At 40.1% G+C, this 144,179-nt stretch overlaps 2 protein-coding genes and 1 long non-coding RNA gene across 4 annotated transcripts; 2 read left to right on the forward strand and 1 right to left on the reverse strand.

The window, feature by feature from the left end:
• The first annotated feature begins 4,256 nt into the window (after window positions 1-4,256).
• SLC18A2 (solute carrier family 18 member A2) lies at window positions 4,257-47,764 on the forward strand. Of its 2 annotated transcripts, XR_004389912.1 has the most exons (16): window positions 4,257-4,456; window positions 6,200-6,551; window positions 14,163-14,221; window positions 16,136-16,219; window positions 18,982-19,074; window positions 19,491-19,580; window positions 19,686-19,729; window positions 19,805-19,865; window positions 24,677-24,772; window positions 27,912-27,990; window positions 28,237-28,288; window positions 28,744-28,807; window positions 29,540-29,659; window positions 30,191-30,324; window positions 32,563-34,662; window positions 46,707-47,764. XR_004389912.1 is itself a non-coding variant. In XM_032919934.1 (15 exons), the coding sequence occupies exons 1-15, from the start codon at window positions 4,336-4,338 to the stop codon at window positions 32,671-32,673; spliced, it is 1,560 nt and encodes a 519-aa protein (XP_032775825.1). In that variant the 5' UTR covers window positions 4,257-4,335; the 3' UTR covers window positions 32,674-34,904. The 2 variants fall into 2 exon arrangements, 1 of the variants encoding a protein (XP_032775825.1); XM_032919934.1 differs by lacking the exon at window positions 46,707-47,764 and having other exon boundaries at window positions 32,563-34,904.
• On the reverse strand, window positions 36,026-99,856 carry PDZD8 (PDZ domain containing 8). The gene is made up of 5 exons (XM_030486272.1): window positions 98,848-99,856; window positions 80,004-80,126; window positions 74,019-74,121; window positions 42,805-42,967; window positions 36,026-40,633 (listed from the first exon to the last, which is right to left on the reverse strand). Exons 1-5 carry the CDS (start codon window positions 99,750-99,752, stop codon window positions 38,442-38,444), a joined length of 3,486 nt encoding a protein of 1,161 aa, XP_030342132.1. The 5' UTR covers window positions 99,753-99,856; the 3' UTR covers window positions 36,026-38,441.
• Window positions 99,857-100,134: 278 nt separating this feature from the next.
• On the forward strand, window positions 100,135-102,112 carry LOC115608510. Its single transcript, XR_003991571.1, has 2 exons — window positions 100,135-100,732; window positions 102,036-102,112. It is a non-coding gene; the product is annotated as an uncharacterized LOC115608510 (long non-coding RNA).
• The last annotated feature ends 42,067 nt before the right edge of the window (window positions 102,113-144,179 follow it).

Below are 144,179 nucleotides of genomic sequence, written 5' to 3' on the forward strand. Positions count from 1 at the left end.
TACTTGACCACTTCCACAACTCCATAATAGCAAAATGTTTTTTCTGATATGAATAGCAAAATATTGTAAAAAGTGAATGTTAGAGGAGGAATGTTGTACTGTAGAATGAAATTTCCTAGTTCTGAAGCACTTGGAAAGTTTCAAACTCTCATTGAAACTCTTATAATACTGTCTCCCAAACACATTAGCCTTTCGATTGGTTTTGTTTTTCCATGTGAATGGTACAGAGAAAACCTGAAGGGACTGCACCCCAGGCTGCTGCTGCTCCTTGGGTCAAGACTATGTGTGAACATCATTTTATAAGTGCCCTAACTTGAAACACTTTACTTTTTAACAGGTTAAATTATTTACTGCGTGAAGATAGCCTATGCTGTTATATATTTTAGTCCAGGATTTTCTCCATGACACATCTATATGTCTCATGATGTCTATCACTTCCCATAAACATTCACAACAAAGCATCACCTATTCCTCTTCATCTCTCCTTCTACTCCCTTCCACTACAGCTTTCCTACATGTCTAAAAAACATCTGCATCTCCTGCCACAGTTTCTTGGCGCATGGGGAAATGTCTGCCCAGTGTTCCCACATTAAAATGAAGATTGTTGTTTCTGTGCAAAGAGGAGCCAGTGATGTTTTACTTCTTTTTAGCAGACACATGAGTTGTGTGATATCTCTTCTTCTGCCTCACACCCTTTCTCCACCCTGAGCCTGTCTGACTTTAAAAATGAACCCCTTGTAGTCTCAGACCTGGTCATCACACACACAGGCATTCAGCTGATAAATGTTTAGAATTGAAGATTAATTGGCAAGTGACCCTCTTAAAAGCAAAATTTTGTCTTTTTTTTTCTCTCTTCTCTGAATATTACAGGCCACAATGACCAATCATACATAGACATAGACATATAGACATAGGCATAGATATAGACATAGGCATAAACATAGGCATATACACGTTCACATGCACACTTACTCTAGGTTATATGGCAGAAGATTTAAATACAATGCATATTCTCAATGCTTGGAGAAGAGGAGATGCATTATTCAGTGGAACTAACTACAGCACAGTCTTACTACAGAGTAATTAGTAGCATGACTGTGGGGCACGAAGGAAAAAAAGATCTTGAAAGAGCTACAAAGGCTGAAAAAGCTGACTAAGTAAATTACTTGTTATTAGTAAAACATAAGCTTCCAACTTAAATCGTAAGAATTATTTATAGCAGGAATCTTCCCCAATAGCAATAACTGCAGATGATTAATTCATACAGAAAGCTAAGATAATTATGAATTATTGCAAATTAAACTCCAAGCACTAAAAATATATGTAAATCTTAAAAAGAGACAGCTTTAAAAGAGATTATTTTCCCTAACGAAGCCAGCAAGGTAGTGCATTTTTCAGCCTGGATGGTGAGAACCAGAAGTGATTCTTTTCTGAATACCAGCATTTAAGGAACCTGTAAGCAAACCACCAAATGTCACTTCTCCCTGATGCTTGTAATGACATTGTGCCATTTCCCATGACAGTATCCAGGACATCTTGCCACAGAGGAATTTTCAGCAGAGGTCAAAATTTGGACTGCTAATAAATACTATTCTCCAACATCATTTCCAGACCGGGCATCATTTGCAGTATCATTGCCTGTGGCTTTATGGCTATTTTATTTATCTGCATATCTCACTTGGCTACACAGGCTCTGTGGCACCACAGAGGTGATTCAGGAGGTGCTTCCATTCAGTCTGCCAAAGCCTGAGAGTCAGACACCACATTAAAACATACTTTTTCATCACTAACTTTTTAATGCTCTGTACCTTTAAGCCTATGCCCTAATGGCTTAGGGGTGCTTCACTCTGAGAGGAGGGTTTACAAGTCCTCAGAATTTTGATTCCTAAATAAGTATATGTTTTTGGAACTCATTTCAGAGTTTATAATTACTTCTTATTAAGAATTTATAAAGCGATAATGTTATTAAGTCTGGGTATAATAAGCACTTTAAAGGATACTTCAAGGGCACACTTTAAAGTGCATACTTTAAAGGATAGTTAAAGCGAAAGGTAGAGACTTAACAAAAGAGGTGGAGCTGACGAGCATTTTCCAACGCATGAGATTTTGCTCAACTGTTCTGTTGAAAGCTCAAGTAACAGCTGGAAAAAAAAAAAAAATCCCATGGCTTTTCTTCCCTCCTTTTTGACCAATCTTAATTAAGAACTATATAATAGTACAAAGTTCAATAGGAAAACCAGATCCTTGACAGTTTCCCAGCAGTAATTGCTGATTTGGCTGGGGTCCAACTCCTTTTCTGCTTGTTCTTCACTAGACACAAAGATCGCTGATTAAAGATAAGTAGTATTAGTGAAGGAATCAGTATTTGCCTGAACACAGTTTACACCCAAGGAGCAGCAAATCTCACAGGTTCCCGATCTGCTCACTTCCTAGAGGTAACCACAATTTCATCAGCTAGATTAGTACAGCAATTGTATCTGTGCACGAGTAGGCATCTTTACATGTAAATAAAGGTATTCAAATGCTCTCATGCTTATCAGTGCTAATAGTGCAGGCATGGGTTTGCATATGTATTTCAGGATTATTTATCAAACAATCAATTGGCTGAAGGCAAAAGAAACCAGGACAGCAGAAAAGAGTGATGTCAAGTCCAGCAAAGCAAAGTGGTCAGATGCTGTCAGTGTGTCAGCTCTGTGTTGATAAATAGATGAAAAGAAGCATTCTAGAAGAAAGGAATGGAAGGGGAGGTGAGGGGAAGGGAAGGGTCCCCTTGTCACGTACATGATATATAGAGAGAAGTAAGTTGCTTCTACAGTCATGTCCCTCATCAGAAAAGGCTGGAAAAGCATCCTATTTCTCTCTACACCTGCGTTCTGACTGGTGACAGGAACAGCAGCACTGCTGTCAGCTAACTCTCCTGTGAGCTTTCCTGCTGGGAATACAAAATACCCAACCCCACATTTTCCTGGTGGGATATTGCTAGTGACATTTCACTGTCATGCACCCCATCTTAATGCTGCTTCTGCTGCTGACCAGAGCTAGTGTTCCCTTTCTCCCACTGCACTCCTCACAGGTTGTCAACTAAGTGATGTCACTTGCTGTCTAAGTGCCTTCAGGGTCTGATACTCAGAAGATGAAACATTTCCCCCCAGCCTAGTCCAGAAGATCCTACTTTTCCATTTCCTCTGAGTACAGAAGCAGAAGCTCTGTTTTGGAAATTCAGCCTCGAGCATGAATGTGCCCAACTCCTGAAGTTGCCAGTTAAAAAAAATTGGAAAAGACGAACCATTTATAAGTCATCGTTCAAGAATCAAGGGGCTTGGAGCAACCTGGTCTAGTGGAAGGTGACCCTGCCCATGGCAGGGGGTTGGAACTGGAAGAGTTTTAAGGTCCCTCCCAACCCAAACCATTCTATGATTCTATGATTCTAAACTGGTTAACATACACAGCAGGGAATGTAGTTAAAGAAACACATAATATGCATCAGCTTCACTCTGATGTTTGGTTCTGGGACGATTAAACTCAAGAGACTTCTCTCACTTCTAGTGGGCTTTACCAAAAGTGAAGCTCAGTGAAGACAGCGAAGCAAAGAACAGTTCAAAGTTCATTCCCTGTGACTAAAAGCAAGCAGTGTATTATGTGATATGAAAGGAAACGTTTTAATAAAATGCAAATCTCTGTTAAAAGGTGTTTCTTGATCAGTTCAACACGGTTAATCTCTTTTCTAACCTAGATTGAGAAGAAAAGAACTTCATGATGCTGAGGACCGAGTGCCACAGGCTGGGTACAGCACTTGGACTTCTGTGCAGACAAGAAAGATGAGCAATTTAAATGCCAAATGGTGCAAATCGCTAATTCTTGGAAAAGAATCACTCAGTGGCACTATTTCCCTTCGGCTCGCTGACAGAGCACACCGCTCGCGTGTTTAAGCGTCTGAGCAGGGACTTTTCCCCTCTGCCCGTGGGCACACAGAGGCTTTGCTGTGTCCCCCAGCCACAGCCCTCTGCTTGACCCGGAGCATCGCTATCGGGGAGGGGAGGACAGAGGAGGGGAGTCCCCCCTGCGCCGCTTCCAGCGCTCCCCGGGCTCACACTGGGATCAGAGGTGCCGCCTCCTCCTCTTCCTCCTCCCCTCCTCCTCCTCCCCGTTCCTGCCCTGCTCGCAGCGTGCGGCTGGACGGGGACCTGCTCCGGGCGCGGTGCGCAGCGCGGTGCGGAGCGGGGCTCCTGCTCCCCCGAGCCACCCGCACCGCGGAGCTGCCTGCGGGGTCCCCCCTCCCCGGTCCGCCCCGGCCCCTGAAGGCCTTTGTCTGTCGGCAGCCGGAGCGGCGGTACCATGGCTTGGGGCGAGCTCAGCCTCCTCCGGTGGCTCCGGGAGAGCCGGCAGTCCAGGAAACTCATCCTGCTCATCGTGTTCATCGCCCTGCTGCTGGACAACATGCTGCTTACGGTAGTCGGTAGGTAGAAAGGGTTTGGGTTGTTTGCTTTTTTTTCCTTCCCTCCCGATTTATGCCAGAAATAATCTCCAGTGACAGATGTATTCCCCGCATGCATGATTAATGCTCCCAAACCAACCATTTCCAAGCACTGATTGGTTTTTTTTAAGGCACAAATTACATTCTAGGTATTGCAAACACTGTCACACACCAAAGTCTGGCTTTATTTCCATATTAATTGCAGGATAATGAATGGTATAAAAAAGGTCTTCACAATTCTTTTTCTTCCAACTAAATGCCACTAATACTTCACAGAAAGACAGATAACAGTATTTTTAGCTCATCATCATTTTTTCTCCTGTGGTCATGCAACTGAAACAACAGGCTAGATAACATTGGAGATGCCTGTTTCCTTGAGATAGTTTCTCTTTCCCCCCAGTTTGGTCTTTAATTGGCGGGTTAATAAGAAAACTATTGAGCTGGGGTTTAAGAAAAGCACTTCTGTGAGTTGGTTTAATAAAATAATCCAAGTTTTGATCAAAGTTGAAGATGCACCTTTTACGGTGTCATAGCATCAAGAATCTGGTCAAATAAAGTGCTTGAATATTTTTCACTGTTGTTGTTTTAGAAGTCCTGATATTCCAATGTTTCTATGAATTTAAAGAAAAGGGCTCAGAGGAGCTAGTGGTTCGTGGATGCACACAGACACACATACATGAATGCACATGTGTCTCTTGGAAGTGGATCGGGCTGTGCAGGGACGGCTCTCAGTTGATGCTGCCCTGTCAGCTTCTGAACCAGACTCCTGGATTTCTTGGGGGACTTCACCTGAAAAGCTGATGTCACAATCAGATCTTAGCTAAAAACCTATATATTTTTAGCAAGTCGATTTTGGATTTTTTTCACATGAATATACTTTCTGATAAAGTGATTAACATTTAATTACTCATTCAGTAATATGTATGCTACAAGCCCTAGAAATCATTACAGTTTGCAGACTTACTGGAAGAGACTTTCTCAGGAAGAGTTGCAAGACAAGGAGGTATGATTCTGTCATTGATGTGAAACTGAATGAACCCGACATCTGTTTGTACAAATTCTGAAATGCTAATTCCTGAGATACATATGAATGCAATTAAATTGCAGCTAAATTCCTAAAGCATCTGAAGAAAGTCCCTTCTGGATGACCTTTTTGATGCAGATTTTTATATATAATGAGATATGCAAACATCAACACACTAAATCTGATTAATTAATATAGGAGTGTTAAATTTTTTTCCTTCTTATGGCTGTTACTTATCAATATGCTTGTGGTTTATTTTAGAAATGTGGTTTATTTCAGAAATGTGGTTTATTTCATTTTTTTATGTTTGGTTTAATAGTATTTTCAATGCTTTTCTCATCTTTCCTGCTTTTACAACCTAATAAACAGATTTGTGCAGTCATGTGCAACAAAGAGACTCTTCAGACACAGGTTTTGATACTTCTTGCAGTTTGCTCTCTGAATGATTATATTTATGAAAACTGGCAAAAAATAAAGACTCATGTAAAAGAACTTATTTTAAACTGCACTTCCAAGTTACAGTTTTCATGAGCAAACTTCTATTTCAGTTCTGTGTTTCTGCCATTCATATTCCTTATTAATGTCTGTGTAGGAAAGCCTTGTGTTTCGTAAGCAATGGCAAAGCAAACAAGAAAATTTGGTGATTCCATTTACAAATAACCTGGTAGTAAGATGCCAATGTATTCTATTTGTTTTTCCAGTGCCAATAATTCCCAGTTACCTTTACAGCATCAAACATGAAAAAAATGCCTCAGAAATCCAGACTACTAAACCTAGTGTAGTCTCAACAACGATGGACAATTTTCAGAGCATCTTTTCCTACTATGACAACTCAACGATGGTCACTGGAAATGAATCTGATATGACACAACCCAGAGAGCTGCATCCTACTCAAACAGAACAAATGATAGTAAATGTGACTCCTTCCCCATCTGACTGCCCGAAGGAAGATAAGGACCTGCTGAATGAAAATGTGCAAGTCGGTCTCTTGTTTGCTTCAAAAGCAACAGTGCAGCTAATCACTAACCCTTTCATAGGGCCGCTGACAAACAGGTATGTTATTTCTGCTATGTTACTCAGGACTTTCTACTGATGTTTTAGTCTGGACTAGTATTTCAAACAAAGCATTTTTAATTCTATTGTGGCCTTGGCTTAGCGGCCTTCACACTTTAACTGGAGGAATATTTTAGTGAAATATGTTTGATGAACACTCCTAAACACCTGCATCCTTTCCCAAATCAATCGGTAAGACACACATGAGCCATCTGATACATTCAGTATTGAACACTTTTCCTCCACCTCCTAAGACCTCAGGTTTTTATAGAAACTTTTGATGAAATAGTGTTGAAACATCTTCAATACAGTTACATGGGGCCAAAAGACACTACAACATAGCACTTATGAAACACTGTGAATTGATGTATCTCTTGCACCTACATTTAGGCAAACGTGATATTGAAACTGTAGTCAGAGTTCACATCCCTTCCTTGCTGTCATAGAGATGTGGAGCTCTTGGTGTTATTTGGTATTCAATGATTTAGAGTCATCTGAGGTAAAAATCAGTGGGAAATTCATGTGGACTTCAGTGAAAAATGTGTAAGTGTTAAGCTTTGCTGATGCCATGTTCATCACTGAGTTCAGGGGATGGCAGACTTCCATCAGTACATGATCTAGCCCAGCCTTCAAAGTGTCCTCTCTAAATTCTTGCATATATGTGATGTCTTCAACAAAATATGTTTAAGTGGCACTTTACAGAAATTCTATTTGAGCCAGGATCAAGGGTATATAATGGATATCAATGCCTTACAACCCCACCCCACCACCCCCAAAATCTGAGCACTGATGATGTTTACATGGAAATTAAAAAGTATTTATAATATCATTTAAATTCTTGATGTTAATAATTGATTGGATTTGATTGTTAGCATTTTGTGTAATTGTTTCCCACAGAAGCAGTTGCAGTTCTCCTAAACAGAAAATAGATCAATCTCTGCAGGAAATAAACTCCAAATTGTGTTTAATTGAGCACTAATTTTTGTATTTCTTTTTTAAGCTGTTTTTATGAAGAAGTATTCCTTTCATAAAATAATACACAGCAGAAATTTGTCCTTGTAAAACACTTCTGTTTAAGCAGTCAATGCCTATCACACGTGACAATACCCAGAACACTTACACACACCTTGATGCTAGATATTTCATGTTTTGAAGCCAGAAGTACCTTTCTTAGGTTTCACAGCTTATACATGTATATTGTCTGAGTGTTTAACTTCAATTTGATGGAACAGTATCCAACTGAGGGGTAAGGGGGTTTGACTCACAGTGTTATGCATTCAAAACCTGTATTCAACCTGTGGAACTGATCTAAACTTTGATCAACCTGGTCTAGTGGAAGGTGTCCCTGCCTATGGCAGGGGGTTGGAAGTAAATGGTCTTTAAGGTCCCTTCCAACCCAAACCATTCTATGATTCTATGATTCTACTATAAGAATCATAGAATAGTTTCATTTCTCTCTCATTTCATCTTATCTCCTACTGCATGCCACCTATACAGATAATAAGTACACCATTGTAAAACTACTTTTCCACAAACATTGCTGCAAGTTGAGGAGGAAAACAGATTTTTGTTACCTGGAATTTCTGTATAGTTTTGTGAGGATTTGATAGCTCATCCACAGGCAAAGCAACATCACATCAAGGAGTATTTTCATAACAGTTCTTTAGGTATTCTTCTAGATTTTCCTAATTGTCTAAGTTATTGTCCTGTTGATATTTATTTTTCTCTGTTAGTATCATCATTTCCACAACCTGCCAAACCAGGAGAAAGGCAATAATATTCTCCACATTATTGACGATTTTCAACAGTGCAGTTACGTCATACTGTAGATATGATCTCCTCTCTTTCTTTGATAGACATCTGCCCAAGTAAGAGGGTGTGTGTCCCTGCCGATGCCTCTCTATGCACCTGAGCATCTCCGAACTGGAGCTTCGTGTGGCCCGTGCCAAGGCTATCAGGACACACGTGATACACCCTTAGGGATGCCCCAAATGTTCTTGTAGCAACTTCCTTTGCTGTTAGGAGCAGGGTTGGGAACACACCAGTGTGAACATCAGTGCTGTGAGCTGAGATTTCCTCCTGGAAACACCTTATAGGTTGCTGCATGGGGCTGAGTGTGTGGCTGCAATCACAGGGGCAGGTTGGCAAGCGCGGATGCCCAATAAGTGAGAGAAGAAAAATAAAGGAGTGCATCTTCCCAGTGTCCTGCGTGACGAACTCTTCTCTCATGCAGCAGAAATGAGCGCCTTAGCTGCAAAGTGGCCCTAAATTAGATTGAAGGATTACTGGTTTTCTTTCATGCATTATTTGTATCTTGGTACCAGTATCTGGTTTTCTTCTGAGAAATGCACAGTGGGAAATATCAGTTAACACATTTATCGACTAACTGTAGAAGTCATTGGCAAAAAAAACCCTGAAGTTGACATTTCCTAATAACAATGTATATGATAATTAAAAAGCAGTGTGAAAACTGTGATTATGATAAACGAAACAGAAACTATGTGAGTTATCATTATAAAACTCTTCCTTACCACTGATAAGCTCTTTAGTGAAATTGTTATTGCCATTATTACTTCTGCAAAATTTCAGCAAAATAGTACAGCTGAAGGAGAATACGTTGCTTAGTTCAAGATCAGCATGCACAGTTTGTTAAGGTGCCCAGTCAGTTTCTTTTTCAAACAGGTAACACACTGTGCTCATGGTTTGATTTTTTTTCAATCAAAATACTTAATTTTCAATCAAAACTTGATTTTGGAATCAAATATTCAAGAGTGGTTTGGATTTTTAATCAAGTATGGAGTTACTGGCTTTCAGTAGGTGCTGACTTTGAGTGCCTGAGTTTGCACAGGATGCAACAGGATGTTCTATTCATGAGTCTGTGTCAATAATTACTTTATTTCAGGTTTTCTGGAAGTTTCGTAGGCTGTTTTTTTCCCTTTTCTGTGACTACTGGAAGTGTATATTTTCAAAGTAAATTTCCAAATTGGTTTCAGTCAAGAAGTATGTTCTGCTAAAGATATATCTTATTTAAAGCCCAGCTCTTTCCATGGAGTTCCAGACAAAACACACACCTGGCTTAGTGAACTGGTTTGCAATTCATAAACCAAACACAATTTACCCTTGGTCTAACAAAACGCTAGGAAAGGAAATTCTAGGGGATGGCTTTGCCTTAGGATGTCACCAACACAGTTCCCACCATGGCATAGCTTCAGGGCAGAGCTAATATGTTTTTGTGGCTCAGATGCACTTTTATGTTTTGCCTTGTGGTGAAATTGGTAAGAAACTACACAAACAGCACAGCTCTTGATACAGGGCACTTTGTGAGGAGGATGCACTGACAAGGGGAGATTGAAGGCTCTGCCTAATCCTTTCCAGTGAAGAGAGTGGGCAAAAGGCTGCTGTGCCCCTTATAAATAACTTTTTTGCTCCATTATTTTTTCCAAACTCTTCCCAAGCTCTTTGAATGAGGCTGTGAGCCCAGCTGTGTGAGCCCTGCAACACACTAGAGCCGATGAATGTCTCCCTGCCATGTCTCTCCCTTTTTTTATCAGTCTGAAAAAATACGTAGTTTTAACCTTGTGTTTCTATATAGTGGCCTCGAAAATTGTTAAAAAATGAGCAGATATTTTCATCATCATTTTTGAACCAGTCTGACTACAGCTTTGATCTTCTTTGCATGAGGGAGGCAGTGGCTAGGAGCATGGTTCATGACCAAGACACATGCAGCACTGTAATGGATGGATAAATAGGCTCTAATCATTCACAGCTGCTAACCTGGTCAGTGTAACCTTTATTTTACTGCTGCACAGGACCCATCGATCAGTTGTCTTATTGTAGGGTAACCTTGTGAATGGGTACAATCCACTTCCCAACAGTCCTGCAGTCTGGGGCCAGCAGGGGACTGAAATGGAGGAATTTAGGTGTTCTCCATCAGTGGCAGGCTTTCTTCTTCCTCCTTCAACTAATGATTCCATCTTTTTCAGAGGTCAGAAATACTTGTAGGAAGCACTTTTAGCTGCAGGAAGCCTTGGTGAACATGTTGGACTCTGCTTCTTGGAGGGTTTTGAAAAGAGTGCCCACGAAAATTGCGTGCTTGAGCATGGGAAAAAGAAATAAGAAGAGAGAAGTCAGGCTATAATATTCTTTCATGTTTCATACATGCAGAGGAACAAAACGTAGAGATAGCTGTGATGGAATATGCCATGTCATGGCTGAGAAATAGAAACTGCATATTCACAGGTTTCAATGGCCCAGGACCAAGGAACAGAATCACTGAATAATTGGCTATTACAAGTAGAACTTCTACTTTTTGTGGTGATTTGTGTTATATAGCGTAATAGTTCAGCAAAACCTTCCAGTCTGTGCTCTCTAGTATCTGTTGGACAGATCAGAGAATGCAGCTGCAGATCAGACGTTTGTGGTAGCACAACTGCCAACTAATTAGTGCTGCTATTTCAGGAGGAGGCAGGGTTTGCTAAGATTATGCAGGAAGGGACAATCTGCATATCTAACTAAATGTCAACTGGATGTGGGTAGGACTGTCCCCTGAGCAAAAGCAACCACAACTTCTGGAGGTTCAGCAGTCTCAGGCAGGGGCAGCACACCAGAATCACGCATCACCAAATTGTGGGTGAAGCTCCAAGCAGCTTTTAGGAGGGTTATGATGACCTGTTTAATTCAGTACAACTGCATTCCCTGTGCTGACCTGTATGCCTTTGCATCATCTTGTGTGATGGGTCACTGGCAATGCAGGCTTTGGCTGATATAACAGAGTCTAGTTCTGAAATGGTTAATTTTTGTGTGGAGGAAAAGGTATGTATGATAGAGCATCATGGTTTGCTGGGTAATAAGAGAAGGACTGAGTTCTGCTCCAGTTCTGCTCTCATCACCCTCTGCTATGTATTGCTTCACACCTTGCTGTGACTCTGCTTGTCCAAGATAAAGGAGGAATAGTATCTGTGACTGCAAAAATTAAGAACAATGCTTGAACAGTATTTCATTGAGCATTAGAATTGACTTCCAAAATACTTATTTTCTTAGAGCCTTCAACCACCAGAAACTTTCCAAGTGTAGGAAGCCTACTGGAAGAGTTGAAATCTGCTTTAGCTTGATAGAGTATAATTTAGAACTAGTGTGATAGCCCTTCTCCTTGTTTAACTCGTTAACGTTTATGGAAGATCTCACAGCTCACATCTCTGATCTAGTGATGGAAATGTGAATGTGGGAACCAATTTGGATGGCATTTGTCTTCATGCAAATAACTGAATTTTAATTCAGTGTACTTGTTACAGAAGCAAACTGCTATCTCGTGGCCCCTGCGTCAAACCTAAAAATTGCTTGATTTCTGTACTGAAATCAGACTTCTCTCACACAGTGTCCTGTGAGACAACTGTGTGCCCAGATATCTCTGAGATAGCCTTGACAGGCACAACTCTACTTTGCAATGGAAGAAGATATCAGGACATTCAGCTTTTGCTCTCATACCACACCTGCATTGTTTCATAGCCATATCTGCAGGGTTTTATTTTTTTTTTTTCAATCTGTACTTCTGTCAGTGCTTTCTTTATTTGAAGAACTCAAAATCAAAGCAGCTATGGTCAAACTCTCTGTGGCCTGTTCCACCGTGATCCCACTGGGAAGGGAAATGCCCACTTCAGCTCTGAGGCAGGCAAGATGCTGGTAATGGGTATTTTTTCATTTCTTCATGTGCATAGAAACATAGAATCATAGAATGGTTTGGGCTGGAAAGGACCTTAAGGTCATCTAGTTGCAACCCCCTGCCATGGGCAGGGACACCTCACACTAGACCATGTCACCCAAGGCTCTGTCCAACCTGGCCTTGAACACTGTCAGGAATGGAGCATTTACCACTTCTTTGGACAACCTGTGCCAGCGCCTCAGCACCCTCACAGTAAAGAACTTCTTCCTTATATCTAACCTGGACTTCCCTTGTTTTAGTTTGAACCCATCACCCCTTGTCCTATTGCTACAGTCCCTGATGAAGAGGAGATTGGCATCCCATTGTATAACACCTACTATACACACAGCATGAGAAGAAACAGGCTTCAAAAAATCATCCACTTTAACTAAAGCAGACAAAAAAAGGTAGTATTATTCCCTCACATACCAGGTATCAAGGTGCTGCGAGATTAAAATGATTATCGTAAGGCCACAGAAAGAAGTGCCCAGGGATTTAATTTGCTTTGGAGATAGCAGTTCAGTTAAATAGCACAAGAGTAACCAGTATCTGCTGGATATTTGTAACACCCACTTACAAATTTCAACTACAAGAACCTGCACACACTGTTTATGACATATTTTAATGTAGTGATGATACTTCAGGCAAAATTGTTCTTTGTTAGAGATTTCTGTGGCATGTAGAAACATGTTCATTCACAAAACTCAAACAAATGTTACAGTGAGAGATGTAATGAGCATCAAGCCCTGGACTTCAAAGAGATTTCCATTATTGATGGTCCTTAATTGGATAAAAATTGAATTAACAAAAAACCAAACAAAAAAATAATTATTTTGGTTTGCCTATGTCATGACTGCTATTATTAAAAATTAAAAGGGCCATTATAGACTCTCTCATTATTCGACTGATCTACTTTAGCCGATAATGCCAATATAAATGCCCAATACTTTCAAATCATTGGAAGCTGAAGTCAGTTAGAACTCCTTTGAAAAGCATCATCCATTGTTGAAGAACTTGGCCATTAAATAATATCTTTGAAAATACATTTGAGATGCACAGTCCTACAAAAAAAGAAGCCATGAATGAAGTGTGCTGAACAGAATACACAGACTGTCTTCAGAGCTACCGGGGTAGTGGTTTTGATCCTAAGGAAGCCTTTTAATGGCATAAAAAATGGTATATTGTAATTCTTCTTGAAATTTCAGTTTTAGATGCTTAAAAATACATTTGCTTTCCAGACAGATAGTTCCTTATTTCCTGGAAACCTGAAAATACTTATAGCAACCAGCCATTTCCACAGGCTCTTTAGAGTCCTAATGAAGAAGTGGGCTGATGAAGAAAGCTTTTATCAGCTCCATTTTTACTCCTAAACACATGGAAAGCAACAATATTATTCTCAAGATCTTTGGGACTCTTCCAGTGCTCCTGGCTGCTGAGGCAGAATTCCTAACAAAGCTGATGAAATTTTTTTCCAGTAAAAAAGCCATTGGAACAACCGTATCTCATTATAGTCATTGTCTCATGAGGATGGAAACAGATGAGCATTGAAACACAACTGGGCTATTTCTAAGTCAGTATGCTCAGACAGATCTTCCCTTCTCATATCCTTGGCAATCCCATGGAGGCCCAGAGGGGCTTTACTGGGAATAATTATGGTAGAGTGAGAACAGGGCATTCAGATTCTAATGAGAGAAGGATTTCTTCCAAGGATTTCAGATACAAATCTGCTGTGCCACATGAAAAGGCATTTGTAACATGGACAAATTTGATCCTGTGGTCCACAATAAATAGTTCAAAACCTACCAAGGAACTATAGGTTGGGGTTTTGTGGTGTGTGCACTCATGTGAGTAAGTCTAACTCAAAATGTCAATGAGGCAATCCCAGAAATGTGAATGTTTGTTTTGTTTTCCAGAATAGGCTACCAGATCCCCCTGTTTGCTGGCTTCTGCATCATGTTTGTGTCAACTATCAGTAAGTGTCCACAGCTTATTTGGTCTGGTCCAGATGCAACTTTTAAGTAAACAATATATAATAATTATCACTATGAATTCTTCTTGTTGATGTAGAGGGATTGAGTTCCAAGGAAAATTAAAGATGGCTGCTCCATGTGGATGGTGGTGGTGATAAGATTTGACAAGTATGCTCTTACTTTTGCTGTAAGGAATTCATAACCTCCCATCCCACCTTGATGGGTCTCTTCCTTAGATGAATTTTTCTCTCAGGTTCTTGGAATCTGAAGTGGTGCTCAGACAGTTTTAAACAGAGAGCCATGAGAGTCCTATCAGCCATGAGAGGGCTATTTTGAAGGGTCCTTAACAACTAGCTATAGTAGGGGCTTATCGGAAAGATCATGAGGCTGCAGTGGCTCATGAGTAAAGTATGAGTCAACAGTATCATAGCGCTGCTGAACATCGCTGTGGGATGTGCAAACAGGAGCACAGCCTGCAAGCCAGCTGAGATAATTTGTCTGCTCTAATGGCATTGATAAGGCTTCAGCTGCTGTTTTATGTTCGGTTTTGGCATAGCACTTAAAGTTGTGTCCCAGATAGAGAAAGTACAGAGGAGAACAAGGATCCTTAGAAGCCTGTGAGAGTGGCGAAAGAACCAGTTTGCGTCGGAAAGTAGATGTGAGACCTATCAGAGTCCATGACAAAAAGGAAGAGAACAGTTTTCTATGTTTACTGTATATAAGAGAAGGAATAACAAGCTTAAAACTGTATCATCAGGGACTGAAGTGCTGGTCTTAGAGTCACTGACAACTCTGCATTTCAGAAACACGTTAGACACATTCTGGTTGGGATGGAGATAAGAGCAGTGAGCCTAATTCATGGCAGAGGGTAGTACTGTTGATCTGCAGTCATCCTTCTTTCCTTCCTTTATTTTTCTTGATTTTTCTCTGTCCACATGGGTAGAGATTTTTCTAAGACCTGGTGAAAAGCCCAAGAGGCACAATGCTGCAAGGCAGGTAGGTGAAGTGCATGGGGATCTACTGTTTAGTTGGTGCATAACAGCTTCCCACAGCTCCAACTTACCCAGCAAAATTCCTTAAGTGGCCAACAGATAGGAGCTGAAAAAGGTTTTAAGAACTCACTGTAGATTTAATGACACTGAGCATTATGCAGGCTCTGCAAGCAGAGATGTGCTGGGGTTTCTGGAACACTCCTACTTCCCAGTGTTGCGGATGGGAAATTTAGTGAGACTGATGAGTGCAGCATTCAGGAGCTGTGTCAAAAAAGACAGATAGTGGCTAAGAGTGGAGCCTGGGGTTAAATCTCTCACAGAAAGGTACCTCCTCTGGTGCAGTTTCTATAATGCTGTGCTGTTGGGAGGATCAGGACCTTGCTACAACCCCCTGAATGGGTGGAACTGGCTTCCCTGCCCCTTCAGCCAGCTGTGCGGCATGACATCTAATGTGGAGCTGGCATCACCAGGATAAAACCTCTCTCCACCCATTTTACTTATTGAAGGAAACATTGGTGCATGGATGCAGGTGGGTTAAATCCTGTTTTCCCTGAATGCCTGGAGCTTCGGACTGGGCAGCCTTAAATGAAGCAGCATAGAGAAGTAAGGTTGGAAAGAAAGGTCTTATTACTCCTTCTGTGTGCAGCTGAATCAGAGCTGAATGTAATCAAATCCCAAGTAATTAGTTAAAACTGGTTGGGCTCTTGCATTCTGTGTTACCAGGAGGCTTAGGCACCTGAGAGCCATTCAACACTGACACTTCGAAATGCAATAAGAGAAAATAATACAGTTAGCATTGAAAGCAACACTGTGAACACTTGATTAAATTGTATGAAGTTTTTGTGGTCGTTTCAAGAAATCTAACTTTTTAACCTAGTTACAGTTAACCTAATTTGAAGACTTTACGTCTGCTTTTTCCTGTAGTGTTTGCCTTCTCTGGAAGCTACACATTACTGTTTATTGCCAGGTCTCTTCAAGGAGTGGGTTCCTCTTGTTCTTCAGTGGCAGGTAAGAGAAGAGATGATAGAATAAAATACAGATCACTGATTCTGTCATTTTCTGAATTGTATTTTGTCTGCATTTTCAACAATTAATACGAAAATGTTCAATTAAATCTATTTCACGTTTTTTTTCTGTCCCTTTCATATAAAGTAGTTCAAAAGTAAATGTCTTTTCAGACTTCCTTGGTATTTGGGTTGCAGTAAGGTAGAACACTAAATGAACTGCACTCTCCCTGGGATTTTTGCATCTGTGTCTTCCACATTTTAAATTCATTTTTGGCCATTTTAAAGGTCATTGGGAACTTCTGTTGGTATTTGTTATAGTAGGGATAGCAGCTCTGTCTGTTACTAAGATTTCTCTCATAAAATGTTGTTTACAAGGGCTTACCATGCTGTCTGCCAGTTTGGACTCAGTTTACCTGTACTGGATTTCCAATACAAGGTTATAAGTTATAACTGAGCAGGTGAAATGGAGCGTGGGTTCTCAGCCCAAGTTATTTAACCTTTTCTGAGATTGAGACTGCTGAAAACATGTTTTGTTTGTGTTAGAATATTTTGCAGTCTTTTTCTGGAAAAATCTCCTGTAATGGCAGGAGAAATATGAATTTTGGTTTGGGAAGGGAGGTGAATACAGTGTTCTGTCAGGAATGTGTCTTTTGGTTTACTTCGGAAAATCTCCCTTTCCAGGTTGGACCTACCTATAAGCAGGGTTCACATACACTCCATGGAAACTCAGCAAGAGTTTGATAGCTGGATTCCTCCCAGGTTCTTTTAGCAGGGATTTTGCTCCAGCCCACATCATGGCAGTGCTGCCTGGGGCAGCAGGGGAATGCAACACCCCAGACTGAGCATTCAAACTGGGAGCAAGAAGCACTTTATGTTTGATATGGGCTTGAAGCCACACAACAAACACTAGGTATCAAAGGGATTTAAGCCTGGATGAGTAGTGGGAAGAGTGGGGATGTGGCTAAGGGTGCAGGCAGGTGCTGGTATGAGGAGCCAGGGATGGAGAAGGCAGAGAGAAACATGAGGGATAGACACAAGAAAATCCATCTTTTCTCCTGTACCAGTTAAGGTTACAAGGCAAGCTTTCCAAAGGGAAGACATACCAGAATCAAATGTATTGTTCAGCTTTAACTCAGTCCCTGTGCAACTGTGCACCTTGAGATACAGCTCATAGGTGAGTACATGACTTTTTTTCACAGACAAACTAGAAAATAGAGCAGAAAAGGCCAAGAGGCCCTCTAGTCCACCCCCTTCCTGAAGGCAGGATCAGCTCTGTATCTCTGGTTCCTCATGCATACTTGACAGACGTGTTCTCAGAAGCCTCCAGAAATGCCCTCAGCATCTAGCTTTGTGCTGAAGTATCTTTACTGTCAGGAAGTTTTTCTGATGTCTCATCTAAAGCCTCCTTACTGTCACGGAAATCTGTTTCTGCTTCCTATACTTGAGAGAACATGAAGAACAGTTTATCTTTGTGGCTCTTTTTCATATTGCAAGATTATTATCACATCTCGCATTGGTTTTTCTCCTCTCCGGTTTTCAATTGAAAGTCCTGTGGTTTCCCCCACAGATCTTTCTCTAAGCCTTTGCTCACCCTTCTCTGGATAGTGTCCAGTGACCCCCACCTTTCTTCCTGTGCTGCACCAGCACCAGACCCAGCACTCGGAAGAAGCTCCGTCTCCTTGCAAGGGCCAACTGCAGTGAGAGTTGCTTCATGTATCTTACAGGCAAAGGAAGCTTTCTGTAGTATTGCTGCCAATTAGTTGTTTTTGGCCCTGCATTTGTGCAGGTAGTCGTTCCTACCTATGTGTAAACCATTGTATTATCTTCTTTGTATTGCCTGTTGGTTTCTTTCAGAATATGTCCCCAAATCTCACAAATTCATTGTGAATTCTGTGATCATTCTTTAACTTGCTCTTCAACTGCTCATGCAAACAGTTTGATGCGATTCACAACTTTCAATAAGCGTGTTAATTCACACAGGACCTCTGCTCTTTTCATGCACTTGGTGGATGGTATTCACTTAATGATCAATCATGCAATAGTTTGTTTTCATTTTCGGTAGTCATGGACCTTATTTACTGAGTCCTACTTAAACCTTGATTTGAAAATGGAATTGTTAATTTCTATGAGTACTCTTCTGCAGCATTTACCCTTACAGTGTCTGAGTGCTTCACAAAACCACAAATGAAATAGGCTTCATGTTTCCTTTTGTGAAATGAAAGTTCATCATCAAATGCAGAAGTGAGGCACTTGAAAATAAAGGTCAAAAGAATCCTTTAACTTTGGATGCTGAACTTGAAACACTCATTTTCAAAGCAGTCAGCTCTGCATAATACCCCAGGCCCGGAGCACAGCTACTACTGACCACAGTTATAGCTGTGAGTGGTCACCAGAACTTTGTGTCAAGCGCCCAGAGAATGAATAACAGATAGTGAGTACTCATCACAGGCTTTGTTTCTGCTAGTTGAAAAGCCTCGTCTAAAAGCTCTGCAACAAAGATGGGGACAAAGAATCTAGAAAATCAGGGCATCATTAAATTACCTGAATAATACCGTACAACAGAACATGTTCTTGGAGACTGTTTACATTGCCAAACCTCCTTTTGCTTCAAAGTGATTTTTATGGGGAGGGAATAGTTAGGGTTTTATATATATGCAAATACCTGCTGTTGCCTCTGTATAATGTTTAGTAGGGCTGGCAAATGATGACCATAAATTCTAGCGTACAGATGTCTAATTTTGTGGTGTTATTTTTCCTTTTTAGGGATGGGAATGCTTGCCAGTGTATATACAGATGATGAAGAGAGAGGCAACGCAATGGGAATTGCACTAGGAGGCCTCGCTATGGGAGTCTTAGGTCAGTCAGTCGGAGGCTCTGCTGGCAAGAGAAACCATCCCCCAGCCTTCCCAATGCATGTGCTTGTGATCTATGAAAGCAGTAGAGGAGTCTCATTGAGTGTAATGTTATCACGCTGTCTCCACATTAGATTCATGGTGCATGTTAAGAGTAGTTTTTCCCACAGGAGCACATTTCTTACATAGATACATACATCAGGCAATAATCTCTGGGATGTTTTGGGTTTGTTTACATGGAAAAGTGCTTTGGGAGTGAAGAATATGGTTATTGTCATGATCGGTGACATTGTGGGTGTTTTTGAACTGAGCTTTTTGCTCACTGAGTGCCAATAGCAGGATGCCCAACTGCTGACAGAGTATGTTTGTCAGAGTCAGAGATGCGGCTTCACAGCTATGTCCTTTCTTTCTCCCTGGCAGTGGGTCCACCTTTTGGGAGCGTCATGTATGAGTTTGTGGGGAAGAGTTCTCCTTTCCTGGTGCTGGCAGCACTAGCTCTGTTAGATGGAGGTCAGTAAATATGAAGAGTCAATATCACCATGCAGCACATCCCTTTCATATTACTGTCTAACCTCCTTCTTGAAGAAATGTTACAGTATTGATTTCTTTTCACAGCTGTTCAATTATTTGTTCTGCAGCCATCCAGAGCACAGGCAGAAGTAAGTATTAAGGTAAAACACTCTAGGCAATGGATGACACTTTGCCTTTCCTAATCTCAAGCTTTTGTTTCTTAGAGTCAGAAGGGGACGCCGTTACTGACACTTTTGAAGGACCCGTATATCATTATTGCAGCAGGTAGCAGATCCTTTAGTTTTTCCTTTAAACCTTCTGTGTTATACCTGGAATGCCTCAGGTTGAGCTGGTTTAACAATATTATCATTGCTGGTTTCATTTACATGAAGCTCAAAGAACCTGTTGGTAATATAGGATGAATATACCAGTATATGTATATATATAAAAAATAGGCAGGAAGCTTGAAATGTAGGTGTATTTCTAGCTGAGAGGACACTAATGACTTGAAGCTGCTTGTCAAGGCAGTGAAACTTGGCCATGAAACTTTCTATGAGGCAAGCGAATAGGACCAAGGCTTTAGAGGGAGGGTTTGCCAGTATATCCCGGGCAGGCATAGGGAATAACACTGAACTTTTGTTTTCATTTGAAGAGGGGGAGCGAGTTTGGTCTCTAGAGCATGGATTCTATTTCAGAAAAGGTCTGGGTTGAATGGTGAATGGCGTTTGGTATTAGATGTATTGTTTGCCTAATAAGTTGTTCTGTCTCAAAGGAAGTTTGCCTTTTTGTGTTGCATTTTGTTGAATATTTATTCTGAAGTCTGTAATTAACTCTGGCCCTTTTTAATGTTGATAAAACACCTGGAAACAGATAATTATTTTCACTGTTATGTTTCTTAGTCTTAACCTGCTATCCAACAGTTCTTCCAAGCATTTCTTTTGTTATCTCTTTCTTGGTGATTTTAGGGAATTAACCTTAATCTTAGGGAAATAACAACCCTGTGACTGGACACTTGGTCAAGCTATGACTGAAGTTACACAAACACTTCTGCTTGAGAAATTCTTGGAGCATTAAAAGACCTTTCCATAGAATAAAAGTATTTGAGGGAAAAGAGTAGCAAAGACAGTACCTGTCATAAGAGATCAGATCTATCACTCATCTAATCTGGTACCCTGTCTCTTGCAGTGGTTAAAGCAGGTGCTGTAAGGTGAGGTTCATCTAACATTATTATATTCTAGACATCTAATCCCTGCCAATGTTTAATCTGTGACAGAACTTGGTTTACACCATGAAATATGACAAGAGGACTGATTTTTAAGGGGTACTTTGCTTGACTAAGATTTAGCTACTCCTGTCAAGCTTAGTCTTAGGCACAGAAGAGGAATGGTACCAAGGAACATGGATCCCACTATTCTAACCATGTCCCGTGTATGCTAATAGCAGGGATGGACTTTGTTCCAATTTTCTAACACATTTACATGGCACTCGATTTCTGCAGCTATTCTCTTTGAAGTTGTTTCAGCTGAGGATTCAGGGCTCTGTAAAGCACGGCTGAGCAGTCTCAGAGCCCCAGAGTGGTGAAGAAGACTCAGGGATGGATGGCTTGGAATCAGGGCAGTGTCAGAGACCTTACCTTTACTTCCATGGCTCTTTTTGCCTCTTGCTTCCCTGCCCATGTTCGCAGGCATTTCCAGTGCCTCCTGTCTCCCCTTTGCATCTTCGATCCAGTGCAGCTGGACTCAATAGGAGGCAGGGAAAGGAAGGATGTACAGAGGGTAGAAACATGAAGACTGTTCTGATCCCTCCTGCTCTGGGTGACCTGTCCTGCTCCCACCAGCCATCAGCTACTAAGATATGAGAAAGTTCCTCCTGTGGGTTATCAGTGGGGTTAGGTGCAGCACCCAGGGTCTCTGCCTTGTGGGATGGAGATTGCTCAGTGCTTTCACAGTACGGAGGATGCTGATGTTCTCTAACCTCAGCCCCTTCTCCTCCTGCTTTATTTCCTTTACAAACCAAATTTGATTTTGTCAGAACTGAACACCAAATACCAACTATAAATTCAGCCTTTTATCTGGCCTATGAGAGCACATTAATCCAAATGCAGCTTTCTTGATGCCCCAGGAATACACTGCTTAAATGTTAATTGCTTCAGTTCTGAAGCTGTTGCTTTTTTACAGTGAAAAGGGTATGAAAGTTTCATTTGTTCTCCCTTTCCCTGAGGAGTTTGGTATTTTCCTTGCTTTATTTTCTAAGATGGGAACTCAATCCTGACGCTAACAGGGAAGGGTGGTTAAGCAGTTGGTTGGGATGGCTGAGTTAGCTCCATGCTCTGGCATCTTGGGGCAATCAGTGGAGGCACTATGCTATCTTTCTCCATATCTAAGCCAGGATAATGTCTTCTGCTTCACAAGGATGCTGTGAATGTAGACGTACCACACTGTGTATGATGTTCAGATACAGTGATTAGAGAGGAGAAGGCTAAAACTCCCATTGGGTTTGTACTGCTCCGGAAGATTAGAGGTTTTGAATGGCTTCTAAGGCAGTTAACTTCCTCATTAAAAATTGACTGCATCTCTAGCGGGCTGACTTGTTAATCACTGTTAAATCCAGGGACACTTTAGGCACGCTGCAAATGGGCATGGCAGTTTCAGCGTTTCTTGCACTCTTGATTTGGGTACACTGATTTCATGGTACAAATTCAGATTCAATCTCCTGAGCGTGCGTCATGCACTTGAGTCATAATTGCTTGTATTCTCAAAGTACAAGCACTTTCTGACCAATTTGGCTTATCTATAGCATGTTATTACTCTTGAACACAAGGTGTCTTGAACTCAAGCATGGAGTTCCTCTCCTTTCTTTCTGAAAGTGGAACTTTTTCTCTTGATAAAACTCATTTTTCCTATGAGTTATTAATGTTGACTGCCACAACAGACAGAAGGCCAGTGCTCTCATTCACTCCCTGTATATCAAAGCCCCTATGGCCAGTCCTAATGCCTGGATGCCTTCAGTGCTGGCGATAGCTATCACAAGGCAATAAACACGTCAGTTTAAATTATCAGATCCATAAACCCGAAGTTGAGACAGATATCATCCTGAGCACATGGATTCTTGAGAGGGTGTGTGGCAGATTTTTGCTGACTAATGCTTTCTCACAGGGAAATACCAGTGATGCCTATATCACTCTGCCAGAAGCTGAGTGGGTTCTGAGCTACAGACATAGGATCCAGCTGGAAGGTTGCAACTTCACACCTTCTAGCCAACACAGGGCATTTAATCCAACTTAAAGAAGAAATTATGTAGGGTTTATGCCCTTGAGATAGGACCCTTTAAAAAGAGGTCAGCTCCATGCAAAACAGAGGGGAAAAAAACAATATCATCTTCTTTTGGGGAAGCTTTGCTAAAGTAACATGGCCTTCATTGGACTTTGCTCTGAGTTTTCAGGATACCACCTCAGGTTCTCACTTTTCTCTTGAAGTACACCCTATAAAGATCTGAAGCACCTTTGCCACCATATTCCTGAGTAATTTGCTAAGCTCTGGTGATGCTTCCTGACCTAATGAGAAGTCAGTGCCACACATGCGTGCATGCTCACCTGTATCTCATCTCTTTGTGAAGTTTGTTAAGAGTAGAACAAGACCTTTGCTATTTAATCCATCTCTGTCAGAACGGCCCTGCTTCCTCTGGCTGTGCTTTGCGTGGCCTGAAATGTGTTTATCCCGCATCAAGGAAACTGCTTGGGCATGGCTGATATTGGTTTGGAAGAGGACAACCCCGAGGTGTTTGACCAGGGCTCTTCACAGACAGCGCGCTAGTGGGAGCGTGCACTGAAGTGGAAAGGTTAGCTTTCCTCTTTAGGGTAAAGCAGTGCTGAACTGTTGCTCCTTGCTCTAGGAAGGGAGTGAGCCAAGTTCATTTTGGGAGTTGTGGATACAGGGTCTAATGTATTCTGACAGGTTTGAGCAAAGAATGACATCAGTGCTCATTTTGTTTTGAGCTGCGTGATGAGAGACTTGTTCCAGAAGAAATAATGTTTCTCTGCCCTCAGACAAATTTTCTAAAGAAAAGTAAAATTTGGATGGTAAATGACCCCAGGAGTTCAGAATGTTTTCCTAAATTTCAGAGGTTGTACATACTGGGAAGAAGAGTGGGAACACAAGTCTGAGGATGTCACTTGTAGCAGCGGCTTCCAAAGCCATTTTGTAAGGGATTAGAGAAAGGGACATGTCCCATTGCCCTGCATTAGCCTTTGACTGCCTTGGGGTGTTTTGAGTAAGTGGGAAAGGCATCTTGAATCCAAAGAAATACCATGGGATTTAATAATCCCTGCACTAAAGCTGAAGTGCACAACTGAGGATAGATGAACTTGACACAGACCCACTGGAGTCTGGATCTGCAGGCGTTGATGAAGGGCAGAGCTGAGCTAGAGGGCAAGACTGAATCAGCACTTCCACCTCTTTTTATCCTTTGCATCTGGGTGACTAAAGGTCCAGCGATTCAAAAGAGATTTGGAAGCATTTGAAATTCATAGGGCTGGGCAAGCTCAGCCAAATCCATGTTCTGCTGCATGGATTTACTGGCTGCTGGCAAAAGGATCTCGACACTAAATTCCCTTTTGTAGGGGATAGACATCTCTGTGGTTGTCTTTTGGTATTTTTAGGATCAAGACCTCCACATCTCGTGATAGTTATTCTCAGATGAGGGAGGCATAGGGTCAGAGCTAGTGCCTCTTACACAACAGAGCTCCACTTTTGCCCCAGGAGACTAGATAAAGACCAAAAGACTGTAGCTTTAGCTAATCATTTGTACAACAGTCAGACCTCATGAACTTTCTAAATATCATCAAGCTCACTGCAAACTTTCACATTATGAAAGTAGCTTAACCTTTATTGTAGAATTTCTAGGAGAACAGAAATATATATAAAAGTCTTCAGTGATTTTACATTCTGTTCTATTTAACATTAATCAATTCACAACAAATAGAACCATAAAAAGTGCAATGTTTTATGTAAAAGCATCCATTCTTTGCATGGCTTTTTGTTCATAGTCAAATGAAATAATTGCTACTATTTTTTTTCCTCTCTCCTGCTTTCCCTAAGGATCAATCTGCTTTGCAAACATGGCTATTGCTATGCTTGAACCAGCTCTACCCATCTGGATGATGGAGACCATGTGTTCAAAGAAATGGCAGCTTGGTAAAGTACAGTATATTATTTGCATCTTTGTATTTTGTCGAATGACTGTCTCAGTTCTGGTCTGTTAATGATGGTCTCGTTATAAGCTTCAGGGTAGTAATTTTGTTTTTACTAGCTTTACATTTTCAGTGTTACACCTGCACAATTGCAAACATTGGTCTGTAAGAAAGATAGGTAGTAGGTAGATGTTATTGCAATAGAGGCTTCTTTGGGGGCCCCAGCAGCACATCTGGCAGTGAATGTTGGCTGGGACAGCTGCAAGATGCCCCACTGAGGCAAAACAATGTGTTTGGATTGTTCCGTTGGGGTTTTTCCCAGAAGGAGTCCATCCTCAGCTACTATTTTGAATTGCCAGGAGCAGGCAGCCACAAAAATCTGCAGCTGGTGTACTGTGTTTTGTGCAGAGCATGCTCATGCCAACACATCCTCCTCCCAAGCATGCTTCTGGTAACATGTGGAAGTATAGACTTTACTTGAAATGTGTCTGTCAAGGATGTGAGAAGCACTTTCCCTTGAATTTGATAGATAGTGGTTACTGAACCATCCCATTCAACAGAGAGCAATAGGAGAAACCCAACTTGGACCACCTTATAACAAGTAACAGGGACACGGTCTCAGGAAAACAGGTTGATGTGAATTGGCTTGTTTGGGGGGTGTTTGGCATAGTGCTGGTCCTCTGCATTGATCTGACTGATGTTTACCTTTTTAATAGCTTGTAGGAAAGAGTTACCGTTACAAACACCACATATACCTATTTGATAAAGTTAATGAAGTGTTCTGTGCTGTGACATTTCATGAGGGTATTTTTTAATATCAATATATGGCATTTACAAGGAAAATAAGAATCCTTCCTGAAAGTTATGTTCTGCTAGCATTTGACTAATATCCCTACTGTGTGTTCATGTAGGTGTCCCTACACCGTGTAGAAAGCACAAACCTTAGTTCTAATTAGTGCAGCTCGGATCTAGGGTGGCTATAGGTAGCAGTCCTTGATGTGCTGCTGTGCTTTTGAACACGGTAATGACTCCTTAGCCAGTAATACAGCAAAACTAACACACACACACTTAGATATTTTAAACCTCACAAAGAGAAAGAAAGATTCTTATCTACCTCCTTCACAAAAGTTTCATATTACTGGTGCAACAGAAAGGAGATTTACAAATCTCTTAGTGGAATAGAGGTTCTTAGAAGGAAAAGATCCTTTCTAAATAAAGACTAATTTTACCCCTTAATGATATAAGTAATTGACTCCATTACACTTTATCTGATTTGACAGCATTAATTAAAATTTTTAAGCCTCTTAAATTATATCTCTAACTGCAGGGGTTTAAGCAAATTGTAGTCTTATGCAATTTGGAGACCCAGCTGTTTGAAGCATGATCTGAAGAAGGTGTAAAGAACCTGATTTGATCAATTAATGTTACTGTGCATAAAGCTTATTTAGAAAATAACAGGTCAACTTCAGTATCCCACAGCTTACACACCAACCTGCAAGTCTCTGTAATATATTTCTTTCTTTTCTTCCAGCGGTCAAGGTCTGCTCTATGTGACTATTTGGTACAAACAGATAGTTCCAGGCAGTACCGAAGTGGCTGCGGTTACACAGGTGAAAATGTTTCCCCAGCATCACCAGTGTAACCCAAAGCGATTTCAATCACAGGATATTACTCTGTTAAAAATGACCTCTTGATTATTTTCTTTTCTTATGAATATCAGAGAGATAAGAAGGAAGATGGCTAGGCAGGAAATGAGAAAATCTATGTTGCCTTGGTGAGAGATGAGGACCATATACACTTAAAGGAAACGGTTAGACTGTGTACTGTAATGTTACGGCTGCTTTCTAAATCTAAATTACTTGACTGAATGGTGACCGAATGGAAGGTTTGTTGTGGCATGCACTATTTGACAGGCTTTCCCAGGTTCATTTTTCTTAAGAAGACATGAAATTTAACAGGAAAAGCAGAAAAAAATACTGGGTGTTATTTTTTCTGAGACACATGAACCATTCAATGCTGTCGCACAAGGATCCAGCTTTAGGCACAACCACCCTGTTGCTCTGCCCCTTGGATAGTTTTCATATAGTGTCTTTTCCTCCAGGGCATTTCCTGGTACTCTTCCAGGCAACAGAGGCAATGTCACACTGAACTCTCCATTAGCACGTCTTCCTTTGACACTTCCCGTCTGGCTGGGTTCCTGCCCGGCGACTTATGTGTAGGGCGAGGATGAATCCTCAGGTACAGACTGCAATTGGCTTTTAAACTAGAGGTATTTCTGTCCATCATGCAGCCAGCATGTGTACCATTCCAGGTACAGTCACTGCTGTGGAAACCTCAAGACTAGAAAATACTGCTGGTCCTAACAATATGTTTTTCCAAGTGGATGTGGGGGAGATGGGAGGGTCCGGGTGCCTTCTGATCAGGGCCAGAATGAATTTGTTTGTGTGCCATCGTCTGTAAGTCATTACAGATAACTAGTTTCTTTAATTTAAGCCAATAACTAATTTTTTAATTAACTTTTACTGTAAATGCATTGGCTAACTAATTTTAAAGCCATGTTTTTATGGTGTTGTTTTCACCTTTATGTTATTTACATACACTTGACTTCAGACACTACTCATAACATGGAATTACAAACTCGCCTATAACACAAGGCCTAGTGGCATCCATAGCCATGGAGGGGGACCTGACTTGCCAAGACCTAGCAGCAGCCCTGCTGCCCCCCACTCCAGGGGGGGATTCACCCACCTCTGACACTTGTGGGCTTGCTGCATGTGCTGAGCATATGCTTCATAAGCCACTCAGCCATGAAAGAGTTGCTTTCCTTGACCTATGCCAAACCTTATTGTAATTAGACATAAACTTTTGGCTCTCTGTTGCTCCATCCCCTCTCCCATACCAGTTCTTGTAGCTGATGCTGAAAAACTCTTTTCAAAGGTGTCACGTCGCTCCCACATTTCATAGATGGTGCCCTTAGATTTCATGAGAGGGCTGCAACGAACCGGATATTTGATTCTTCATGCTCTGCACAAAGGCTCTATTAGATGTGCTCAAATCAAAATTGCAGTGTCTGGAATTTATTAGTTTCTTCTAACACTTCACTAAAATCCTTGCTGATAAAAGATCTCATTCATATTTTTCAGGTGTTGCTTTTCTTCCAGCTAGTATCTCTTATCTTATCGGGACTAATCTATTTGGGATACTCGCGCATAAAATGGGAAGGTAGGCTTAATTTAAAAATACTAATAATCTTCCAGTCTGTGTGTGTACCATTTCCAGTGTTTTCCAGGGCAGTTTAGTGATAGTGGAAATTATTAAAGTTTGTTCTATAGTAACAAAATGGCTTTTTGGAACGTTTTGCTACTTTGGTTGTGTAACTTGGCACTTCAAACATGGCTTTGCATCATTCAAGATCAGCTCTAACATCTCAGTATCACCAATCTCTAAGTGATGTTTCTTTTTTGATAGGTGGCTTTGCGCTTTACTCGGGATGCTAATCGTGGGAATAAGTATTTTATGTGTAAGTAGACAATCGTGTCTTTCAAACCATCTAAATATTCATGTGTTCATCTTCAAATATGTGCTTTCCCCATGAGATTTTGCTTTATGATAAGTTATTAAACAATGTGTAGTTAATAGGTTCCAGATAAGAGTTTTGAGTGCTTTCAAATTTCACTGATTCAATTATTTTAAGGAAGAATGGCTCTGAAAGAGAAAAGATGATCTCTCTTTTTGAGCTGTCACTCAACAGTGTGAGAGTAGTAAGTAGTATTAGTGTTGCTTCTAATAGTAAGTGTGCCAGTGGTTTAATGGCACAGTTATCTGAAATGGTAGCCTAGAACAAGGATCAAACTCTGACTCTCGCATTCATACAAAGTGTACCATAACTACTTGTAGAATTTATCTTTGAAGAAGAAAACTCTCTCATTAGCATGTGCAGTGTGACATAATTAACTGCCTACGTTTCCTTTATAGGTACCATTTGCTAAAAACATTTATGGGCTCATAGCACCAAATTTTGGAGTTGGATTTGCCATTGGTAAGAAAAGTTACAATGACTTCTGTTGTTTATGTAAACATGATTTTAGATGAAGTTACACAGAAAGTAAGTTTTGCTGCCATTCCGATCAGACAGTAGTGCAGCCTGAGCTATGGCCCAGGCTGGTAGGTAGAGCAAGAAAGATTAAAGGACAATTTGAATCAGGCCTCTGTTAGACAAGCTGGATTCTGAGTGTGCCCAGAATTGCTCCATCGACCTAAACAGACCTTTCAAATGAATGTCCATGGACATATATATGGTTTTCAGAAATGAAGTCATGCACTGCCCGAAACCCACAGACTTCCCTGTTGTGGAAGAGAATTTATATAGGTATTTTCATATTAAAAAAGAAAAAAAGGCTTAAATTTGTGTTCATCAAATAGGAATTCCCAAGGCTTCAAGTGATATGTGTGAGCTTTGCTTATGCTGGAGCACACAGGCTGGTGGGGGCCATGGCTTGGGTTTTAGTGCTTGGCTGGTCAGCAGATTTGCTGGCAAGTGTCACACGTACATGTCTGTGTGTCCATACATGACCTCAGATACAGTAAATACTATAAAAAATCATGGATAACAGTCTACTTTTACACAGATCTTTCCGCTTATTTAAGAATAAGCATCCTTTAGTTGTCTTTGCATCCCTTTGTAGCACACAGTCGGCCAAGACATTTAAAAGCGGGGGAAAAAAAAAAGGGCAGTATTTTCCTGAAGTGTTTTTCCTTCCCTCCCAACCAGGAATGGTGGACTCCTCCATGATGCCAATTATGGGCTACCTCGTAGATCTGCGTCATGTATCAGTCTACGGCAGCGTGTACGCAATAGCTGATGTTGCCTTTTGCATGGGCTTTGCCATAGGTAAGTCCAGCCTTTTCCTGCCTATAATGAACAGTTAAGGGAATATGCTGCAATGCCAGGTGTGAATCTCAGCAGCATTCATAGGCTTTATGAGCAGGGTTCTTATATTCTACAAGAAATCAAAGCAGAGGGAATTGTGTTTGGCATCTCTTCTCTGCTGCAACATCGTGCTCAGCTTCATTAGCTATAAGAGGCTTGAAGGTCTCAGACACTGAACACAAATAGGACATCCCTTGGAACAGTTAAAACTAACACCACAGCTGTGCTTCCAATAGTCTGCGACGGGAATAACTCCCCATTTCCCCCTTGCCTCCTTGAGTGCATGGTACAGATACCACAAGAGCATCTCTAATTTCTTCAATGAAGTATGGAGCCAGGAAAGGTTTATGCTATAATTACAAACATGTCTTTACATTCCTCAAATCAATTTGTAAAGCGGGAGTTTTGTATATAAAATCATTGTTGCTTAAAGTGACTGCTGCAAATGTTGTGCCTGAGGGATCTTCAGAAAAGGGTTTTTATTTATACAAGGTCCCTCTGCTGGCGGTGCCATTGCAAAGGCCATCGGATTTCCATGGCTCATGACAATTATAGGGATTGTGGATATCCTCTTCGCTCCCCTGTGTTTTTTCCTTCGAAGTCCACCTGCCAAAGAGGAGAAAATGGTAAGTGCAACATGGTTTCTTTCTTTTGTGTTTGGTTTTATTTTAATGAAAAAAACCCCACCCTATTTCTGTGTCTTTGCCTCTAACTTTCCCCAAATGGAACCAACACAGTTTATTTCACCCTCATGCATTGTCTTTGTAATGAACCCCCCCTTCTTTTTATGTCCAAGATGTAGAAAGGAAAGCTTTTTATCACAAGTTACAAAGTCTCAAATTAGGTTATCACAAAACAGGGTCCAGCAGACACCATGGTGGAGTCAGTGTAAAAGGCACTTTTGTTTTCCTTGGAGTGCCAGAATTGTATTGACCAATTTTCTTTTATTCTTTTGTGTGGCTTAACCTGCTTCTTTCCATTGTCTCCTACAGTATATTTTGCATCGTATGTTTTCCTTCTCCTTCTTCCTCTATACAGATCACCTGCCCTTACAATTGAATGGCTTCTCTTATGTAGGAAACTTTCACTCCTTCACTCCTCACTGCTTCCTCAGCCTGTCACTCCCCAAAAAAAGATTCCCGCTTTGGTTTTGGCAGTCCTTTTCCCTCATTTCCTCTCCTATACTGTTCTAATCTCTCCTTTCCTTTCCCATTTGTATAGCTCGATTTGCCTTTTCTTATAATGCCCTTTGTCTGCTCTCCTATGCACTGTTGCAAGACTTGCTGTTCTATAGATTTATACCAGATCAGGTTCAAAAGCCCTTTTACTGCAGGAGGGGATCCATTGCTTTGCTCACTAGGTTTACTATGCTCAGCAAGAAGATGAGAAGCTCCCAAAGGAATTACAAGGCAGTGCAGTCAGGAGGCAGAACAATCCCTGTTCTGATTCCAGGGCTGGAAAAATCCTGGAAAACAAGTACCAATCTTTCCTGTAACATCTGTCACCATCTGCAGGTCTAGGCCTCCCAGTGCTCCATCCTTGAACTTACTGAAAAAGGTTGACTTGGGCCCAAAATGTAGTTGCTGGTTGTGGTAGATGTGTAGAAAATGTAATGATGTTGTATGGCTGTAGCTTTACTATGCAGCACCACATCTCTGCAAGGTGAGAACAGAATGTGCTGCGGATGCTGCTCATGCTTTGTACCAGCATGAGCAGAACACAAGGTGGAAAAATGAATTTTCCTGAAGTAGTGGTGTACGTGAGGCCAGAGACCTTTTGTTTTGCGCATATTTGGACTGCAGAATCCCAGGGATTCCAGTTAATCCCTTGTCGTGACCTTTGCAGACTGCACTGATTTTTTTCTGTATTATTTTTACATTGACTGAAGCTGAGGAACAGGAATAAAACTGCTGCTGTTGTTTGCTAGAGATAGGAAGTTTACCATGTGCCTTCCCTCGTCACAGACCAGGCTCCCCTTGTAACATGGTAACTGCTGAAGGGACAGGATCTCTCCCTGCTGCAGCTCAGATGCTTTTCAGGGTCTGCCTCTCCCCCCCTCCAGCTTTAAATGCAGAGCGACTCCTCTTCCCTAAGGGGTTTGTGGCACCTGATGTGCCATTTCTTCAGGGTTTGAAAAGAGCCAAAAGGAAGGTTCCCTACTTTGTGCTCTTTCTGTAATTAATTAAAACCCAAACTTAATTGCATTCAACATGAAATATGCTACACAGCTGCTCTGAGTACAGACTGATTGCCCAGTTACGCTGTTCTGGACCTTCACAAAAAGGGGTGGGAAAGACCAGTAAGGGAGACTCAGCTTGAGGCAGTAGGACTCCTCTTGCTCATTCATCCAGCCTTTAATAAATGCAGATTAAGTATAGGATTTAACTAGTTCTTCCCTGTGAGGGTGCTGAGGCACTGGCATAGGGTGCCCAGAGAAGCTGTGGCTGCCCCATCCCTGGCAGTGTTCAAGGCCAGGTTGGACACAGGGGCTTGGAGCAACCTGCTCTAGTGGAAGGTGTCCCTGCCTATGGCAGAGGAGTGGAACTGGGTGAGCTTTAAGGTTCCTTCCAACACAAACCATTCTATGATATGAGAGGTAAACTGCTGTAAACTGGAGAGCAGGTAGATGTATTTCTATTTAATACATGGGCTGAAATATTGGTTCCAGTGAAGTAATAGAGATTTGTTGGCACTGTCTTTAGGACCAAGATCCCACCTCACACCAACCTATGATTTACTCAAATTGAAATCGGTTTAGGCTCTACTTTCAGAGAGGAGAGATGAATCCCTTTGTGGTGGGGTCAACTGCAGACCTCAGCTGGGTGCTACGCAGGATCGCTAATACTCCCACTCTTTTCTTTTAGGCCATACTCATGGATCACAACTGTCCTGTGAAAACAAAAATGTATACGCAGAACAACATCCAGTCCTACCCCATAGGTGATGAAGAAGAAGAATATGAAAGTGATGAATAACATGAAAAGCCATATAACATATTTTGGTGTACAAAATGCAGTGTTTCATGTGAAACATCTCATCCACAAATAGGTTTTAGTTGTACTGTACATTTAATAGTGAAATGGTCAAAAAGACCAAAGGTGTATTATTCATCGCCCATGGTTGTAAAGCAGACTGCTAACCGCCTTATGGGGGGAGGGGGGAAGCTTTTTATAGAGGATTTGTATAGTGTTAATCTTTATTTTATTTAATTTTAATGAATATTACCTTATATTTTTATTAATTGTGTAGTATAGATCTGTATAAACATGCAAATTTTAGATGGTTTTTAAAGTCAAACTCATTTCAATATTTCATATTTTGTTTGGAGTCGTAAGTTACTGTCAAGAGCTCGGGTCTTTCTTATTGAGTGGAAAGGCAGAAAGAAAAGCAAAGCTCAAAGAAAATCCATCCAATTTGCACCCATTTAACTTGTACCTATGTAATTACAGTGAGAGGTGAAGGCTGGAATTCAGAGTGTGGACATCATAATTGCTTTTTTGATCAACTTTAGGTCATAATTTTATATATAAAAAAATATGTATCAAAACCCAAAAGGCACTTTTTTGCCAATTTAAAAAATGAGCTCTACCATAACAATTCATGGAATGGTGGGGAAACCAGTATTTCAAACAGGTGAGTGTATTGCTCTTAGTCAGTACTATTGAATGAAGTTTTAATTAGTTAACCAGTCGTGCAACGAAGCCTCCAAACCACACACCACCAGGTGAACAAGTAGGTATGAATGTGCACTGTTCCCTTCCCTTAAAGGAAATGAGAACAGCATGAAGACACTTTTTATATTTCTAACTTTTGAAAGCTTTATTTTTAACACATCTCAACTTTATTTTAGGTGCATCTTTAGTGACTGGTCAAGAAAAACTGCAGCATCACAGTATTTAGTCTTAGTACGTACCAAAAGTAGGCTTGTAACTTAAGCAGTTCAAACAGAAAACTATTTTACATGCATTTGCATATACATCCAGAAATTCAATATATATTTATTTTCTAAAATTAGTTTAAATATCAACTTTGCTAAAAATAATCAAAGAAATGACCAGTTTGGTGCCAGTATCTCTTACCATTTGGGGACAGCCTAATACAGGCAAAGCACTGTATTAGGCAGGCCCTACCTGCACTGAGAAGAACCAGACTTTGAAAGAAAGCATCTTAAACCACTCCCAATGTCCTTATCAACTGTGGTGTATCTTTTCATTTGTAAAATTAAAATCTTTATGTGCCTTCTTTCACGTAAATGCAGATGGTTTATGTACTACAGCATAGATACTATGTTTACATATAGTTTTGTAAAGCACATATACTATCAATGGTCAGAAAATATGAAAAACATAGTGGATCAAACTTCAAGTATTGCTTTGTCAATAATTATGCATTCAAACTGCATTAAAATAAAGTTATCTGAAAGAAGCTCATGATCTACTGTAATAAAGTAAAAATAATGAAAAAAGAATCCCCCTCATGATTTGCCTTATGCATTGTGTTTGACTGTATACTGGGGGGGGAAGCTAACAAATATTTCAGGTTTAGTCCATTTGTAACTCAGGACAAACATTTTCACTCCAGGTCATAAGTAGTTGCGACTTGTTTAAATAACCACAACAGCTTCCAAAATCAGTCTGTCATTTGGCTGCTGGTCTGTGATGTGACTTTTGGGAAACAGATAAGCCCAAAATGTGCAGTGCACGGAATACCCCTCTGTGTTCTTTAAATAAGGGTGAAGATTCTGAGAAAATACCATTAAGAGGCTTAAATAGCACGAAAGACCAAGCACTATGTTCTATGATTGATTTGAAAACCCCACTTACAGACTGTTGTAGCGGCATATTTTCAATTGCATTCCTTTGAACATATAACAGAGAAATCCTTCCTTCAAAGCTGAAAGGTGTTTGGAGACAGACATTAATACAGCACAAACTGTCATATATTGAGTACTTCCCCTCCACGGAGTAACTAACAATTGTGCAGATTGAGGATTATTTAGGTTCAGATTTTAATGTTGTAGATCATTTGGATACTGGATGATCTTTAAGGTCCTTTCCAGCCCAAACCACTCTGTGATTCTATGATACTTGACACTGCCCCAAGAGAAGTTATTTTGTTTAGCTTCACTGAACTCTTTTGGTCAGCATCAAGTTGTTAATCCAATTAAATCTGAAACTAATACATCAATGTTAGAATTCTATATTATCACACAACATCTTACTTTTCTTCCCAGCTAATTAACCAATATATTGCTTAAACTCACAAGTATAAAAGTAATGCAAATGTAGCAACTTATATATATGTATATAAAAAGAAGAATAGAATGGCCTATTTTCATAGCTTGATTTTGTACTTTAGAGCACATCAAAATTAAATAAGACTTCACACTAACCTGCAACACAAAACAAGGGGCCTTACGGACCAGCATCTTATCCCGGTTTGCTCAGCAGACCCACAGAGATCATTCTGGTTCCTTCCTGCTCTTGCAGTTAGAGGAAGACAGAATTAAGAGCAATGCAGACACTTCAGTTTGGGCTCTCCATGCCCCTAAACAGATATTTAGCAGTTCTACATTTGGAATTTTTGGAGGAATAAGTAATCAAATACTTGTAGTTTCTTCCTAAGTCACAGAGAATATACAAAAAAAACCCACATTCTGTCCTGGAATAATTTGGTTCTTTCCTATCTTCTATATTTTTATCTGTATCAGTCTAAGTGTGATAAAGCCACTTAGTCCATTTCCTCTCACTACTTAGTCTTCCCTGCAGCTGTAAACTTCCCTCTGGGTGTTATTTCAAATTTGAGGAAAAAACTCCCAAGGATAAATTATAAGGAAAACGTGATTAGATAAAGATGCACTAGTAAACAGTCAGGATTTGTATAGTTAGTTATTATCTATTAACATTTCTGAAGGACAGGGCAAGTCAGAAGAACTTTTCTTGGACAATTCCCCCCCTGCAATGTAACTCCAGTTGTAGTCACTATCACCAGTACTGCATTCAGTTATTTGTGCAGTGCTTAGAGGTCTTAATCTCCCACAAATAACTTTCTGTAGCTATACAATGAACCAACTGGAATCACTAGTTTGAAAGTATTCTATTATTAATTCTATTAACAACTGTATTATTATTAAACTGTATAAAATAAAAATGTGTATTCATACAGAAAGAATGCATAAAAGCCCAATTAATCCATGTAATTAGTAATTCTACTTACTGCAAAATGTGTGGTTTATTCCCAAAGAGCTTTCCTTTAAGTAATGGCTTTAGGTGATAAACTACTGCAATACCAATATTTAACAAAAAATATTAACACAATGCAAAGAAGTTGATAATTTAGCAAAACTATTTTATTAAAGCTTATTCTCATGATAAAATAATAGCCAACAAAATCATATTAGGCAGATCTTCTGCAAATGTGTGTAGCTGCCACCTAATTCAGATATCATTAAGTCAAGATATTCTTGTTTTCCGTGGTATTCTTTATTTTCAGCTATTTACAGTCAAGCATGAAGCAAGGATTACATCAGGAATGTAGTATTACAATTTTCCCCTTGAGATTCGCCGTATATTGTAATTAATGCCAGATAGGAATTGTATGTTTTCCTTCTTATCACTAAAATACAACTATTTTGCCCTTTTCCCATTCGGCATATTTAAAAATATTGCACTACGTTTAATTTCTCTCTTACAATCATCGTTAGCAGTACTATAGGAGGAAAACTATATCCAGCTTTTCTTACCCACTGTATTACACGAGTCAATCTAAACCCACAAATGTGTCTTTGAAATCAGCATTTGCATTGTTTTCACAGCTCCTTCATGTGTACCAGGGTTTAAATGAAGTACTTGGATATATATTTGAAAAGCTCTATAGTAGTCCATAAGAGCAAAGACTGATGGAGATTGAATGCAGATCACCACCAATGGTAAGCCGCTGAGAAAAGAGAGTGGGGAAGTCTTAATATGCATTTCAAGCAAGTATAGGTTAAGTAACTTTTAGTCAATAAGGGAAGCTAATTTTGTGCGATTATTTGCTGAAGCTTAATTTCAGAAGTGTGTCACATGCCTGTTTTAGCATGGATAGTGTTTTCCATACATCGACTAAATAAGTATCAACTGCCCAGAACTCACAAAGAAGTGCAAGTAGTTGCATGAGTGGAAGTAATCGTTTTGTTTAGAAGTCCAAGTATGCTTTGCCATTGGTGAAAACCACTGCTTCTTAGTTTTGCCCATCAGAAAATAAACTGAGAAGCAAATTTAATGGAGAGAAACATTAGAGATTGCCTGAAAATTTAAATGAGTTATTTTACCATCTTAAATTTAACGCCATTTCCACAACGGCATTTTTCTTTCCTACCACCATGGTACCAGTGATAATGATACCAGTAGCAACCACAGTACCTAAAATAAAGATGATATTTCATACTGCATTTCTATACATAGAAGATGAAACAAAGACAGGAAATAAATAAGAACAATGGCCTTAGCCAAGTGATGCTAAGATCCACAGTTTACACATAGCACAAGACCAGATAGTTCTTTTCAAAAGCAGCTGACTGACGTTCTTCGTCATCTCTACTGGACTCACGTATCTGGACTCAAATAAAACATGTTATATACACTATAGGACATTCTTCTGACAAAGGTCATCCTTCTACTCAGACTCTCTCTTCTGTCTGAGAAGCTGAATGCCACTGACCACTATGATGATACTCAAAAGTGTTGAGAGAACATCTTTCGCTATTTTGTGAAGTATTTTGTACCTTAAGCTTTCCAAAATGATAGTCTGCAGCAAAGTATTATTTTGTTTTTAAATCACTTAAACTGTCACCACACTCTTTTTCATAGAATGCAATGAAACCTCCAACTCTTGTCAAGAGCAGTTTTCCTTTAGTATAACACCACTTAAACATGTATTTTGTTCTGCAAGGCAACCAGCCTCTTATCTCAAAGATATTCCCAATTAAATTATTCTGAGATACTGGTATGTACTTCAATATCTAGTAGTATTCAATCAGGATACAACAGCCCAAAGTTCTAAGGAGCATTAGCATTACTATATTTCATATTAATTAAAAACTATGAAAAGTTCTTGTGTTTAACAAAAATATGGAAAACAAATGATATGCAGCAGTAACTTTAGTAAATACTAACAACAGATAAAATGAAAGACCCTTTGTTTGCTTTCATGACGTTTGGCAAAAAAATACACAACTATCTAGTAGACAGACATACAATAAAACTGTGATCAACATTTTAAAGCCTGGTCCCTCAGTGACTTCTGTGTTAGTCATCAGCTTAGGCATGCAACAAGCTTATGTTTTTTCATCATATAAGAAAAACTAAACATATTGAAAATCCTGCCAGTTTCCTATTGAAAACACTGGCTCAAACCAAAAAACAGGGTTGGGAGGGTGGAGAGGGCAAGTAATCCATTAAGGACACCACACACCTTAATGTGAAATGGTAAGGTCATGTAATTAGAAAAAATAAAAATAAGTTATTAAAAATAAAGTTCCAATAGAAACCCCAAAATGTAGTTGTATCCAGCCAGTGTAATAAAAATGATGGTGCTGTAGCTGGAGAAGAACCATTATTAGCTGTACTTTTACACAGGCAAGTAACTGTGGAGAAGCAGGACATGTACATTATACCAGTGTTTTAATTTCCTTTGTGTATGTTTGTAATGAAGTGCAAAGTATTCTTTTAGTCCATTCCTTCACAGGATAAATATGTAAATATCAGTCTACTGATTCAGGTGGATCGACTGATTCTTCTGATATGATGTTGATTGTTGGAGCCTCCATCAGACTGACATCTTCGTTATCCATTTCTTCTGCTACATTGGGCTCCTCTGAATCTTTAGTCACGATTTTGGACTGCCGGTCTAAGGACATGCTCTCCAAAAACTCTATATCCTCAATGCCTGCTCTGTAGTGGATCATCAGCAGCGTCAGGGCCTGCAGTCTTTCACCTGACTTTGCCAGTGCAGCAGAAATCAAGGCTTTTTTCCTTGCATCGGTTGTCTCTTTTTCTTCTTTAACAAGTGAGTTGTTATTTTCCAGCTCCTGGTCTATTTCATTCTGCAGCTTATCCAACATAAATTCTAGTTTCTGGAAACGCTCCTCTGTGGGTAAACTTCTGTAGAGATCACGTCCAATTTCTTTAACAGCAATGAAGACGCTGTCATCTAGACCACCCTCCTTTCGGACCAACTTTATCCCAGTACTTGATGCACGTTTTGAAGGACTGCTTGGCCCACTGATTTCAGTATCGCTACTTTCATTATCAGAAGTCGTTGGTGTGTGCTTTGGCGAAGGTTCTGCCACCTCTGCTCCTTGCTCAGAAAGGCGAGCCTTGGGGACTTGACGAAGGTTTAAGAAGCGGGTGCTCGTATTGATGATATGCCTGGTCAAACCTGTAGTTCTGTTAACGGATTTAGATTCTGCATCAACACGAGAGGATGCAGCTTGGGGAGTTTCCTGTCCTTCTGCTCTACAAACTCCCGCAGGTTGATCAACTCGCTTTTCAGCTGCTACACAAAAGGGCGTCTCAGTTAGACACTTTTCTAGACACTTTTTATGGCAAACATAAGCACAGAGCATGCACTGCGAAGCTGCTTTAGTCCACACCTTCTTTTTGCAGTAATCACACCAAGTCGGATTCTGAAACTGAGTATCTTGAAAGTTATGCTTGCTCTCTGTAAAAACAACTTGCCCCAAGTAAGGATCCTCTTTCTGAACTGCACGAGCTTCTTCTTCCATTTGGCATTCACTTTCTTTCTCCAGGAGAATGTTTGAATCATCTATTTCACCTTCTATTAAATATTTGAATTGTAAAGTTATATCGCCATAACAAAATTTTTCATTGAATCCCTTATGGTTTGTCAAATTCCGCAACGCTGTTCTAGTGACCGCAGCTTTAGGCGCAGGAGCATTCAGTTTAAATGTTCTAACATATTCCATTGAGGATGTAGCTAGACAATCTAAAGCAATTTCTACAAGTTTTATGCTTGCATATCCTAAGCAGATAAAACCACCTGCTTTGAAAGGGTCTCTGCACCACAGTGCAATATTAAGGTACTTATGGTATCCTTCTACTTCAAACAGACAAGTGGATGCTCTCGACTTTGGCCATCGGCCGTGCCGGATTTTATAAGGAATTTCTGGTGATTCCCATGTTTGATGATCATCTCCACTATCTTTGTAGCTACGTGAATTTTCTGAAAGTCCATCTTTTAATGTATCTTGTTTTGGTGTCGCTACTTTTGATACTGCTGGATCTTCTATTTGATCATTATTCTTTACTACCTTCTCTGCACATTTATCTCCATTATTTGTAGGTGGAGGTGGCTTCTCTGGTTTTTCAGAAGATACCCCTCCAGGTTCTAACAAATTTGGATTTTCACTAGTAGTCACAATAGACTTACTTTGTGGCCTTGGTGGCACAGGAGGCTTAGTACTAGATCCTTGCAATTGTTTTCCTGATTGCTGTGATGTATCTGAACCCTCAATAACTTTGGGTACTGCCAATTTATTTCCATCTTTTTGTTGTGTTTTTGATGTTGTCTGACTTCCTAAATATAGTTTTCGATTCAGAATCGGAGATACAGTTCCATGGGGCTTAGTAGCAAGTATTACTACTGAACGTTTGGGACTCAGAGTTGTTGGCAGATCTTCTTTTTGCTCAGGTGATTCACAAGCTAAGTCCTCAAATTCTGAATCAAAATCTCTGTTATCAACATCAACTGATATACTAGCTTGGTCATCTTCTGTCTGTGTCAAGAAAGCAGTGTCTTCCAGTTGTCCAAATCCATCCTGCAGTGCTGAACCGTGCTGATTACACCCAACAGGCCTTTCATAAAAGATTAAAACTCTATCCCCAGCCTGTCTAATAAGCTTCAACACTTGGACAGTTGATGTGATTTTAACACCTATTAAAAAAAAGACAAAAATTGTTAAATTTTAATTATTATAACAGTCTAAATGGCCAAAAATAGTTGACAAACATTTAGATCTTTAATAGTGGTAATAATTCTGTTGCTCACTAACAGAAGAAGTTAATTATGACAGAAGAGCTCAACTGAAATGTTGAAATGGTGGATCCTTTCCATTTTATTCATACAAATATATTACTTCAGGAACTGGAAAAGATACTTATATAAATACTCCAGTTTGCTGTTTGTCATTAATGTCGTGATCTTAGAGTAATTTTGTTTTTATGTGCTAACATTTTTAACCTTGGTCTTACTGTAAGTTCGGACTTCTCAGCGGCAGGCACTTCATGAAGGATTCAAGAGATGAGTATCTTTAAATACAGTTTTAATTAAAACAGAATCAGGCTAACAAAACCATTCCAATATGTTAACACAATATAAGCATGATGTTACGTTCGCAGTAATGCTGAACAGTGAACTGAATCATCTTCCTCATGAGAACTTTCAGAGCCATTTGACAGTATCTCCAGCCTATGGTAAGATTCAGGAAATTACATGCAAGCTAAGATTTCTTACTGAGCAGACAGTGCAAATAAAGTCATGCAGGGGGTCATGTAAAAATTACTCTTCCCTTGTTCTAGAACAATCATCAACTGCCTGTTTGAAGCAACTCAAAGCCATTTTAAATCACTGGAGCAATGCAATGGGGATTCTGGCAGTACCTAATCATAACAACTCACTGTAGTGCTTAAGCTCTGGTCTGTAAAATCTCTCACATAAAAAATAATATATAAAAAAAAAATAACACTTTTAAACTCCCTGCTAGCAACTGTGCTAGCAGGAGGTTTAAGTAGCTCATAAGTGTATGAGGTTTTATCTTCATAGTATTTTACCACACTAATTCTTCTATATCATCTTAATGACTTAGCAAAACCAAATATAAAATTACTTCACATCTTATTTATACAGTTAATGTTTGGAGAAGAAATGTGTCTGCTGTCACATGCAGGGATATCTGGGATACTACATATAGCTCACCATCACACAGTTCGTTCTGCATTTTTTTCCCTGCCAATGACCATAACGTTTTATTTAGCCCCACAATATCCAGCAGAAAACACTGTGTTATTTCTTAATGATCATAAGCAGGTTTTTATCTGCTCCTTCCACTAAGTGGATTAGCCATTGTTCTTGTTAATGGTTTATTTGTCCTCCAGCCCACTGCCATATTCTGTAGGTCCCCTCCAATTCTCAAGTTTAAAGCAGTAACATTTCCAGTATCTGTTTTTGATTATGGTCTATGACTTCTCTGTTGGTGACAGGGTCCATATAAACCAGAAGCATTCAGGCTGTATCTGGAGATGGTCTAATTTAAAATTGTAAAATATAAAATAGTATCGATCTACTTCATAATGCCCAGGGACTTCAACAGAATCTTTCTTTAAAAAATAATAAACCCTACCCCAAACCAGCAAAACCCCACAACCCACAGTGCACTCTCCTGCAAAAGTCAAGAGTAACCTTTTGCCTCAACACAGCACTTATCTGCAATTCACAATTTGGACAAAGTCTTCAAATAGGAGAACTTCAGAGTAGATTCCTAAATAATACTTAGGCTCCTGCATGTCCAAAAATTGATACTAAAAGTATAAAGATACTATCAAATACTCAGCAGATCTGCTTGGATAACTTCGACAATTTCAGACAATTACTCTGCTAGTCAAAAACGTGTTTGTGCTACTTGTTCCATACTCTAGTACCTTTAGGTTCAAAGCTGAGTATGCAGGCCTAGGATGTAAAACGTTATGGTTTTCTTTTTAGCTAAGCACATTTTATAACATCACTGGAAGAAAATAAGTAGAGAACCTCACCACATCACTATTAGAGCAGTTAATATATTTACATTCAAATGTTTATTCAACTTTATTTTGACTTTTACGTAGCAAAGAGTAAATAAATATGGAAGAAAATTAATGAAATGAATGATTAATTTTGATAATATCTGATAAAATATATTATAAATGTTATGGCCACCTAAAGTGGCCATAATTGTTATGAATGACAGGCATAACTGTAACTGTTGAGAAAGGCAGTTGCACTAAACTGTATGCAGACACATCCTCCTAGTTTACAAGACAACCCTTATTTTGAAAGCTGACATTACTCACTGCCAATGGCTAGAAGTCTGTCTCCTCTCTGTAGATCAGCAGCTGCAGCAGGCGAGTTTGGAGTCACAGTTTCAATGACAACGTGCCCTGTATCATCATCCTTGGACTGCACAAAGCGGAGCGTAAGTCCAATACTTTGCAGAGTCCCTTTCACTAGTTCTGCCTAAAGAGAAAGAAGTTAAAATTATGTTGATTAAACCGACTGCAAGGATTTATGGTTACTAACAATTGTTTAAATAAAATTATACAACTGATACTATTAAAAAAATTACATTAGGACATGCACTGACTTTATTAAACAGATTCTTATATAATTAACCATCTGCCAGTCCAATTTACATCTTTGGAGAAATAGTTTATACACAATTAATAATGATACAGAACTAACCCATGTAAATACAAATCAGCAGGAAAGGCAATATATAGAATCATAGAACGGTTTGGGTTGGAAGGGACCTTAAAGCTCATCCAGTTCCAACCCCCTGCCACAGGCAGGGACACCTTCCACTAGAGCAGGTTGCTCAAAGCCCCTGTGTCCAACCTGGCCTTGAACACTGCCAGGGATGGGGCAGCCACAGCTTCTCTGGACAGCTTGTGCCAGCACCTCAGCACCCTCACAGGGAAGGATTTCCTCTTAACATCTAATCTAAATCTCCCCTCTTTCAGTTTAAAACCATTCCCTCTTGCCTCATCCCTGTATGACCTTGTAAAAATGGCCTTGTAAACATCTCTCATCTTCACAAAAAGCCCCAGTCCTAACAAGCTACACAACCTAATCACCCATTTTATTAGGAATTAGCTTTATTAAAAGGAGCACTGTACAATCCATCTCGGTATCACTTTGAACGTACCACACTGGAATTATAAAACCAATTACTATGAGTAGCTCTTTAATAGTCAATCCAAAAAGGTGCTTGGAATGAGAAAACTATTATGTACTTACACATTGCTAAAGCATATTTAGAACAAATCTAAATTAACAATAACCTTGAAGTTTCTTTAAAGGCTCAGAACCCTTTCCTCATTTATCTTGCAAGATAAATACAAGATAAATATACTTATATAATCTCAAATATCTTATTCTTTAAAAAAGAAAAATTAACCCATACAAATGACTGAGGTGCAATCTCTGTAGTAGAGTTTCGCCCCACACTCATGAACGGATCTCTTACAATTTGGAAGTCCCTACTGAAGAATATGTATCTAGGTAGTAGCCAGTTGTTTGCACACTTCAATGTGTGACTCTTTGGCAACTTTTTTCTTACTAAAAACCATCCTTAATGAATTTTAAAATATATTTCCCTCCTGTACTCCCCCCAAAGCACCTTCTTTCTGGACTCTTCAAATGACTGTCTACTACCATTCCACCAACATATATTCTGTCTATTTGAATGGGGAACTCATAGTCTGTTTCAGCTCCAAGGACAGAAGTTTAATTTGCTTTTTTGATTCCCAAGAACAGAGACACAGACACTGTTTGTAGAAAACCTCCACAGGAAATTTTCTATTTGGTTTCAATTTACTGAGTTTAGGTAGACAGTCTTCCCCTCCATCCTTCTGCATTTACTTTGTTGCTATTTAATTGTCGATGTTTGAACTGTCTGGAGTTGATCCTCCTTTTTTGAGGATGTGTTCGTTTGCTTAGTTTTGTGCAATGGCTGTCCACAGATGAAGTGGATTACTTCAGGACATGAATCTCTCCTTGGCTGTATGGCAGTTCCCATTTACACCAATGAAAGTCTGTGTCCCGGGTTCAGCTACAGCAGTCATTTTTTCTCCTTCTTAGTAGCTGGTGCAGTGCTGTGTTTTTCTCGGGTCAGGCTGGGTATCAGTTGGTGGGTGGTGAGCAATTGCATCCTCTCCCCTTGTTATTTCACTAATCATTATTATTACTGGTGGCAGCAGTAGTGGTTTTGTATTATACCTTAGTTACTGGACTGCTCTTATCTCAACCCCTGAAAGTTACATTCTTTCCATTCTCCTCCCCATCCCTCCGGGAGTGGGGGGAGGAAGAAGGAGTGGAGAGAGCGAGCGGCTGTGTGGTTCCGAGTTACCGGCTGCGCTTAAACCACAACTGTTCTTTGTGGCATCCAACATGGGGCACAAACCCACAACCCTGATGAGTGGTGGGACTTTCAAACACTGGGATACACATTTACCAAAAGCCACCTGGTTGGTCAACACTAGAGGATCTGCCAACAGCGCTGGCCCAGCCTCCAGTACAGTCAGCTCTTGGGATCCTCCTGTCACTCCAGAAACATAAATAGGTTCCACTCCGTGATACTTTGATGGCATCAGGGTACAACAGTGAAAATGCACTGTTCCCAGGCTGAAAGTCAAAAACACAGCACCGCACCAGCTACTAAGAAGGAGAAAAAATGACTGCTGTAGCTGAACCCCGGACTGTATGATAAGTAATTAAATTTTTAAAATTAAACAAAAACCTCTTAAGCGTTAAGAAACAAAGAAAATATATTAGAAATACCCATGGAAACTTAAAAAAATTACTCTTCTGCTTTAGTCCTTTCTTTATATATAATACAGCTTTAAATTAGCAATTCGTAACTGTTGCATGTGCTGTATGGAAACAATATGAACAATTGTTGCAATTTCAAAACAACACCAGTTTAATATTTTAACTGTCAAAACCACAGATGACATGAATTTGCTGTGGCAGCACAGAAACATACAACTAAAAATCTCCTTCTAAAAGTCACTCCCCTATGCCATGAAGCACTGTGTACTGTTATCAAACAATGAGACCACCATTATTTCCAAGATTTGCCACAGAGTCCAAGTACTCAAATCTCAATTCTCCTATAATGGTTCCTTTGAAAAATCTTGCTCTAAATGATTAAGGTTGGGAAAATATTTCCAAACGCTTGTGTTTGGATAGATGACAAAACTGTCACAAGATCAGACAGTAAATTCTCACTTAAGGAACGCTGATGAACATGAATATTACAAAGGACTGAAAAACAAACCATAACCATCTTTTTTCCCCTTAATTTTTGTTATTTCACTAACAAAAGTATGAATCTCTTTACTGAGAGAATTTCAGGAAATAAATGGATGCTTAGATAGAATGATAGAGAAAAAAAAACATCAAACAGGATGGTTTTCCTCTTAACGCTAAGTTATTCTGGCCATTTAATTACACTCCTTTAGGGATACATCTATTTCGATGATAGTTCCTTCTGAAATCTTGCATTAGTTCTGGATCTTAATGCCTAGAACTGGAGATAATTAATAAGACAAGATGTTTTACAGTCCTGGCTCATCCAAGATGGATAGTCTGCTAGCAAAAGAAACATTGCTATAAGATTGTTTGTAACATGAGGTAACTCTCGTGCAATTAATCACTGAGTACATCAGAAAAACATACAAGTCCTGAAGGAAGTTGGCCATCGTAACACTTTTACAGGAGTTACCTTGTGCAAATCTACTTTCTTTTACAGTCTACTTTCTCACCCATTCAAAGAATGGCACAAAGAAGTGACAGGATTTCTAAAGACTCTTCCTTCAGCAAGCAGCAGGCCTTATTTAAAAGCAAACGTCAGCAGGAAAATAAGAGCTGGTACTGAAGTATCTTGCTTTCTGAAGGCAGGCAGCAATGACCTCTAGCCACTGCTGGTACTTGCAGTCATGGCAAACTGTGTGATGAGCAGACACGAGGAAAGGACATAATTAGACAGTAAAAAGGAAGAGAAATGTTACTAAAAGCTTTTTCTTACAGAGTTTGTCAGTAGGGACCCTCATCCTCTTGAGACTCCTTTGAATCCAAGGACTTCTTTGGGCAGATCTCAATAGGGCATGACTTAACAGTGAAAATATTCTCTATTGTGAAACACTGGAAACCTCTGAGGTGATTCCCAGCATTTCACCCTTCCCTCCTCCCGCAGGGCGAGACCACATAAAAGAACAGAGGGACAGCTGGGACCAAAGACACTAAGGTATCTCTGAACATTTGGCTCCCATACAGGGACACCGACCACAGATTACAAGGCCTATGACTCACTGATGGCAAGGAGACTTCCAATATTTTAACAGTATCTGATTGGAAAGCTGTTTTTGGAAGGAGAGCGCCTTTGAACGTAGCAAGCAAAGATCATCTCAACTTTTTATTAACTCTGGCATAGTCACAAGCTTTCTCACGAAGTAAACTGGTTTTATTTATCAACCCAAACCAGACGAATAGCTTCCTTGATTTTTCTTTCTGGCAACTCAAAGATTCACTGAGTATTACCACAATATCTCAAGCTAGCTACAGTGCAGGTAAACACAGTTTCAAGCTCTCCAACACCACTCGCCCCAACAAGCACCTTTGCATACCCAGCACAGCTCCTTTTTATGCCTTTCTGCCCCTACTTCAAATTAAAACTTGATGATAAATGTGGAGAACCAAAGATTGACTGATGTTTCTGGATGGAAACAACAGAAGGGCAAAAATCAGCTAAAAGACACAGAGGTTAGAAGGAAATCGCTGGTAATGAAAGGACGTTTATTATCAAGGAAGCTTGCTGCAAGGGGAAAAAAATTAAAAGCTGTGCCTAGGAGAAAGGGAAATTTTAACCATATTAAAGCAAGACTATTTTAGTTTGATCTAATTAATAGCTCTGTTCCTGCAAATCTTAGTAGTTACTTAAATAAAGAGCAAGACAAAGCAGCTAATACTCCTTGCTTGTCAATGAGAGGCATACATTCAGAGTAATTTATATTGAAAAAGTTAAACTGCGTCATAGAACTTAGAAAACGCAGCATTTTTATAAAGGTAACCAACCCCCAGACACTTTATGAAATCCCTGTGCAACAGAAGAGGAATGAGTGTCTTAGGGAGAAATGAAAAGAAGTCATTTCCTTAGTGCTTTATTATTCCAGAAAAAAAAACAAGAAGTGGACACAAGATGTCCATTCACTTTAAAATTAATAAAACCTTTTGATGTGGGGCAGCGAACGCCTGACTTCTGCAGGACAAAGTCTATAAGCATCGATTTCACAATACAGGCTTTAGTTCATTTATATGCATCAGTACATGAGCCACTGCAGAGCATAACCCCACAACTGCTTTCAGTTCAATACTGGAAGTATGCTCTGGAAATACAATGCAGCAGAAAATTATGTTGTGCCTCACAGCCCTTCCTTACCTCGGCCTTGTTGTTCTGAAAGCTTAGCAGATGTTGGATGTCAGTGAAAAACAAACGGTTTTTCCAACCTTTTTTAACATACTGATCCTGAATTCCACAGCTACAGTGATTATTCAGAAGTTTATAACTCACTAATGCCACTTAAATTGCCAAATAGTTATGTGAGTGTCAACAGAGGAGGCAGCTTTAATCTTCAAATGCTTCATTAAATTGCCAGTCTGAAAGAATTTGTAAATGCAAAGGGATGATAAATAAACAGCCCTGTTACAGGCAACAGACAAATGTGACGCCATTTCATTTACTACTTGCTTCCAAAATGACCTAAGAAGTTAGGTTATTTTTGAATACAGAGGTAAGAATGTCACCAGTAATACTGTAGTCTCATAACTACAATGTAAGTTAATATTAGATACAGCACTTCCATTCAGAATTCCTAAGACAAGACATAATAAATAATACCTATTAATAAATACAGGGATTACAGCATCAGGAAAAGTATGTACAACCACATCTCACTAGTAGTGCATCATTCAGCTAAACTTTAAAAACTATTAGGTGCCTGGAAAAATAAAAAGTCACAAAATTAAGCCACAGCATAACAATCAGAGCATAAGACTCCTGCTTTTAAACCAAATTACTTATTATCAGGAACTAAAAAGGAAATTGTTTTTTGGAAAGCTTAATTTTACTCTGTAACTAATATTCCATGTTTGCTATTTGTAAGTATTAACATAATAAAGCTTTATGAGAATTTAGTAAGCATGTCACATTCTTTCGAACAAATGTTAAGAAAAGCTTGATCACCCAAGCATGTAAAAAAAAAAAAAAAACCTATTTCATTGATTTTACATCAACAAAAGAATAACATTTTTACAAGTGTTTATTATTCCCTATCAGTAGTATGCAACACACTGTACATATCACAAAATGACGCCATGTCAGTGCTGTACTGTAGATAAAAGCTTTATTTTTTTCCGACCTCTCAAAGTTACTAAAGTGGATCTTGGGAATTCTTGCAAGGTACACTCTAGTGTGTTTTGGGGAAAAAGAAGAGATCATGTTTATGAATATGCCTGCAAAGTATTACATTCTCCTAGAGAACCCTGCCTGCTGAGAGGAAAGGAAGGAATATTTCATGTAAGAAAAAAGAAAACCAAAACATTAAAGTACAAAAAGTAGGAAGCCATTCCTCTAGTATGAAGACTCAGATATTTGTATTCTAAAAAATGGGGTTTGGCGTTTATCTTTAAAATATGGACTTTAACATTATTGCTTTTTTCAACGCTATTATTGGATGCAGTCATTATATATGACCTGCACAGTGAAGCAACTGCTAGGTTATGGATATGGGCTAGAGGAGACAGTGAAAGGAACCAGGTACCACCAATCTCATGAGAGACTCCTTAGTAATACTAGACTTACAGGAAAAAAAGAATTTAAAATGTTCTGAGAGGATTTCCATCTATGTTTTAGAGAAGGAGTAGATCTTTTTATTCTTTTGTGACACAGGCTCAAAGCCTAAAACTATGGGGCCAGAGTAGCACAATCCTTTTTCAACCTTTGCTCTAGCTCTCCCACCCCTGCAGCAGGACAACCCTTGAAGTGTTCTGGGGAAACCATCAAGAAAACAATCTCAAATAGTCAGTGTGTGATGTGGACCTTGACCAAAAAAATCCATGATGAGAGAAACACTTCAATTTCCCAGGCTGAAAACTCTCAACAACAGAAAGAGCAGAAAGTTTTCTGAGCATCTGAGAGCAGCCTTCTTCTGGGGATACTTAAATAGTTCAGTACTCAATAAAATATCTACTGATTACCAATTATAAACTGTGTTCACTATTATGTCTTACACATATGTACATGTATTGATACATACACACACTCACACAGTTGCACAGAAATCCATTAAAAATTTGCTTCATAAACCCATTATATAGACTGGGCTTCCCAAGCAACTCTGTGGCTAGGACGCATTCAAATACACAGCAAAACCAGATACAGACCCAAAAAGAACAAACCCAGGAACTGGGTACCTAAAATTGAACAGAGACACGTGCCTTTTCTATATTTACTTTCTATTTCCTTTAGCAGGTTTGGGCATGTGAAAACATGCTGACAGAAGACTATAAAAAATAAAATAAAAAGCTGTATTAATATTAATTGAATAACTAGATTTATACAATGTGACAAAATGAAAAGAAATAATTTCTGTATGAAATTAACTCTACATAGAAAATTGACTTTTCAATATTTATTTTCCTCCCCATTAGAACCAGGCATTAATTACAAAACACTATTAAGAAAAAGGTTGAAGGCAGTCAATGTGAAAGATTATATACTGGCTACCTGAAACATCCGTATACATTGCAGCTACAAGCAGTGCTGTATTCTAAGAAAGCAGTATATAGAAAACACATTTACAAACTTGGAAATTAGTTTACTCATTTGTGGATTAATTTTTTCGAACCATTCATACAATGTGTTTCCTAAGACTGCCTGAATGAAAATCTGAATTTTATTGTTTCAGTAACTGAAGATAAAGCTCAAATCTAAAGCTGCTACTGTTCCAAAGGCTGTATCAAGACTTCTGTAACAGTAATTGACACAGTCTTTCATGCTATGTGATGCTTCGTCCCTACCAAAGAAATATAGACCTTCAATATTGCACTTGGCTGAAAATTTTCATGTATTTTCCTCCCATTCCCAGGTTTATGTTAATTCAGGTAATTTCAAACAAGTTGATTTGTGTCCTTCCCCACCCTTCCATTTTTAATATTTTGCCAAAAGGTATTAGACACATATATTGAATGAACATGTATTTGTTCTAGATATACTAAAATGGGGAGTGTGTGTGTGTGGGTGTGTTGTTTGTTGCTTCAAAATGATTCATAAACATATTTAAATATTTTTAAATATATATGAATAAAACTTTAAATAAGAAATTAAAAGGAAAATTTCTGCTGCTTATTAAAAAAAAGTAATTTGTCAAACAGGAATCCTGAAGATTCAAATGACCAAATTATTGTTCTTGCGAAATTCATTTTACAGTACACAACTGAGCAACTGCCAAAAAGATATTCTTCTGCAAATTTGGCTTAATGTGCAGAAATTATTCAGTAGCTATTTAGAAAAAGAAAACATCTTATAAAACTATTAAAAACTTAACATGTGAAACCAAAATAAGTTTGGAAAAGCCAACAGCTGCAGAATGAGTTTTCATCATAAGTAGATACCACAAAACTTCATGGCAAACATAAGAGAATTACAATGAATAAAAAAAATATTCATGTTTTGTCAGAAATCTGTTTCCAGAGGGACATTACAGATTTTATTTAGGTGCATAACTACTTTCTCTTAATACATCCTACACCACTTAGTTTGACAGTTAAAACATCCATGTCTCTAGCCAATGTTCACTGCAGTGTTTGCAGTGTGCTTCTGGATCAGGCTGATACTTCTAATTTTAGACAGTTTTAATTACTTGCTTTTTGCTTTACTTGCTGTTCAGCTTTCCTCCACTGCAGCTTTTATCCTGCTCTGAAAACCCGTGACTCTAGCGAGGCTTTTCCATAGCTGTCCTCAGCAGCCATCCACTTGCCTCATCTATCATCCACTAGAAGTCACCCTTTTTACACTGATCTTTAACACCAGAAACCTCTGAACCTCTGACATGTTCTGTCTTGAAAACAGTAGTCATCAGTAAAACAAACAGCCAACACTCAAGATCATCTTGAGAATTAATATTCACACCATTTTTCTAATACAAATATTCGCAATATCAGAAATTACATACCTCTGGGTAGTTTTATTCCGTACTGTCGGTTTTGCAATTACTGCATTTTTATATATATATATATATATTTGTGTTCTATATCATATCAGCTGAAAATGCTTGCAGATTGGACTGTACATAACCAATCAAAACACAACTATTAACTGGCAAATGAGGTGTCAATGGCACTACTGATCATTTGTACTGTACATGGCTTTATGGGACCGACTGCACTTTTGCGCCTTTTTGGGTGTCACTGAACAGATACTAAAATCACTAGCTTGTGGACTCTTCGTGTTTCCTTGAAAGGAACTTTATAAAATTACCCATTTCTAATACAATGGATTGACTCAAGCATTCACCCACCACAACGAGGTCTCTGCAAGTTCAGTGTTTAGTGCCACAGACTTCTAACAGGGAGCTCCGACCGCTGGTTAAAGCAGAGGAATGACATAGCCATTCCAAAAGGTACAGTTTAAGTTCAAACACTAGAAAATAAAGCATTCAGAGAGAAGTTAAAAAATGCTGGAGTCCTAAAGCTCTTTAAAAGGGCCAGTGCTATTAAGTTGTGAAAAAACTCTGCTCCAGAAAAATATTGTGGTTACTGTCCTACTCAGCACATGACTCACATACCACTTTCCTATTTCTTCTCACCTAAGAACAGTAAAAACCAATACCAACCAACCCCAACCCCCGCCCAAAGACACACATGAAACACTTTTGCCTTCAAAAGACTTGTTACATTTACTGCCATCTGGAAGTGGCCAGTAAGTAATCGGCTCTTACGCGCTCCTTTGACTAAAACATCGGCATGTATGTGATGACTTTAAAGCTGGCAGTTTGTATTCCGATGTCACAAAGTAGTCATCACATGATGGATTAGCCCTTTCTGGGTTTGATATTAAGACAACACTAAATCTTAGTACAGATAAGTTGGTACTGCTGAGTTATTTCAAGTATATCAAATGCTGTACTGCAATATGCACCTATCTTCAGTTGCTTTGAGAGTGTCTATCTATTTTTGCTATTCGCCTCTGGTTTTAATCACTTATGTGCCTTTCAAGTATCTTCAAGCATAACAATTTTCTCCAAGCTACACTGGCTGCAGTTTTTAAGGGCCAGAATTTCCCATTAATGGGTAGGTCACATTTCAGCCACCCAACTTAACAAAAAAAAGAATTTAAAACAATAATTTAAGTGTGACACACTATTTCTGTTTAAACAAACAAATAGCATTATAAATGAGAAAGTCTGTACAGCAAATGTGTCACAGAAAGAGGAATCAGACTTACAAGCAGTGGACTCACTACCTCTCCTTTTTAGCAATGTCTGGAACAGTCGCTAGCTTTGCCATTTGTGGAATTTTAGGAACAATAGCTTTTTAATGACAATAAAACAGTGAAAAAAAAAAATAGAATTGGGATGTTAAGATTTTTTGCTGTTAATTTTTCCAGCTATGTGAACTGCGGTCTGTGCATGGGGAGACACAGCTACCTCCGATGAAGGCTGCAGTTTTCATGTTTGGTTTTTTTTTACTTTTATGAAGCAGCATATTTATTTGTTGAGATTTTTTTTAACAGTCATCTCACACAGCAAGATTTATTTTCTGTTCTATATATCTTATTAAAAAAGTTACAAAATACGATGTTAATTTGGACCAAGATTACATTTAAGTAGTAATTCATTAAGGCCATAATACTGCAAATGTTACACACATGTCTAACTTCACCATCATGAGCTTATTTGCCCGAAATAAATGCGACAATTCACGGTAAAGTCAAACATCTGCATGTCTGCCTGATGAGCACCAAAAACATTTAACAGCAGCAAAATCCAAAACAGGCTAGTTACTGAACAAAATACTGAGCTACATCTTATTTTCCTCCATACTTCTGACACGTTGCTGGTACTCTTTGACTAAGCTACTAGTAAAACAAGTGTACCCTCCAACTAAGGTAAGGTGAAACAGGTTACGTGACAAGCAAAAGTAAACTGTTTCTGCAATTACAATGAATTGCTGAGGCATTCTTACTAAACGGCAATTACAGGAGTTGAATGGAGGAGTTAAAGACAAAGCAGCAGAAAACCTGCATTTAACTTGGAAGTGTCAGAAGCAGGTAAAATGCTTTACGTGGAGCTCTTCTACAGGGAGCAATTTAGTACAAACAGCAATGTAGCTCTTCTTTAAGTGCTCTTACTCACTGACATCCTTTTATTCTTTATTAAACCCAACTGTGATGATTTCCTTTGTCCCTGAAAAAAATCGAAGAGATTGATTCCTCCTCCCCCCCCCCAAAAAAAAATCTTATATCACTATTTATGTCTTTGATAGAAAAAAGACTTCCTTTAATATTGCTTAAGCATGACTCGGTCATCATATAAATATTTCCTAAAAAACTTGGGTAGTTTAATAGCAAATACTGAACTAAGGTTACTGAAACTGGATATTAAATAAAAGCAGATTAAGTTCATTAGTAATACCATGTGTGACACCAAACCAATATAAAGTTTACCTAGTTAATGGTTTTCTTTGTTTAAATCTGTTATGAATCGCTACAATGCAAATTACAAAGAATTAATGAGAACATAGGAATTCATGCACATAAGAAAGTGGTGAACCCAGGGGTTTGTTCATCTCCAAGATGGAAGCAAATAAATTGGAAAACATTCAAGTGTATACATTAAAAGCAAAGCCTCTAAACCAGCTAGTAATGACTCATATTTATCTTGGAAGTACCTAATTAATAGTGATAAACCTGTTGCTATTAGTCTTCATGTAATAAATTAAAAATATTAGCCTATCAGGTAAAAGTTCTTTATAACAGAAATAATATTCATGGTGAAGAGTTTTCTCCTCCACATAGAGAAACTGCTTGGCAGTTTTGACTATCACACCCAGCAGCATTACCCACCTGATTACTGACATGGATATTGCCATCAAAACTGAAACTATGAAAAGTTATTACCCGCTGTAGTTACAGTAACATGCACCACAGATGCTAGTTTCTATGGAAATAAAATATACAATACTACTTTCTAAGGCATATAAATCATAACTCTTAGATCTCACTAATGGGCTTAGAAGTCACATTTGAAAGGGCTTAAAAGTTTCATTTCTGATGGAAAAAATGTTGGTGGAAAGAGTAAGTGCATTACTTAGAGGCTGATTTTATTCTGGAGCAGAAGTGTTTTCTTTAGAGCAACAGCAATGCTAATGGCAGAGTTACATTTGGAGTACAGTGCATCTTCCGAAATGAGCAGGAGCTTCACAAATACTCTTCGCCTGGGAATCTTCAGACAAAGCCCTGGATCTGGGATAGGAGAGGAAGCCCTGCTGCAGCTCTGCTCTGAGGCAGAGCTTGGTGCTGGCAGAGGCAGTGGCAGTCCCAAGAGAGACCGAAGCCACAAGCGCAGCACTGGTCTTCCTGACTCCCCTGCAGCCTGGCTGACCCCTTATGTTTGCCTCAGCTCTAACAGAATCAGCACCTTAAGTTTTGTACCAAAGTTGAGGAAATCAAGCAATGTCATTTGACTTACTAAACATGCAACATGTTTAAGCAGTTACTTATACAAGCATCTGCAAAAAATATGTAAAACACCTATATTCTTACAACCAAACCATTACAATTCTGGGTAATACACATTAGACTCTTATCGATAAGACAGTCAAAGCAAGAGGGACCTCACAGTCAAAGCAAAAGGGACATCACATGTACCTAGAACCAATATAATTATACAATTTGAAATATCATGAGTTCAATGAACACAGTTTGTTATTTCTGCACTGCATAAACTTCTTGACAACAGTTACATTTCTCATCAATATTAATGGCTAAATGGCTATTAAAGAAAAGCACAAGCCTAAATAATACTGTGTGACCCAATCACTTCTCAGACTCCTGCATTCCCACAGAACTAGCTAAACCCAAAGGAACTCAAGCAGTCGGATTAAAAAGATTCATCATCATAACAGCTCTTCAGAGATGAAACAGAAGATCCATCTGTATCAAAACAAAGTTCCTATTCCATACAACCCCGCAACCCCACCCTTTGCCTGGTAAAACCAGAAGATCCCTTTTCTTCTGAAATTCTGCATTACCAAGGCCAGAAGAGATGAGAATTTATCTCTAGTTTATTCCAAATAATTGCTGTAAGGCAGCCAAGGTTTTGTATATAATAATCTTCCTCTACATAGAAAGGCAGCCAAACCACATAGGGTTGTTTTCAATTAACTTCTGGAAAAAACACTGCAGTATACACACACAACTATATAGCTAGTGAAGATTTCCATAACCATACGTCTATTTCTGGTTATTTTGTTGAACACATCACATCACATCAATTTGTTTATGGTTATAGGGCACAAGTTGCTGCCAGGCAGTGAAACAGCAGCTCAATGTCACATCTAATTACTAGCACCAAGACAACAGCACACCTAGAAGCCAGATTTTCATACTGATACTGTTCATCACTTACAAAAATTGCCACAACTATTAAACTGAAAAAGATTTTTACACCAACTAAGTCAAACACTGACAGTTCACTTTGCAAAAGAAATCAATACCCAGCTCTATTTGATTTGCACTTGGAAAACAGCTTAGATTATTTCCTCCCCCCAACACACATAAAGTTCACTTCCCAACATATCCAAGGAATGATCTGGACACTGAACTTCAGCTGTAAATTGGAATCAACATGCTATTCAGCTTTGTAACTTAGCTTCCAAACGCTTCATGAAAATCCAAAGGTCTTAAGTTTTCATAGAATTATAGAAAGGTTCGGCTTGGAAGGGACCTTTGTGTTACAGCTTTCTCTCCATGTAATGTATATGATCATAACCGGCTAACGAAAAGGAGGATTTCACCCTCCCCGTATAGTTAGATATCTGAATGACAAGAAAATAGAATTGCTATAATTACTTGGACAAAGAACTGGATATCCTCCATTTCTAGACTATGAAAAAGCTTTATTATAATAGATGTTCAAAACCCAAACCAAACAAAACCCGCTTAGCCATGCCACAAAGATTCCTGTTAAATATTTGAGACTGGGATTGTGCATTACTACGAGGCTTAGTCACAACTCTGGCACAAATCTCTCCCACAGTTTACCTCCCCCCATCATTTCTGGAGGTAGCAGAATATATGAGTTCTTCAGAAACCAATCACAAAACACTAACTTCTGCACTAAAGCATGCAGAAGTGCCAAAAGAAAAACACTCTTCTAGAAACAGCTTAGGAGGAGTCAAAAAAGTAGTAATAAAATTTACAAGAGGAGTAGGACACTGCCTGTAATGGAAGCTGAAGTTCAACAATTTTGACTGATTTGGGTTTTTTCGAGTATTTCTGGCTAAGGGAAGTAATATATACCAATTCCTCATCTCCCTATCATAAGGTAAATGAAAGAATGAACAGGAAATTATGTCAAGCTTGAAAACTTCTTCTTTAACTTCAGCACTCACTGTAAAACTTCCTATACCCTAGGTTTATGCTCTATTATTTTTAAATTAGCAACAGATCTTATTGATAGTTGGTGAAATATATAAGAAGAACACCCCACAGATCTCATAACACATCGATTTCCCTTTCCCCACCAGAAACAGGGCTTGCTTGGGCCTGTGACCAATTTCCTTCCCCAAAGAATCTAGAACTCATTTAATGTAAAAATGAACAAAAAATTAGGCAATACTATAGAACGCCTGAGAAATACATATATTTTAAGAAGATAAGTCATATTGAACAAAGTGTGTGACGTAGAAGACTGTCAAATGCACATGTACAACAGAAGCTGTCCTTAAGTAGATCGTGTTTACTTAAAAGTGGTAGGATAGTGGTAATATCCTACATATTACAGGGATAGAATTCACATCAGTTCTGAAACCATGAGTTATTTCTTTGATTTGTTCATAAATGGCACATTCAATACTAAGTATGCAAAGTCTGAGGTTTCCCTTTTAAATTGCTATGGTTTTAAATATTTTATTTTAAAACCTACAGGCTTAAATTAAAAGCTCTACCAAATGAAATGTGCAGTGTGCCAAATGATGAAATACCTTATAGTAAAACAAAAAGTACAAAATATGACATCTCTTATAGCAAAGCTTAAGGTTATAAAAATCACAAATTTAATGGTTAACTTGCTCCCAGTTTGTTATACAGTCACTGAACTCCCACCATAGTTCATGAGAATAAGAGATGTGCTAACTCAAAGAAAAAATGGTTTGCTTTTATAACCTCTAGAACTGAGTAAAAAGCTAAGAAAAAAATAAATTATAGTATTACAGAAATTATATCCTGTCAGAATTGGGGGGGGGGGGGCAAAAACACAGCATATGTAGAGATGGGGGGGAAAGGAGGATGGAGATCAAAAACATTAGATGTGGACTGGAGAACTGCAATCTGCAAGTCCACAGGTGCAGAACCATGACAAAACACTCCTAATTTTTCCATTCCCCATGACTTCTGATTATTAAAACATTGTTAATCTACATCAACTACCAAGAAACCCACAGCTTAAACTCAGATTTTCTACTACCTATTTGTGTACAATGTTACACTTAGGTAGGAACTGCCATGTGTATATTACTGTATATTCAGAGAAAGGTATGAAGAATTGTCTTTTTTTGCAATAGGAAAGAAAAGACAATTTAGGGAGCTAAAAAAGCAAAACTATCTGGGCAGTGCTTTTTTTCTTTGACTTACATACTTTCATACCATTTGAACAAGAGCATTGCAAGCTAATTAAATGTGAGGTAATTCTACACTACTAAATCATACAAATACCAAAATCAGCTGCAGTTTAGGCATTTTCAGCAGAAGCATCATTCATTTTTTGCCATTTTCATACAACGACAAATTTCAGATTTGAAGTGGGAACGGTATTTTGCATACAAAGCAGCTCAAGGTTAAAAGCAACATGCAAGGATAGTAACTTGGGTATGATAATGAAATCAAATAATATGTTGCTTATAATTATTGGAGGAGCTATGGTTTTATTACATGGACAGCGAACATGCTTGCTTCCATGGAGAATATACGGGGTTTGAAACAGATATTAAACTTATGCCTCCAGACTTAAATGATGCTCATTGACATAACTACCTCAATATATGAGGCTAAATATGATTTTCTGAACTGTTAAACAACAAGAAATTGTAATACTAACAGAAACTCATCAAAAATTTATCTATACACTAGATATGACCCCTAGCCAAGAGTCACATTATACCAAGTATTTAAGATAAGTGGCAGCAATACTCAGGGAATGGAACTAAAGATATTTTGGGGGAAGGGGTGAAGTGATAGACACTCAGAAAAGCCTGTCTGCATGTACAGTGCATTCATTCACATTCTGCCTATCAGCAATACTCTCTCTCGCAGAAAGTATTCCTTTCAAGTGTTTCTGGCCAACTGACAGATACTAGCTGCCTGCTCATTCAGCATTCTCAAATTGCTATTCTGTCTTTAATACATGATATGTAGAAGATACCTATAGATAAAGAATGACTATACACTCCAAGTTCATAATCTACCTGAAAAATCTTTCTTCAGCAATGGTAGGTTAACCATTGCTCTCCTATCCTGGGTTTATGCTGTTGCCTCAACAGAAATCCCATCTTAAAAAAATAAATAAATAATAGATCAATCTATTCTATTGACAACAGAATTTATACTCCTGCACTTTGCATTTAACAATACATAACACTGGATGCTTACCTAGTCATCTGTAGGACTGCTAGATGCCGGCCACCAGGAAGGACATAGCAAGAAAAAGAAAATGAAATCTAGCTTTCAAAAGGATGAAGAGGAAGAATTCCTTTCAGAAGTTGGCGAAATTACTCCCCAGTAAAACATAAAAGTACAAAATAACAAAGAGTGCAAAGTTTCAACAGCAAAGATTTATTTCTGATCTAGACAGAAGAGCAGTAAGAGGAAGGAATTTGCCTGCACCTCTCCTGTTCTACTACTGCTTTGCAGAGGAGGCGGCCCAGGATGCAATCAGTCAAGACCCATATAGCATCCTTCCCTGAACTGTTCTTCCTGCAGCCGCAGCAACATTCCTTGTTTCCCTTTTACTGTAACTTGGAAATATTTATTTCAGCATTTGAAGGCTGGGGGTTTGGCAATATCGAAAAAGATCGCTTTGCTCCACTAAATTATTTTTTGAACGTGCAGAAAAGAGTTTATTCTGTCCAGGATACATTTCCAGTGCCTTTATAGGTTACTACTCCCAGCTGTCAAAACAAATCCAGAAATGAAACTCATCTCTGTAAAAGTAAATTGTGTGTTCTTAGCTAGAATCAGACTGTTTTCTCGCAAAATCTCATTTACTTTCGTTCCAATTATTAGATATGAGAGAATACTGCTTTAATGGCCTTTCATAAAATTACTTCCTCCTAGTAGCTATTTTTAAAGCTCAGGAATTCATTACAATTCTTGGTTACCTCAATCATATGTAACCGAGACTGTGGTTCCTAACGCACTTCTACACATCAGCTGGCAAGAATCTGAATGCCTTTGCTCATAAAGGCAGCCAAAAGTTTGTTTCTAGTTATTACAACCATATTTTTAGAATATATGTTATTTCAGATTGCCTTCCAATAGCTAAAACATCAAGAAATGTAGGGGAAATAGAAACATTAATTAAACCTGGCAAAAAACTTTGAATAAAAGAATTCTTTGCTCAAGCATCGTTTGCAAGGAATAAAAATCCATCATAGATCTTCCCATGTTTTGGGTAAACACCCACTGTAGCCAGACTGCAGGAGTTGAATAAATGAAAACAAAAATACTACATATTTAATACTTTCTCTCTCCAGCAGGTCTGTAAGCTCAGGCACAGCCTCAGTGTAATTTCATTACAGAGTTTTTAGGCTAAAAATGCCTGGACTGCCTACAACACAAAGAAATTTTCCTCCATCTGAAGCCATCCCTATAGCAGTAGCCCTGGACTGGTCTCATGACTAAATCACTCTTTTTATGAATTATTTTTAGTCAAAAATAGTCCAGATAGTTCTGCTGCCTTCCCTCTCTGGGACCAGATTACCTCCAGAGGTCTCTTCCATTCTGAATTACTCTGACTCTAGTCTAATAACGAAACAGATATCATGTGCAGATATCATTTAAGCCTTATTTGGAATTATACACATATTATATCTACATATCTTTCTTCATATATATATGTTATTTATATATATATATATATGAAAAAATGCTTGAAATCTAGCCAATTTTCCTCCCTAAGCCAGCTGTTTAACATTTCTGATAGTACCACCACACATTTCCTGGGAGTTTCTATAACCTACAGATAACATAGACTAATCAGGCACTTTAAAGATCCCACGCTAGCCAAATATTTACAGCTGCTCTACTCCCATGACCTTACTACTCCTATGACTTTGTTGGTAGTATTATTCTTGTCGTACATCCTCTGCTCTCTGTTTATGCAGCTGAATTGATGCCGTTATTCGTCACCACACCTGCTCTCCTGCACCAAGCTAAGTCATTATTTGTTCTGCCTCACTACTGTGCCTGCTTTCTGCTTTAATAATTAACAGATATTACATCTCTAAGAGCTTCTTAGAAAACTGGTTTGGTTAAGGAACATAATTCCTAGCATCTAGGGTATTTTATTTACTGGAAGCTTTCAAAGAAATTCCAGCTAACTGAACCCTTTTTCCTGAACTCCTTATTTTTCCTTGCTGACAGGGCTGCTTAATTACCAGGACTCTTGCCCTGGCCTTCCTAAGCCTCCATGCTGAACACAGACTACAGTATTCCACTCCTAACACATCTTACCCCACCCTAAGTGGAAAGACTTCTCCAGGTCCAAACCACGTGCCTGCAATTCAGGCATGTTCTTATCAGCCTTGAAACTACAAAACCAACCCTGCCAACAAACACACTCACTCCTACCTCTTCCTTAACTTCCCTGTACTTTAATAGACATGACAGCTAAGAAAACTCAGGAGCACCCTCAAAATTCCCATTGCATCAATACTCAGCACTAGACTTTACTCCTCCAAAGTAAAGCAACAGTTCAAAGACTTAACAAACAACTACCAAGGCAAGTGTAGATGCTTCATTTTAGGTATCACAAGAAATGAAGTTAGCTAGACAGAAGAATATAATTACTGCACATCACTACTGTTTCTTTTCCGTTCTGAGCTATTTTATGGGATTTGAGATGTACATATCAGATCCAGCCTGTCTTGCTCACAGATCCCCCTTCTCAAATACTTAATATACAGGCAGTTAGAGTCCTCCAAGTTTGCTTTTTTTTCCTCCTGTGCTGACATGTGAAATGCTTTCTTTCCATGATCTTTGATGCTTCACACAAAAGGACTTGGACATCAGCCTCACTGCATAACCTAAACCACTGTCCCTAAACCCAAACCCAAGCAACCCACCTCCCTGCCACCCCACAGGAGGTGAAGTTTAACCCAAGCTACAACAACTCCTCAGTTACTTCTTCACTATGCACCCCACAAACAGAAAAAAATGCCTGATGACCTTTTGCAGACAGACCTGTGGCACACACCAGTGACAAAGCAAATTTTATAGGGTACTTTTTAGCTCATTTAGGAGACAAAAGAGGAGCAGCAAGCCAGCCAACACTGATAATGCAATTGGCAATCTAACAGTTGCTCAAAGCAGCATATGCCTACATTTACTTTTTAGCTCATATTAAGTGTGTGCTTTTGAGGTAAAACCTCCCATGGTCTCCACCTACTCCACAAAATGCTCCTGGAAAACACAAAGGGCATTCCCTCCAGAGGAAGCTACACCTGGCAATATCCTCCTAACCCACGGTGACTCCAGGATGACAGACCAGAAGCAGACCCCAGTAAAACTTGCACGATGTGTGTGGTGTGGAGGTCATGGCTTTAGCCACTCACTAATGTGGTGGCAGCCTAAGCATCCCACTGTCAACACAGTTTGTGCTATGCACATGCATTTACCATTTATTTATATACATGCACCCATAGAGAGGACAACTTTATCTACAGACTATACATAGGTCTCAGATGCAAAAATTATGACTAAATGCATGTCATACATGAGTATGTACATCTATCAACACCTTTATCACATGGTGTTTATCATATTCCCCAAGAACAGGCTGTACAGCTCAAAGGCTTTGACTCCACACTTCACAAAAATACCATGTGAATTATCAGTAATATATAAATTTCAGCAAGTTACTTGTTATATACTTAATTAGTTCAATGCAATCATATACCATCAGTATTTTTGCCTCTGCTTATCACAAATATGCATCTGATTTGAGACCAGTAGAAATCACTGGTCTGAAAGGGGGGAGATTACAGTAGAGATGGACCACGTGTTTGTGTTACGAAGTTATGAACACTCTAATCCTATGCTCAATTCACATGTAGTGATTGTATTTTCAGTTTACAAGCTGCTGTACAGCCTATTCTTAATATACTCCCACAGATACACTCCTACAGATGTGTGATTTAACTACCAAGGAACCTAGAAACAGATTTCTGTGACAGTTCTCATAAACATCATCTCTGTATTTCTTGACTCTTTTGTCTATCAGCAGAGGTCATAAATTTCAGATGAGCCCAACCCAATTTCTAAGGGGTTATTTACTGTCTTTACAAGTATTTACATTTTTAATGCATGGTTAACTTGTTCTCCAGGAGACTTCCATCTAAATTTAACTGAAAAAGATCAATTGATGTTTTTCATTTTATATATATATACACACACACAAATCTATACATAATTAATTGCATGTACTTGTATATCTGCACAATTCATAAATATATAAAGTGAATATATATATTTCTATATTTGTTTAGATGTGAAAAACTATGTTTTTATAATTAAAAAAACTCTTTCTGCAAATCTGACTTCAGATTTCTAAGGGTTTTTTTGGTTTTGTTTTCTTCTTTCAGCAAGGGAAAAATCTATAGCTTCAATTAATATCAAATGGATGTGAGGCTGCATAGACATGATACTTGTTCCAAACCACGCAGCTTAAAAATGGAAACAGATGACATAAGCAGAGATCTGAAGATACAGACTTTTGGTTAAAATATTTGTCGAGACATTCATAGTTCAAAGATTCTATTTATCTTACCAAAACTTTGATGGAGGGAGCTTTTTAAAAGACTGCATTAAGGGAAATGCTCCATTTTCTAATGCTGATTCACTACCAATTACTTCCGATATGGAGATGTCCTTTGCAGAGCATCACTCTGCTACATCTAACCTTAATATACCAGAATGACCTTTTAGTCATTTCATTTGCATGACAGGAATCGGCAATTCCAGTTTTGATCCCCAAGGCTTTTCTAGGGCAATTGCTACGCTGCCCACTCACATTACTTTCTCCTTTCTATCTGCTGTCATTATAGTGCATTTGGAGAACATGCACTGCACTTGCATTACAAAATGCTTGCTTATACATTTTTCTTCTTTAAATTATGGAAAGTATTTTTTAAATGCTTGGTCACCCTTAAGAAAAAGCAAGAAGAATCACATGGACTTTTGCCCACAAAGCAAGATTTCACTCCTGCTGTTCTACAGACATAGAACAGCCACAGTATTGTAACTAGTGAAAACTACAATGACAATATATAAATACTCCAAACACCATTCTCATTCACTCTGTGTTGACTCCAAGCGCTGAGCTCCACCTTACTAGACCTAGAAGAGACTTATAACACTGAGACAAACATTTAATTTCTGCTTTGACTTGTGACTGAAGGAGAAGTAAAAACCCAAATATCTGGAAAATAAGTTAAATAACTACGTTATTTATTATTAGGAAGGTAACATTACCTTAATTCCAAGAATCTGAACTATTTCACTCACCTGACTTCATAAACATAGCTACGTTAGAGTGTACTCAGAATAAGGAATTCCTCCCCCAAAAGTAAAGGCTTTCTTTGCAGTCACTCAGTAGTTTTTATGTCTAAATTTTGACTCTTGAACCACAAAATTTAAGACCAATAGATATCAACTACTTATGGTGTATAAAAATTCATTTCTGTCCCTTTAGAGGGGCAAAAATCTACATTAAAGAATGGAGGTTTATTAGTTAAATCACTAATACTAATAATTTATTATCATGTTATATATATTATTAAGGATATTTTAAGAAATCTCCATTCCAGATTTATTCCTGGTATTTAACCTAATTATGCTTTTGTTTAATCTAAGGTAATGTAGCAAGTGTAAACGACAGTCAGAACCAAGCAGCTGAGTTTTCTTCTACTAATGATAATGTTTCTATACAAAGCCATTTTATGAGAAGCTAAACTAAGGCATCCAAGGCAACTTGCCCTATAAGCTCTCCTCTTCCCTTCACACTCCACGAGAGAAGACATTCCGTGGCTCACACCAAGCTACACTTGTGGTGCCAGGAGTTACCAGCTTCCCACACACCTTAGCACCAGCATTCTGCCACTGTTTGCCTTGGGGATGCCATTTCATATCTTTACACCTCTAGCTCTTTATTTTCAGGAAAATCTTTTTGTTTGAGACTTAAACCAAGTTCAACCACACTTGAACGAGGGGTAAGTTATCTAAAATATCACCAGGTGCAAAGTCACTTTCAAACAGACAGATGCAACTGCATAAATCACATGGAACCAAGAGAACATATATTGCTTTCATCAACTTCTCACTAAACAGAGAATTTACTTTTACTAAGAACCAAAGGCAATACCAGATCACTGAAGACATCAGTGGTCAGAAGTTAAATATCAGTGGTTCTGCCATAAATACTAGCACTTGCCTATTCTTTGACAATATGCAGAAACTACAATGTCATTTTTTCTTCCTTAATTGCAAGATGAACTTCCACATGATGAACTACTTGTGGGAATAGACAAGTTCCCACTGAGCATCTTGCAGTCAGAAGTGTATACCCCTAAAACTTTGTCATTTGCCAAACCCCTACATGCCTCGCACAGGTTTTGGAAGTTAACAAGGTTTAGGAGAGCATATGAGTACTAAGAAACAGTACCTCACTATTTTTTAACAAGTATTTTACTCACAGGCATGGGCCCCTTTTCCAAGGCTTTCTACACAACCCTTCTTTGTGTTGTTACAACCTGGAAAAGACACTTTTGTTCTGTAATTAAACATTCAAACACAGGCTCCTTTCTTTGTTCATTTGGGAGACTTAACTGTTCATGAGTGGAAGGAAAGAGTTTTCAACATGCCCAACAGTTTACGTGACGAGGTCCTGATTTGCTAGGGAAACATTATAACGTCACTAAAATCCATATAAATGAGTAAATTAGTTTCAATCCAATTACTACATCCTTAGTAGGAAGAGATCCCAATCTCTTAAGCTGAAAAGAAAAAAACTAGTATGTGAAGAAGAGGTTAACTTTTATAAAAGTGCTCTGAGAAAAGAGATTTTAAAAGTAAATAGGAAGGCTGAAAAGGAAAACAAAAGACAAACCGATATGAAAATAGCTTATTTTCCCCAAAGGTGATTGTGTGTTTAAGTCAGTCCATCCCATCCACTCCAGTCATGTGCAGCAGCCTCCAAACTGAGCTCCTGGCTCATCTGGCCATGTAACTTTGCAATAGGATGTAACAAAATGGTTTAGGAAAGTCATTCCAGGAATATACTGAATTACCCAGAAACCACTTTGTTTACTTTGGTCAATAGAACACTGTTATCTCTCTTACAATAGGCCATACTGTTTATGCAAACAAAGTTAGCTTTCATGCATCAGCCATCTATTTATTTAGCAAGATCAGCTATCACTGTAAATCAATTTCTTTGCAAATGAGAAACATAGATGCTGTAAAAACTACTTAAACTCTTTCCTGCACCCAGTATTTGGACATGCAGCAGAACAGATGACAAGAATACAAAAAACAAGTCCTCAGCACCACATCTAGTGACACGAAGACAGGGTTTCTTAGCTTTTACAAGCATTAAGACATAATTTAGTGATTACTTTATAGTTTTATATTTTAAATACAAAGTTGTAAGTTAAAAAGTATGACAAGAAAAGCTTACGACTGCTGTTCAAACTGGGTACTATTAGGAGGATATGGAAGATAGACAACTAAAAGGTAACTCAAAGATTCTATGTTACAGGTTGGTTATTACATGAGTAACCTTCAAAGAAAAAAAAATCAAAACACAGCAAAAATTAATGTTGTCAGCTCTGTAATAAAACAGAAATTAAATGAACAGAACTAATCCCCGATCAAGCTTGAAGTTTCATATAATTTTTGTCCTAGAACAGTAATACAGAGAGGTTTTACAAAGGTGAATTCACTCAACTCAGCCATCTAAAAGGGCTTGTGCCTCTTTCTGATAAATCGGGAGGAGGCCACTAGCGCACTGCAACACATCAACTTGGAAGACCTCAACTGAATAAAGAGTATCACCAATGGCAACTGCTCTACAACTCACTTACAAAATCTTATAGAGATTTAGACTGGAGCTAAGTAGCTTCAAAACAGACATTTTGCTATAGGAGACAAATATATGGCTGCAGAATCATAGAATCATAGAATAGTAAGGGTCAGAAAAGACCTTAAGATCATCTAGTTCCAACTCCCTGCCATGGGCAGGGACACCTCGCACTAAACCATGTGGCACAAGGCTCTGTCCAGCCTGGCCTTGAACACCGCCAGGGATGGAGCATCCACAACCTCCCTGGGCAACCCATTCCAGTGCTTCACCACCCTCACTGTAAGAACTACTTCCTTATATCTGATCTAAACTTCCCCTGTTTAAGTTTGAACCCATTACCCCCTGTCCTACCACTACAGTTCCTAAGGAAGAGTCCCTCCCCAGCATTCTTATAGACCCCCTTCACATACTGGAAGGCTGCTCTGAGGTCTCCATGCAGCTTCTCTTCTCCAGGCTGAACAGCCTCAACTTTCTCAGCCTGTCTTCATATGGGAGGTGCTCCAGCCCTCTCATCATCCTCGTGGCCCTCCTCTGGACTCGCTCCAACAGCTCCATGCCCTTTTTATGTTGAGGGCACTAGAACTGTACACAGTACTCCAAGTGAGGTCTCACGAGAGCAGAGTAGAGGGGCAGGATCACCTCCTTCGACCTGCTGGTCACGCTTCTTTTGATGCAGCCCAGGATTCCTAAGTCTGAGTACCATGGATGAGTTCTGATGTCAGCTCTCAGAGGAATAGTTAGGGATGGGGAAGCATGTGCACACAGAGAGCGTTAAGACCCTGCTCATTACAGATTCACTCAAGTTATTTTACCCATTAATCTTTTCATCTGGTATTCTAAACTTGAAACTCAGCAAGTCAGATTCGTTGCAAGCAGTCAACCTCTAGAGCACTCCAGGGGAGGCTGGGAAGGAGCACAACTTCAAGCCTGGACATAAGGAGAAAGAAGGTGCATGTAAGGAAAGCAGCAAACTTGGTTGCACATGATGCATTTAGTACTGATTGCTGCCAAACACAAAGCTGCTATAGTAAGCTCTGCTTTCTACCTGTCCCAGGTGAGGGTATGCGTGCCAAAGATGCAGTACATGATAGCTTCTGAATGATTTAGAGTCAGGCAAGAAGTATCAGGTCAGGCTGTGATTAGGGTGATGACAATTGGTTCTAAACAACTATCTGAATATACACACACTAAAAAATATAAGCTGTTAGTGGGGGGTTTTAATGTTCATATTCAATAGTCTCTGAGCAGTGAAGAACTACAGTGCATTTGCACAGGAGGTCTCTCACTGAATCACAGAAAAGCTTTCTGAAGCCTCAAGTCAAAAAGCTTCAACGTTTAGGATGAGATCGAAAAAAATCCTCATGGCCTTCAAGTTTATTTGAAAGACGGATTACAGAATATTATGTAAGGCACAAATCTCAGAACTATTCCCCACTGTATTTACAAATATTATCAAATTTTACAAGATCATGAATTTTCATAAAAAGTGACATTTCCAAAAAGCTTCTCTTGCTTTAATCCTCTTCCTTTCTTTTGACAGGATTAAATGCTGAAATGGCAGGCTGTTCAAAAAGCACACTGAAATGCCAACTGTAAGGCAGTTAACTCCATGTATTTACAAATTAATATTTCACAGTTGCTTTAAATTTTGACATTATAGTTTAGCACCTTCAGGCAACTCATTTCAGAAGGTGCTGGATTTGATTTACATTATTTCTCATTTTATGTTCCTATATTACAGTGCTGGAACACCTTTAAGTTTCCCTTAATCCATGATAAACGAAATTTAGCTTTATGAAAGGCTGAGAAATATTGCTTTGTTTTTTATAGAGGTTCTAACTAACCTGCCTGCAGCAATTTCAAAGTTACTATTACATTTACCAGTAAAAGGCAATATCCATCAAGATAAGCTCACCAAAAGAAGTGGAGATCATGGCCTATGTACGTGTATGCATGCCTAAATTTAGAGTTTGTCTTCCCCTTCAGTTACTCCAGTGCTGACCACTATGTTCAGAATGAACTGCAGAAAATGCCATGTAGAATTCCTAAAAAACTGGTGGGATACTTATCTGAATTCATTAATTCTTTCTATTATTAGGTTACTTTAGAGGATATCGGTGTGCTCCTGAGACAACTGCAAAGGTAAATCCCATAGGCTACTGGATGTGGTGTTTTAGATGGCAATTTTTACTTTGCAGAATATGAAATGCAGTTTCTACATTGCTAAAGTTAGTATTTACAGAAAGGGTTTCCAAAAACATATTAAAAAACACCACCACCAAAGCAGCCTCATACTTCCCACCTTTAGGAATATGAACCTGTGGCTATTCCTACCTCAGACAATGTATTAGTTGAAACGAGAGTTTACAGGTGTCTCCTCATATTTTTCTTAACTAGATGATTTCAAGATTGATAACTATTTTCTTGAGCTCCTGAATTTATACTAAAAAAGACTTAAGAGAAAACTCGGAATTCTGTTCTGCAGTTGAGCATCTCTCGCCCCTTACTTTACATTCATACCACCAATGAAGAGCACCAACTGTTTTGAGTCTGTACATGATGAATATCAGTCTATTTACAATAGTTTCTACAATCTGTAGAAAATGAATTCATAAAAATCAGTACCTAAAGAAAGGCAACATGACTACCTAGATTTGCAGAGAAGACCCTAAGAAACATTTCCGTACAACTATACTCTTGATTCATTCTTTTCCACAGTGCTGGAACCAGCGGAAAGCACCAGCACTTGCCACGCTTGGGACAGCTGAGCATCCATATGGCAGTCAAGGCATTCCATAGTCAATGTAAGGGGTACCAAGACGTGCAAAGCTGCCTCAGGTCTCTGTTACTCCTACTTCAAGGTCATTTTTATGTCCATTCTTCTGCCACTTTTAAAGACAGACAGACACTACTGTCCTTTTATTCATAGAGCAACTTCAGTTACTGCTGAAAAAATTATGTTTTTCTTTTACAACACTACAGAAAGTGCTGGCATAGGTAAAGTCAGCAGCAAGATTCTCACTAAGTGTAACAAAGCCACGGGTCCACACTGAACAGATGTGCCCAAAGGAAAAATAGAACAGTCCTTTTTGTTTGTAGAAATCAATCTGGTATTGATGACCACTCACATTTATGACACAGCCTCCATTTAATATCTACAAACATATACTAATTAAGACATATCTAATCATTTAGCCAAAGAATACCTGTCTAGGAATCTAATGCTAATTACTACATCCTATCCATACATAAATTTTGCATAGCAATGCAGTGATTTATGTTAATTCCAGCAGCATGTACTACTAATTGAGATATTTCAGAATGTTCACGTCACATGGGAATATGCCAAATCTGAAGTCTTATCAGTGTTTCAGATTAATTTGATAAACAGAAGCCTAAGACACCTTTGTATTATAACAGACACTTCAATAATGCTCTAGATACTTTCAGTAACATGGCATCTTTATTCAAAACCCATTTTGACACCTACTAATATTCCATAAGTAATGGGATCAGATTAAAGAGTCTCGCCAAAATTCATTATGAAGTATTAAACCTGTCTAATCTGTTATCACTACTACTAACATAACAAAAAGAATGAAAATGCCAGGAAGTTATGAGAATTTTCCTCAGCGGCGTTGTAGAACAGAGTCTGAATCAGACGATGCATTGTCATGCCTATGCAAGACTCTTATTAGCTGCTTTTAAACCAGAACACATCTTTCTACTTTTCACTTCAACTTAGTCTATAATTTCTCCTCTGTAGTTTTGGAAGTTGTTATTCATTCTACCAACTTCGCCTCAAATCATTATTGCACATATGAGCATTAAAAGGAAGACTTTACATTAGACAGATATGGAATACTGACATCAGCTGCCTTGTGGTTAAAATTGCATTACACCTAAAAATCACAATTGAAGACAGAAGTAAACTTTTTGTTTGTAAAATATCATAATGTTTTTTCTTTCTAACTTCCTATTTAACTATTTCACACAGTTAACTAGGACCCAGTGTTTAGTGTGTTAGCAAAACTGATTTTGTTGAGGATCTTTGGCAATACTCTTGCCACTCAGAGATGTTCTACCACTTTTGTAACTTAACTTGCACATTTAGTCTGATTTCCTAAGGAAAAGAGACTGCCATGATTTCACTATATGTGTTGAGCATGCAAAAAATACCGTATCAAGATTGTCAAAAGCAGGATCTTAATATTAGGTTGCCTATTTAGTGGTCTAAAGTTCAAGGTGATTGAGCGCAGAGAATTCTTCATACCGGCAGCAGAGTAAGAGATGCAGCAACTCAGATCAAGTTGTGTCTGCTTGCTGGCAAGCAGTGTTTGAACAATGCTTAATGAAGGACTGCAACACAGATGCATAGAAAACCCTTCTGTACACTGAAGGTCAGATTTTCAAAGATATTTTTAAGCATTAAGATATTTATATAACCTGCCATTTCATTTTAGATGCTGAAACAGAAGATGGAGTTCTTGAGAGCCTCACCCTGAGCACTTTTCCGTAGTTCGGAAAAGGAGCCACTCACCTTCCATCAGTTTAGTCCTACTGCCATCTGCTGTCACAAACACACCAGTGCCACGCTGTCTGCAGAGTGGTTTTTCTTTCCTTTTATTCCAATATTGCTATTCGAAATTATCTAAAGCACAAACTAATTTGTCCAGAGAAACTTCATGGTAAATCAGTGTATTGACACTTTTATACCTTCATTTCTAGAGCATCAACCCTGCGGATCCTGGTTTCATATGCAGCTTATTCCAAATAAAGGGTCATTCACATGAGTAAGTATTATCAGGATCAGGTCCAGATCCCAAAGTCGTTTGGGTTTTTTGTTGTTGCTGGGTTTGGGGAGATGTAGGGGTGTTGGTTGATTGTTTTGGTGGTTTTGTTTTAAACACTGGCAGTATTGCTTGTTTCCTATTTATTATTATTATTAATAGGAAAGGGTTAAGACTATGAACAGGCCAGACTACTAAGGCTGAATTGCTCCCACCTTATCCTTATGTGATCATGCAAAGAGGCTGAAACCTTTAGATTAAAACAAACTGGAAAAGGTTAAACAAAATTTAAAACTGCTGCATAAACCAGTTTAAACAAAAAGGTATAAAAATCAATTACTCAAATCTACCTCCTGCCTACTGTTTCAATGAAGTCTAGCACCTCTTGAGTTAAGCTAACTCTGGAATTCCTCTCGGGACCACTGGAAGGCTTTCTGCCATCACCTCTAGTGGTGCCATACTTCAGAAAGCTAACTGCCATCCAGTGTTACAGGTTCCTAACAAAGCACAGATGAACCACTACCCTCTCTTCAAGTATTTCAACTGACTAAGAATACAGCAGCTAAAACAACAAAAGAAGCTTTCTGCCTGTTACTCAGCCATACACTCTTTTTGGCAAAACATAATAAGCAGTAAGCTGAAAACAATATAATTTGTCACGAGGAGTTTTAAAAACAATGCAAAGTGGAATGTAATTGCAGAAACTGAACAAGATGGTGAAATTCTGGATTCTTCCAGTGGAAAAACAGTGCTGGTGTCCAAACGCAACTCCAGTCAGATATAACAAAGGCACAGGGTTTAAGCCAGTTGCACTAAGACAGCAGAGGGTAAAATGCAGGACATTGATTTTGTTACAGTGATTTCTTTGCATGAAACCAACTGTTAAAGTCTTTTTAAAGCTTCTTGGGTTCTTTTCAATAAGCACATTACTTACTGCTCAGCATAAGCCCAATTCAATTTGATGACTACCACAATATCACACTAATGTGAAACTGAAAGGCTCTTTCATACATTGCACCTCTTGTTCGAAGAAAAACCAAGCAAAAAATCCTGAGCTATCTCTCATCCTCTCACACATAGGCATAGGGCAATTTATAGGCTGTATGTTGGTAAACTCATGTTACCAAGTATGATAATTAGTAAAAGATTAACAGCCTGAGAGAGCTGCGCTTGTTCAGCCTGGAGAAGGCTTAGGGGAGACCTTAGAGCAGCTCCAGTGCCTAAAGGCACTAGAAACCTGGAGAGGGGCTTTTGACAAGGGCCTGTAGGGACAGGACAAGGGAAATGGCTTTAACCTGCCAGAGGGGAGATTGAGATCAGCTCTCAGGCAGAAGTTCTTCCCTGGGATGGTGCTGAGGTGCTGGCACAGGGTGCCCAGAGAAGCTGTGGCTGCCCCATCCCTGGCAGTGTTCAAGGCCAGGTTGGACACAGGGGCTTGGAGCAACCTGCTCTAGTGGAAGGTGTCCCTGCCCATGGCAGGGGGTTGGAACTGCATGAGCTTTATGGTCCTAAACCATTCTAGGATTTCATGAACTTACAGTATCACCAGTACTTTCTATATTTGCAGACACTTGTAAAAGTATTTTTCTTTAGCAGACAGGGCAGGATTCATACACTCTACAAAAAGTTAGACATCTATGTCAATTGCCTACATTTTGACAAAATGCAGGGGAAAAGGAGGAAGTCACATCGCGAGCTACCCTCTGATCCTGATTGTCTTCAACACTCCCCTCAGAAGGGAATATACTACCGGCCAGTGAAAGACAAAAATATATCTTACTGTTTTCTAAACATCGCCCCACCCATATATAACAGGACTATAAAAACACTTATTTTACACTATTTGTTTTAATGCAGATAGACAACTGACAACATACACAAATCAGGTACATTTTCAAGCACAGTTGTGATAACTGAACATGATGTTATCCATGTCAACTAGACAGTGAAATACTTTGGATTAAACAGTAACTGTTCTGTTTTCAGGATGTTCTGCTATAACCACCCATTTGATTGTCCAAAGATATACTCTTTCTAGACAATGAAAGAAATACTGCAATATGCAAAGAGTATACCCTTTTTTACCGTTTTAATAGAACTTCTTGATCTTTCTTCCCAAACATTACTGCTCAGCTCCATTGTGCAATGAACGTTTGCTTCTCTTTCATAGGATCCAAACATAAATAATCTGAAATAGAAAAGCATATAGTAAGAACTGTAATACTGATACATGTTCTGGATATCGTATTAACTCACCATTCTTCATTTATACACTCTATTATTATTATCAACATGCACACACACAGCAGCGCACACAGAAAAGAAACCGCTGGCACAGTCTTGTGCCAAAGGAAAGACACTGCCACCCTCTAGTGGAAGAACTCTATAAATAGCAAATATAACTTAGCTATTTTTTTGTTTGTTGGGTTTAGGGGGTTTTTTTGCTATTGTGTTTCCTTTTTTCTTTTCTTAAATAAAGTGTCCAATCGGCAGACTAGTATTTTTCCATAGAAGTGTAAATTCTGAGGGTTTGGGAAGGTTAAGCAAAAATAGCCACGAGTTTTCCATTCTAATCCTAAACTTCACAATATACTGCAGCTCTTCTTCATTCAAGAGTGTTACTATAGTGTAAAGTCACAGTTTAGCCCTGCTAATGCTTCTGTTTCACTAAACTGGGATCCTCTCACACCTGTAATATTTTGTAACATAACAAACGAGCGGTTGGTTCTTCATGCACAATACCTATTCCACAAGGCTATAACGGTTTTCAGGTAGATACCAGTACTATAAAAGAAAACAATAACTTTCAGCCTACAGAACAGCAGTAAAGTTGTACCCAGTAGCTGGAAGCAGATAAATGTTTTGGAATAGAAACTTCAATCTTACTACTTCAAAAGATCTGTAAGATTTTAATTCCCCCCCAAACTTTCTATACACTTTTGACAAGGGCGGTTTCTAAGCTTTCGTCCAAACTATCCTGCTTGTGATTGTGATGTGTTACACAACTCTTCAGGTGATATAGACAAAAGCTGCCAGAAAAGCATGTCAATTTTCTGTTTATGCTGATGATGTTAAATAGTGTTTCTAGGTTAAATAGTCATGATCAAAAAGTGCCTCACCTTCCAGATGTGGAGATATACAGTAAACATGCTATGAAAATGTAATAATGCTACTGAAAACAACTTTCACCAACAATTGGAATTGGTAAAATTAAGCCAGTCCTAAGGGAAAACACCTCTCTGGCTATGACAGCTTTCCAGCTTGCACTGCAGCAAGGACAGCTGAATAAATATTTCTATGTCTCTCTATGAAGAATGTGTTTAACTGTTTTTTAGCTGAGTATATGAATTCATGTGGGAGATGATGGTACCCAGCACACCTGCTTTATCAAGTGTCAACTGGTTTTGGCTCAGAGATAGTAGTGGTATCCTGTAACCCCATTCTCAGAGGGACAGTTCCCATGATCTAGGAAAACACCACAAAACCGGATTTCCAGCTTGACCTTCAGCACTCATATCTCCATTGATATGATTACTGTAAGCAGAAATCCAGCCGCAGAACCAACTAATCAGGTACTTTGTCTGGACAAGACCAAGTTTGTTCAAGGCTACTGGAACTGATGAACTCAAACCTCCTTTACTTATTTTTAAGTCACCAGGAACCCTTTGTGGCTTTTTTGTTCTGCTTTCAGTAGTTGCTTTTGGGTATCACAAGTTTTCCTCAGTGTCTCCCATTAGTATCAGACAGTTCATTAAAGCTTTTCCACAGCTAATCATGGGTTGCATGTGTCATCTTCACCTAGAAATACTCTTAGGGAATCTTCCAGGGGAGCTCACTGTCCCTCTAAAATATCAGCACAGTAGCTATTTAGCTGTACTGTAGTGGTGGCAACTAAGAAAACAAGGACAGGAGGTAGCTTGAAATAGGAATAAAGCATAATTTTCAGCTAGAACTGTAACATAGTAGTCACAAGGAAAAGAATGAACCATGAGATTTCACCTTACAGTAGGTTACCAACATCCAACTTAAAGAAACATATCACAAGACAGCAAAACTACACACTTAAATTTTAAAGAGCTCTTCATGCTGGAGTTTGGAATTCAGTTTCCAATTTCAGAAAGACAAAGGGGAAATTTTAACTGCTCCTAAAAAAGGAAATTTTTATTTGAATAATACCCATTCTGTATTCTGTAACAGAGATGCAGACAAAGACTGACACTGTGTCACAATACACCCAGAACACCCAGCTATTAATATACATATCTACACACACATATATCTTACAGAATGAAAGTTTGTAAATCAGTATGAAATGATACAAGAAAAACATCCTGAAACAAAGTTTATAACCCCAGCTATAATTAAATCGATAAAGAAATGTGATTAAATTACCACCTGAGTGATAAAAATACATATACAGAAAGTGAATTTCTGTTCCTTCCCCAATTGTAAATAGGACAGTTCTCTGCAGCAAGTGAGCATGAGGTAGAGTGATTCAACAGATAACTATGGATATGAAAACAGTGTGTATCTGCCCTGGTTTCCAGTGTGAGTGCTACAAGAACTCCAAGACATGAAGTGTTTGTCCTCTGCTACAGAAGAGAAGTGCATGGAGTCTGTGGACACCTCAGCTCAAGAGGTAAGCCAAGCCAAGAACTTCAAGTCCGTATAGCCGTGCTATGCATCCTCCTTTCTGGAAGACTATCAACTTTCCTGCTTTTTCTAAGATGAAAAAGTTTTTTCTAAACTTTTCTACTTTTCTAAAGTACTGAACTGCAAATCTAAAAAGAATCTGGTATAGGCAAAGTACACACAAACCGTTAGTAACATGTTATTACCAGAGATGTAAAAGGAAGCTGAATTTATTTCCTTTACAAGCCTTTCCTAATTTAATTTCAACTGTGGTCTTTCAATTTGTCAGTATTTTAACATAGTATTTCCCAAATTTTAAGAAACTTAAAAGCAGATTCAATATTCACATACTTAAAGATGCCAATGCTGCAGACAAAAGGAAACAAACCCATAAAACTCCAAATTTGACAAGCCAGCCCCAGGTATGCTCTGCGGTATTTTACTTAATAACTATCTAGGGAAAATCTCCTTGTCTGCAATGGTTATCTATTAAAACAAATGCTGAGTTAAAAAGCTTATTTGATGGTACAGTTTTGGAAGAGTGTTCTTGACTAATATAATCAGAGATTATAGACTTTAAGACTTTCTTCACAGTGTATCTTTAAAATTTAACAGTATGTTGCTTTGGTTTTCCCTTTTCCTTAAAACCTTAAGGTAATGACAGATCACAGCATTTTTGCAATGACTGAGTTCTGTGAGGGCACTGCATTTGTACAAGAAAACTTACATTTTCAGTAAGTCAGACAAAACTTTGCAAAACATTCCTTATTATTTACACCAAAGTTCTCATCCTTTGATTCGTTTCATTTTAAAGATGTGGAAAATTTAATTTTTCTTTCAATAGCATGACAGCAACGAAATTAATATGGTCAAGCCTGCAACTGGAAAAGAAATAAGTGCAAGAAGTGCGGATATTTGGGCATGTGAAGAATATAGTGAAATTAAAACTAGACATTTACAACATACAAGTAGTTTGCTAAATGTTTTATCACTCTGGTTTCACCACTGTACTTCAGAGTTAAGCAGAAGTAGCAGAACTCTGTTACCTAGCTAGATGGAATACAGTTGTTATCCAGAAATTAAGAAGTTAAGATTTTGTAAAGGACTCTTTGTGTGAAAGCTTGAAAACCTTGAGTTTAGAATTGCATGTAGCAAGGAAAAACAGTGTTTCCTTACAAGCTGACAGACCTTGAGGAGAGGTAGAAGGCATATAAAAGAGACCATCTGGATCTTACTCATGGAACATGTGTAGATATAAATATATTCTGTGCCTTTAAACAGAGACGAGAGAATGTAAGAGAACACACTGAATTTTCACTGTGTGAAATGTATAGAAGCGGATAGCTGACAGACTGAGGTATGCTAGCTTTGTGGAACTACCCTCTTGCACCCATCTTTGTGCAAATATGAATATAACAGTACCTCAACTCTGTTTGTGAGGCTGGCTTATTGCACACCGGGTGAATAAGCCCACATTTGGGACAACATCAATGGTCAAGAATCCTGCTCCAAATTCTGCACAGAAGTCAGGGAATAGCTACTGTACTGAGAGTATGAAAACCTTCTGGGGCACCGAGCAAAACTGAAACACACACAGAAATTAAAGTGATCTTTCATTCTGGAATGAAAATGATCGCCAAGAAAAATTTTCAGGTCTCTGTGGCAGACATGAGTGAAAAAGCTTTGTAATTCAGTATGCACTGCTGCACTGTAAAAGAACCATTGAGAGCAGGCAACCTTCACATCAGCTCACATACAATGGTGATGAAAAAGGGAAATTTTGTCATTGTTACTTCCCTACATATTATATATTGCCATTGCTACTTTCATATATATTGTTACATTTCTTCTTTTACTAACAAGATCCTCTATGTGTTTTTCAGCTTCTACTTCATCAATATCTTCAGGTGCAAAGTAAGCAAGAGTATTTACTCACACAGGGACTCTTTTGACAGCAGTTGTAGTTGTTTAGTTCAAAAAGGATGGGACACCTGCAAGGTCTGGGGAAATACTATGTTATCAAGAGTCAGACATCTAGATTGAGACGTGTCTGCCGAGACATCATTTTCAAGTGTGTGTCGAGAAATTCCAAGGCACATAAAACAGTCAGATTAAGTCAGACCTCAAGCTGAAAAGACCTGACAAGCCAGCAACTGCCTCCTCTCTCCAGCCACCTGATAAGCATCTGTGACAGCTGAAAATACTGAGATGATGATGTCAAACTGAGCAATCTGGCTTCTAAGTACAATGGAAAGAAACACAACACTAGTGATATGTCAGTGATGTTACACAGTGTTTCCGATTCAGAAAAGCCATACTATTTAAAAGATTACTTTCCAAACTAGTAACAACTGCACACAACTTGAGAGTTATTTTGGGCCCTCTTATAATAAAAATTAATGCAGTACTGGACTGAAATTGGAAGCTGCCTGTAAAGAGACATCATGAGTTCCCTGGCTGAGTATGGTAAAAAGAAAGCACTCCTAGCAGCCGAGGAGTGCACAGAGTCACTTAGTATTCCTGGATCATTGACAGAAAACATCACTAAGCTAGGAAGACAGGTAAGCAGCAATTTCATTACCAAAAATAATCACTGCTGTAGCCCATACCGTCCTTAGAAGCAGAAGAATATCTTCTGGCAATCCACAGCACAGATAAACCACATTAATACAGCAAATACAGTTCAAAGAGCTGTAGAAGGCTACAGGAAAAAAAAGTGCAAAGAGGAGCTCACATGGTAATACAAGCAATGAAAAGAACAGGTTAAAAGCCTTGCTGCAAACCAGACTTTAGTTCGTAAAGAGCAGGACAGCACATGACTAGATCAAAAGCGTAAGCACTACTTGGATAAGAGCTAACATAAACCAAGAACTAAGAGGTCTGACAAAAAAAAAAAACCCAAACAAACCAAGAGCCCACACACCTCTTCTCCAGCTTTAAAGAGAATTAATTTTCTCTTCAATGAATTAAGCAGATTTTTTCCCATCATTTTGTTCAAGACAAAGACAAACAATGCCTAATAAAAGTTATTTGGACTGATCTAAGTAAGACCGAGTGAAACAATTATTTCCCTTTGCTTACAACACAAAACAATAGGATAATTACGATATTTATACTGTCCTGGAAAGAGATTCACAATTTGGTGTGCCAAACAAACAAAAATAACACACAAAAACAAATGACAGGAGGCACACATTAGCTTGTAACCAGGCAAAATTCAGAAGAATTCATGCACCCACACAGAACAGCCTGAGAAACTTACTGCAACTTCCATTTGCTCATTTTTACTTAAAAAATACATTCCTTGATTAGAGTACAATCGCAACACCAAAGCTGCTACTCTGTGAATCAAAACAGGCCTAAGCTACAATTACTACAACCTTAAGAAACATGGGTACTTGCTGAGTCAAGAATGAGCAAAATGACCACAAAACATACCTTGTACATTCAATTAAGGTGACTCTTAGACGACCTTCTGTCAACAGAAACTCCTGTATGCAGAGGTCTCGATCTTCACATTCATCAGGTGGCAATATCTGAACTGGAAAAAATGGCTTGAACCTGAAAAATAAACAAGATTCTTACCTTAACCCAAATGACATAAATAACACTAACACACAGGAATCAGAAATAAGTTAACAGCTTTACTTTTAATCTCTAACACCCTGAAGAGAAATACTACCATTCCTACATATACATCGGTCCAAAGGAACCTACTAAAGCTTTCTGAAAGCAGAAGACTGCAGTATATAAAGACAAAGATTGCCTCACAGGAGTAGATTATTTGAGTCACATTTACTAGTGCACATACTTCTAAGAACGTGGGAAGCTGATCAAGTCAGAGTGTGCTTATGATTACAAACATGACTTAACACGAGCCTTTTTGCAGTAAATATCTTACCAGATCTTACAGTTTTAAGTTCATCTGCATAAAACATCACAGCATCAAAAGGCAAAAATATAATATGACCCTAAAGCACAAATTTTTATGACAGTGTACTTAGAGGACTGGTGCATCCTAATAAATAACACGCTTCAGCTATACAGAATGAAACTGCTCTCATTTTGTGGAGAACATTTAGTTGCTCTTTTCAGCCAATCTTCTTGAATTAAAGATACAGGTATTCTAACTATTTGTCCTTGAGCTTTAGTTCCCCCATCACAGCATGCGATTCACACAAAAAGCAGTTCATGTTCAAGATACCAAATGTTTTACACACGTTAACTCACCACATAATTCTTTCTCTTTGGTTAGGATATACCAAGTTATAAATACCGATTTCATTTTTAAGTGATGGTGTTGGACACAGCCAAGATCTGAGGTAAGGAAGGAGGGGGAGATGCTGCATGGCTGCTGGCCCATCACACAACTGACACACACATGCAATCCTAACAGCAAGGGCCACAACCCTGCAAATAGAAAGATACTACAGAATCTGCACTAGCTTTATATAAAACTATTTGAATTTGGTATTCCTTCTTTCTGTTTTGATTTATTGCTCTCATTTCCTAGCACTGCCTCATGCCTCGGTTTCCCTCCTGTCACTGACACTGTCTCTCAGTGATGATTACTGTTGAGAAAACAGAAATAGCAGGACATGAGCACCACTGCCTGCAGGATGTATCTGCCATTTCATGAGAAAGAAGTCTTTCATAAGTACTCTTTGCTCAACCATCAGAGGCATCTGCTTGTCACATTCGGAGATCACAATATGTTCAGGAAACAGTCACATGGATCTGAACTGAGGAGTTTCAGAAATTCAAACAAATAATTAAGCACCCTTTAACTGTCGGCACACTCTTTGGGAGGGAGCTCAATGCTCTGATTCGGGACACTTCATTTCTGTACGAGCATCAGCCTCATACAGAGCCATGAGAAAGACATTTCTTTTGTTCTTCTTGTGAATAAATACAACTCAACACTCCAGCTATTTCCCTGAAATCCAATTCAACTTCTAACTTTAATTTGGTTCCAAGTTTCTCCCTCATTAACTCTTTCAGGAAGGAAACCATTTACCATTTTGAAATCGGTCAAGTAAAAATAATTCCATTTCAAGTAGTTTATTCTATTAAGTCTGTGTATGAAAAATAGGAAGCTATAGGTTTAGGCTTATGAGTATACTATAAGAACCAACTCAAAATATGCCTTGTACATGTACTATCTACTTTCATATTTTACTCATAATCTTCCTTATTATTAAATAGTAAGCATCACAAGGGTAGGGAAAATACCACCAAGATAAACACACACTATTTTCACTCTACAAGACTTGCTGCCACTTCAGGGGCTGACCACCTCCCCAGTCACACCAACCCTGAGCCAGCACAGCATACACCACCTCACACTTTTCTCACTTTAAGCATGGGCAAGGAGAGCCTGTTCCTTTTGGGAATACTTTTTACCCCCTCAAAATATAGATTTAGCTCAGATTTTGTTAGGTAAAAGAAAAAAAAAAAAAAAAAAGGGAAGATTGAGGCAAGCACACTGGAAAATAATACCAAGTTTTGAGTGAATAAAATACTTGTAGGTTTGGGGTTTTTTTCTAGCACGAAGAAACTACTTTTCAGTAAGCATGAGCAACTGCCCGTATACCTTCTCCCAAAATCTAGTAAAAAATGGGAACCTCAAACTTAGGAGCACCATCAGAAGCTTCAGAGAGCTACTGAAACAAGAGGATCCAACAGGTTACCAGCACCTTGCTGAATTTCTGCAAATGCCTAGCTTAAAGTGTCAGCACTGATAAAGTCTTTCCTTATATATACAGCACAGAACAGCCTGCAGGCCACTTACCAACACCCACAAACACAGCCAAATCTATTTTCAGTATTAAAAATAAGGGCAGAACAAAAAGAGCAAACTAACAGACTAAAATATATTACATTCCAGTAAGGATGCAGACATTTCTACCTATATATTCAAACAAAAAATGTCATCTCCCAAGTAACTTCAGAACCAAGTGTTCTGTGCAGCACACGCTGCAATCTTTTGCTGCGGCATGGAAAGATGAAATAATCCTCAGAACAAGCCATTTTTCCTCGGAGATTAAGGCATAATGTTTACTGTAATTTTGATTTCTGCTTTCAAAATACTTTTAATTAATACAGTCAATTAAAAAGGAAAAAATCCTAAAGTACCAATGTAGTTATATACAATAATATGCAAAATACAGTGTCTGCTGGACTTCGTGCAGCACTAGTTGCTTTTTCTACAAATATAGGATTAAAAAGCAGTCACATCATTTTTAATTTACAAGTGTTATGGTCATATTCTTTTACTACTGCAACTAATTTGCAAAATCCTTAGCAAAAAAAACCCTGCACGTTACCTATTTGCATTGGCATTAGTGCTAAATATCCCACATTAAATGCATTTTTAATGTTTAAGTGCTGTGTTGTAAAATTGGAAGGCTTCAGAGCAGCACTTACCTATTTAAGGCAATTTACTGAGAGTTTGTACACTTCCAAAATTAACTATCAGACAAATCACTGTTTCAAGTAGATTTCAATTACATGTTAGGTAAGTGAACTGGTGACAGAATATTTAAGTATTTAAGATAACCCAAATTTATTTGGAAAAAGCAAGCTTCCTACTGCGAAATGGTGAATTAATACAGACCCAGACAGCGACAGTTGTTAACAGGCCAGACTCCTTTCCCTTGAGTTCTAAAACCACAACCTGCAATTCATGCACATACCCGAGTCAGGTTCTCCCATCATTTTCCCCAGGTAGGGTAAGCATGTGAGCTCCCCTACCTTTTAAAAACAGAGTCCCCAATAACAAAGGGCACTCCAGAGAGTGTGTTCTTACAGGTCCATCCCTGCTGCAGTTTTGTTCAGCCTAGCAGAAGCACAGCAGAACAGCAATGGATGTTTTCTCTGCAGAGAAACCAGATTCTCCACCTCTGCAATGTCTAATTTTCCTGCTTGAAAACAATCATGTTGCCAGACAAAGTGCAATCGTGAATTTGTTTCAGAAAGCATTTGCAGTAGGGACAACAAAACACACTTTTAATATGAAAGCAAAGCTGTGTTCATCGAATTAAAGTACACTTTTAGCTGATAGTGCCAATAACACAATTCAGTGAATGAGACAAGAGATACAAACACCATTCCCAAGCCCTGCAGACCACACAGTACCTTTGGTGATTCAGTATCTTTCTATCCCAGACTTTCCTACGTAAAGAGAGGTAAGCTTCTGATCATTATTATGATCATTATTATAATGTAGAACTTGCTGTATTAAATACCTTGTGTAAATAACTTTGATATTACTTCTGTAATAGCTTTAAAAGTGTATTTTGCTACCCTCTAATATTTAAGGCCATCTCTGAAGATCAAAAATCCACCAATAAATGCTTTAGAGGAATTCATCACACTGATGAAGAAAGAAAAAAAGACTGTGTAGCCTACTAGTAAGCCTCTATTCAAAAAGTCTGTAGAGAAACTTTGACAGCAAACTAAATACCTCAGTTAATCTGAGCTGCTCTCTGCCCTCCCCACAGCAGTCATCCCAGTATCTGGTCAGTTCTGGTTGCAGTTCTGGTTACAGTTGCTCCTGTAAATTTAAGGCTTTCACTTTGCAAACTCTGAACAAGAAAAAGGTGTTTTCTATTTGGCTGTCTAGATCTTTAAACACTCATCCAGTATTCCCAGCTCCTTTTCATGACTTCAACCAGTAACCAAAAAAGTTAGTGGACCTCCATCAGTGGGGAACAAGCTCATAAAAAATGGTTTGCAATCGGTCCATTCATTGCTGCAGCCTGAGAGAAAGGTTTTAAGCCATAGCAATGGAGTAGGGAAATCTAGGAGTTGCTCCTGACAGTACAACAGACAATAAAATATTACTAAAAGGTACTAACAAGAAATATAGTACCTTTCTATACACTGCTGAGCTGCTACAAGGTTCTTTGAGGCAGAATTTCATTGCATCTATATTAGACCCCTTTCAAGATGGGTCTAATGCTGCCATCTCCTTATTCAGCAAGGTCAAAAGGCAAAATTCATGCTCGTGTCACAAATCCTTGACCTACAAACAGGAATACACCAACTCAATTCGTATATCTGAAAGCCTTTTTTTCCATTCCAAACCTGTGATACTAAACTACCAGAAGTAAGGTAGATTTTATGGGGGAGAAATTTTACTGTCTCTAAACCATATTTGTTAAGCCTTTGTAAGCTTTCCATCATCTCCAGAGGAACAAAATAGGCACACTGTTGCTATTCAAGCAAACAGACCCCTTATATCCCTGCCCCAAAAGCATGCTTCGATAAGACATACTATTAAAAGAAGTCCTTAAAAGCGCCTTCTTTCTAGATGCCTAGAGTGTGTTTTCAATTTGCTCTTAAATTATCAGTCTCCCTCCACAAATTTATCGTATTATTTATCCAGAAGTCCAAAATTCAAATAGCACATTATTAAGAAAACGTTAGTTAAAAGCCAACATTTTGACTTAGAGGAATATCCATCAATCAAACTCCAAGTGAAATTTTAGTGAGTGGAAAAAAAACACCCCTATAGAAATAATATTTAAAAGAAGCTGTCGGGTAGCAAGTACGCTTCTCAAGAAAAACCACAAGACAAAAACAGCAAAGAAGAAAAGTCATTTCACATAAGGAATTAGGTTAGATGACTATACTGAAAGATAATTAAGTTACTCAATTAATGTACAGGATTAAAAAGTTATCCTCTAAAATAGCATAACACTGAACTCTTCCCACATACCAAGCACAGCAAAAAGTGTTTCCAGACACACTGCACGCAGTCAGAACGTCTCCTTCACACGAAAGACTTCTACGCTCTGTTTGTTCCATATTTCAGAGTCACTTTAGTGGCTCATTTGCTCTCATCTCATCACCACCTCACCCTGGATGTCTAGATCAAAATTACATCTGAAAAAACAACCCCCAAACAAATCCAGTTTGTTCCTTTCATTTGGGGTGCTTTCAGCCCCTGAATAACGCTATTATTCCTTCCAGTTGCCAGGTCTGTGGGAGAGGAGCTCACCTACTTGGAACAAGACTGTAATTCAGTGATTTAGTCTTAGAAACGTCTGACCTCTATTCCCATTAATTTGTACTCACTATTCTGTGATGATTGTGTCGTGGTCCTTTAGCCAACTTCTAACAGAGAAGAGGACAGAAGTCTTTTATACCTTAGTTTAATTACCCTACTACCTAAATTAATTGCTCCCACTTGTGAACTACAGTATTTTTAGTTGCATGAGGATATCTATTAAGAACTGAGAAAAAAATTGCAATGTATCTGGCCAAAGGTAACTGTCACTTATATGTTTCTGTTCATTGCGTCAGTTAAGAATATGCAGAAGCACAAATTGTTAAGGACAGGAACAAACTTCAAAAGCTCTCTGTAATATACCTCCTGCTTGGAGAAGCAGAAGGTTACAGCTTCATTTGTAAATGCAGGAGGAAGGTCAGATTTTGCAGAGCTTTTGCTAAGAAGCAAGAACATTTTTCAATAATAAGTTCTGGGAAAAGTTTTGAATTATTCTCTGGTTTTATAAAGGAAGTTCGATATCTAAAACAGTGGTTTAAAATTACTGGCTATCTGTTCAAGGCCATTAATCATTTGTATGAATTCCAGCACTACTCTATTGCCATAGAGATTAAACATCGTCAGGTTTATGAATGTTTTAATTGATTTACATTAACATTTAAATCTTAATAAACAAGGCAAAAAGAGACCTTAAATCTCAGAAGAGCCCACCACCTAAAAATGCAAGTATAATTAGCATAAGGTTACTTTGAATACATTGCGAGTCTTAGAATTTTGCTTACCACTCAAAGTAAAAATTACATCAAAATCTAAAGTCGGACTGTGTTTAGTAAAGCATCAATTTACTTTTGTAAATGCTACTGTATTTGAAGATTCTAATATCTAAAATCGTTTTGAAAAAGCAACTGCTGAATTTACTTTCAGTTCAGGGAGTTCTCAAAAGTTTCAACTAATTACGGAACAGAACTCAGTAATTTTTACATTGCCTTTATTATTTGATTTACAGAAATATAAGTCATATGCTTGTAAAGTGTATAAACTTCAAAAAGTGTGATTGACACCAGATATTTTAAGTCATTTCAAAAATCCTCTGTTCCTGCTCTGTGTTTAATTTAAGATGAAGTTTACTCCTACAAAAATCGTAATATATTACAACCCACCCTAAAAAGGTATGATCATATTAGTAAGATTTTAAAAGGACTTATCAGCCAACATTTAAACTTGTTAGTGTTGGGTATTATAATGCAAACAGCTTATATAATTCTTCACATTGAAGACATAAAAATGGAGCTCATCCTTATTTTGAAAAGGATTAGTAGATTGTTGTTTTGGCTTTGGTTTGCTTTAAAGGACTTTAAAAACAGAAGTACCACCAATGTAGATTTTGCAAAAGCAATTCTCCAGCTTCCACTGATTTCACAAGGGACAGAGCTGCAGACTTGTGTCAGTATTCATGTTCAGGGGACTTTAGTAACTCAAATTATACTCTTCCTCAGTATAGAAATCTACTAATTTCAGTTTTACCCACAGCCATGAAAATCTGGCTTATAAACAACCTCAAAAAACTTTGCTACAAAAGAGTAGGGTTATTTTCTAGGAAATTTTATGGAAAACTGAAAATCAGTTTTAGTACTCCACCCACTGTCTTACAGGATATTCTGCCACAGGCATGTGGGAAGCTCATACACACATAAGTTCTCAACATATCAGCAGTCACTTTTTAAATCAAGACCTCAACAAAAATAAAGGATTTTATTATTCCGGGGTTTTTTTTTTTTTTCCTTCAAATATGTTTCACACACTTTCAGACTCTTAAAACTACATTCTCCTTTCATATGGTGGTATCAGTAGCTCTGAGCTATCTCTTGAATCAGACCCTCAAGATACTTTTAAAACCTTAAGACTTCTTTACAAAAACAAATAAAAGAACAAATTTCAACAGTCAAGCAGCTCCTTCAAGAAATACAGTACTTTATTTTTCCTGCTTATATGACAAAAGTCATTGTAAATACAGCTCTTAAAGATTTGCCGCTGCTGTCTGTATTGAAATAGCCACAGGTAAAAAAAGAGATCTTGAATCAGACTTATCAAAACTACTTCTGATCAGCACAAACAACATTAATTTGACCATGCAGAGACTTTTCTGCATTTCAAGAATACTAGTTTCCCAAATTCTAAATTCCATAAATACTGAGAAAGCTTATTTAATGCAGTCAATGCCTGTTTGATCTCTGAGTTTTCATATGTCTTTTTAAATTGAATGTGACCTAGCTGAAGCCAACTGTTGGTTCAAATTAAGAGAAAGAGATCAAAATCCTGCTATAGTTCAGTCTCAGGATGAAGACAAATTTCCCTGTCTAACCAGAAAGCCTGAATCGCTGTGGCACTGCTCCAAATGAGACAGAAGATGGAGAATATGCTCTTGTTCACATAAAGCTGGAAAAGAGGCAAGTGTGGTTCTGCAACCATCTTCTAGGCATTTAAGGAGAATAGCAACAGGGGAAAAAAAACCCCAAAACCTCCAAACAAATAAACCCAAGCCACCTCAAAAGTCTACCTTTAGCCAGATGGATTAGAAACTGGTTCCAGGAACTGATGCAAAGGGCTAGCTTTTTCTCAGTTCAGCAACATATTCTCCCATAAGGAGGTCTCAAGTCTCTCTACAAACATCACCTCTCTGCAATCCTGGTCAATCAAAAATGATGTTGATGTTCCAGTAGAAGTCTAAGCTCTGAACACAACTCATTCATTGGGCTCAGGAGTTTCAATCCTCTGCGCTGAACACCAGCCTATGTCCATATGAAAACTACTAACATCCTCTTAGACAGAAAATGACTGTCTCAGTGCTGAAAACAGTCTGACAGCTGTAAACCAATTCTAGACATGACAGCTTTCCAAGGTTTATCCTCACTCCTCCAGTTAGTTTTAAAAATGCTCAAACAACAGAAGCTTCTCCTCCATCTACTTTTATCTAGTCGCTTCTGACAAGACAGAAGATGGTCCAATTCACACCCTTAAAGTCTTCCAAAGTGGTAGAGACAGTCTACCTCAGGATTAGTAGTACCATTTTCAAAGCTGCGATGACTGACAGTTCACCTTAAAGCTGTGAACAGCAGGAATTAAGGATCTGGTTTTTTAGGCAGCTCAGCAATTCACGCTGCAGTGGTGGGGAGGGTACTGATGGAGACCAGGGGACACACCACATACTAGCCCCCCCCAAGCAAGGGTGTTACTGTTTGTGAGTCACAGCATTACTAATTGAGCCCATATTGTAAAGGAACAGGATCAAGTAACACAGAAGCTAAGTCTGGATGTGACCTGTGGCACCACTGTTGGCAATCAAATACAGGAGGGGCTTCTGAGATGAATACGTCTACATTGCAAACACTGCATCACTGATGGCAAATTACAGTTGGGACTTGCGATTACACTGGAAATCAGCAGCTGCCCAAATTACCATAATCTTCTCCACCATCCCCACAACAAATTTGAGTATTTTCTCTTATTTGCCCTTCGTTAAGTGGAAGATTTAAGTGGAACCGGAAAAGAATAAAAATGTGAGTTTTTGTGGTATTGTTTTAAAACAATACCACTGACTAACATTGCTGATGCCGCCCCACCTCCCCCTATAATCCACTGGGCTCTTTGCTTGGCAACATTTAAAAATGTTTTGTTTATTCTACCATATTGCATTATTTTGTTAGCAAACATGCAGAGTTATTCTTAAAATATATTTATATATACATATAAAAACTGTTGAAGTTTTCAGACTTAGACTGCATCGTTCCCACTGTTTAATTACTTTGGAATTATTCACCAAGCCAGACTACTCACAGCAGTGATTCAAACAGCACCATGAAATCTTCTGTCATCCCACTGCAACACTATGATCTTCAATTTCTACTCTTCCTATTTTAGCTCAGGCAAACAGGTGCCATTAAAACTGATATAGTAAGATATATTGAAAGCTTAGCATTAAGACTAAGTTAAGAAAGTCAGGAACAAAGTATATGTGTTATGATTCCCATTGCATACCCACATATCATTTTAAAATACTGGACAGAAATAATTTTGTAAATTTACATGTCAAATTGCCTCCAAGTTTTACAGTTAAAGCAACACAAAATTGCTAGAAGTACTCCCAAATGATGATCCTAATTTGATTTTATGCTAGTCATATCTGGCAGTTAATCACTGCCTTTGAGTATGTGGAACAGTCTGATTAACTCTGATTAACACCTCTGTAATACAGTCTTCACTGCAGACAGACTTTTTATGACATCTGGTAAGACTTTGAAAATGTGAAACTGTATTGCTTTAGTAAAATCCCTGCATTTTCCATTACATGAAACAGCTTTAATGGAGAGGGCTCACAGGCTGTTCTGCTGAACTACAGCATAGCTACAAGCTGAACAGGAGAATTAAGAAATTATAAAAGGTAAATTGTTCTCACATACTTTTAAAGCTAAAATAAATTCTAAATAAAATAAATTACAAAATAAATTACAATTCTAAATAAAATAAATTACAATAGCGGGGGGGGGAAGGGGGGCAATCAAAGCAGTTCTCCAGAGCCTGACCCAATGTTCAAAACATTTTCTGCCTTCTCTCACAAAAAAAATAAGGAGTTTCCTCCTTTTCCTCTCTGCTGCACCCCGCATCTCCTTGGCAGTTTTCATACCTATATATGGCCACAGACAACCCTAAAATGCTGCCGGGCTGCAGCTGGGTCCTGCAGTAAACAGAGATGCACTCCCAGGTCCCGAGAGGTCTTATGAACCCAGGCAGGACTCCACAGAGCAAGAGTCCTTCCAGAAGGAAGGGTGCTTAGGGAAGCAGATACACACAAATGCCTCTGTGCAGGTGTGATGCAGAAGTTTGAGCTATCAAACCCAACACAGCATATACCCAATTTGCTGGGTATAGCAATCTAGGAGCACACATGACACTGGACACACAAACATCTCCCTGTTGTTGGGCACTTTACTGTAGAAATTTTCTTTGCAACACAAACATATCTGTCAACTGAAGTCTTCATTGCAGATTTTTTCCCACTAATTTACTAGATACCCTGTGTGGGATCATTGACCATCTTGGAGGTCTGAATTCTGGCTTAGATTTCATCGGTCTGTGAAACAACTGCAATTTATTAAACACTGAAGGTAAATAACAGGAAAAGCATCCAAAATTTGTGTGGATCAGACTCGCATCTCTTCATTGAGATGAATGCCAGAGCAGCAGTAAATTCTTCATTCTAACCAGAAATTCGGTGACTGCAACAGAAACTACTCAAATTATTTAGAAAGTCTGTGTTCAGTTTAGTATGTCACAATTAAGCTGACAAATGTTTATAAAATAATGACTCCCAAAATCCCCTTCACACAACCTGGCATCCACATTCATTTCCAAAGTAAGAATTTATTCACTGGTATAAACAAGCCCTCTTCAACCCTTGAACATCAAAACAAACATCTTCAGCAGAGCATTTTTTTCTTAATTATAAAAGATATTGATATTCATGTATGGAACCTGCTCAAAAAGCAAACTGTTCCCAGCTAACGTTTGTAATAGTGGATATTTCTTTCTTTTGGACAAAAGCACAGTTTTGAAATCATCCTGCAAAGGTTTTTGTAGTTTCATAATTAATGGATTTTAGCAGACTGCAGTGGCATTATCTATTAAATTAGCAAACTGCACAGGTATGTCTAAAATAAGCATGGAGAGAATGTTACAATACAGCTTATTAATCCTAGAAGTAGTTTTAAAGTCTTCTACTGTTCTCTGAAGAACAATAATATTAAGAACAAGCAAATGCTGAAACAGTTTTAAATCAAAACAAGTGTGAACATGAACTGTAAACACAGGAGCATATCGGGTGACTTCAGGCAATCTCCGCAGGAATGCAGAATAAGCAGTTTGCCATAGAAACCCAGGAACATTAAAGGACTTTCTCCAACAGTGAAATCGGCAGCCTGAGACTAAGCCTCACAGTCACTGGAGCACCACTTCAATCTACCACGCTGATTACTGAAACCTACTGTCCTTACCCAGGCTGCTTATTCAAGGGCTTTCTGATCAGCTATCATTTGCTAATAAAAAGATTAACTATTTCACATGATCAATATAAAGAAAATAGGTTCTACAAGAGACTCATATGTTTTGATATCATATGAGCTGCTACTGAAATCTGTATTAGCTACCCATTTTTACAGGTAAATTCTGCCTCCCCCCTTCCTTGAAGTAATCTCCTTCAAGGGGAATTCAGTGTTCAGCTTTGTGTGACCAGTAGGGAATATTAACAGACATCAAAAATCATAATACAGCCTGTAGAATGTGATGCAGAATAGCCTAGCTCTAGTGTTTGAACACAGCTACTTGCTCCAACAGACAGGCTCGGAGCCAAGCTCAGACATTTGTTAGATGCCCACAGGTCAGCAATGTGATTGACTCCTATATGCCCTATACTGACTTGGAAATAAGTTACTTTTCAAAAAATAGAAAGTGCTACTGCTTAATTCATGTTTTATTTAAGATAATTGAAAAAGTTCTACAAATTATGCCAGCTGAATAAAAAGTATTTGTTCTCACTGAGCAGCAAGATCAGCTTAAACATTTAAAGGCAGGGTTCAGATAAACAGCAGTGTGAAGTCTCAATGTTAGTATATACAAAACATCATGAAGTACTAAATAAATCTTGATTTTTCAGAGCCTTCATTCACTATCCACATAAAAGATTTACTGAAGGATAAAGACCAAGGAACTATTAAATATAAAATAGCAAAGCTGTTAAATGAGGTAATTTTATTATTGGACAAAGAATCTTTTCTATACTGTTTCAAGCAAAAAAGTTGAAGAAGGTTTTATTTTCCTGTCAGACCAATTAACCTTAAACTTTACTGGATTGCTACCTGCAGCAAATGCGAACAGTAAGCACCAAAACTTATTCTTTCATCTTCATCCATTTCTCCCTCCAACGGAGATTTTTTTGTTCCCAACTATGTTTCTGGTTTCCCAGTTTCTTCATTAATCCAGCTCGAGTGCTCTATTAGTTCCTCACTCTTGCAGGTAAGAAAAGAAAACATAACATTTGCTGACTAATCATAGGAAAAGGCTCACTCTTAACCTAAGAATGGCACCTCGATATTGGGAAATGTCCAACATGTCATTCATTAAATCTGACTTTATAACGAACAAGTTTCAAACTGCCATTCTTTCAGAATTAGAGCTTTCCAATGTGAAAGCCTGTGAAGTGCTGGAGCTCAGGAAGACGACTAAAAGGTTTCAAAACCCCTAGAACTAAGAGATTTTAAACTTGAAATCTACATAAGGAGATTTAGATACATACCTGGTACCACAGACTTCAATCTGAAGAAACATGTATTTAGTGACCATCCAGACACAATGTATGTCTGAGCTAGCCCATTCCCAAATAAAGAAAGAAAAAAAAAAAAACAACCCAAAAACTCTGCTCTACAAAAAGCTTCCTTCTATACATGTAGCACTCAAAGAAATGAGAATATTTAATGTTCCAGAGTTTGGTTTTGTTTACTGTGTGTCAGATTCCCTACAGATCCATTTAGCTAAGTCCTGTATGAATAAGAAAAACTACTGGCCCATGCACTATAAAGATAATCTTCCAAGCATGAAGCTACTGTCTGCAGACAGATCTACTGATTCCAATTACTGCTGCCTTGCCATTAGCAGGACAAGTCTCTATGCTGGCATCATTCAGAGCCTTACCTATCTGTAACAGTCTGAAAACCCTCAAGTATCACAGTGCTGCTTTTACCATCAATTTCTGCAGACAAAAGCTGTCAGATCCTGGGGGCTTTTTTAATACTTCTGTATTCTGAAAGATTTTTGCACTCAGAATAGGCATCGCATTAAAAAAAAGGAAGTCCCCTCTTTCAGCAGCAACAGGAATGCCTTACAGATTTAACTAGTAAGAGAAATTCGTATTAACTGCAGTTGAAATCCACTCAGGAAAAGAATCTCCATATCCTCTCCCTTTGCAGAAGCTGTAGAGAAAGTAGGTAGCTCTACTGGCTGCTGATTTCTGAAGACATGCTCACAATCCTAATCTCTACAATTACTTCTGGTATTTCTGAGTATAACCTCATCATATGAATAATATATACTTTTTTTAATTTTATACTTTTTCCAATACCTCTATTGCCATATTATGAAGTCATTCCTATCATAAAGCACACTTCAAATCAATAGCTACTTACATCTCAGCTTCAGTTTTGCCAAAAATAAGAAACTGCTGTGTAATTCTCAAATTGCATTCTATAATGGTAAATTAGAATAGGCTTGTTTAATGGTTCTTCCCAGTGAAATTCAATATAGCCCCAGCTTCCAAATACAGCATAAAACTATTTAACATGACTATATTGCAAATGATCAGTTCCAAGGATAATTCACGCTGGAAGGGACCTCAGGAAGTCATCTAAATACTTGATATAGAAATGTTAGAAGTAATCCTTTGTGAGATCACTTCTAAAGAAAAGTTATTCCACTCTGTGGTTGCATGCATTAAAATAAAGCACAGTGTAGTTTCTCAAACAGGCTAATATCAATAAAAAATATTAGCTCATTTTAATGTAACAAACTGAGAAACTAAGTGTTCTTAAAATATACAGAAGTGAATCACTGCTTAGGCAATACTTAATCTGATTAGAACCTAAAGGGATGAACTTGCAAGACCTTGAATTCAGAAAAAAACCAGTAGCTGTCAGATTTTTTTTACATCATTATTAAATACCAGGAAGTTAAATTCTGGACGGAGACTAGACTGCAAGTACTTCCTCCTCACCCTTTACATACACACAAAGGTAAAAGATTAATGAGCAAAGTACAGCTTATTACAGAACTAACAGAGATGAATCTGTGACCACTGCAATAGCACAAGCAAGGAGACAAACACCTGAAATGGTCCTTACTTCATGTCTCTAAATACTAAATACTCTATGGCAGTGCTAGTAACTACAGCTTAATGTTAACCACTTTATCCTGCTATTAAAAGGACATGATACAGAAAGGTAAAACAAACATGAACAATGTCTACAGGAGTACTATTAAAGAACTGTTTGAGTGTACACAATATAAAACCAAAGGTCGGATTCAGGAAACTAAATAAACTCTGCTTTGTGCTGATAATTAATATCTACCACCTGCTCCAGTAAAAGAGACCTATGCAAAAAATACAGTGCTAAGTCAAGCTATGCCGAGAAGAAAGACTGACTGCATATGGTCCTGAGAATGCCAGCATTAGGATTTTGGGATGCAGCTGGTGCATCAGCAGCTGCCCTGCAGAACATCAACAGTTGACATCTCAACCAAGCAATGGGGAAGCCAAGGCTTTCCACACTCCTTCTCAAGCTCCACCCACTGACCAACTTGTCTTAGAACTTAAAAAAGTGCAATTTAAGCAGTTAATTCAAGTCAAAATAGACTTATGGAGTATGCAGATACCTAAATGATACCTTCAATTCTTTATTACCTTAGTGAGAATAGAGCTAGTTGTTAAAAACAAATCTTTACTTGCAGTTATCTAGTTTCTCAAGAGTGCACTAGAACTCCTCTATATTGGAGCAGGAGAAAAAAAAAGAATTATTTTAGATCTTCCCCACACTTAAACAAGAAACTGACAGACAACAATGTTCTCAGAAAAGCTGTTTGCATTTCTATTACAAAGCAGCAATACATTAAGATTCGAGTCAACTATAAACCAGTAGTAACTCTCGCTACTATCGACTAAATTGCACAGATCCTTTATCTATGATGACTAAAAGAAAAACCAACCTGCCATTCACTGAATTTCACCAGCAGCCTTGATTACAAACATGTAAGGAGATTCTGCTATATAAGATAGTAATTACCATTCAATGGCAGAGCAGCTTCAAATTGGGTGTTTTGCCAGGCACAAGCACATTTCTTAAAGAGCCAAAAGTGATTACATGCTATTAGAATAACACAAACTACTACTTATTCATTTAGACATAAAGCGCATCCCTCCTTTTTCAATTAGTAGACAATTGCTTTTATGGAGAAAACTGTACATAAAACACAAGGCAAACTTTAAAATGCATTTACTAGTCTACATGACCTCCCCACACAGACACTTAAGAGTGCATTAGGAATGCAAGATGCCTTCTTCCACTTTGAAGCAATTGTTACACACATGGCACAAAGTCACTCCTAGCAATGGATGATACAAGAGATGATGATGTTAGTAACCACTATGTAAAGTTTTATACACAACTGGAAAGAATGTGTGTGTAGTAATTTGGCTGTAGCAACAGACAGTGCATGAATGAAGACACAAGACTTTTTTAATGTAGTATTTATTTAGTTAAATGAGAGAGGAGAGGGGGATCTGCTTTACACAACTTAGTTATAGGATGTTCAAAATCAACTATTGGCAAAAATTCTTTTCTTATGCCATTTACTACCAAGTAATAACCTCTAGAAGTTGCCTAATACAAAAAGACAAAACAGCATTTTTTATTTTTTAATGCTACTTAACATCTTGTTTCAAGGTAAAAATCCTTTGTGGACTTCAGTCTGGAAGCTAGCAGGGTAACAAAGTGCCCCTCTTAGCCAACTGAAGAGAACTCCTCACACTCCAAGTGCTTTAGTGTACAAGATTGTAAATAAATCTTTGAATAGCAGTAATTACGAAGTTACTTGAGCAAGAGTAGGGAGACATCAAAAAGGTTCTGAACTACACACAGAAGCAAACACTATGTACTTAAACAAAAGGTACATAGGCCATAGGGAAAAAATGGGGAGAGGATAAGCACATTCCCTGTAGATGAGAAATTGTTCAGCTTTAAGTAAGGTAACAGGTTATTAAGCAATTGTGAAACTCTGACTTCTTCCTATACATTCATTGCTAAGGAATATATTAACATACCATAACCCCAAGCCAATGTGTTCTTACAAATTCTATTAAAAATACCATTTTGCATCTTATCAGCAGGGGGCTTGATTTTCCAAGTCAGTTCTCTATACCATCTAAACCATAATGCCTCAATTCTCAACTATGCCACCACACAGAAGCATATTGTTACTACTCAGCTGTTACCAAGTTCTGCTCTCTAGGGATCTACCTGCATTAACTCATCTGAGACACTGGTGGAGAATACAAGTTTTCAGTCTGTGTTCCACAAAACCTTGGCCAACTGTGAACAGCTAAAGCTTCAAAGACAGCTAAAGGTTCCCATGTATGGGCCTGTGTTCCTTCTTGAAGCTTTAAAGTCAAAGTTCTAGACAGTTAGGGCACCGATGACGCAATTTTCCTTCCTTAAGATAGTTTCATTACTGAGCATCAAGCTTAATGTCCTGCCATCCCCCTTCACAACCCAGTGGCTCAGAATGACATGTTCAGAACATAGCATGAAATTTAAAGGTCAAAAGCAGCATAAACAGGGTTGGACACTGTTTCACATCTGCCACCCTGTGCTAGCAGCCCACTATCTAGTGTGAAAACCGACTATGATACTGTATTTGCCTCTCAAGCATTCACAAATTCTCAACTCCTTATAACTTAAAGGGAACATTTTAAAATAGCAGTCCATTCTTGTTTATATAATAATTTATGCTTCCTATATTATGCTCAGTATCAATTACCTTCTATCCTCATACTTCTACTCATTTCTGTCCCAAACACTGCACTCTTTCCTTATTTTCCCTTCCAGTCCCTTTAGCATAACAGTGGCTCACATGTGTTTCATCTATTCCTTCTGGCAGAGAAGGTTTGAGAAATATGTGGAAAATTCATTACCTCTAACTAAATGATGAGAGCACCCTACTGCCCAGGTGCATCTCTCAGGAGAAGAACAATGAAGGGGAGGAGCGCATCATCACTGGTTCCACAGGCACCTTAAAAACTTGTCTGTAGAGTGTAGAGATCATATGTTTTACCTGCTCTTCCTAGGCATGCTGAAAGTGCTCACTCTACACCATGATGGTGCCTCTCCTTTGGGATCTTAAAGAGTTAACAGCTTCAGACTCTGTCCAACACCGTAAGGGAATGGAAGCAAATTTGCCCTTGACAGCTTCCCTGCTGCCCAGGGATTGCTCTCATCTGGACAGCAATTCAGTACCTTGAAATTTAAAAGGACTACCACATTACTCAAAGAAACGACTTATTGCCCTGTCAGGGCTTTCCAAATCTCAGGTATTTTACACATCCACTTTCGTGAGAACTCTTCTAAATTCAACTGCAGAAGAAAAGGCTTTAAAAATTACATCACTGCAAAGCTAATTACACTTCAAAGTTCAAAAGGCCATTTTCAGTTACTCATCTCTGATGAATTTCAGGGAAAAGGCTTATTGCAGAAGAATGTGGTAAACAAAACAAAAATCCTTACTTGACACACAATACAACCTACAAAGAATAAACAAAAGAGAATGGAAACATGTTAGCCTAAGAGTGGTAAGCCACATGACAGAAAAGGAACGTGGTACCTGAACAGCGGTAAGACATTCAGTATCGTTTAATCAGAAATGAGGGTGGAATCAAAGTAAAGATGTCACCTGCCACTTCCATTACAGAAGTATCATTGAACATTTCATCATATTCACTATATAATGCAGTCTGTGCTGGAGTGTGTGCATTTATAAAAGAAAACATAGTATCTTACAAAAAATAAAAGCCACAAGAGTTTCCCTAAAATTTTACTTACCACAATAGTGCCAATACTTTTACCAACTTTCAGATTTCCGTAAAGTTACTGAAGAAATTCAGCAAGACACAAAGGAAGAGGACAGCACCTATCTTGGCATCTCAAACATACCTAGAGAGTGAACTTTATCCTATCTCTCATTAACAACCACTTTGCCTCTATAGATAAGCAAAGCCACAAGGCTTGCCCAGGTGGCTCACCAGTGGCAGAAGCCTGGGAGGACACCCCAAACCCACACACTGCCCACAGAGCCATCCTTCTACCTTTTCCAAAGAGAGGTACCATGGTCCTGTGACTGGACACCTGACAGGATTCCAAAATTTCTGATACCTACCAATTCTGCCATTTACTTAAATGCAGTTTGGGGCATGTGAGTCTCACTATCCACTGGCTTTTTCACACATCATAAATGGAAAACAATGCTTGCCTTCATGGAAAGCTTTTTATATCAGACAAGCAATGTACAAATATCCCTGCTGTAGAAGTGCCAACAGAAATCTATTTCACCTATTATGAACAAACCAGCAATTCTAATGCTCACCACCCAAAGTAACATTGAAGACTCAGGATGTCTTACCTGATTTTATAATTGGGCAAGGTGTGCTTGCGCTTAATAACCTTCTTGAACTGGTTCACTATGATGGAAGTGAGCTGTGGCATAGGCCTCCCTTCAAACTGAGACTTCGCTTCAAAGAGTATCACAGGCTCATCCATAAAAGAGAAGGACCAGTGCGTGAAGGGCAGGCGCGTGAAGACCAGCTTCAGCTTCCCCAGCACCCGGGAGATCTTGACAAAGAGGTAGGCTGACTTGCCAAAGACCAGGTCGGCATCGATGGCCAAGTGGAAGCCACCATTGTACTCCAGGTCTACCTCAAAGCCCAGCTCCTCGGGACAACCCTCCTCGTTGCAGACCACTGGCCGAATGAGCTTGACCGCTTTGAACACAGGCAGGACATTGCCGAGATAGACGTCCCTGAGGCTGAGCCCCTCCAGCACCTTCCCCGTCATCTTGGCCTGGAGCAGCTCCTCAAACTCCACCTTGATCTTCTTGGTGACCCAGTTCCTGACCAGGGCCGTGTCCCTGAGCTCCCTAAAGAGGAAGAGGAAGATAGCATTGAGGAAGTGGCACGTCTCCTCGCGGCAGGGGTCCGGAGGGGGCTCTGGCGGCGGCTGCTGCTGCTGCTGCTTGGCGCTGGGCTCCGGGCCCGGGGCGGCGGCAGGAGCCGCGGCGGTGCCCGGCGCGGAGGCGGGGGCCGGGCTGGGGGCCGGCTCTGAAGGCGCCTGGCTGCCGGCCGGCTCCGAGCCTTGGAGATAGTCCCTGAGGCTGTGGTCAGCCGCCACACGAGCGTAGACGATGCCGTCGGCGTCTCCGGCCGCCCCGATGGGCTCCGGCTTCCTCCAGAAGAAGAGCAGCAGCTGGGACAGGAGCGTGAGGATGCAACCGGCCAGCGCCGAGAGCAGGATCACGTAGATCAGCTGCATCCTCGCCGCACCGCGGGCGCGCTGCCCTCACCGCGCCGCCGCCATACCGGGGGTCGTTCCCTCAGGACGCCGTTTAACGGCCGCGGCCGCCCGAGGCCGCCTCATCCGGGTCCCCACACCGTGAGGGCGGGGCGGCGGCGGGACCGGCCAATAGCGGCGCGGTCCTCCCTTTCGCGCGTCTCCATTGGCGGAGCCGGGAAGGTTTCGCCGGGTACGTCACCGTGCTAAGCGGTGCGGTGTCACAGCGCGGCGGGCGCAGGCGCGGGGCGGAGGCTTCCGTGCTCCGGGTGTGGGGTGAGCAGCGGGCAGAGGGGAGCAGGGACCCCGGGACATGGGCACGGAGCGTTGGGCCTCCGGAGCTCGGGAGCGGAGCTCTGGGGGCGCCGGCACTCCTAAAGGGGCCGCTGCAGCTCGCTTCGGTTCAGTTCGGTTCGGTACTCCGGTGGCAGAAGGCCGGGGTGAGGGTTTACTTGAGAGTAAGTGGTGCCTCAGCCGCTGTGGTGGTTAAGGCATCACCCGCGGGATGGTGGCTGGTTTCACTGGGTACTGCGTTGCTCGAGGGGCGATAAGAGAGTGAGGACACTTAGTCCGTTCGAAAATAGGCGGGTAAATAATTAAAATCATAGTAAAGCTGCGCTAAAGAGGGGTAAAGAGACAAAATCTTTTCTTGGGAGTTCTGTGATATCTTAGAACCTCTTCTCTGTTTGTTAGTGAAATATGCTTTTAGCGACTTCTGTAAATACTAAATGACCTTTTATCAGGCTCTCCTATTGTTGATAAGACAGAAATCGGTTTCCACCCTCTTCTAGCTCTATACTAACACTTAAAAGCTATCAGTGAATAAATGAAGTAAAAAAACCCAACCAAACTTCCAGAGGAAAGGAAGATGAAGAAAGCTGAGAGGCACATCGCGGTATTTCAGCCTGTGCTGTGTGCAAGATCCCTGTTGTGTGTAGGACTGAGCTACTGCGACAGTCAAGGTCAGTGCTCTCTGTGTAGGACAGACTGTGGCTTCTTTGAAGTCAGAGAGGTGAGGGGAGGTGGGCATCACGCCTCCCAGGCTGCCCAGAGCCCTTGCAGGGGAGGCAACGTAATCCGTGCAGCAAGCAGGGTGAGCAGCAGCCGATCAAACTAAAGACAGGAAGAGTGGATATCTATAAGAACTGCTTTATAAGTAATGAAGAAGGTTAGAAAAAAGAAACGTGGCATGAGGCAGGGCTACAGTGCACAGGGACAATGTGTGGAGTCACTTCAGAAAGAGTCATTTTGAACATTCTGAGAGACTAACCCACATTATAGTAAAATCTGGTTTACAGAAGTGTCATAAAGTAACCATATTTTTACTGGAAAATACAAACATACTTCCAAAAAAACCATGTTATTCTAATCCAGCAAACTCCTTTAAAGGCCAGATCAAAGCTGTATGTGCTGTGGGAGAATCTACTATGACAGCTGCACAGTGTTTTTCCAGGTGCTTCCCTGTCTTGGGGTAGTCTTGTCTTTCAATCTTGAAGTTTTATAATTTCTGAAAGGCAGCCACAATTAAGACAAAAGTTACTTAAATGATAAAGCTTGGGGTTTACATCTGTTTTCATTTTTTAGTTAAATAGCTAAAATGTACATGGATAGTGTTATATTTTAATAAAATAAAAAGAAAACTGGGGCTTGAACTGTTGGTTGCTTGGAGTTCTGTTTTGCCAACCTCCAGAACTACTTACAAATGCAAACAAAAGGAGACAAAAATGTGAAGTCTAAATGGGTAGGAAGATAAAAGCTCTCTTCTCCCTCCTCCTTCACAAAGCGTGTGGGGTGGGAGGATTGAAAAGCTCTTAATGATGCAGTGCTGTGGTTTGAAACTAGAGATGCAGAGTATGAATTTTTTATAGGTCTTGTGACTGAAAGTTGAAATGCCTGAGTGTTTAACAGAGCATTTCTATAGAAATACCAGAGAGGTCATTAGTCCAACATTTGAACTGCTCTGTTATGGCTTTTACCATGGCTAATACAGGCATATGCAGCAAGAACGGAAAGAGTTTGGATTTGCAACTAAATGGCTTTTCAGATAAGGAGTAATATATTCAGAAAGGCAATAGCAGCCTTGGGTTTGGGTCAGGAGGAACAGCAGGAGAGAAAAAGGGGGGGGGAAAGTCATGGTGCCGATGTCTCGAGTGTTTTCTTCTGTTAAACAAGCAGAAGAGGAAAGTTGGCGCATTTTGTGCACCTGGTGGCAGCTTAAGAGCCTCTGAAACGTTCAGCTCGGTAATCGCTTTCCTTCTTTCCTAGGAACGTTGTCAGCAGGAGCTGTGTTATCTTAAAGACATGTTACGAAGCAAGAATCGGGCGTGTTTTAGCATTTTCAATGAGAATGGAAGAACAAAGGGAATAAGCGAAGGCATGAATGTGAATACACAAATGGTGTGAAAAAAATGTTATATAACTAAATAGGATTGAAATAAGAAAAGAAAATTACTTAAATTTTCCAGCTAGAGGAGAAGAAAAGATTCATTTTAATACCATCTAAAAAGGGCCTTTAAAAGCATATTTTACTTTTGGCTTCAATTTAGAAGTTGCTATTTGCATTTTCTGGAAGTCTGGATGAGTAGAAGGGTGTATGCACTTACATGTATCTATATTTGATTTTTTTTAAAGTACTAGGGGAGAGTTTATTAAAAGGGAAATTTCAGCTATATTTAAACAAGGAAAATGCTCCTTATTTTTGCAAATCAATTTAGGACATGATGGCAACAAACCTGTAAGTGTTGAACATCAGTTCTCAATGTTTTGCAGGAGATTGCGACAGGGATAGTGTACAAAGATTGCAAAACACAGAGCCTGGTAATTCAACAGAGAGCACGTAGCAAAAATTCATAGAAGGAACATGTTTGAGCTGATTCTCCTGTTCTAAAGAGTAGTGAAACCCCGGGAACATTTGCCTGGATTCGCCTCATTCACAATCACAGAACAGTTTGTGTTGGAAAGGAATTAAAGCTCGTCTAGTTCCAACCCCGTGCCATGGGCTGGGAAGCCTCACCCTAGACCATGTTGCCCAAGGGTCTGTCCAACCTGGCCTTGAACACTGCCAGGGATGGAGCATTCACCACTTCTTTGGGCAACCTGTTCCAGGGCCTCACCACCCTCACAGTAGAGAACTTCTTCCTTATATCTAACCTGAACTTCCCCTGTTTAAGTTTGAACCCATCACCCCTTGTCCTATCACCACAGTCCCTGGTGAAGTCTCTGTCCAGCATCCTTGTAGGCCCCCTTCAGATACTGGAAGGCTGCTATGAGGTCTCCAAAATGGCTGATCATGACTGATCCAAGGATCTTTTGGATTTAGGAGCATTTTTAGTTAACCCCAGACAGTAAGACCAGTCAAAGAGGCACAGTTTAAGATTCATATCATGGCATCAAGGAAAGAAACATGCATATCACGAGCTTAGAATCTCGATTACAGGTGGTTTTTGTCCGAACTGCAAAGTAGTCTAGATTATTTCTCAAAGCAGGAAGTGCTGGGTTGTTTTGTAATGAGTGGCTTTAGCAATTTTCTTCATCACTGGACTAGAGTCATTGCCTGCTTTTGTAATATCTGTTGGCAAAATGATTTTGTTCTTTCCTGGGCCTCCTGTTGTTTTTGTATTACATCTCTTGGAGACCAAAATTAGATTATCATTCCTATGGTGCTGCGTGAAATGGAATTTAGTAAGTGATTAGGTAAATTCATGAGGAAGAAAAAAGTCCATCAAAGGCTATTAAATACAAAGGTTGGTGGAAGTTACACTGGTGACACTGCTGGGGGTGTGCTTTTGACTGTCCTCAGGCATCTACAATTTCAGACAGGATACACTGCATAGAGAGCAGCTGGGCTGGTCCAATTCTGCAGATACAAATAAATGCAGTGACCAAGACTGCTTCTAGTTCTAGTTCTGAACTCTGCCAAGCACCATGTCACTATCAGGTGATCCTACATTTTATTGGAGTGAACCTCTTTAAAAACACTGAGGCTTTAGATCATGTGAGATTTCCTTTGATGCCATCTAAATTCTTTTTTACTTAATTCTGCCTTTGGAGGGGCAGGTTGCACTATGAGTCTGCTCCCAGTGCTGGCAAAGGGCTCACCCCACCTCCAGTTGGTCCTTGGGAAGATTTCAGCTCATCTGGAGGAGCTCATCTGTTGCCACTCCTCTGAGCCCATTCCTCACACACAAGCCCATCTCTTGTGGCTCAGTATTTCCAAATCCCTCCAGTGAATTTCACTGTTACAGCCTAAGTTCCTTCACTCAGAATTGATGGGAAGACAGTACACTTTGGGTGGCTCAATCATACTTGGGCTGTATTAGTGCCATAGAGAACCACCAGCAGATTGTCAGCTGGAACAAATTGTTGGATCCATTGAGTTGAATGCATCCATTCATCCTACTGAAGAATCTTCCCCCCTGCCCCCCAACTGTTAGTTAAGGATGGTGACTTAGAATTTTAGGAAATTTTATTCCTACCCTAGAAATTAATCAGTGCATGAATTAAATAAAGGAATCTAGACCCATGTTTTCAAGGTTGGAATGCATATTAAATACTGCTCTTTGGTTGAATCCTATCTGAGACACCTAAACCTCAATTTTCAGAGCTAATGAGAAACTAGAGAGTTTATTTTGGAATTGTGAATTCTGTGTGCAGCAGGGTTAAACCCCCACACACACACTCCATTGGCTGCCCAAAGATGTAGATGCTCCAAATTGACATTCACTTCTGAAACAGAAGAGGTTTTTAACTTCATCTCTCGATTTACTGATCTGACACAATCTGTCTCACAACAGGGATACTCTCATTGTTTATGAACAGCTTTGCAATCTTACATGCAACAAGTAAAGCACTTGAGTTGGTTGGTGTTCGTGGCTTAGAGCCCAAATAGTTTGTATCAGAACATGTTGAAACAAAAAGAGAGTGAGGGTTTGCATCCAAGTTTTAGTTTGGCCCAAATACAAATCCTGTATTTTGACTGAAGCTCATCTTTAATCATCATCAAAAGTATGTTCTGCTTGTTTAATCAAGAGCTTAACATTTTGGTTGTAAAGGTGCTTTGGGTGCTTACTTCAAGAGACTCATGTTCAAGCTTAAAGTATCCTGCCTCTAAATTAGGGATTCTGTTACTATCTCTCCCAGACCTGGCTTTTATTATAACATGGAAGAAGATTCTCCTCTTAGGAACTGTAGCTCTCAGAGCTTTTCCAAGACTTAAATTAAAAATAAAATTTAAAAAGACACTTTAGCTGTAAATATAACAAATTCAGGCTTTTTATATCACCAATATCCAAGGCAAACTGAAGATTTCCTTATTCTCTGCCTGCTGTTATGTCTTAAATGCAGAAACTGTTCTTTAATTCACAGACGCAAGTGAGGTTTGTCACACTTATTTTGCTTCTTCCCACATTTGCTTCACTGATTTCTGGTATTAATGTAAATGTGGGCTTGCTTAAGCTTTAGAAAGGGATATGTTTGGGATAGTTACCATCACAGTTGTCATTTAGTGTTCACTCAAGTACCTTTTCCTTACATACTTGGAAGCAGATTCACCATCCCTTGTAAGAATTGCAGGCAGCCTCCCCGAAGCCCTTTTGCATGCTCCCAAATCGTCTTTTTTCAGGGTGGAGTTTGTTTTAGCTACTTCCCCCAATACACTTCAAGTATAACTACACTATGATCAGTATGTTTTAGATGTTTCATAACCCCATATTCTTTTTTTAATACTTGGCTCATTTCCTGTATTGGTCCGAAGCAGCCTCTGGCTGATGGAGAGTCTTCAAGAACCTGCATTAAAAAGCAATTTTTAGTTTCTAGAAGGATTCAGTGGCTAAAGAGTTAATACACACTTCAGGGATGGGCATAATTTTTCAGATGAGGGTCCCTGTGAGGCTTTGTGCCTCTCTTGCCCTTCATTAAAAGTGTAATTGCCTGCATCATTCCACAGGTAGCTGGTTGCCGGGCTGGGGTTTCTGTCTTAGGTTCTGGCAGCAGCTGGTTGAGGATTGTCTGCTCTGTCTCATTAGCTTCCAGATAAGCTCGGCCAAATCAGGCCATGGAGAGAGGCTTCCTCCCTTCTGCTGGAGGTTAGCACCCCTGCGGTAAGGTCAGGGCTGAACACATGTACATGCTGCAGCCATTTCTGTGCAGAGCTGGGACTCTTTATTGGTCTCCGTGGCCGTGAAGGGGAGGGCAAAAGGGCTGCACAGGGGGAGTGGGGAAAAAAGTGCCTGGCACTTCAATAGTTCTAACCCAAGATCCGTGTCCTGGTCTCAGGAGAGTGCTTACTTGTGCAAATACTCAGTACATTTCACCAGCTACAGTCCTGAGATCAGTGACATGCCGTGGCAGTCTTGGGTTTCTGTAGCTGCTTGCAGCTGCCATGTATTCTGATGCTTAGCTGGAAAGAATAAAGAAGGGATCACTAGGGGATTTGAGGGAAGCTGCCCCAATTCTCCAAGCCGGAGGGAGTAAGTATCTCAGGAAGTGTATCCCAGATCCATGGAGGGTTTTGGAAAATGAAGATTCTGGGATTTCATTATTCACCTTTGTCTCTCTGATTGCCTCAGTTTCATACACGGTATCAAGCCACTGAAAAGAGAAAAAGGGAATTACTGGTCAGCTCATCTACTTGCTTTATGGAGTGGTCTGCCTGTGTACTGGGACTCCTTGGGCTTCTCAGTGCTTATAGGCATCTGTGTGGGGCTGTACATAAAAGCTGTCCTTCAGAGCATACATAAACACGTTTGCAGGGCAGAATCTTACACAAATGCCTGAAGAGATCCTTTAATTTTCTCTCCTGTTTGTTCAGCCCTCTCTCCTCCCAGCCTAACAGTTTGAACTAAATGAAAATAACATGCTCCAGGCAGTCAAAGCTAGACCAGGCATCCTGATGTAAATAAACTTCGGGGGGGGGGAAATACCTATTCTAGAGATGAGTCTGACAAGCACTAAGAAAAGAAATAGTTTCTTCAGTTCCCGCTGCAAAGCTGGAAGCTGGGCATTTCAGCTCCATTCCTTGGATGAAGTCAAGTCCATTTGAGCATGGAAAAGTAGATTGGGTTTCGTTGTGTGATCTTTTGTATTGGCAGGAAGGTCGGGAAGGGTAAACAGAAATACAACATACTCTCATTTCTCTACCTTCCTACTAGCAGATTTTCACAACAGTCAGAGAATGAAATGTGGTCAGAGAATGAAAAAATGTATGTGGACTCCCATGGCTAATCTTTATACATCTAGTTTTATTCTCTTCACAACATATTTTTGCAAAAACTCAAGTAGCTTTTCTTCAGGAGATGGCCCAAAGACTGTTCAATGGCAAATAATAATCATTGCACACGTATCTAGACTATATATTGCAATACATATACATATGTATGCGTATGTAATACATATCAGTCTGGGCCACATATTTATAATAACATAAGTTACTCTGTTCAACTGGGTAAGATAAATAGCTATATTACCGAAATCTCTGTAAATACCATTAGTAACACATTTCAGCTGAGAAAGCATAACATTACAATTCCTGTCTTTCTCCTGTTAGAGTTTATTTAATAGTCTGGTTTCATGCCATGCTGTCTGTGCTGCTTCTGTTCAGAGTCTGTTCAGGGCAAGGCAAACACCAGCCAGATTTAAATTCACCCAGAAACATGACCTCATGTTTCACACTCAAAAAGTGACATTTGAAAGGACAGAACCAACTCATAGTTTAACAAACATTTTGCAAGTTGGAAAACTGTATTATCTCTGTAGTAACAGAGAGATGTGGCCTTATCCTTTGACAGTGAGTCTGGGCCACAAGTTTTTCACCCTTTCTGCCTTGTTTGTGCATAAAACACTGCAGGGAAGTGGGCTAAGTGAACTGCCTACACAAGGGAAGTAGAAAAAATAATTGAAGAAAAATAATTAGGAAAAATGTTATATTTTTTAAATATAAAAATATTAGTTCTAATTTTGAGGTTATCAGCAAAAATGGATACAAACCTCTGCTAGAATGCAGCAATTTAAAGCAATGTTCTTCATGTCTACTTCCAAACTACCGACAGGGAGAAAAGTTGAAATCCCCCTTAACTGGAGAATTAATTTCCCTATTTTTGGACAAACTGTATTCTTGTAGCTTCATTAAGCCAGAAGCAGAACTCATGGATATTCATACAGATTTGGTTCTGTTCAATTTCCATTCTTTTTTTCCCGGGTACTTGGTCATGCTGAGGATACTGGACTGACTGAGAAGGTGAAATTCTAGTCCGCAGGCTAGAATGAAGCGAGGAATTTGTCTGTTGTCCTCAGTGTTGCAGCAGATCGGGAATTCCTCCCACTTCCAGCCTACAACTTTTCAGTTATTCCAATCATTTTCAGAGTGTTTCTCTAAAACCGCAGCCTCCTGAACTGCAGCCCGTACACTTCTATTTGAATTTACTTATTGAGCTCTCCATCTAACAAATGGAAAAACTGAAGTAAATATTTTTGATATGAAATTTAAAACTTCTCTGCAATAAGCCCTAAAGAAGCTTGGCTTCCTGAATAATTCCTGCAAAAATTTGTCATCCATGCAAGGTTATTTAATCCGAATCAATATTAAATAAAGCCAGGAAGATGAAAACTGTCATATAAAAAGTGAAACTGAAGTTCTATGAGGGCTGCGTTTCCCAATACTGTTATTTTTATTGGAATGGATAAAGTTTAGAGTATGGTAATGAAAACTCAGAGGAGTTTTTTTTGCCAAGATTTTGACTTAACCACTTTTGATCAGAGTTTTCTCAAAAGTGTTTTAAGAAAGCAACCCATGCAATGACATGAGCACCAGCAATACATGTTCTGCCCTCAGGACTGTGACCTAATCGACTAGGCTTAAAGACAAATAAAACCTTTAATGCAGTCAATACAGGTTTTGTTTGAATGCCATGTGTTGAAACTACTCAGATTTAACAGAGGGAGCTCCAGATGCACACACTGCCAGGCACAGGAATGGTAGCCCTTCTTTTTCTAATAGGATTGCTGAGTTTATCACCCCGATTATAATGATCCTAAGCACTTCTGCTTTAGGAAAGGGAGAATGTACTCAACAAGGGGTACCCACAAGGGCAAAAACCGTTCATGGAGTACTAAAGCTGCACATCTACACGTTTTTAAGACTTGAAAAACTAAGTAAACCTCCTCTCGGTTGTTGTTTAGTTCCACAACCTGTATGCTCCTACATACCATCTCCTACAAGTGGGAGTGTTGTCAGCTTCTGCCAGTCTGAGAGGGAAATGTTACCTACGTGGAATATAATCAATGCACATCACGTACAATGGCTGTAATAAAGGTCTCCGTAGCAACATTAAGAACAGTTATTTTTAAGTGTTCTACCTTAGTCTCACGTTCATGTTTTTTTAAGTGCAACTATTAACTGTTTCCACTGCAGATGTGAGCTAGTCGTCCAACAAAACTCCTTTGTCAAGCCTTGAAAAGGTGATCCCTGCCTTGTCTTCCTGCAGATTACTGCAGGCTTGCTTTCCTTTGCAGTCAGTAAATACCCACTAAATATTGCATAATTCTTTATCAACAGGCAGCTGGTCTGGAAAATAAACCTGTAGGAGCTCCCTGTCCTCTTGCGAGGAGGAGGAAGGGGTACGGGAGTAGAAAAGATCTGATGAGCAGGTCATGCCTGAAGATTCCCCAAACTGGTAGCACAGAAGCAATGGGAAGAGGGTAGAAAACAAGAGGCTGGGGAGGCACATCATGCTTGGGAGTGGGGCTGTGGGAGGCAGAGTTAGCAGGTAAGGTGGTGAGGAGGAGGAGGAAGAAGGAGCTGGAAGGCATCTCCCTGACCCCCATGAACACTGCCACAGGCACTGCAGCGGAGGAGCCGCTGCGGAAGCAGAGCTTGGTTAAAAGAGGAAGAACAGAAAACGGTTGTGTTTATCTCATAGATCAGAAATGTTGCTTCTGGAGGAGGAGCAGGAAGGACAGTAATATTTTTCTGAGAAATGAAGCAGCATGTGTTTCTTTCTTGCATACCCCTCCTTCAGACCTGTTTCCACAGAGCTTCATCCCCTGCTGATGGCCACATAAAGACTGAGTTAAGGCTGGTGTGGGTTCACAGACCTCCTTGTACCCAGCATTTTTCTTCATTATCTCAGGGTAATCCTATTGCTTTCCCCTGGTTTCTCATCCCTACGGAAGGCAGAGCAGTTTTCAGGGGGGGAATGCAGATCTCAGGCAGGTGAAACAGGTAGAAAGCAGGCTAAGCTCAGCCTAGTGCTTAATGTGGTAGTGGGGTTTCATTCCTGAAAGGAACAGAAAGCTCTTCCTTTTCACTGTTAACTTCTTAAGAGACAACCAGCAAAGGCCAATAATAGGAATAATTTATACACTGCCGTACACAGGAGTGGTACAGGAGAAATACAGGGATATACTGGAAGTCTTGGATTTCATTAATAATACATAAATATACATACTGAGTAAAAAACCCAACCCTCCTAGGTTTGTTAATAGACTTCTGAGGTGTTAATCTTTGTTTCATTAGCTTGAATTCTTAAAGCATAGTCTGGCAATGCTGTTTGTACCACGCAGAAATGATCTGTTTTCAGAGCATGAGCCAGGGAGCATGAGAGTGTACTCATCTGTTATCCACTCTATTAATATACACATGCCTCTGCTTCATCTCTGGAGCAATTTAGGCACAAAGGATGTCAAAGGCAGGGGAAGGCAGTTGCAGGTAAATGTATACATTACATGGTAAGAAGGATGTGAGGACAAAAATGAGTGTGGTTTTGACAACAGGCCTTGTGAAGAACAGGCTGTCCATGGATAAGGTAAAAGGAGTGAGGTCTGTCCCATGCTAAATCTCTTCAAGCGATGGCAAAGGTCTTTAACAGAGATACACAAAGAGATGCATTTGTACAACAGAATTGTGGGGGGTGTGGGGGATGTAGTATATTTGGGTGTTCCTCTCTTTCCCTTCTATTAGGAAGGGAGCACAGATTTCTTCAGCTGATTGCAGCTCTGTTCTGGATGATGATTGTCTGTGAAGTTCTTCGGGGCTGTATCCCCCTTTCACTTATACCTATGCTGTTTTACTGGTGAAGCCTGGGAGAGAGCCTGTCAATGGCAATTTGGCCAGGCTGCCCATATCTCTAGGAAAAGGACAACCATCAGCATCTATGCGAATGCTTAATGTAATCAGTACGGCTACTAGCCAAGCGGCAGGGGGAGGAGGAAAGGATCTGAAGATTCAGGACTAATGGCAAGGTCTGTTCAGGATCCGTGCCAAAGAGCAGCTGGACAGGCTGCTAGCTGAAGCCTGTTTCACCAGTGTGGTTCATAACCAAGGTAATCGTCTGCGTTTGATTTTACACAGGAGATTTGTGGGCATTAATACTTCCTCCGCACCAGTTGCTCAGCATATCTGATGCTGTAACGTGAGCCCGCCTGCTTTCTCGTTGGTTAAAAGGGCACCATCAAGGACGTTTTCAAAGTATATGCCAAGTTATTTGTGAAACTGTCTAGGAACAGTGAAAATATTGCCTTTCCACAAGGCCAAGTTCTTCTTTTCCTCCCACAGTTAATCTCATCAGTGTGGCTTTTCCCACAGTAACTTTGTTTTTAGCATCCTTTGCTGGAAAGGTGCATTTACTGTTCACTTGACACAAGACAGGTGCCAGTAACAGCAAGCACAGGTTCAAATTTAGGTGAAGGAGGAGGTCACAGATGCAATGAAGATTTAAAACCAAGTTATTGCTGCTCTACCACGCACCATTAACTTTTCCCTCTACTTCTTCCACGTCTAACTTTTAGTAGCGTTAGCAGTAGTATCACGGTTTGTGGTTGGTTTGCATTTTGCATTCATTTTGTTGTTGGTTTGCTTCTTTGGCACCAGTGGTTTGTACAGAAATAGGTTTCAGTCAGAATTCAGCAGCACAGCCCTGTTTTCCCTCCCTACTCATTCTGCCTCAACATATTCCTCCTGTGTTATTCTGTGTCTGGGCTCGACTTGCCCAGCTGCCGGGGTGGTTTTGCTTTGAATCTGCCCCATCCTGACGTTCAAGGAGAGTATTGTAACAACTTGGATACCAAATATGGAGAGAACAGCCTTGTTAGACAGCAATGCCAGGATTCCTGCCCTAACTCTCACCACAGAAATCAGATGAGACGCTTCATATGTTGTCACCCAAAGCCTGTGAGAAGATGGGACTTAGTTCTTCAAGCCTTAAAGTCACACCTGTAAGATCAGGATAAACGTACTTACTAAAATTGTAAGCTGTTTAGATAACTTGGACATGTAGGCATATCTTGGGCAGCTGGAATTAATATCCTTAGCCTTCATCCACACTAGTGAGCTGAATATAGCTCTTGTTGGAGGCCATGGCTGCAGGAAACTGCGTTCTGCTCTACTGAAGGACCGCAGGGCAAGTGAGAGGGTGCTGCGGTTGCTCATGGTACATTTTCTTTCTCTGTGGCTTGGTGACTCATCCTTCACACTTCCTTATTATCCCACTTACCGACAACACAAAGAACCCTTTTCTAATAGAGAAGCATTTAGAAGAACTGGGGTTTGGTAAACAATATAAATATGACTCTTGGTAGACATTAAGAGTTCAGGTTCACAGCTTTTCTGAGGAAGGCTTATCTTCATGCAAACACATCTCCTTTCCATAGACCACTGCTTACACATGGGACCCAACTGTTAATACTTTCAGCAATACCACAGATGTACTTAGGGCTCCTCTACTCCAGCATTCGTGATAGATGGTGAGAATTTGCCATATCTGATCTTTAGCATCTGAAGATTTCATGCTCAAGAAATCTCATGCATTTCTATTTTGTTATTGTTTTTCTGAGAACAAAACTTTCAGTTACTTTTCTGCAGTTGCCTTGGTTCATTCTGCTTTAGCTGGAGCCTGTTTGTGGTCAACTCATGTAAGGAAATGAATGTAAGGAAATGGTCTGGCAGACGGTGCTTATGTTCCTGTGTGCTATGATGAAGCAGCAGGTGGGGAACTTGAAAAATGTGGCCTGTTATTTGTAAATGCAATAAAGATGCCAAGGAGTAACTTGCTAGATTCTGCTGGACACATAGATCCAAACAGGCTATGGCTAAACAGGGGCTGGAGACTAACATAGCTGAGTGGATGAAAAAGTACATAGAGGATGATTATAATCAAAGAAAATATATTTTCTTGTAGGTAAGAAAGGAGGGAACCTACTGGGGTTTGTGATTTTCTGGTTTAAGGGTTTTTTGTTGGGTTGGTTGTTTTGGTTTTTTAAACTAAGCGTGGAATATATTATTCCATGACATTACGTAAGTGCTTCAGGAGTTAACCACATGGAGATTCATAGCTGCATCCCTCAGGTTTCCTGTGGCATTAAAAGCCTTACTGACCAACCAGCACAATAAAAATACATTATTCTATCTGGAGATAGTCCTGGCTTGAAGACACAAAATACAGCCTAAAGCTTCATCTTCACAGCTCTTCTGGGACATGGGGCTCTAAAACTTCTTTCTGAATAACAAAAGATGCAAAGGTGGCCCACACTTTCTCTGAAACAGATCAGCATCTGCACATCAGCATGTAAAACAGAACAGCAAACAACACGAGACCATTAGATCTTGCCAAGGTTTGTCCAGTCGGGCTTCCTGTAATGTGATACTAAGTCTAGCAACAGAGCAATACTGGAAAACCTAAGTGCAATTCCTTCACAGGCAATAATATGCCATTATAGCTTGTCTAAATGGTTGGTTCCAGTACCGCTTATTGATATTAACAGGAAAGCTTTGTAGTTGTGTAGGCACACTCAGGCAATTGTTACAATGAAGAAGACTTTTCAGCTTCTTCTTTTTTTGCCCCCAGATTGAGCCCCCATTGAGCTAGAATCAACATAAAGGGACATGACCTCATGCATAAAAATATGCAGCATTGGGTGACTTTTTGTCATCTATGGTTACTAATGCAATTACCACCTTCACCAGGGGGTACAACCCTCATTTCTTAACAATTTTTCAGGAGCACAAGTACATTTACCTCCCTGCAGTTAAGTTCTCTCACCTGTAGGTAAGTAGATAAGTAAAGCTGCAATGAACTCATTTCTATGAGAGAGGTCCTAAGAGGACAGCTGAGAGAAAAGACGGCCAGTAAGCATTACTTTATTTCCTTTATTTCTTGCCACAGGAATTAAAAAAAAAAATAAAATAAAAAAATAAAACCAGAGACACAGCCAACAGTTGCTGGCTATACAAACAAAACAGTTCTCTCTTCCACACATAGTAAAGAATAAATCCATATGTCCTGTATCTCCAGCAACAAGTAGCTGTCGTGAATCCTTCACCATGGTGCTGGTGGTCTCCAGTCTTGGAGAAAGACCAAGGCACCCAAGCAGAAATATGCCAAACTCCAAGACACTGCAGCACTATGTGACCAGTCACCCTCCATACATACTGCCTCTTCTGCAGGTGATTCACCTAAGGACCATATCCTTGTCAGGGATTTGAAAGGTGAATAGTAATAACAGTAATCATAATAATAATAAATAATAATAATAATGCCTCCAGCCACCCCTTTTAAGGTTTCATTTCTTAGTGAACTGCCAGACCTCCAAATCTCAAATCTCTGAAAAAGCAAATCTCAGTATTTGCTCTGCATTCAGTGAAGTTTAATCCTATTACTTTCCATTAACCCCTGCTAGATGTCCACTGCCTCATAAAGACTCTGCTAGTGACCAGTATTGTCACTTATTCCCTTCTTCTCCTTTCAACTAACCTGCTCTGTCACCCAGCCCAATACCAATGGCACAAAGCTTTTAATTTTTAAATCCTCCCTTTCAGACTAATGTTCTTCTCCGAAGTTATCCTGACATGTGGTAGTAGTAATATCTGCACTCTCTCCTGGCTCGTAGGACTTTCGTGTTTTGCCATGACAGAGGGATACCCAGGTAGTAGCTCAGAGCTACCATGGAGACAGACATACTACCCCTTTGGTTTCCTTAGCAGGAATCAAAGTTCTAGTTAATGATGAACTTCTTGGTGTGTTCACACTAGCAGTGAGATGGAGATTTTAGTTAAGTCCTTGAATATCTTTTGGGAAGTCATTCCAAAATTTTCTGAAAGTGCAGAATCTGGGTTTTTCTGAAAATACCCATCTCTGTTACAAATCACTGTGCATGATCTACCATATGATTACAAGTTCTGGCTGAGTATAAATAGTTGTATGTGTTTGGTGTTTTAGTGATAAATAATAGGAGCTTGCTGCCATCTGTGTTTTATTTGTAGCCTTAGCATCTCTCAATCCCAAAAGAGGACCTAAGCATTACCAAGTAAGTAAAAAAGCATTACAAGAAATGGAAAGAGGAATGAGAGCCATTCTGATTATCGCAAAACAAGTGACATGCCAGAAGTGTCATGTCCTTCAGCAACCACCCTAAACAGATGAGTAGGGTGTTTTATCAGGTGGTATCTCAGATAAAGCATCAGCAGGATCTTAAAGGCTGGCTTATGTGCCTCTGCTGTTTAGTTTCAATACATATGTTTTTAGACTCTGTACGTTTTGTCATTCCTTGAAGCATCCGTATTCTAAATGTAAACAATGAGTAATGAGCAAGGGGTTTACTCCATCACTTCCCATAGCTGTGAATGAAAGGTTTGGATCGCTGTGCAAAAGTTGTTGCTCAAGCACCTAAATATAACACCCTGGCTCCAGCACAAATCAAGTACACCAGTGCCATAAACCAAGCAAGAGCATTACCAAAGCCCAGAGCTCAAAAATAAGTGAGCCCCTGCAGTGTAATGAATGAGTTACTGAGCATCAGTGGAGCCAGATGCTCTTGGCCTCTGAGATATTTGAGGAAAAATGTGTTCATTTAAATGTCAGCAAAGAAAAGAAGATTTAAGATAATGCACTTTTGCCTTGTGTTTGTGAGGGTCTAGAAGCATGCATGCGGTTGATCCCCCAGCCTCAACGAACACACAGTAACTCTCCAACCAACAGTAACTTGATTATCTCTCCCACCCCTGAACTGAACCACAGCAGTCACTTCAGATTAGAATTGAGCGAGAGGCACGAGGCTGTCAGAGAGAGTGTAAATTTAACTTCTTAAATTGCAAGTGAGATCAAGTGAGAAACAATATTTTACCAAGGATTTACTTCATGGAGTCGCAGCGTCAGCACTCTGCTAAAAAAAGCCTATTGTCTCTGACGGAGAGCTGGGCATTTCCTAGTGCACATTTAGCCAGTATGAAGTGTTCAGTGCCGCACACTGGGCTGGCCAGTATTTTTCTAACACATCAAACAGGAGAAGCAAGGTCTTCTCCAAGTTCCTCGAATCATACAAACCAACTTATTCACTCATTGGTGGCCTGGTGCGTATTCCCCATCAGGAGCACCCCTGGATCAGCAAGAAGTGAAGCTGGGTGGCTACAATCCAAGACAATGCTGCTGTATCTGCTTGTTCAAGGTCAGGGAGGTATTTGGACACTTGAAGTAGGTGCTTTGCTGTGTTAGGCACATTGTGGGTTGAAACACCATGATAACATGGTAAGAAAAGAAAAACTCATGATGTAGAAAAAGCACTCATGATGTAGGATTGCCAAATTGGGCTTTGACTACCTATGTCTAGTGGCCATTTCTAAATCTCTGGAAATATTCCTGTGAAAGTTTTAGTCGGTGTCTGCACTGGGTAACTCTGTATTTCATACACATTTCCCTTAAAAAGGCAGTTCCTTCAACCATCATGTAGAAACCATGACATCTGTAGGCCTCTGGGCAGTGCAGATAGCCTCTTTGCACAGACAGCATTGCCAGAAAGCATGTAAGCAGCTGAGCAGACAAATAGAAACCATCTGAGAACCACAGAGACCTTTCAGAAAACTTATAAAACAAACTGCCAACCTGCACAGGCAACCCAAGTTCATCTGTAAGATCTTTAACTCACCTCAAAACACCTTGGTGAGTGAATTAATATTCTTCCAAAGGCCAACCCGAATGGGAGAGAACATACTCACTGCGTGGGTCAGAGCAGAGCAATAGCTCCAAGGACAAGAAGCTGTTGCACTAGCCCTCGAGAGGATGGTCTGGGTGGATATGGTGTTTTTCTTCCGTCCCTAGACAGTTGGTTATAAAACCCGTATACATTTTTTGCATACAGAATGTTCTTAGGATACATGTGAATAGTGGTAAATTCAATCCACACCGTTACAACCCAAAATTACTGTAGCTGTCTCAGTTTGCGGCCACTGGATGTCACTACTGATCCATTTCAGACCCGCAGATTTTTATGAGAGCAAAACAAACCCTCTCCTAATGTGGAGAAAATGAAATATTATTTTACTTATTATTATGGTTTGTGAGAACTTGTCAGCTCATTCTCCTAGATCAGTGTAGCACGCCTGTCACCTTGTCTGTGGCTGTGAAGAAGCACACGCACGGGCTGTATTCTTGCATTGCCAGACAACTTCTGCTCATCAGGGAAGAGACCTCAGGATGCAGGGGAAGAAACTGCAGCTTTTAGAGTGATGGCACCATGTCAAGGCCACTGTGGAGTAGAAGCATGTCCGTGTAGCCTGGGGTCATGAGCTGGGGGACCCCAGGAGGCAGGCATGGTGCTGGGACCCTCCTCCATGCTTTCCTGGGGCAGGTGCTAAGTGCCCACTCATCACTACCCTCTTTCCCTGCCTCTTCTGTGGGAACAGTGCGGACCTGCTTCTTTTTGTGGGGATAAAAGACTGATCCTGTGTATTATAAATTTTAAAAAGCAATAGACAAAGCACCTGCTGGGTCACTAAAGAAGAGTTCTCTTTAGATCCGCCCCACTGTGTTAGACACTTGCGTAGACAGCAGGTGAGAACTGGGTCTGCTTCTGAAGCCTTGCAGTGAAGGAAATAGCAGAGATGAGAGGACAAATTCTTTCTTGTGATATCTTTGCTCTGCTCTGCTGGCATCCCCACAGAAAAAAGGGGAATCAATCTGATAGGAAGAGGTGAAATAGGACACTGGGGAGGGAAGAGAGAAGATGACATCAAGATGTGGAAGAAGGACTGGGGTTTTATGGGGAAGAAAGGCAAGTTAAGGAGACTCTGGAACAATCATGTAGAAAGCATCATGAAACCAGGAATCAGCTGTGCTTCCCTGAGACCTCAGGGCAGATCATATACATTTACACCCAGTGCAGTGCTCTGGAGGGTCTGACACCACTCACCAGCCTGAACAGTGAACATTCTGCCAGTCTGTCCTGCCCTGCCTGAGTCCCACCTCATGCCAAGGTGGATCAGCACTTCCCAGGAGAAGGTGCTATTTCACATATGATATAGCCTCACTAAACTTTCATCATTCAAGCTGAAATAATCTGTTAGATTCACTGCCTCAAGCTGAAAAACAAGGGAATAAAACTATTAATCTATTTTTAAGAAAGAAAATTGGGAAAGAAATCGTATACTCAGTAGAGACCTCTAGAGATGAATTGGACTCTTCCAATATTTATCCCCTCTAGGCAGGCAGGGTTCCCTAAGCCATTTAAAGACTGAGTGACACTGTGGGAGGAGAAAGGAGAACAGGACCAGAGAGCTGGATGGAGAGGTGGAATTAGGTTGTTATAGGCAACCCAAAGTTACTGCCTTTGAGCTTCTCCTTGCCACCTTGAAGTGTTTTGAATGTAGTTTTTGGTGTGGATATCTTCCCCCTGTGAACCAGTTTGTGTTGTTCAGGGTGATTCAGGTATTTTCCAAAGCAGAGGACTTCTGAGCTTCAGTGTTTCTGAGCTCCATTAGACTCTCAAGGAGCAGAGCATGGCCTTATAGCCTCATCGCTCAACCCAGGAGCTTGGTCCAGTGTGGATTACATCAACTTGGTGGATTCTTTGCACAGACATAGCCAGATAAAGACAGCAGTGAGTAACACCCAGTTCTGTAATGGAGCTGTGGATCTGACGGGACTGAGCTGGAGCATTCCCCATCACCAGGCTGTGCAGCAGCCTACTGAGCTCATCGGAAACCTGAGAAACCCAACTGATTTCTGCTGGGAGGTTCGTTTGATTTAATCACTTTGGCATTGTGCCAGGGTCAAAACTTCCTCTCTGAAACCTCCAACCTGCTTCAGTGAGAGCTGAAGGGTGACCCAGGGAGGTCTGCACAGCTCCTTGTGGGCTGCTTCCTTGCATGCGGATCCATATTAATGCCATGTGGAAATGGCATTATGTGCAGAGCTGTATTAATGTCATGGGTACTTAGGTGTAACAGCAGAGAGGGTGTACAGAGCAGGTACCTTGGTTAATCAGCTCACTTTGCTTAGAAAAAGAGGTAGCAACACCATGCACATGGGATCCACCTTTTTCCTCTGCTACTGGAAAAGCTACTTTCTTTTTTAAGGCAGGGTATCCAGTGAAGTGCAGCTTACTTTGCCAAAACTGAGAGTTTGGCTAGAGGGAGAAAGAAGAGCAAAGAAACCCAACCAAAAAACCTAACTAGAAGAAACAAAATGTGATTTTGGCCAAAATTGCCCCATCCTTCCAGACCCTGGATTCTTTACATACCCTGGGAGAGCCAAGCAGGCAGCAAGGTTCATCTTTGCACCTCAGTCCCAATACACTGCAATGCCTGTAGGGTTAAAAGCTTTTTAATATAGAAATAAGCAACCAAGGTGAATGGATATTTGGAATCATATCAGTGACCTTTACACCATGCCAGTACATCTTTCAACTCCATTGTAGTCCCATTGGTTTCAGTAGGATTACTCGCAGAGTAAGAATCCAGTCAGCCTAAGGGAGGGAACCTGATCCCTTGTTTTCAGCTGAAGATGTAAACTTTGGATCAAGGATCATTTTGATTTCACTGAGGCTCAATTTGGCTGTTGATCAAGCTAGCATATTGTGGGAAAGCCGTTTATCAGTCTAAAACAGGAGATTGAGTATCAAATTTAAATTGTCTTTTAGAATCATAGAATCACAGAATCATTTAGGTTGGAAAAGACCTGTAAGATCATTGAGTCCAATCGTATAGCTAACACTGCCAAGTCCACCATTAAACCATGTCCCTAAGTGCCACGTCTACATGTCTTTTAAACACCTCCAGGGATGGTGACTCAACCACTTCCCTGGGCAGCCTGTCCAATGCTTAACAACCCTTTTGGTGAAGACATTTTTCCTAATATCCAATCTAAACATCCCCTGGTGTAACTTGAGGTCATTTCCTCATCTCCTCAGGAATTCCCATCAGACCTTGGACTTTGTGTAATGAGTTGGGCAGTGAAGTGTCACTTGACTGTACAAGTAACTCTTGCATGGCTAAGGAGGGAGGCACTCATTACACAAAGGCCAAGGCCTGATGAGAATTCCTCAGATCAGAGCAGCCTGGAGGACGGCAGAGGGAGATGTACCACCACAGCTTGTTACTTGGGAGAAGAGACTGAACCCCACCTTGCTACAACCTCCACTAAGTTTCCCCTGCACCCAGTAAAGGATGGAGGTTCTCCTTAGCCCTCCTTTTGTTGCTAATGTATTTATAGAAACGTTTTTATTGTCTTTTATGGCAGTAGCCAGATTAAGTTCTACTTGGGCTTTGGCCCTTCTATTTTTCTCCCTGCATAACTCACGACATCCTCATGAGCTCCTCCTGAGCTGCCTGCCCCTTCTTCCAAAGGTCATAATCGCTCCTTTTTTAATTGAGTTCCAGCCAAATCTCTCTGTTCAGCCAGGCTGGTCTTCTGCACCAGATTCTCTTGGCACTTGGAGACAGCCTGTTCCTGTGCATTCTTGAGGAATGTCCAGACTTCCTGGACTCCTTCGCCCTTCAGGGCTGCCTCCCAAGGGACTCTGTCAACCAGTCTCCTGAACAGGCCAATGTCTGCCCTCTGGAAGTCCCAGTCAGCAGTTCCGCTGACTGCTCTCCTCACTTATCTGAGAACCAAAAACTACCATCACTGTGCTGAAGGCGGCCTCCAACCATCACATCATTCACAAGTCCTTCTCCATTCACAAACAGCAGGCCCAGCAAGGCACTTTCGCTAGCTCTCACCAGCTGGGTCAGAAAGTTCTCTTCCACATGCTCCAGGAGCCTCTTAGACTGTTTCCTCTCCACTGTATTGTGTTTCCAGCAGACATCTGGTAAGTTGAAGTCCTCCACAAGAACAAGGGCCAGCAATTGTAAGACTTCTTCCAGCTGTTTATAGAGTATTTCATCTGCCTCTTCATCCTGCTTGGGTGGTCTGTAACAGACTGCCACCATGATATCTGCCTTGTTGGCCTTCCCCCTGATATTTACCCATAAACACTCAACCCTCTCATCACCATCATTAAGCTGCAGACAATCAAAACACTCCCTAACATACAGGGCTTCCCCACCACTCCTCGTTTCTTGCCTATCCCTTCTGAAGAGTTTATAGCCATCCATTGTAGCACTCCACTTGTGTGAGTCATCCCACCGTGTTTCCATGATGTTTTCCTGCTGCACAATGACTTCCATCTCCTCCTGTTTGTTGCCCATGCTGCATGCATGGTGTAGATGCACTTTAGCTGGACTACGGATCCCACCACCTTTTTTTGAGGAGAAGCCTAATTCCTACATGACCATTTCAGGCACTTCCATGGTTTCTAACACACTAATAACCCTCATGTCTTTGCTGCCACATGGATCTCCATTCCCTGCCTCCACTGAGACAGCAGACTGAAGGACCTTGCTAGCACACCCTCCCTCAAAAACTGGCATGCTGCCCCCAGGCTTATCTCTAGTGATCCTGGTTTTATCCCTTTCCCCCTTCAAATCTAGTTTAAAGCTCTTTCAATGAGCCCTGATAACTCCTGTGCAAAGATTCTTTTCCCCTCTGAGACAGGTGTAACTAATTCATCTGTTGCCAGCAGATTTGGCAATAGCCAGGTATTGATCTTCTGGCTCTTCCCATTTATTCCTTCATGATTCCCTGCAACTGGAAGGACAGAGGAGAACACTACTTGTGCTCCTGATCACTTAACCAGTCATCCCAAGGCCCCGACGTCTTTCTAGATTGCCCTCAGACTTCTTGTTACAACTTCATCCCTGCCTACCTGAAAAATCAATAATGGATAATAACCTGAGGGCCATATTAGGGTTAGGAAGCTTTCCAGCTTTCCCTTCCCATCTTTACCCCAGGTCCCAGGGAGGCAGCAGACTTCCCAAAGAAGTGGGTCTGGTCTGCGTATTAGGCCTTCTGTTCCCTTCAAAAGGGAGTATCCTATAACAATGACCCATTTTCATCAGCTTCATTTCACAACCACACTATATAATAGGCTAGTAAAGCCAAATTTTCCTAACAAGAAAGCAAAAAGGGAAAGAGCTGGCCAGAGCTTTCTGAGACACATTGGCAGGATTCTTCCTTCCCCACTCCATCCCCTGGCAGATGACTCCCCAAATGCCTTAGCACCAACTGCGTGCTTTCTCCCTCCTTCCCTGAAAGTGTTGCTTTGTACTGTGGAAACTCAAATATGTATGATAACGCATAAGGAGTTCTCACCAACTCTTTTTATGAGCATTATAAAAGATGCCAGATTATTATCTGAGGCCTCCCCACCAAACCCACAGCTTCAGGGGGATGCATGGAGGTTGGCAAGATAGGGAAATCCTGCAGCCAAAAGCTTTCGGAGTGAGCAGTTTCTCCTCCCACTTGCAGAGACCACACTTAAATATTTGTGGTATCATAAATATGCTCTCTAGTGTGTGCACTAATAGATCTCTGGAGCACATCTGGGTTTGGTGGCTCTGGAACCTCGGGCTTGTGCAAGGCAAGGTAAGAAGTGTCCAGTGTATGTGTGTTGGTGGTGTTGGGTGGGTGTCTACTGGGCTCAGTGCTGTTCTTTTTGACCCCATCCTGGTACTAATACAACCTGCCACCTCTACAGCTGTGGGGGTTTGAAATAACAGTTTTCTATCACTACCCTGGATGACTGTAGCTTAAATATTACGTATAGGGAGGAAAAGTTACTATATAGCCAAAAGCTTAGCAAAACAGACCTCTAGTGCCTTATAGGTTATGTAGCCACTTACACACACACGAAATGGATGTAAGATATTCTCAGATTTGGTTATATAAACATAGCTGATAATGCCCTGCTTTCCCTCAATGCAGTGATTTTATGCTAAAGGGTGTCACTTATATAACAAGGTGCTAAAGCCTTAATCTGAAGTCTTAATTCCCTTCTTCAGGCATGCTAAAACTTCTCCTTGGGGAGGAGAACTTCTCTTTCCCCCCATGCCCTTGCTCTCCAATGCTGCTCGTGGCTTCAGAGAAGTCTCTTCAGTCTCCAAAGCTGAGGTCCTTCCTAAGAAAAGCAAAGTTAAAGACATGCTGTAAGCTGTATACCTGTAGAGGTTCAGTGTAACAAGACAGCAGTCCCTCAGGGGCAGAGTGATTGAGGTTGATTTTAACGATTTCCTTCATGTCAAAAGGAAAGTTTAAATAGATTTCTGTGCCCTGAATGTGAGAGGAGAAGAAGTGATTTCTGTTTAAGTAGGTGTTAGGAGGTAGGAAAGAGTGTTGTAATAACAACCTCTCTCATAAGCCGAGGAAGTGAGATGTTGAATCTGTACCCAAACAAAGAGTGAACCTGAGTCACAAGAACACTTTGTAAGTATAGGACGGCTTTCATTGGAGAGTTTCAGAGTGTTTTACCAACCCGAAGAGCTAGGAGGTAAGCACACAAACTTGCACTGAGTCTGGCTTTCCTCGGTGATGTCATGGAGACAAACAGTTAAGGAGCACAGAGCCAGGGACTGTTTCAGCATGAGTAAGAGGACAGAATTTGGCCCCACATGCTTAGGTTTCACATCACTTTTCCCTCATAAAGTAAGATTTCGTTCCACTTCATAGATGGATAACTGATGCAACAGAGATCCCACGGAGTTTGTCCAAAATCACAAACTGAGGAAGTTAATGAAAAAGGACCCAAGAATTTTGATTTTGTGCTCTAACCCCAAGGAAAACTTAATTTGGCACTAGCAGCTGCTTGATCTTTAGGGCTTCTGCATGAACAGGGAGTAGTTTGCTTAATGAAATAATATCCCAGGCACATATGAAGAGCAATTACTTGCTCTCATATAAACTCTCATGTATTCATCTAGAAAAAATGTTCATGACTCAGTCATCTGGGATGGTTCAAGCTACTCACCCTCCAGCATGAGGCGTAGGCATTACAGTGGTGAAGTTAAAAAGGAAGACACATGACCTCAATTACTCACAAGGAGTCAAATTATGATCTCAGATACAGTGGTATAAATCCAGAGTCATTCCCCCCTGAATTAATTGGCATCATACTGTATTTCTTTAACATACGGGAAATCAGAATGCAGTCTATAATCTCAGTGTGTCTGTAGGGCTTTATTCAGGGAGAGACTACGCTCTCCAGCAGTGAATGTTAGTGATGGAGAAAAATAAGTTCGGAAAACATACAGGTAGAAAACTGTGCCAAGCTTCCGTGTAGCAAGAGCAACAAATTATTGCCGAGTTTTAACAGTGTACTTAATAATGATTTCACTTTTTTTATCAGGTTTTCTCTATTTTTTAATAAACAATATAAATTAACTGATACACAAAAAGACTTCATAAGGGCCTGTCCAGTTGAATGCTATCTTTAATTTCTCATTATTGCTCTGGATATCATAAACAATGATGATGGAAGGATTTGACTGTTAAGAAAGGTGAAGAAAATGATGAACTTACTTACAAATTTACAGATGGAGTGTGGCTACAAACACAGATCTAGAATTAGGGACACTGCAAGTTCAGAGAAAAGAATGATTAATGTAACAACCACAATGAACTGTCCCGGTGGGACATCTGAAATTGTATGAAACTGTTTCCATCAGTGCAAAACAAAGGACCTACAGCTTGAAGAGCAGGGACACTGGGTTCAGCACAGCAGGAGGCCACATAGCGAAATATTATAAATAGACTCTCCATTTATGCTTTCTGAGCTTTCAGTAACTGTGATATTCTCAACCTTATGGTTCTAGCAATTTGGAACAGATAGATGAGGACTCTGCCCTTTTGGGACTATGGAAAACCTGGCAGAAATGAACAGGGAAAGGATTCAGTTTGACAGAGGAAGCACATTAAAGGAACCTGACAAGTTCTGAGCATATCAGACAACCTGGAGTTTTTACAAATATGTATGCTTTTAACTTTTTTCTAAACCTACAGAAGCAGTCCAAACATATGTTAAATTATATCATAGGCATTTCATACCATCAGCATACAGAAGAACACCCAGGAGACCTCCCTTAAAACCTCCAGGCATGCAGGAGGACTGCCAGGGTGCCAGCACAAAGCATCCTGCCTGCTCCCGCTGCCGGCACTGGGAGGAACACAACTCCACTGCGTGTAGCAGTAATTTATGGGCATATATCACAGTTTTTGGCTTGTCTTCCAGCTGTTACACAATTCAGATTCCTTCCTGAAAAATCTTGGCACATGGATCTTGTTGATAAAATTTCTAAGTATGCAGAAGACATGCATGTGCACCAGTAAAGCTACTTGGGAAAACGATACCTGTATTACATGCCCGAATGCAAAGTAGGTGTATTTACATATGCATAAAATGTAGATGGCTTTGAAATACATGACAACATATGTGTATTGGATGGCAACACAGGGTCCAAGGGTGTCATTAGGAGATACCTGAGTGAAGGTGATGAAGAAACTGTCTGCATTGGCACCGCTGAAATACCGGAGCCTTCTGCCTCTTCGCAGAGAGAGGCATTCTAACAACTGGAAATGCTTTTTTGTGACAGATCCAAGAATAGTAAACCTTTCCCAGCACCAAGTGCAGTTGAAATAACAGTTTGCAGTCACTTGCTGTGTGTAATTAATGTCTCTCTGTATCTGCATCTGTCAAGTCTTCTGCTGTGGAACTTCCATATATCTGGTAACCTTGTCAGAGAAGGAGAATATGAGAAGGGACACCCAAAGAGCACCCAACCCAGTGTAGCTGAGTGTGGCCAGCTGCTCCATGATGTTTCACAATCCCATCTGTGTCCTGGTCTGGTTTGGGCACTGGGTGTACACAAAACACTATACAAAAAAACTAAGTACTTTAACTAAATATCCTGTGCTACTGAAGTAATGTGTCTTTTTGAAGCCTAGCCTACATGCAGTGTTATACAATTTCATTTCAGGGATGATTTTTTACTGAAATAATACACCAGCCCATCCCTGCACATCTGCAGTGTGTGCAATGTTATCAGCACAGAAGGTGCTCTACACCAGAATAGTGTACAGCAACCTCCCATGATAAGCTCATCTTCCCTCTGGAGAGGCAGTTCTGCTTTTCTGATGGAGAGACAGTTAAAACAGTGTGAGTTGGTAATGCAAGCAAATGAATAATCAGGAAGATTCATGGGAGCTTCTCCTTAAGCCTGGCCATGTTGCTGCTCACTTGTCACAGTGCTGACTGTGCAGGCTGCAGCAAGTACATGGTTGTGTTGATATTGCTCAGAAACCTCCTCATAGCAGCCTCAGGTAGGAGGGAGGTTGCCATCAAGATGCTTACCTATGTCTGCATCTGCTTTGAATGAGATGGGAAGGATTAGTATCAAGGCCAGGTTGGACGGGGCTTTGAGCAACCTCGTCTAGTGAAAGGTGTCCTTGCCCATGGCAGGACGTTGGAACTGGATGAGCTTTAAGGTCCGTTCCAACACAAAGCATCCTATGATTCTATGATGATTCTACGAAATGAAAAATCATATTAAGTATTTCTACTGAAAAATTCCTTTGTGTGGGGGTGCAAGATGGTTAAGACGCAGGTCATGACTGAGGAGCAGTGCTGATCTCTGATCCTGTTACTGAGAAGCTGCCACCTGCAGTCTAACCTAAGTCTATGGCAAAGTAGACTGGAATAAATCTCTATGACCTTTGTCAGCATAGCTTACCAACTAGGTAACTAGTAGGTAAACAGCTAGGTGCCTTCTTTCATTCACGGAGAAATAGAGTCTCCAGTGAATGAGACTATGAGAAATTTCAGCAAATGATTCATGCCACCCTGATACAGACACCTAAAGTGGGTGAGTCAGTACACATGGTTACTTCTCTCTTGCTCCATAGACCAGAACAGAAATCTAAGGATTTCATAGAATCATAGAATGGTTTGGGTTGGAAAGGACCTTAAGATCATCCAGTTCCAACCCCTCTGCCGTGGGCCGGGACACCACACACTAGACCATGTCTCCCAAGGCTCTGTCCAGCCTGGCCTTGAACACTGCCCGGAATGGAGCATTCACCACTTCTTTGGGCAACCTGTTCCAGTGCCTCGCCACCCTCACAAGGAAGAGCTTCTTCCTTATCTCTAATGAAGATCACTCTGCATCCCTATTTCCAGAAGCCATGGTATTGGTCTAACTCCTTTCCATCTGAAAGCTATCTAAAACACTTCAGTGAGAGCTGTAGGGCTGTGGCAGGGCACTTTGAACTGCTTTTTCCTCATACTCAGTGAATAGAGAGTGTAGGTAATTTTGAACTGCTCAGGACAAATCACCACATTTAACGTTAAGACAGTTACTCCAGGGAGGAGAGAGGGTGGGGGGAAATATTGTATATTAGCATAACTATCTCCTCACATATCCTCTCTCATCTTTGCATAATATCCCAGCCCTGTGGGCCCCTGTCAAGGAAATAAAACAACAATCCAAGCCCTGTGCACCTATTATTATTGATTTATAATATACTTAAAGCTAGTTGTGCTAAATGTGTCCTTCCACTGAAAGAATTACTGAGCATACAGTGGTGTAAGACTGTGGTATCATTATTATGCTATATGAATAACACATAAAGGCATCTTCAAAATGTCTTTTTTTAGGCATTTCAACCACTTTATGGAAACCCATCTGGAAATAGATGTAGCTGGCCTAATGTATGTAATGAATTTAATGTGCCGTTCTTCCACATTAAGGAAAAACCTAATAGGATGATTGAGTGGGGCCGAACTTCTCCAGGAAATTCCTTTATAATATATGATTGAATTATTGTTTTTCTATTAGGGCAGCCAAAACATTCAGTGTCCTTGACAATACAGGATGTGTGCCGTAACTTCTTGACACTAAGCTAGGCGTACTGTATCTGGACAAATGCCCAGCTATTTGAGTATTTCCATTCGAATGATTTATTTATTTTCCAAAGAAAGACTACTCGGCAAATTTCTTTTGGGTCAGACGACAGAACTTGGTGCCTGGCTGCCAAGTGAATGAAATCTAAGGAATCCAGAAGCATTTACAGCAAAGCTGAGATTTTCCTAATGGGTACCTAAAAGTTACGCTCATGAAACTCCTAAACCTTTTCTCAACAGACATTGGGCACCTAACTCCCTTTGCAAACCCTCAAGCATACAAGCCCTTAAGTATCCTGATTTTTAGGAATGTTGGCCTTCCGGCTGCAACCACAAAAGGTAGGAGAAGGTGCTGAGTGTAGTGCATGTGGAAGTTGGATTATTTATTTATAAGTCTAAATATGATCCTAGGAGCCTAACTTTAAATGCCTTTTAAAACCAAGGACCAGATTTTATGATCTTAAAGGCCTTTTCCAACCTAAATGATTCTAAGAATCTATAATTTGCATGTGTTTTTCTGGAAAGACATTGTGTGTTTCAGGCATCTACCTGCACTTCCAAGTCTTACAGCCATAAAAAGTATATAATTATTAGCTCACATTATGTGAATATGCTAGTGACTTTGAGATATGCTGGAAATCCAGGAAGTATACGGCTATATATAAGAGGAGGTGTGGAGGAGAACTCCATATTTTTCAAACTGTAGCTGGGGAAAAGGTGGTGTATATTAGTGTAGCCTCCTAACCTTGTCTATAAGATCTCATGGCTCATTTCCTGTAGTAGCAGAGCCTCTTCCCTTCTCTCTTCTTAATGGGGGAGGGCAATTATTTTTCTTCTGTGAATGAAATATTTGCCCCCCAAAAGTAGTCCCAGGTCAAATTAGTCATATAGTTGCAGCTGGAAACTATTTCTGGCCTGGGTTTACACACTGCAGAGGATATCCAGATACTTTACAAATATTTAAGGCACTCAGCCAGGGTGTGGGAGATGCAGGTTCAGATCTCTCCAGGGAGGTGGATTTGAATCCACCCCTTGGGAGGTAACTATCATCAGCATCTTGCTGTATAGGGAATGATGGGGTGAGAGAGAATGATTCCAGCAGCCTGAGGTTTGACCAGCTACTTTTCTCACCTGAGCTATGTGGCCTATCTGCAGCTCCTGAGCTGCAGGGGAGCTGGGATGCAGTACTGAACCAAGCAGCAGGCTTAGTTTGACCTCACAGGCTAAACCAGACCACTTTTACATTCAACCATCATCTGTTTCATCCATGCAGAAGTGAGGTTGGGCTCACCTTCCCCCCAGCCCTCTCCCAGAGAAACCAGTGTTTGATTTCTGTGTTTGATTTCCTATTAATCCTCCTTAAACTGAAACTCAGAGGTTATCTACCACTGAGCCAGGATCCTTACTCATCCTGGAACAGATCAGGTTCTGACCTCTGGGACATCAAATAAAGTCAGAGAGGGGGTAATATTTATTGGCTTTGTTAGTAAAACAAAGTGAAAGGCACCAAGAGGAGTGCCTCAGTACCTGCTCCGTGCGCAGAAAAGGCTTGACCTTTCCTTGTGATAACATTTCATTACATGTGCCCCACAGCCTTACTCAGGTTTATCTCGAGTCCAACAGCTCACCAGGTTAACCCCTAGTTTTTGTGCAGGATTCTGAAGCCAGACGGGTGTTTATCATCCTTGAGGAATCTAGCCTGTAGCGGTTTGATTAATTTTTTTCATACACACATAAACAGATTCAAGATGTTCTTGTTCAGCCAGAGGATAAAGGTTTCTCCTGCTATCTCAGTTCTCCATCAGAAAAACGGTCCGTCCCAATGTGCCAATATTGCCGTCATCTGTGTTTACTAACGCAAGCTTCCAGGAATCCTGAAAAACAAGGACAATGTCCTTTCCCAGCATCCATGCTGAAGTCTGGATAGTCACAGGCTTGAACTGCTGCTGAAACGTACCTATAGCCAGGAAGCCTCTCAGGTAAACCAGAAGATCCCATCCACATTGCAGAACTAACACTGATTGCAGACATGTTAAACCTAGGATTCCAGTTTGGACAAGCATGACCTAACCCTCCTTGGTTCACTCAAGTCTTCACTTTCCCTCCTAAGTTGCCAAATCACGTTGTCAGACACTGCACAACTGCTGATGTGGTTTTGCACTGTGCGTGCCACATGTGGGTGGATGCTAAAGAGAGTCGTTATCATTAATGAATCCTCATTTGCTATATAAAAAGCACTACAGCATCACTGAAACCTCAGCAGAGGATTGAGCCATATGCATCCACACCAAGCTCCTTTCCCCCAAGGCAGAGGGCAGGCTGTTTGTCCAGCACAAATCCAAATAAACTAACAGTCACTAAGTGATTTCACTGATCTTAAATGAAGATTATTTGATTTAGGATTCAAAGAAGTGAAAAATTTCCACCTTTCCACCCTTCCCTGGCAAACCCCAAATATTTAAATTGAATGCAACTGAAACTGGAAAAAAAAGCAAACCAAAACCTGAATATTTTGATTATCTGGGATCTCATCATTGTTACTGTGAAATCAGGTTACAGAAGGAGAGAAAGCACATCTTAGAAAATCCTTGATCCCAATGCTTTGCCCTTGTGTCAGTGTCTTAACAGGACATGAGGTCATCATCTGAGGATGAAAGGATTTTGTGCCCAATTCTTCTTTAATTCTTTGTGGGAGCAGGATATACTGCCTAGTATAGGCTGCCTGTACTATCTCATTAATGGTCTGATCATCAGCACAACTGTATTTCAAGCTGACAGTATGTGCATCCGAGTTCAGCATCTCTGCTCTTTTCTTTCTTTCTTTCTTTCTTCCTTTCTTTCTTTCTTTCTTTTCTTTCTTTCTTTCTTTCTTTCTTTCTTTCTTTCTTTCTTTCTTTCTTTCTTTCTTTTTCTTTCTTTCTTTCTTTCTCTTTCTTTCTTTCTTTCTTTTTCTTTCTTTCTTTCTTTCTTTCTTTCTTTCTCTTTCTTTCTTTCTTTCTTTTCTTCTTTCTTTTTCTTTCTCTCTTTCTTTCTTTCCTTCCTTCCTTCCTTCCTTCCTTCTTCTTTCTTTCTCTTTCTTTCTTTCTTTCTTTCTTCTTTCTTTCTTTCTTTCTTTCTTTCTTTCTTTCTTTCTTTCTTTCTTTCTTTCTTTCTTTCTTTCTTTCTTTCTTTCTTTCTTTCTCTTTCTTTTTCTTTCTTTCTTTCTTTCTCTCTTTCTTCTCTTTCTCTCTTTCTCTCTTTCTTTTCTTTCTCTCTTTCCTTCCTTCCTTCCTTCCTTCCTTCCTTCCTTCCTTCCTTCCTTCCTTCCTTCCTTCCTTCCTTCCTTCCGATTTGCATGCATGCACATCCACACTTCAGATATACCCAATTCTATCAGATTTTGAACTTGCCCCCATCATGTGGTATCACAGAGAATTGTGAAAACTAGAATTCTTCTGAAAGCCCACAGCTTGTCAAAGCACTCCTCTGTATGACTTTCTACTGTTGTGTTCTCATGTTGTCAAAATAAAATGCCAGAATTTGGGATTCTCTGTAGCATGTGAACAGCTTTCCAGAGCAGCTAGGGAATGAGCTTGTTCACCAATCACTACAGCTATGCAATGTTAATAAGTGTAATTATTAATATATTTGCTTTATTAAGCAAAAGAATATGAATTCTTTCCTCATAAATTTTTACAGCAACTCCTCCCTGCACAGTGCTCTAGCTGATGAGGATTGTACGTCTAATTATTGGAACATGTGCTCTAATGTGTTTTAATGTCATGTTTTCCTTTAATTGTATTATATCGTAAGCCTGCTCTAGAAATAACACTATTAAAGTTTCCTTTCAAAACAAAGATCAATCAAAGAGACAAGCAATTATTTCATTATCCTTAAGAAGCTCATAACATAATGAAAGGAATGTTAAAAATAAACTGAATGGGTGTACTTGACGGAAAGAATAGATCAGTCCTAGTGACTTTTCTCACAGAGTAAAAAATTATCCAGGATTAAGTTTTCACAGCTTTGAGTGTATGATGGATTCTCTGTTTCTAATAATTAAATAGGAAAGCCTTTCTCCACTAATGAACTAAAAATGAAATTAACAACAGTTGTATCTGAATGGAAGCAAACGCTCAGGATTAAAAGCAAACACTGCAGTTCTGCAGAGCAGGCGGGGTGAGATGATGATGGGGTTGACTGAGTTATCCCCAGCCTGGCTTGGAGGAGATTCCATGTGTAAAATCCTGGCCTGCTGCGGTGGGAATGCCATCCCTGCTGGCAGGTCCTGGGCAGCCTCAGCCCTGCAGCTCAATAGCTGGTTGAGCTGACATGACCTGAGGATGTGCTCATTTCCTACCAGCAGGTCTCTGGCCTTTGGATGCCTTCAGCATGCCTTGGGAGGGAGTTCAAGGTGCAATGCAAAGGAAGGCTGCAGCTGAGAAAGCCCTGTGGTTATGCAGCCAGAGAAGGAGAAAGAGGTCCTGCCATCAGTACAGTGATACATGTCTCCAGATAACACCAACGATGGATGTCGTCCTCCCCATCCTGCAGGACATAGCGTCTATTTCTTTTGAAGATGGAGTGAGTGAGGTTCCCTTCCTGAGGAACTCCTTTGAAGGGAATTTTGCAGAGTTTGATTTATGGGCACCACTTTGGTTTATTTTTTCAACTTACTGTAATAATGGAGCCTTTCAGAAACTCAGACACTGAGAGAAGAAGCAGTGTAGAAGGACATTAAAGAAGAACTTTTGCAACAGAAAAGCTTTCCCAAGAAACTGCAAGAAGAAAAAGCTAGGCATGTAGGAAACAGACCATAGGAGGAGCTTGTCTCTCCTCTCAGTCCTTTATCCAAATCTGACTTCTCTGGTCAGTAATCTAAAACTGACAGCATCTAGTTACCATGAAACAACCTATTTGCAGAAGGCAAAGGTAGCTTTGCTGAACTCCTAAGGAATGCATCCCATCTGACAGCGATGCCAGACAGACCCTGCAGCACAAAAGACAAAGTTTGGAAGAGCCAGAAAGAGCAAACTTCTAATTTCATGTGCAGAGCAGAACTTGCTCAGTGGAGGGCAAAACCAAGATGAAATAAGAGGGATCTCAATTCAGCCCCTGTACCATTGGGCAGACCAGGTGAGCTTTGTTGCTACCCTGTGCTCCCTGCCCAGCAGCTTTCCAGAACCAGTGGATCCATCAGTAGTGGTTTGCAGCTGAGTCACTCTAAACAAGCTGCGCTGGAAGCAGCTCTTTGGACATCAGCTCTACCTATATGGCCATTTTTACCAGCATAACTCTCCCAGACAGATGGAAGTTTTCTCTCTTCTCAGCAGAAGTGGGCTGGCAGTGTCTTCCTGCTGTTGGTCAGACCTGAGATTGGATTCGGAAATAGTTCAGCCAATACTGCTTACACTAAAAAATAGTAAATAAATTACAATATCTCCAGGGATATTTCTTTTTGTAGACCCAAATGTACTAGGCATTGAGATAAACTTCTGGATGGATGACTATGTTACATATATTTGGATGTCTCTTCTAAGTTGGTCAAGATTTTTTCAGCTCCCATTACTCCCATTTTGCCGGGCGAGGTGAGGATTGGGAGCTGCTGCATGTGGCCATGGCACCAGATGTGGGAATAGACAGCAGGCTGGGTACAAGGGCTTCATTCTGCTCGCTGGCAGCAATGGTAAGGGTTTCAACAGGACTAAACTGGGTCCTGACTTCCAGAAGCAGAATCCCTCTTGGCATCCCTGCATCCCAACATGGCACCATTGTTGGTTTTGCCAGTTTCTCAATTTATATAACCAGTTCATCTTGCTTGAGGCGTACATTAGTATTAATTAAAGTAGACTTTCTTGTGTCTTGTGTTTGCCGAAGCAAACTCTCTGCCTGACCCTTTGCACCCTTTTTTTGCTGTTTGTTTCTCTCAGAGAGGCCTTGCTGTGACAATTTCTTTCACATGTTGAAAGTGCTGTTTTTTCTAACACAAAATACTACACATTTTCAAAAGCTTTGTATGGAAGATATATTTCTAAGTCACATTTCTTGCCAGAGGAGTAGTGAACACTAATGTTGGCTGTAGACAGTGGTAGACTCGGGATTTGGTAGTTAACCAGTAAAAATATTAAAACAGGCAAAGTCTGTCGTCATGTAAGAGACAGCTTTCAACTTTACTAAACGTCTTTCTACTTACAAAGTTAATGGAAACCAGTCACAATGATAAAATCTGTGACTGTCTTAAACAGAAGGAATTCTTGATTCCTTGTGGTAGAAAGAAGACTGGAATTTAAATTCTTGGGCTTTCCCTCCTCATTTTTAATTCCTTTCATTTGATTAAAAGAAAGTTTTAAAAATGAACAGTCCAACGCAGGAAGAAAAGAGAAACACACATCTCAGGAAGATAAAACCCCCAACCTTTAAAAAGGAATACTCAAACCTTGCAATTATGAGAAATCCAAGAGCCCGAAAACATGCAGACCCAGAGCAGATAGAGAAGGTAAACAGAACCCTGAGCAAAAAAGGACAAATGCAGGAATGTTACCGGAGGATGTGTGATAAAAGCATGATGGAAGAAACCACCATGCAAACCACTTGCAGCTCAGGAAAAAGAATAGCAACGGAGCAGAGATGGGAGTTTTAGATAACAACGTGTGGAAAATTTCTGAGAGAAATCAGAGAGAAAAATAAGGGCGATATTCACATGAAAAGAAATCTAAGAGATCCAGATGTGCTGAAAAGCCAGCAAAGAGGAGAAAATCTTGAAGGAAAGAAGTGGCGAGAACATGGAGTTGAAAAGTTGTGATATGTCTGGAGAACCTCACCAATTACTGAGCGTTATGAAAGGAGGAAAAACACAGCAGATCTTCTGCCTCACCTCGGACATCTCTGCCTAAAGGAAAAGATTGGACTACAACAGAGTGCTGCTGTTGCAGCCTTCCTGCAGGTCAGCTCTGGCAGCAAACCTCAGCTTTCGCAAGCACTTTTTGAGAGAGGCTATCCTTTTAGTTCCTTTGGACTGATGGAGGACACCGCAGGATCACTCCCCTGCTAGGGCTCTGAGACAACCACAATGGCCCAAACAATAAATAGCAGAGTATAATCTAAATCTCACAGCATCAAAACTGAATGAATTGACTCTTTTTTAGACTAGAAAAGATAATATTGGCCATTGCAAGGAAGCCAAAACACAAAGTCAGCTGGTATTTAGTGCAGATCTTTTTCTTCCCTCTGGAATACTCTTTCAGAGTGATGAAAAGGGAACTAATAATTTCTACCCTAAGAAAACTTCTATTGTAAAAATTATCTGGTCTGGTCTGTGCTAGAATGAAGGCATGACTCCCTAATGTTTTACATAAGCAACCAGAGAAAGAGAAAGACTCACCACAGCACATAATAGCCCAGGCACCTTGACACTGCCTGTTAAGACCTACTGTTAAGGTCAGCTCTCCCCTATCTCAAGTGGGTCACCACAAGGCTATCTTGTGCTTGGGGTCTTTTCATCATTTTGATAACAAATTCATCCTGGACTGAGAAAGCTTTCCCAGTCACTGTTAGAACCAACATAGTCCCCCTACCTTGATGAAAGGGTTTAATTTGGGAGGCCAAAACATCATCTGAAAGCCATAGATACGAACCTGTCAAAATGGCATTCAGTAGACATGCAACTTGTCCTTGTCTCTCTTCTTCCCCATCCTCTCCTTACTGTTAGATGTATATTTTAGCAAGGTTAAGGTTAAAATGTTTAAAAATGCCAGTTACCTGTGCAAAAGCTCACAATTTCACTTAAAAAAGCAAATGGCCAAGTGCAGCAGAGGCACACGGGCATTTATGCTGCAATGTAGCTCTTAAATGATTTCTCCTAAATGTTTAAACTTAGTAATTCCAGTCAATTTTGAGAAATATTGATAGTTTTTCTAGTTTTTCATAGTAATGGACAATACATAATTACTAAAAACGTAATATTTTTACACCTGGGTTCTTTCATGATAGTGTTACTCCTGTGCAAAATTAAATGTCAGCAAAAGAAGAGTGATTCTAAAATGAAATTTTAAATAAATGTATCATTACGCTGAGGAGGTAGGACGGTGATTTAATATGGTGACTAGTCACACCTGAATAACTAAAGAGTTTGTTTTTACAGGGAAGCACTAAGTTTACTAAAGCGAAGGGAAAGTATTTTATTACAAATAGATTATCTTAGCGCTTTCACTCAGTTTGGTGCAAAACTTCATGTGGAAACTTCTGGGATTTGACAGAAGTGTAATTGGGGGAAGGTGGGGGAAGCGAAGGAAAAACAAGTAAAAAGTTATCAAAGCAAGGTCACTAAACACAAAGTACTATGGAAGACGTGCAGAGCACCCAGGGTCCTTCCTCCACAGCTGTGGGTCCAGGCTCTGCAATAAGACCCCATGGAGTCCCACACAACCTACTGCAGCAGGATCAGGGACACCCCACAGCTCTTTGAGGTGAGATGTGCAACTGTTCAGGGCTAGAGCATCTCCTTCTCCTCTGCTGTCAGTAGTCAAACTCCTGCTGCCAAAGGCTACTCTGCACCTACTATAATTTATGGGACTGAAGAATTTATAATAGCTCATTTTTAATTCTGTTTAACCAGTGTACACCAGGTGCTGAAGGAACGCTGAAGAACATGATGTTTTTTCATGTAGAAATTTCTGGAAGAGACCTAATTTGTTAATAATGCAGATTCATAAATCTATTTTATGAGTACATGGTTAATTACAGTTCATGGCTCTGCAATGCAGGAGGTTGTTCTTATTCTGACTGGGAAAGGGCCTGTTTTCCTTGTGGGTCTTCTTAGAGATGGAAGGCAGGTTTGTCCTCAGACATGTCCAGTGTGTCCTCCAGCAGGGAGGAGAGAGGTGTGGGAAGCCACATAGCTGAACCACTGGTGAGGGCTAGAGAATGCTTACCTGCTATTTTGACTACGGACTAGAACATGTCACTTATGCCATCCTGGATTTCTTTTTTTCCCTTTTGTCTTTCTTATTTCAGCAGCACAAAAGCTGTGCAGGTATTTGAGAACCTCAGCCCAATAACAGCAGGAAGGTTCTTAATGTCTTTCAGAGGAAAAGAAGAGCATACATTTCCTCTGCTACCCGCTGTCCCCTCAGCTTCGCTTACCTGCATCACTCAAATGAGGATTCAAACCATTAGGAGAAAAGTCTTCATCTTACAGAAAATTTTTCTCCTTTCTCCTGAAATGGCCTCTGTGTTATTTTTTGTAGTTTCCTGATTTTCCATCAGTTCATTTTCCCTTCTTTGTTGATTTCTTGCATCAGTCTATTCATTAGATAGGAGGATGTAAAACAGAATTAAAAAATATAGCAAAAATAGGGTCTGTTCCAAAAGCCAGTGAAAACAATTGGAGTCAAAGAAACTGGCATTGACAAAACATTTTATTTTCCTCAGGAGAGTAAGAATGATCCTGGCCAACATTTAACAGAGCAAAGATTCCAGTAATATGTCCAACACAGCAAAATGTAAATTGACATCACATTTAGATTCTTCCTTCCTTGCTAATAGTGACACTCACCTCAGATTATGTTTGATGAGTACAGTGACAGTCATCATTACTGTATTAACTGCATACAGCATGGTCTTTAATCTTCCTATGGGATTTTAGGCTGACTACTGTACATATTGTTTCTGACTGCTGAAAGCTGAGGGTAACCCCAAAAAAAGATAAAATCTCATATTTTTTTCTTTGCTTTGGAAATTACAAACAGAAGAGCCTGTGATGTAGAGACACACACAGAAGGAAATGATCTGAGAGGAGACTTTAATAAGCTAAATAGGTTCAGCCTAATGTACATTCGTGTCTTCATTAATTTAGTGGATGATTTTCAGAAGAGTGAGCCTCTCTTCATCTGGTGTAGGCAAAATGCAGCTAAACTCACCCCCTGCTGCTTTGCTACGGGTAAAATAATCTAGAAATCACTTAATCTGAAAGCAAAAATCCTTTTAGGTATTTTCCCAAAGACTTTGTTGAATAGGCTAAGCGTAGGCAATCGTATATGGGAAGATAATGGTTTAGCTGAAGATTTTCCTACAGCACAGTCCATACATTGCTTCTCTTCCCCTCAAATGATGGCTCTCCCTCCTCAAAGCTAGAGGAGGGAGCGCTAGCAGTCCATGCCCCAAGAATCTTACAGCTGGAATTCAGATTTAATAAATTAAGTTAGAGGAAATCTCATGAGAGGGAGCCGTCACATGGGGTCACATAAATGAAAAAGCAGCCCTCAAGAAGTGGGCACATCTTGGGATATTGATGCCAAACCACCACTGATGAGGAGCTGACTGAATGGCAAGAACATCTCTGTTTCCACCACATCTGCTCCACGGTGCGCATTCATCAACAGAGAGCCACCACACGCCAGCTTCTTCATGACACACAGAATAAGACAGGCAGAGCTCCAGCCTTAGGCATCGCCCCAGTGTCCTGCACACAGTGGAGGATGTGCTGGAACTGCAGAAGGTGATTCGGAGGTGTATAAAGCCCTTAAGTTAAAACCCCTTTTATTCTAGTATGGAAATGACCCACTTCAGCTGAGGAAAATTTAATACAAAATAACAGTTTGCTTAGATGCTCTTATTTTTTTTGAATCTTAAAATCTGGGGAAATAGCTGGCTCTCCAGCGTATTAACTTTAAGGTAATTCTTGGTTTTGTTCAGAGGCTGTGGTTGGGAAGCTTTCGTTTGCAGGTGCTGTGCCATAGGTTTGGAGGGAATACTGTAGGTAGGGTACTTCATTCTCCTTATTACACTTTGAGTATAGAAAATAGACTAAGCAATCGTGAGGCCCCCCTGCAGTCCTGCATCCAGCTCTGGGGCCCCCCACATAAGAAGGATGTGGACCTGTTGGAGCAAGCCCAGAGGAGGCCACAAAGATGCTGTGAGGGCTGGAGCAGCTCTGCTCTGGAGCCAGGCTGAGAGAGCTGGGCTGGGGCAGCCTGGAGAAGAGAAGGCTCCTTAAGGGAAGACCTCAGAGCAGCTCCAGTGCCTAAAGGGGCTCCAGGAAACCTGGAAAGGAGCTTTGGACAAGGGCCTGTAGGGACAGGACAAGGGGAAAGGCTTTAACCTGCCAGAGGGGAGATTGAGATGAGCTCTCAGGCAGAAGTTCTTCCCTGTGAGGGTGCTGAGGCGCTGGCACAGGGTGCCCAGAGAAGCTGTGGCTGCCCCATCCCTGGCAGTGTTCAAGGCCAGGTTGGACACAGGGGCTTGGAGCAACCTGCTCTAGTGGAAGGTGTCCCTGCCCATGGCAGGGGGTTGGAACTGGATGAGCTTTAAGGTCCCTTCCAACACAAACCATTCTTTGGCTTTATGGATTAACCTAAATAAACAGGGCCCTTTATCTCAGTGGTAATCTAAGTGCTACCAAGCTCTATTGCTTAACACCATTCTAACTCTGACCTATTTTCTTTTGGGAAGCCTGGTTTCAGAAATGGATTTCAGCTTCCCAAGTACCAAATATTGCTCTTGCAATTAAACACTCCTTTTTTAAATTTTTTTTTCCAAGTCTGTTTAAAAGATCCCCTTATTAAAAGGCATCACATTTCAGTATTGATTACCCAGGCAGCTTGTAACTGATATAATTATTTTGCTTTGTGGTTTTAATAGTATTCTTGACCTCTGCATTTGGAGGCTCACTTACTGCTTACAACTTCCTATTGGATTGCCATGAACTTTCCTGTGGTTTTGGTCACTGAATGTGACCAAAAATCATTTAACTGTAGCACTTGCATACAGTGAGGTAAAAATATTTTTCTGTGCATACATATACCCGTGATGGTCTTCACTACATGACAGTAAGGCAAAGATCTTTGATGGGATCTGATATAGAATCAGAATCATACAATGGTTTGGATTGGAAAGGACGGTAAGCTCATCCAGTTCCAACCCCCTGCCATGGGCAGGGATGCCTCACACTAGACCATGTCACCCAAGGCTTTGTCCAACCTGGCCTTGAACACTGCCAGGGATGGAGCATTTACCACTTCTTTGGGCAGCCTGTTCCAGCACCTCACCAGCCTCACAGTAAAGAACTTCTTCCTTATATCTAACCTGAACTTCCCCTGTTTAAGTTTGAACCCATCACCCCTTGTCCTAATCTGCATGAGCTGATTTCTTTCTTGGTCTCAGTTGACCAAGTTTTACCATACTGGGAGACTTTTTGCCCTTTAGTGGCTCATATTCCTCTGGAAACTCTGCATCTGTCGGCAGCAATGTTGGTGCCATGGATTGACTAGGGAATTAGTATTAGGCTTCAGTAATGAAAGATGAGACATTCTTTCTCCTCTCCCGGTCTTTAAGTGGTGTTTGCTGGTGCAAGTCCATTAATGCTTTTGCTACCATTCTCCAGCAATGTGGGAAAACAAAAGACAAAGGCTATTCATGTCAACAAGAAATCTGGGGAAGAAAAACACAAAACAAAACAGGCTTTCACAATCAAAGAGATGTCTCTGTCCTTATTCAGTATAAAGTAGGAGTGAAAAATGAAACACAGTTATGATTCCCCAGCAATAAGCATTCAGGTAGCCCGAAAAGCAGCATCAATATACACAGAGATAATTGACATGACATTTTAACTGTTCATATTTCAATTGGAAAGCAAACAGCTTTGAGAACTCACTGAAAAAACCTCCCAATCTGAGGCATACAGAGTATGTATTCACACTGCCACAAGGGATGCATAATGGTTTCCGCCAGACAACGAACCTTAAAATACCTTAGACCTTATTGTGTTATTGGTGTTTGTAGTTTCTGCTGCAGTGAAACCTAACAGCCCTAGAGCCCCAACTGTGTTGCGTATGGCATAAACAGAGCAAAAACACAGACCCTGTCCCCCAGGTACTGCTGTCTGAATGAAACCTCGTCTGTCACCTGTTCTCCCCTCCAGCCTATGGTTTGTGTTTTCTCTAGCCTAAATTGTCAGTGTGTAATCTCTCTGAGGTAGGAATGATGTTGTTGCTAGCGTGTCTGGATGGCACTGGGTTTTGAAGGGTTGTTGAATGAATAAACAATACACTGAGTAGAGCTTTATATATGCCTCTTCTTTTTTCCTTTCTTGAGAATGGACTCCAATGACTTTTTGAATATTTACACTGAGTTTGGTTTTTTGGAACCCACAAAAATACGAGCCATAATAACAAACAAATCTTATTTTTCTGTGCTGTTGTGTAATTCCATTGTAATTCTCTGGAATTCTATTGAAATTCTTCCTGGAGATGCCTCTGTCCTTTGCTGGATCTGGCCAAGGAATTGAATGTGGGCTAGTGAGGAGCCTTAGTACGATAGTGGAACACATCCATCCACACTATTGTGATTCCAAGCAGCCAGCTTCTTTTTCAATGCCTTTCTTAAAGGCTGTGGCACTGAATGAACCAGCACTAGAATCAAGCAGGGCATCAGAAGTCAATAAATTTTCTGCTATCTGACTTACAAAAAACATTTTCTCATGTTTCTTTCTGCCATTGTTTATTTTTAAGAAAAGTCTGGGCAAGTAGTGATCCTACTGCTATGGGTCAGTGGGGTTTAAACTCGCCCAAGCAATTCCAAAAGCTGTTTTCACTTCCGAGGCAGATCCACCTGAAAACTAGATGATGCCAGCTGTGTTTTCGAACACCCTTTGGATCAAAGTTTTCTCTTCCCTGCTTTGCACTTTCTTCAGCACTCTGAGGACAGTGGGTGGTTAGAAATCTACGGCCTTCCCCAACTCCCTTCACTTTTAGCTTTGCTCTTTCTCTCCTTCCAGCCTCTCACAGCCTGTATCATCTCCTGTAACTTCTTGCTGGACTCACCCTGCAAGAAAGTTTCTTCCAGTGGACAGGGCATGTATTGACAGGACAAGGGGGAATGGCTTTAACCTGCCAGAGGGGAGATTGAGATGAGCTCTTAGGCAGAAGTTGTTCCCTGTGAGGGTGCTGAGGTGATGGCACAGGGTGCCCAGAGAAGCTGTGGCTGCCCCATCCCTGGCAGTGTTCAAGGCCAGGTTGGACACAGGGGCTTGGAGCAACCTGCTCTAGTGGAAGGTGTCCCTGCCCATGGCAGGGGGTTGGAACTGGATGAGCTTTAAGGTCCCTTCCAACACAAACCAGTCTGGGATTCTATGACCTTCTCTTTGAGAGTATAATTAGTGATACGTGATAAAGGTACATCTCCTCTGGGCAAACCTAGATGGCATTGCTGTGCCATTGCTCCTCAGTTAACATCTGTGCAACTCTGCCTGCATCCACACAGCCTCCCCTGGAGTTGTTGGTTATGAGGAGGCAGTGGAGGCGTTCACCCTGTTCCCAGCACCCCACTTCTATCTTGCAACTCCGGACAGTGGCTGCTTGACTCAATAGCTCTCTGCTGCTCCCTGAGCAGGGCTGGGAACCTCATTACCAGGGCTGGGACTCCCATCACCACTGCTCTCCTCTCAGCAGGGCTCATGCAGTGAGGTACACTCTTTTAAGAATGTGGCCCAGGCACATCTTAACCAAGTTCCTGAAAAACCAAGGCACAAGGGAGCCCTCTTACTAGCTCTAACCTGAGGCTAGTGCTTGCATTTGTTACTGACTGTGAATTGGTTTCCATGTTAGTCCCCTCGGACAATCTCTTGCATGAAACCCCAGCCCCGCTGCTGGCCTGGCCAGTCCCACGTCTTGAGCTCTTTCCTGTCTGATTCATGTGGCAAACTCCAGCCTAAGTAGCACTGCTCTTAGTTTTGCTGCCCACTTCTGCCCCTGCCCACTCTGTCTTTTACTGAAACTGCCTGTGAGTCGTTCAAACCCGCAAAAGCCTGCTTCATTTCTTCACCCAACCCTGTCACGATCAATTGTTACAGTCACTTTGAGATTTCTGCAGAATCTGTGCCAGTTTTATTTCCAAGAATACAACATCACCAACATTTTTCAATTATTCAGATAGGTTTTAGCTTGTCATCGTCCCCATCTTGCTGGAAGGCATTATGCACGCTTGCCCTACCTCTGATCTCGCTGACAATAATGTGATGACATTGACTCTGCAGAGGTTACTTCCAATTTCAGCAAGGAGAGAGCAGGATCCGTCCTTAGCATGCTGCATCTCCTGCCATGTGGAGCAATGCTGAGCTTCTCAGTGCATCTGGTTTCAAAACAAACCCTCTACAACAGACAAATATGTTAAACCTTTGAAAGCCTCATTTCCAGGTTTCAACAACATTCTCTTCAGAAACGAGCACTTAATGGAGTTCATTTAAGGTTGTTTAAGCCACAACTTGCTGTCAGCACTATTTACCACTTCAGTGGCTCGGCTAGAGCCTCAGCTGTTGTAAGCCAGCTCAGTGCTAATAACGGAGCCCTCCTGATTTACATCAGCTGAAAATCTGACCGAGCTTCTGCCAGGCTCACAGCCTTCCTCTGCTGGGTTCCAGTAGCTGTTTATACACTCACTCGGTGCAGACAGTAGTAAAAGCAGTTTTTCTTCTGACATTCCTGTCTGTGCCCTATTTTTAATGTAAGACCAAACAAGCAGATGTTTCAGCGTGGTGTCCTCTATTGACTGGACACTTCAGCCGGGCAGATGCTAGGATTCGCTTTCACAACCCCACGACACAGCTGGATCAGTTTATCAGTGGTCCCTTGTATTCCTCTTTCTTCATTCAGGGTATTTGCTCCCCACTCCTGGTTAATACAGTAAGAACTAATAGAAGCAAATCTTTTCACCTACTGCTGTCCACCGCTCCTTCTGCACTCCTTGGCTTTGCTTGTCTGGGCTGAGAAAAGGGGCCTTCCTTCAACCACTACTTTTTAATTCCCTCTGCTTTTTTCCAGGCATAACAGCTCAGCGCCTTTACAGCTACAGAGCTTCTTAGTTATTGCTGCTGTAATGTCATAGAATCCCAGGCTGGTCTGGGCTGGAAGGGACCTTAAAGCTCATCCAGTTCCAATCCCCTGCCACGTACAGGGACACTTTCCACTAGAGCAGGTTGCTCCAAGCCCCTGTGTCCAACGTGGCCTTGAACACTGCCAGGGATGGGGCAGCCACAGCTTCTCTGGTGAATCTGTGCCAGTGCCTCACCACCCTCACAGGGAAGGATTTTTTCCTAATATCTGATCTAAATCTCCCCTCTTTTAGTTTAAGGCCTGTCACTACGTGCCTTTGTAAAAAGTCCTTCTCCAGAGTTCTACTCCTGCTCCTTTTGACTCCTCTAAACTCGACTTCCACAGACTCAAATTAAAAAGCCACAAATCTTCCCAAAGCCGTTCTCAGTTATGCAGGTTAAAATTATCAGTATTTTTTACTTCATGCCATTTATTGTCTTCGAGGGTTCTGCACTGGTTAATGCTATATCTGGAGCCCGTCGAAACCATACCGTCAACTCATGCAGCCAAAGCCCTACAAAAGCCATCTGCTTATGGT

The sequence above is a fragment of the Strigops habroptila genome, chromosome 5 (genome assembly GCF_004027225.2).
Source record: "Strigops habroptila isolate Jane chromosome 5, bStrHab1.2.pri, whole genome shotgun sequence".
Classification (NCBI taxonomy): Eukaryota; Metazoa; Chordata; class Aves; order Psittaciformes; family Psittacidae; genus Strigops; species Strigops habroptila.

Bases quoted from the DNA above. Each gene is read 5' to 3' on its own strand.
- SLC18A2 (XM_032919934.1), top strand. From the start codon at position 4,336: ATGGCTTGGGGCGAGCTCAGCCTCCTCCGGTGGCTCCGGGAGAGCCGG. The intron at 19,581-19,685 runs GTCAGTAAATAT...TTCTTTTCACAG, and splicing joins ACTAGCTCTGTTAGATGGAG to CTGTTCAATTATTTGTTCTG. The intron at 19,866-24,676 runs GTAGCAGATCCT...GCTTTCCCTAAG, and splicing joins GTATATCATTATTGCAGCAG to GATCAATCTGCTTTGCAAAC.
- PDZD8 (XM_030486272.1), bottom strand. From the start codon at position 99,752: ATGCAGCTGATCTACGTGATCCTGCTCTCGGCGCTGGCCGGTTGCATC. The intron at 80,127-98,847 runs GTAAGACATCCT...TTTATTTTTCAG, and splicing joins TTGCCCAATTATAAAATCAG to GTTCAAGCCATTTTTTCCAG. The intron at 74,122-80,003 runs GTATGTTTTGTG...TTTCTATTTCAG, and splicing joins ACCTTAATTGAATGTACAAG to ATTATTTATGTTTGGATCCT.